Raw genomic sequence first — 110,003 nt, forward strand, 5'->3', positions numbered from 1 at the left:
ATAGAGAGGAGGAAAAATGGTTTTTATGAGAGTATTCAAAGTTGTACATCGCAAGTCTGATTTCTAATTGTAATTTCCCTGGTCATAACCCTCCTTAAGTTTTAATACACGGTCAAATTACTTGGCTATAAAATCACAGAGTGAAGAACAATTTTGATACTCCACGTTAAAATAACCATTTTACAGAAGAAGCGGGAGAGCCAAAAGTGGATTTTATCTTAAGGTCTTTAATAGTGTCATTTTGTGGAATAGAAAAAGTTGTCATCAGACCTGAGACACCTGGAAAAAGAAAGAAAAATAGTTTTATTTTTTAAAAAATCACTGATTAAAGATGTTTGCCCGTAGGGCAATTACGTAGAGCAATGTGTCATAGAATGGAAAGAATTTGATTTTGTGAGACCCAGGTTCTAGTGGTGAATGTGCCACAAAAGTAGCTCTGTGACCTCGAACTTACCACCTGAATGCCCTGGGTCTAGGGTTGCCAGATAAAATATAGGACAACTTCAATTTGAATTTCAGAAAACAATAAATACTTTCTCAGGATAAAAGTATCCCGACTATTGCATTGGAAAACCTAACCTAAAAAAATATTTGTTGCTTATCTGAAATTCAGAGTCAGCTGAGATTTTCTATATTTTGATTTGTTCAATCTTGTGCTCAGCCTGGGTCGCATTATCTTCAGAGGCCCACGGTTCCTGTCTCAGCTTTTCCTTTCTGCCCTCCTTTATCCATTCACAAGACAAGATTTTTGCTAATTTGCATTTCACTGATCTTTGAGTTGTTAATCTTTAAATTGTTAAAGAAATATTATTTCTATTCCTTTATTTAATTTTCCAAAGGTGTTTTGAATTTATCTTATTTCCTATGCATACGTCATCATTTTTGGATACAATCTCAGAATATTAGAATCTTTGCAGTTCAAAACAAATGCTCTCAGGTTATTTCAAGCTTTGTCAAACTGAAACCAAAGAAAGACCTAAACTCTGCCTGTCATTTTATAACCATTTTCCCTTTGGTAAACGTGGCAAGACTGCCATCCATCTTCCCGTGAACAGAAAGGAGAGTCAAGCCCAACAATTACTTGTAAACGTCATGGTTACTAAGAGAACATAAGATCCATGGCCAGAGTCTTGAAAAACCAGCCTGGCACAGCATTAACTGTTCTTTTATTTTTTTAATTTTTTATGTTTATTTACTTTTGAGAGAGAGAGAGAGAGAGAGAGAGAGCACGAGTGGGGAAAGGGCAGAGAGAGAGGGAGACACAGAACACAAAGCAGCTCCAGGCTCTGAGCTGTCAGCACAGAGACCGCTGTGGACTCGAATTTACAGGCCATGAGGTCATGACCTGAGCCGAAGTCGGATGCTTAACCGACTGAGCCACCCGGGCGCCCCAACTGTTCTTTATTTGCTATTGAAATCCGGAAGTTAATAGCTCCATGTTTTCTAAGTCAGTTTTACCTGAAAAACAGGTTAGTTGACATTAAAAAATACAAAAATTGCATTGACTTTGAACAAGTGAGTTTACATCTCACAGGTTATATATTCCATTCTTGGCAGCCTGCATTAGTTAATGCTTGAGAGCGAGGTATAAATATATAACATCCTCAGAAAGAATGAGTAGGAAAACATTTCCTCAAGACCTGATTTGGGTTTCCCCCATGATGGTATATTCCTTGTGATACTCTTGGTCAAAACATATCTTTAGTGTTTGTGCTTTTAATAAATTATAGAACACGTTTTTTTTTTCTCTTTGAAATCTCTATTTCTCACAAAGCTAATGAAAACAATATGGTATGGCTCTAATTATAATAACAAAATAAAATGTTTGGGATTCGTTTGGTCTTATTGAAGAGAATGTTATTGAGACATCCTTGATCTTGTATTGTAAAGATTCAAATGGAAATCTGAGCCTCATCAGGACAGGTGGCAACTAACAGAGTCTTTCCTGAATTCTTAGTTTTAATGATATTTTAAATTCTGCCGGTACCCCGGGCAGAGAAGGATAAAAAACAAGCTCAGTACTGATGGTGTATGAGTTAATGGCAGGGTAACTGATAAAATTAAACCTTTGCAACCTGCTGAGCTAACCTAAACTTGCTAAGCTATGAGAACATTAATGAGTAAGAGATCTTAATTAAATTGTTTGTAATTAACTCTCCCAAGAGTAAAAAGTGTAAAAAAGTAGCTCAAACTAAATACCTGTGGTACATGCTTGCAATAGACAAAGCAATTTCGACACAAATGATATGCATAAATACATGTAAAATATGTGTATTCCCCACGTATGTCTATGCCATACAAACGACAGTGATTTCTTTTCTCTTGCAATTCCCCTGAGCTACCGTTTTAGAATATTTATATTAATATCTACCTGCTACTTGATGGAAATAATACATTCTGTCTTACCAGAGATAACTCTGAGTCCTAAGACGAACTAAGGATTTCTAATTAAAGGTATACCATTTTCTATCTAAATTTAACGAGAGGTAGATTGTCTGAAGACTGTAAGACAAATTTACACACTAAAAGACCTGGTTAGGAAGGGCCCAATGAGCAGTGATGTTTACAAAAGTATCAACATCATCTCGGGCTTTTCCACAGGATCAAGACAGCCATTCAGGTGACAGTTGTGCAGTCCCACTCTGGGGTGGCCTGGCATGACAGTCAGCCAGGTGGACTATAACCCACTGAGCCAACCAAACTTAGTACACACCCTGTGTCGTGAATGGCTTATTCATGAGCCCAGGCATTGCATTAGGTGCTGAGATGCCAAAGTGCAAAAGACACGGCCCCTGGCTTAAGCATATTGCAATCCAGTGGAGTGATGGCACGGAGAGGAAAAAGTTTTGACCAACTGAATTCAATTCCATTTTTGTGGCTTTTCACATGTTCTTACAGAAACTACATTGCTTATTACATGAAAACTTATAAATGATGAAAAGCAAAAAAAAAACCCAAAAGTGTACATGGGTATGTTTTAGGAGCTATAAGAGTCTAATGCACGTATTAATATTATGCCAGTGTAACCCAACTTATTCACACTGTCTTTGACCTTGACTCTGGCCGTGACACTGCCGTAGGCCAATGGCCCCCAAACTTGTGTAAGCCTAGTAGTGCCTTAAGAAATAGAATAGCAGACTGGGCAGACTGAGCTGACATGGGCCCCACTGTGCACTGCCTTTGCCAGAGTAAACTTCAAATGGCCACCATCCCCACTGTTCAATGGGTCCTTCATTACCTTGAGGCTGCTGAGATCGCCGAACCTGTCCTTCCAAAGACTTGAGGGCCAATTGTGGCCCCAAGGAGTCACATCTGCTCCATTTATGTCATCATTACTCTTGATCTTGGAGCTGTCTCTGCATTACCTGCTGGCAGCAGTGATGTTAAGCTGAAAGAGAGAGTCCTCTGCAGAATACAAGGCACTATTGCACTAATCCAGGGACTGGCTGACTCAGACAGCAAAGGATGTTCGGCCAGCAGCCTCATTGCCCCTCTCTTCCCTCCACTTCCAGAGGTGAACCGTTTCCCTGATGCATTACATCCATCACAGGTGCAACTTTTGTCAGCTCCTGTTTTCTCTTAGCAGAGGAAGCTCCAAGGTAGGGTCCCTGCTGCAAAGTCACCTGACATTTTATTTACTTATGCTTGTTCTCAACTTCCAAAGACTTGCTTCTCTGGACACCTGCGCCCTCAAGTTGCCTTAAGCTTTCCTCCATTCCCAATTCTCAGATTCCAAAATCTGGTCGAAAGCCTGTGTCCACCCATGGCTTTATATTCCTGAATCATCTCACCTGTGAGCCTATGGTTTCCGAGCTCAAGTTTCAGATTTCTTTTTCTGTGCTTAGTTTATCTTTCTAAGAAACTCTGCCCCTTCGAACATTCAAACTTTGGCCAAGTTCGTTAATACCTCTAACCCTGAATTCCTTATCCCTGACATTGGAAAAAATTCTATTTCCGACTCTGTTGACTTGCCATGAATTTGAATGGCATCAAATGTGCACGAGGGTTGCAATGGCATCTGCCATGTCGGCTATTCATATCCCCCATTCATGTCTTTTGCTCGTTTATATTTAGACATAGCTGTGATGATTAATATTATGTGTCAACTTGACTGGGCCTTGGGGTGCCCAAATGTTTAGTTAGACATTATTTCTGAGTATGTCTATGAGGGTGTTTCTGGATGAGATTGAATCAGTTGTCTGGGTAGAGCAGATTGCCCTTCCTGATGTGGATGGGACTCATCCTGTTCATCGAAGCCAGAGTAGAAGAAAAGGCCAAGTAGCAAGAATTCCTTCTCTCTGCTTCACTTTCTTTGGGGTGGGACATCTGTCTTCCACCTTTAGCCTCAGACTCAGACTGAAACCATAACATCAGCTCTCTTCGATCTGAACTTAGCCCGCAAAATCGCGTGATCCAATTCCTTATCACTGTAAATGTATTTTCCAGACTGGTGCCTCACTTTTGATCTCATTAATCCTGTGTTTGGACTTAGTAAGTTAAACATTTTTGTGTAGCTACCTATTTCTCAAGGCTTCCTCTTAGCCTTCGTGGAACTGAATGAAGCAATTCTGCTACTTTAATAATGATGTCTCTAGTACACCTTCCTATAATTAGCTTCTAAAAGAGAACTTTGCCCAAAGATCTGCCCTCTGACTTGCTTTCTTTTTACAAATTTTATCTCAGTATAGCATATATACACATTTGAATCATAAGCATTCAGCTCAAAACATGTTAAAGTGAACACACTTACAGAGCAAGCACCTAGATCAAGAAATGAAAGAAAACCCAGGATGCCAGAAGCCCCTTGTGTCCCCATTCCAAAGGCAACCACTTTGCTGACTTCTAACAGTATACATAACCTGGCCTGTCTTTGACCTAAATAATCACACAAGGATGCACTTCTTTGAGTCTGATCTCATCTACTCAGTGTTACCCCAGCGAGATTCAGCCATGCTGTTTGGAGTTATCGCCTACCAATGCTCTCTGCCTACTAGTATCCTCTTGAACAATAAGCCATGATTCATTAATCCGTCCACCATTGGTCAGCTCTTGGGTTGCTTCCACTTCTCACTGTCACGTATGGGCCTGTTAAAAACAATCTTATAGACATCCTCTGTGAGCCTACATGTCCATCGTGGTCAGGTAACTCTAGTAGCGGAATTGCGGGCTTGTACAATGCTTCTGCATTTGTGTACCCTATTTCAATATATTTTGCTTTATTCCATTAACACTTATGTATTGGATTATCCTCTAAACATGAGTAACTTGCAGTTTTGTATCCCCACCTTTCTGCTCTCTTATGCACCAGCAGAATTATACATTGGTCATAAAAAAGTCCAGGTTCAAGTCTTTGACTACCATCCTTCCCCCTGCCATTGTGGACTGACCCTCCCATGGCCTCCCCAGGCAAAGGGGCATTATGTACAGCTGGAAGTTTGAACTCAGACACCCACCTAGCCTCCCACCTCTGGACCATATGTCAAATATAAAGATTAATTTTGTCCATTTAAGGCCTGGGAGGGGAAAAAAAAAGCCAGGGTGAGACTCCCCCCACCTTCCCCACTTTCTGGAAGGCCCTGCCCTGGTTCCTCTCTGGGTTTCTAAAGTGGGAAGGGTTTAAAGATAGAATGGAATGCCTCCATAGCAGGGAAAGTTCCAACGCCTGCCTCACCACACCAGCTGCATGAGAGACAGTTCCAAGACAGAGACGATTCAAAGAGGAAACGGTCCTTGCATGCAGAAGAGAGAGCACTAACCACCTCACTCCTCCCTTAGAATGCTTACGCCAAATGCCTGAGTCTGCTTATGATTTTGACCATATCCGGGCTCCTCCTTGGATACAGAAGGAGGGGAGGGAAGCTCAAGTTTCGTGTGTTCCACCAACCCGGAGTCCACGTGTAATAGTTCTTATCCGGAACACCTTTAATCTAACATATGCAAAAACAAACCCTTATCTTTTCCCCCAAACCAAATTCCCTTTCAGACTTCTCAGTTTCTGTCAGCTGTAATATCATAATCATGCTGCTCAAAACCTTAGAAACCATCTCAGATTCTTTTCCTTTATCTAGTCAGTCAACATACATTTTTTCTTCTTCATTAAAACTGTCCATTCTTCCTCAAAACGCCTTTTGTGTCCACTTGATATTGGCTGTTAGCACCTCCCAACTGAATTATTACCAAGGCCTCCTGACTATTTTCCCAGCTCAGTCTACTACCCCACCCAGCCTTGCCACCACCTTAACATCCATCTTCCTAAAACGATGATGTTCTGACGTTACTTAGCTGACTACCCTGGAGTAATGGGCTTTTCAACTGAAAATGAGCAGCTGTAATTTACATAATCAAATAGTTTTTTTTTTTCAAAAAAATATAGATGGGGTGCTGTTGAATGATGGAGTCTAGAAGAATCAAAACTAGGAAAACTTATCCCATTTTCGACTTCCAATTGATCAGTGCACTTTTGAGAACAGTCACAGTAGAACATTGCAGCTGAAGGCCCAGGCAGATGGCGGTGAGGTGAGAGAACAGAGATACCTTGTGGACAGCTGGAATGCAGGCTTGTGAGGACACGTGGCTGGTGAGTTTTGAATAATGCAGAAAAAACAAAATTTTCCCCCATGGGAAGCCCAAAATGGACAGTCTCTCCCTGCATCTCCTTAAATAGCACATGAGCTTGAGCACCTGATAAATCTCTCCATGCTGGAAATGGCCAGTTGAACTCATTCCCCTTCCTGTTCCTATCACTTATGGCCAAAGCTCACATAGGCGACCTAACCCCCAACCCACTCACTTCTGGTCAGTCTCTTTATAGTTCAAGATTCCCAGCTTCAACTTCTGTCTTTTTCACTCCTGTGCCATATTCCACCATATGTACACAAGCGTATTCACAGGACTCTACTAGGAATCCTGCAAGGGATGTAAAATTCAGGCTGGCTTGACCAATCCTTCACTTCCTTCTTCTGTTTTCCTACAAATATAAGGTGAGGACCTACTTTCTGCCACATTACTATGGATTTTTGTGAAGGCAAAATTAAACGTCATATAGTTCCTATCTTCAAGGAACTGACCTGCTAGGTGATGACTTAAGACTCTCTCTCTCTCTCTCTCTTTCTTCCTTTCTTTCTCTCACTCATTCATGCTCATAGGAGCATATGCACACACACACACACACACACACACACACAATTATGATATTGGGGTTAAGTAACAATTGCATGTGATCTGTTTGTCTACTGTACCTTGTATTATAGGGTTAAGTAAGTGGCAGAATGCTTTGGGTATAACAGGCCTCATTAAACTTAAACTTATGCAAGTAGAGTCACTTTCACAGGTAATCCACACAGCCTGGGGACTAAGCAAGGTGGAGGAGGTTAGGAGAAGAGAGAGATGGGAATAGCAAATGGAAGGGCCAAAAGAGCAAACAGAAAATACAGCTCCCTTTTCTCACGCCTTTTGTTCATAGAGCTGATGCTTTAGGAGAAGTGTGCTCTGAAGGGCACCAATTCTTCCAGAATTTTTGTTCTTCCAGACTACTCAGCCTGTCATTGAGTCTCGTGTAGGCAGCAAATACAGCAGGTAAGGGCTTCCTTCAGGGCTGCCTTTAGGAGATACTGAAGGTGAGCATCTTTGGGAGGCTGCTAATTGCTGAAGCATGAAGATGACGGCTAAGACAAAAAACATCTGCCAGCTTGCTGACTTGTAAAGGGGTCCTGTCGACCCCTTCTCATCTCCATTTAGGCCTCCTGAGAGGTTCCTGGCATGGAGCTGGACACTGCATGGGCCAGGACTTTGATCTCTATGAACGTGGTTTCAACCTTAGAACAGGCAAATAGGCGGTTGTGAGTGTTTCTCAGGGGATACCTCACACCTGCCATCTCTGTCTGAGCCCTAGAAACACAGGAGTAGAGGGTGGCAAAAAGTTGAGATTTTCCTTATTTTCTCTATCACTCAAGAGGCGGAAAGGTAGAGTGTTAGTTGCTGGGTTTTTGGCCACACGTTATTTGATTAACCTCACGTCAAGAGCTGAGGTCTTTGAAGCCTCCCCTGGAATCTAGGTAGACCTCTGTGGTTGCTTTGACCATTTGGACTATGATGGAAATGATACTTTCAAGGTCAGGTCCTAAAAGACCGTGAAACTTCTACCTCATTCTCATGGGACACTTATTCTGAGGGAAGCCAGTGTCCATGCAAGTCTGAGTAACAGGCAGCCATCGTGCTGCAGATGCTACATGAAAGGACTTCAACTATCACTCCCAGCTGAGCCCCACTTTCCAGTCAAGCCACCAAAACGCCAGATACATATGGTTGTTCTGGTTCCTCCAGACCAGGCCTTCTGCCAGCGAGAACCACTTACGGACCTTGGTAAATGCCAAAAGGAACAAAAGAATCCCTCAGGTAAGCCCTGCTTGAATTCCTGAACTATAGAATCCAGGAGATATAATAAAATGCATGCTATATTAAGCTTCTGTGTTTGGGGATAGTTTGCTACACAGTGATTGTAACCAGCACAGAAATGTATGCAGTCTGGGGATAAGTGCCAAAAGTGGGGTTAAGGGTGCTCTGGGAGTAGGGAGGGAAGATTGTGTGTAAGTTGATGTTGCTGAGTACCATGATCTCTGCCTCCGTCCTCACATGGCATCCCCCTCACATGCATGTCTATGTCCAAATTTCTCCTTTCTGTACGGACACTAGGCATATTGAATTGAGACCCCTTCAAATAACCTCATCTTTTTTTTAATTTTTAAAATGTTTACCTTTATTTTTGAGACAGAGAGAGACAGAGCATGAGCAGGGGAGAGGCAGAGAGAGGGAGACACAGAATCTAAAGCAGGCTCCAGGCTCTGAACTGTCAGCACAGAGCCCAACGCAGGGCTCGAACTCATCAACTGCAAGATCATGACCTGAGCTGAAGTCGGACGCTCAACCGACTGAGCCACCCAGGCGCCCCTAATAACCTCATCTTAACTAATCACATCTACAATGACTTTATTGCCAAGTAAAGTCACATTCTGAGGTACTACGTGATAGAACTTCAACATACGAATTTGGGGGATAGGCACACAACTCAAGCCACAGCTGGACTATATATTCTTGACTATAATGGAAAGTACTAATGCCTTGACTACCTCTCCAAAGAGATGCTGTAAGATTTAAATAAAGTAGGCAAACTCGAAGGACTATGTGCTGGGTGTCGATGCCTCAGTCTTCCTGCTCTTGTCCTGAGCAAGGCGGTTTGTGAGGTGTGCAGTGTGATGTCCCACATGCCAGGTGCTCAGCTGCTGTGCCTGTGTGAGGGTGTGGGCTGAATGGGAGTCTCGGTGGCATTTTGTGAGGGGATTTTTTTGGCTGGTGTTTCTGTGCTGCGTGGGCTGGAGCGCATTTGTGTTATTTTCACTTCCTACATTAGCAAAGGCAGGTGCACAATTATGGAGAACTTCATCCCTCCTTGTCTGCATAGGGGGTTTGTGTGTGGTCAAGTTGTTATGATTAAAAGCAGCATGCTGAACACAAGGGGGCACAAAGCAGCAAAGAATTCAACCCAGGCTACTTCCCTTGCCCTATTCAGCTGGGGCTTGGCAAGTCATGATGAGAAACGAGCAGCCACTTCTACACAGAGACCCTAAGGCAGGGGTCTCAGTACCCAGAAGGCAGAGATGCCTGCCCAAATTCGCCATCTATAGCCTCGTCCATCCTCCCCTCACGCCCAGTGGACGCTTGACCCAGTGCCTCACAGAGTCCCAACATCTGCATTGTGTCCATGGCTGCCAGTGGGGAAATGTCTTGGGAAGCCTTCTCAGAGGGGCCTGAGTTTACAGAAAAAGCCCAGTTTTCCAGAAAATAGAGACATACATGACTTACTCATTTTGCAAAGGCCAGGTCGATTCTGAACCAGTGTCTACTGAAAGCCCGAGTAGAGGTCCGGACTGTGTTAAAATCATTTCTCTTTAAGCATTTGTGCTTCTACATCTGAAAGCCAAATCTGACCATAGGAAAAAACTCAGCCTTAGTGAGGGCATCTCAAGTGGCCTGGGATGGGATTATGCCAGGAAGCCCATAGAACTCTGCACACTGGGACCAGAACTCCCTCGGGATTCATTGGAATTAGTTGAGGATTAGTTGAGGAATTAGTTGAGGATTATTCAAGGAATAATGTATTGAGTGACGTTCTCTGGGGCTACTATCTCAAAGCCCAATGAAGTAAATGCCCATGATCCTGCTTCCAAAAAAGTCTTCTCACTAGTGACAAGCAAATGTACATTTCAGTTGCAGACTATACACTTGATTCAACCCCCACCCCCATGTCGATGGACATCCTCCCACAGCTCTATCCTACCCCTCTCCGTGCCTTTTCTATTCTCCTCTAAGATCATGTCCTCTCTATTCACACGAGGCCAAGAAAATCCCTGATATGGGAGCTAGGTTTACCAAAGTATGTTCTGAGGTCGCCTTATATCAGAATTACCTTTCCAGGTGGGGAAGGAAATCAAAAGGCAGAGATCTCAGCTCTATCTTAAACTCATGGAAACAGAGTCTTTGGACGTGGGGTTCTGTTTAGGTCCTAGGTACTTAAAGGATGGTCCAAGGACCAGGAGCACCAACAGCACCTAGCGCCTTGTTAGAAAGTCAGACTCTCTGGCTATACTCAGGACCAACTAAATTAGCAATTTCATTCTATCAAGACTCCTCAGGGTGAATCGCAGACACATTTATGCACATTAATGCTCAGAGGCCTATTCATTGATCTGACTCTTCATAGCCAGATTTGGGTTTCCTGCCTGCCTTTTGGTATTAGTAGCAGGACAATAATTCAAGAAGAAGCACTTTAGCCAGTTGCCCTTAATCTCCATCTCCCTCTTATTTTATCTGGATAAAATAATCAGAGACTACAATAAAGGTTCTCTAGCCCCTAGAGTCAGTATCATATCTCCCCTCCCTGCATCCTGAAATTGCCTTTGGTCTTCACATTTTCTGACTTTCAAAGCACAAAGCACCTTTTATTAAAGCACGAATAGAATTGTTGCTTAGAACAAGGCACCGAGCTTCACGTACTGACATACTATCCGGCACCTCCTTTTGAATGCAGCCAGTGTTGTTTCTTGGTGCCTCATGCTAACCTTCCGTTGTAACACTTACATACGGATAAAATATCTGTATGAAATGATAGAAAACCGATGATTCCCTCCAGGGAAGGAGGGAGGAAGTGGTGGCTTTGGAAACAGGGGTGAGTGGCGTCTCCCTGTATTCCCATTTGTAACTGTTAGGGTATGAAGCTTTACAAAGAAAAGAAAAGAAAAATTTAAAGTAAACATGAAGCTGAAAAATCATCCTGTCCTTTAATTATCCTGTGCAAAGGCTACATAGTTGTGACTGTTTCTGGTGGCAAACCAACAGTGCTCACATGCCAATCAGCCAAACGTGTGTATCGATTAATGGATGCATTCTTGGAGGAGAAAAGAAAGCTGAAGACAGTGGAGGGAGAAAGAAAGAAAGAGAAGAGAAGAAATGAAACTTATCTCAGGACAAAGGAATTAGCTGGAAAATTAGGGGAAAAGCTGGAGGTTTAGGGAAAGTGCAATGCGTATGGTCTTCCTTTCTTCTCGCCCCAGCTAGCCCGTGTTCACCTTCTTCTAAAATCTCTGCATGATGCTCACAGGAGCAAAAATGTTCAGAGCCACCTGAGACTCATCTTCCTTGGGTGAATTCCCAAACGTTGCCCCAAATCACTGTTGGACATTTTGGAATTCACCGAAGTGGCCACAAGACCTTTAGCGAGAGTTTGACGGAGATATGGAATGATATGAGACATAGGACAGGAAGAGGGTGGAAGAAAGTTACTTTCGGGACCTTCTTGGAAGAGGTCCCATGCTCATGACTTCATTTTGAAATGGCAGGAAAAACAAAACACATTGAAACAGGGCTTCAGTAGCAGTCCCAACTCAAAACGGATGCACGGAGAGCTGCTGAAGTGTTCAAAATACTGCCAACTGGCACTTACATATGCAAATGAGCTACAAATGTGACGGTCCAAATTTTGGGTTATGTGTGCCAGGACAGAGGGGACAGAGGGAGCATGTGTCTATTTCGAGACTGCACCTTTTTTAGAAGCGGATTTCTACATTGTCAGCTTCCCTGAAACCATTATCTCACATTTTGAATTATAAACATATCTTTAATTCCATTGCCTGATTCACATTTCAGAGAGACTATCATGTGTATCTGGAGGATGTAATTGGTATCGAGTGCTATGATGTTGAACAACACTGTTCTCAACAATAGCATCTTTTTTTTTTTAAAGATCATCAGGATCTGATCTGCTGGCAAATGCATTTGCTGAAAAGTATAAATGTCAGTAGACCCAGGGTTTAATAAGGACACACTAAGAAAGACGCACTATATTTTTATTCTCCTCTAGGAAAATCTATTATAGCATCTCAAAAATAAGATGTCATCCTCAAAGCATCTTTTCTATCTTGTCTTTGCTTGCGTGAGTTAACCCAGGACTAACTTGCAAAATGCGGGCTCCGTCTCCTCACTCCCAACTTGCCGCCATTTGTAGCCCTGCTCAAGTCGCACGTGGGGACTGGCTCTGCCTGGGGAAAAAACACAGCATCTACCCTCCTGCTGGCTGGGCACTCACCTCTGCTACCAAGGTCCCCCCCAAGCCCTGCTCACCCTGCCCTGAACCTGTCTTGCCCTTTCGGGTCTCCTGGCTCTCCAGGGTTACGCAGCTCTGGGATTTGCATCTAGCCTTATAACCTGGCATTTGTGTCCTGGTTCTTATCTTTATGCCCGGCCTCTGACCTGTTCCTGGCTTTAAATGTCACACTTCCTGGCCGCCTTGTTTGACCTGTGGACCTCTCGGTGACTCACCGTGCTCTCGGGGCTTTATGGTGCCAACTTCTTGCATCAGCAAAGTTGCTTCTGATTCTTCGAGCTGCATCCAGTTGGTGGGCACCCATGCCCTGTGTCATGCCCTCAGTTTTATTCAACCTAAAATTAGTAACGAAGATTTGACTGACACAGAACCTTCTTGCCAGTTGTTGTCCTCAACCCACAAACACTACAGAGATGTGGAAAGAGCAATAAAATCTTCAGGTATAAGACGCTTCATAAAAAACTACACATAATGAATGTGTGCCAGCCTACCTGAGCCGTGAACAAAAGTGGTCATTTGGAGAAAAGGGAAGAGAGGAACCACAGGAGTGCAATTCTCCACTCAGAGCACACCTGAGAGCCAAACAGGTTCCAGAGCCTTCCTGCTTTCTCAACGCAACCTGTCTTCTCAACTTGAGCTCCCTTTCTTATCAAGAACCGGGCAGGGTCTGGGATTTTACCCCATTCTAAGCTTATAAGTACTTGTTATCATTTCATGGCTGTTGGTAGAAGAATCAAGTCCCCAGGGACAGAGACAAAGGACTTTATCATTTCTGGCAAAAGCAGTTCCTGTTCCTGTTCCTGTTCCTGTTCCTGTTCCTGTTCCATGTGTTCCTGTTCTCACAGATACCCCATGCACCCCATGTCCCACACGGTAGTGCAAGGGCCCACTGTGGATGGCCGCACGGGCAGTGGGCCACAGTAGAGGACAGGAACAGAGATTGGAGGATTCACCTCTTGTATGGCAAGCAGCCACAAGCCTGCTCTGACCCCATACCTCAAGAATGCACATTGCAAACGCTTCGAGTTGCCCGGGGGGTCTGCGTCAGAGGTGGTCGGCACCTCGCCTTCTTGGCATTCTCAGCAAGGATGAGCCAGACTTCCAGGACCTGGGTTGAATTGCCAGCCCTCTCGCTCTTACCCCAACCACCTCCAGGTGTGCGGGCCTCAGGGCTCTGCCCTGCAGACAGTCTGTGCACCTGGATCCCAGGACACACTGTCCCCCAAACTTCTACCCAAGGAAAGTGATCCTTCCTCAAGCATCTCTGCAGAGATCTCTCCCCCCGACCCCCACCCAATGAAGCCTTCCCTGATTCCTCTTCCCATCTCTAAAGGATGCTTCTCCTACAGCTCAGATTATGTGCAACATTCACTTCTTGTTTGGGCATTAGTTGCATGTGTGTCTGACTCTCCTCCAGACTAGAAGGCCTGTGTGCAGCTCTGTGTCTCGTGTAAGCTCATGTGCATGTCAGATAAACCAAAATGACCAAGGGAGAGAAAAATGTTGAAATCCAAGGAAAAAAACTATAAAGATATATTAAAACCAACCACCGCCCTTTCGGATCTTGATTTCTAAACACCGTTCTATAATAAAAGAAACTAGAACCCCTTGGAGAAACGGCTGTTTCCAGGCCTGGGGCAGGGACAGTCTTAGATGCACCTGGAATATCCAGTGGTGTCAGAAGGCAAAGAAGTGCTCAGAAAGGATGAGGGCATGTTGGAAGGACTCAAGAGTCAAGTCAAGGAGCTCCAATGGCCACAGCCAGAACAATTTGAACAAGTAAAAAACAATAATATTGTATTATAACCCAAAATCTAAAAGAAATATCCATGAGTCCATATCGATAGAAATCAATGGTTGAATAAACCAACACAAGGGAAAGAAGGGACAACTCTTTCTTATAAGAAAATTCTGATTAATAATGTAGAAAGAATGATCGTTCTCAGAACGCCACAGTAATAATGCTAATACCAGCATGCAACTGTTTAAGGAGAACCAGAATTCTGGCATAGTCTCCAAGTACCTCCCCCAAGCCATTTGTTACACACAAAGGGAAAATGATGGCTTAAGGTGGAGAAACCGAGCAGATACCACCTCACCTATGTGATCAACGGCACCTTCACCAGTAGCAAGACATAGTGACACACGCACCCCTGGTAGGATACACGGAGAAAGGCGTGTCACCTCTGCCATATTCTTTCCTCAAATACATAACTCGAATCTGTTCACAAGAAAAAAATCAGACAAACCCTAATTGAGGGACTTTCTCCAAAATACTTGACCAGTTCTCTTGAAAAAGATCAAGGCTATGAAAAGCAAAAGATTAAGGAACCATCACAGATTGGAGAAAATTAAGGAGACATGAGAAATAAACATAATAGGGTCTTTTGATTAGATCTTGGGGGTGGGCGGGATACAAAGGACATGGGTGAAATTCCAGTGAAGTCTGTTGTGAGTTCATAGTGCTGTTCCAAAACTACTGTCTCAGGTTGAATCACTGCGCCAATGGTTGTGCAGGATGTCATTAGGGGCAACTGAAAGGAAGACCCATAGGAAGTCTCTATAACATATCTGCAACTCCTTTTTAAGTCTAAAATTATTTCAAAATTAAAAAAAAAGTTTTAGGAAAACAAGTAGTGAGAATTCAAGGAAAGTAGCTAAGCACTTTACTTACATATATGAACTCCTTAATTTATACAACAACACTAAGAGGGAGGTATCTGTATTGTACCCATGTTATACCTGATAAAACTGAAACATAACTGGTCCTGGCTATTAAGTAATAAGGCCAGGATTGAAACCCAGGCTCCTGACTCCAGAATCTGTGTGCTTAGCCTCTTCAGGCAAGGCCATGTGGTTCTTAGGGACATTATTTTGTTTTTTTCCTCAGTGCTCTAGGCTCCAGAGTAGAGGTTATCAATAACTGAGAACCTACTTTGTTCTAAGCACAAATAAAAAATCTCTGCAACCATTTTACTCCTTTGGGAGCCTCATTCCCATTTTACAGATGAAGAAACTAAAGCCCAGAGAGGTGTACCAGATACTATTTTTTGATAGAATAGTCTCTGCTTTTCTAAGGTCCCCCCCCTCCACCCCGTAGCCAGGTTCACAAAGTAAAAACCCAGTTTCCCAGTGTTCTGAGCCAACAGGTCCCACACTAGATTCTACGCAGGACAGGCCTTTGTGCGGGGTCTGAAGATGAAAAAGAAGAAGCCTTGTCCTACGGCTGCAACCCAGCCAAGGCGCAGGCTGCAGGCTGCAGGTGGGAGGTTCTGCCTGTGGCTTCCAGGCGGCTTCCAAAGAATCTCCCCACCCCCTTCAGATGAGTCAGCTGGAGTCAGCTTCTCCACAACCCCGGTATTTACTGATATTTGTTTTCCCAGCCTCTAATTCCCCGTATGAAACTTTTTTGAAGTACCTAAGTTGGCTTTTGTTTTCCTGACCAAACGCTGCCTACGAATTTAAATGACTTTCCCCAAATCACACAGCTGGTAAGTAGCAAGGCTACATCTATGAATCTGCTCTTGTAACAAATATTTACTGAATACCTAAACTTTTCCAGTTCTACACTTGGAAGAGAGCCTTTCTTTTTAGCCCCCAGAAGACCATTTGGTTGGAAGTCTGACAATCTTCCTAGCTTTCCGTGTCTCTGTCCACTTTCACCCCCTGTGAATCCCGCTTCAAACCAGATGAACATCTCTCTAGGGAGGACGCTAAATTCCATTCACCTATGAGCATCACCATGGCTGAAACCCATCTACTGCCTTTGACACTTTCAATCACCGTGGATTGAGCTGCATTTTACTACTCATCCCCTCTTTGGGACATATGTTCTTCTGCTTCCCCTCTTCCAGAACAGTATTAGAAACAATCGTTCCTCAATTCCTGCCTATTTCTTTTTGCTGCTGCTGAGGTTCCAACACACATCATTGCCAAAGCCAAGTTGTTGATGACAGGCAGCTAACACCAAGTGCAATACTCACACAGAGGAACTTTGCAAGCTTTGCAAACTGTGAAGTGCTAATAAAAATTAATTCTTTTCTTTTATGGCATCAGTCACAGTCCAATTCTGTCACTAGAGACCTGGCTGAGAAAATGTAATTTAAAAGGAAATATTGACTTATTAATTAGTGTTAGGAAAGCATCAACCACAAGCTCAAAGTATTAATAGGCACGGGTCTGTCGTGATTCTAATTAAGCAATACCAGTGTTGCAGATTTCTGGTTTATTGTGCCAAATTCGACATAAGCAGCCATTTCTGGCTAACGCTACTAATACCCAGTTAATGTAAATGTTAGCCAGGTTTATTCTTCAACACGAACAGTTTTAGATTGAATTTGATAATTATAAAGCTATGTGGGAAATAATGTGAAGACGGGAAAGAGGAAGCAGAGTTGGAAGGAAGCACAAATTCACAGCAAGGACTCATCCCTGCTGTCCCCCGAGCCAGCTGTCCCCAGCCATAACAGAGTTTTGTGATGTCCAGAGGAAAAAAGACAGGATGGGCCACAGCAAGATGACAGAACACACATGCCTTGTCCAAAGAGGGTAACATCTGCTGAGCTCCAGCCAGAAGTGACTGGGCTGAAATGTGGGTCCGGCATGGCCAGACTTTCCAATTTTTCCAGAGAAGTTAGAGTCGGAAATATACATATACATATTTACATATATATACACACAAATTTTATATATAATATATATTATATATAGAAATTATATATAATGTAGAAATTATATATATATGTGTGTGTGTGTATATATATATATATATATATATATATATAATCTTGCTCTTTGAATGTTGACAACGAATCACATTTCATTAAAACAAATAAAACTGGGGGCGCCTGGGTGGCTCAGTCGGTTAAGCATCCGACTTCGGCTCAGGTCACGATCTCGCGGTGTGTGAGTTTGAGCCCCGCGTCGGGCTCTGTGCTGACTGCTCAGAGCCTGGAGCCTGTCTCAGATTCTGTGTCTCCCTCTCTCTGACCCTCCCCCATTCATGCTCTGTCTCTCTCTGTCTCAAAAATAAAATAAACGTTAAAAAAAATTTTTTTTTAAATAAAAAAAAAACAAATAAAACTGGGCCTGTCACCTCTGATTTTCTGACTTCCTTGAGGTTTAAGACACCTACATATATTTAAAATAAGAGGACCTTGGGGCACCTGGGTGGCTCAGTCAGTTAAGCATCCACCTCTTGATTTCAGTTCGGATCATGAGCTCCTGGTTTGTGAGTTCAAGCCCCAGGTCGGGCTCTGAGCTGGCAACACAGAGCCTGCTTGGGGTTCTCTCTCTCCCCCTCTCTCTGCCCTTCCCCAGCTCATGCTCTCTTTCTCTCTCAAAGTAAATATAAAAATATTTTTTTTAAAAAAAGAGGGCCCTTAAGAGGAAGCTGGAAGAAGGAATCCTCCTTTCTGAAGCTTCCATTTGTTAAGCACCACATTAGTGTCAGGCTCTGCGTTATCGCATCTGTAGAAGGAAGCAACTGAGAATGGAGGTTGAAAAACAAAAGAGGGAAGAAAGGAAAGAAGAAAAGGCTTTGATGCCCCACTCTGTGCTAGGGGAGAAGGGGCGCTCTGGTGAGGACACGAGATTTCTAAGGCAGGCAAAGCGGCAGCCTCTTCCTGAAAACTTGGCTAGTTTGTTTATTAATTTATTTCCTTCACATGTTTGCTTTTATTTTTAGAATAACTGATATACTTGGAATCCTAATGTATCATCCCTTAGGGAATTAAAGTCTGCAGCTTCCTGGCTTCAAGTCGCTGATTAAATTTCAAAGGAGCTGGTCGACAGGTCTCATCTGTGTGTGTGTGACCCGGCGTTCTCGCCCCCTCGGTCTCTCGCCCGTCACCGCTGCCCCGCAGGGCTGTGACGACATGCACTGGAAGGGAGTGCTTGCAAACAACAGTCGAGGGCAGTTGGTGGTGTCAGTTCCCTGGAGGGGGTGGGGCATGTGCCAGCCTTCCAGACTTCTCCATTGCAACCCCGCTGGGGAGGACCCAAGATCTGTGCCTCCACGCTGCCAGCCCACTCTCTGCCTATTGTTCCCCAAGTCTGATTTCATACTTAATAATGGGGAGTGCATTCATTTTCCAGGCTGCTGGAGCGAAGTACCCCAAACCGGGAGGCCTAAACCACAGACAGCTATTGTCTCACTGTTCTGGAGGCTACTAGTCCAAAATCAAGGTGTTGGCAGGATCGGTCTCTTCTGAGGGCTGTGGGAGAGAATGTGTTCCGTGCCTGTCTCGTAGCTTCTGGTGCCTCGCTGACAATCATTGGTGTTCCTTGATGTGTGGAATCGGTGCCCCAATCTCTGCTTCAAGTCCACATGGCCTTCTCCCTCTGCTCATGTCTCTGTGGCCAACTTTTTCCTTTTCACTAGGATATCATCCTATTAGATTAGGGCCCACCTTAATGACTTTATCTTTTTTTCTTTTTTAATGTTTATTTATTTTCAAGGGAAAGAGACAGAGAGAGAGAGAGAGAGAGAGAGAGAGAGAGAGCATGAGTTGGGGAAGGGTAGAGAGAGACACACACACAGAATCAGAAACAGGTTCCAGGCACTGAGCTGTCAGCATAGAGCCCAATGTGGGGCTCCAACTCATGAACCGTTAGATTGTGACCTAAGCCTAAGTCGGACGCTTAACCGACTGAGCCACCCAAGGACCCTAATGACTTCATCTTAATTTAACTACATCTTCGACAGTCCATATTTCTAAATAAAGTCACATCCTGAGGTACAGAGACTTCACTATATGAATTTGGGGACACACCCGTTATATGGAAGGGGTCTCCCCCAGTTGCTAGAGACAAAATAGAAGTTGCAACCCCAAGAAGACTGAGTTGGGTTGAGATCCAAACCTGTTCTCTGCTGTTCATGGGGAAAATTACAAATGTCTAGAAGCTGGAAACAATCCAGAAGCTCCCCAGCGCCTCCCTGCAACCCAGGGGGACTGGCAGTCTCCAAGGCTGAGAGCCACTTGATCATGCAATGCCAGAACTGTCCCTGCTCATAAAATTCCTTGGCCTCCCTGGCCTCGCCACTTTCACCTTGAGCGTGGACAGCTCCCGTGCCCATAACAAACCTGTGAAGGGGACATGAGTGCCTCTACTAATTGCTGATATGGCCAGTGTGCCATTCCCTGTGGTGGTCAGTTGACAAGAGCTATACACATCAACCTGCATTCTGTTTATTTTTGTCAACTCCGCTATACGCACATCTCTGACGTTGAGTGTTAGTCTTAGGAGAATGGATAAGACCTTCCATAGTGGGTTGCAAAAGATTGGTCTCTAGTCACTACACAAATTATTTTAGCCATTTCGAAGTGAATTCTCTTCTTCACTTACATGCCCCTAACTACTCGGAAGCTGTTGGAATTCCCACTTGCATTCTGTGAATTCCTTCTGGAGTGATCCTTTTGGTTGCTTCTAAGCAGAGCTGGGGGAGGCACCTGGGCTGTGAGACGATGGACCTGGTTGGGGTCCAAGCCCTCTTGCATGCCCCACCCTCTCCTGCTCTCTGAGCTATCACAATTCACTTCCAAAATCGTCCCCAGCCCTGCTATCATAACACAGAGCTCACTTCTCACTCCAAAGTACAGCATCTAGATGTGCTTCCTAAAGTCCAGAGGATCTGGCAGGCAGGAGAGCCAGAAGGGATGTTCCTACATTTTACTTTTGTCTTTGGGCCCAAAAGTGCATATATTAATATTTCTACTGCTGTGTGCAATTCTCTCACTGCGTGTCTACAGCTATACCCAGTGCAGGGAGTGACGGATCTACAACTCTTGGTCATGGGTTCCTATTGACGTTTAATTAAGACCTCTCTTAATTTTACATTTGAGGCCGTTCAACAGGGAATGGAACCAAAGTTTATCTTTAGATTTTATGTAAAATATTCATTATGCAAACTGATAATGCCAACCATATTTCCAGGGAGAACTTTTAAACTGTTTTTCCCCCCAGAACTACCATTAACAAAGTACCACAAACTGAGTAGCTTAAAACAATAGAAACTTATTCTTTCATGGTTCTGGAGGCTAGAAGTCTGAAATCAAGGCATGTGCTGGGACTTCCTTTCTCTGAAACCAATAAGGAAGGATCCTTCCTTGCCTCTTTCCAGTTTCTGCTGGTGGCCATCAATCTTTGGCATTCCTTGTCCTGCAGCTACACCTCTCCAATCTCTGCCTGTTGTCACATGGCATTCTCTTCTCTCTCTGAGTGTCTTTGTGTCCAAATGACCCTCTTCTTATAAGGACATTAGTCATATTGGATTAGGACCACCCTGATGACATCATCGTAACTTGATTACACCTGCATTTACCCTATTTCCAAATAAGGTCACATGCACAGGTACCAGGGCTTAAGACATAAATATATCTCTTTTTTTGGGGGGGGGGCACAATTCAACCCCTAACGCTGTTTAAAAGTAAAATTCTCTTTAGATACTTCCAAAACATACGTTTAAATACTGACAATAGCCACACAAACTAAAAATAACTTGGTTCTGAAAACCTCAGTGGTTTCCCGTTATCTACATAATGTTGAAATACCTGGGTCTAAGCAATAGATCCAACCCATCTTTCTGCTCTTCTAGTCCTTGCCAGTATGAGAGCCAACATTTTTGTGAGCACATGTGAGAGTTTGCCACTCCTGATGCACCCTGCTTGGAATACTTTTCCCATACACCAACATCTCTCAATATCTCTCCTGTGAAATCTTACCCAACTGCTCAGTTTTTAGCTTATAAATATCTATTGACTATATTCTATGTGCCAGGCAGGGTGAGGGCCGATGGAAAGCACACACCCTTCCTTCCAGGTGTCCCCAGTCCAGTGGAGAACACACGAAACAATTGTGGTGCTAGAAACCAGCTTCCAGGACCATGGAGGAGGCAAAGCTGACTGTATGCACCGAGCCCCTCTCTCACATAACAGACCCTGGGCCAGGCACATTGCTTTCATTATCTCTTCTCATCCTCACACACACACTGTGGGTGGCATTAGTAACTCCATTCTGCAGATAAGAAATCTAAAGCTATGAGAGAGTCAGTGACTAGACTCAGTCACCCAGTCAGCAAGTGAAGACTTACTCTTACATGCATCTCACTCCCCAATCCTTGCTGTTAACGCTAGAACCTGTTGAAGTTGAATGGCAGCTACCTGGGGATCTTTAACCCTGTTCTAATACTTCACATTTGAAAGTGTTTGTACTGAAAATATTTCAGAAACAAAGAATGAAAGCCTTGCTATTAACCACTGCATGGAACCTAACAGGCAGGGCCTTGGATGTCAGCATCCAGAGGTTTACTTCTGAACTCTCCTTGCTCCTGTCTGGACCACTCATGTAGAGCATCATACTTGTATGTGTACTCTATTTTCCATCAATATCAACTCCCAACACACACACACACACACACACACACACACACACAGGCAAGTCTGAAAAAGAATAGAGAAACGATATACTTACTATACAATTGTAAATATATATGACTATTTATTGACCAGCATGGTGATTTGGATGTATTACTAAGAACAAATATTAATTAATTAATTACTTAATTAATTAAAAGACATTGCCTAGAGCTCATTTGTTTTATTAAGCCCTTGAAAATAGCAAAACTGTCTTATTTACAATGTATGATTTAGACCTTTCACTGTTATCACTATAGTACCTTATTTTATATTAGTTTATACATCTTTAATTAAGTTGTTAATACAAATTAATGATATATGGTCACTCGCCTCCACATACATAAGTACATACTTGTTACCCATATGAATATAAGCCTCATATGGGGTGATTTGTGTCTGCTTTTACTCATTAATGATTCGCAAGCATCTGGACTAGTACCATGTACACAGTAGGTGTTTAACAATTACTTGTTAAGTGAATTAATGGATGGGCCAATAACACATAGGTCCTATGGACGATCGTAGGAAAGAAGTGCAAATAAGTCACTAATTTTGTATCAGTCTGTAAACACCATCCACGTATCAGCAGTCACGTATTTTGGGTTGCATTGAAATAGTACTTCAGCTTAGGTGATTTGGTTTTACTTAACAGTGATATCTTACCCAGATATCATTTAATAGGTCACCCTTGACCACCCAGAGTTCAATCTAAAAAGAGCAGCAAAACAGAAAATACCATGGAGTTACCATAACACATATTACAAAGCTTCTGTCCTTATGAGCTATTCCAATAAGGTTGGCTATCTGTTTTTCTGTATCTCAAGAGAATGCAAATATTAAAATAAGAGGGCCATGATAACATCAGACCAAATGGACATCCATACATAAAAAAAAATCTCAAACTACAACCTCACATCTTATACAAAAATTAACAGATCAAATACCTAACCACAAAACACAAAGCTATCAGCATTTTAGAAGAAAACATAAAAGAAAAATTTCATAGCATTGAGTTTGGCAAGCATTTCTTAGATACAGTACCAAAAACATAATCTACAAAGAAGAAAGTAATAAATTACAATTCCACAAAATTAAAAACTCTGTGAAGGTCATTGTAAAGAGAATGATAAAACAAGGCACAGATTGAGAAAAAAATATTTGCAAATCACATATTCACAAAGGGCTTCTATCCAGAATACACAACGAAACTTAAAGCTCAGAAATAATAAAATATACAACATCATCTTTAAAATGGACAAAATTATTTGAAGAAACACTTGACTAAAAAAGGTACATGGGGGCACCTGGGTGTCTCCGTGGGTTCAGTGTCCAACTCTTGATTTCAGCTCAGGTCAAAATCTCACAGCTCATGAATTCAAGCCCAGTGTCTGTCTCTGCCCTGACAACGTGGAGCCTGCTTGGGATTCTCTCTCTCTCTCTCTCTCTCTCGCTCTCTCTCTCTCTCTCTCTGCTCCTCCCCTGCTCATGATCTCTTTCTCTCTCTCAAAATAAAATAAACAAAACTTAAAAGAATTTTTTTAAAGGTACATGGATAGCAGGTAAGCACATAAAAACATGCTCATCACCATTAGCCGCTGGGAAATACAAATTAAAACCGCCACGAGATACTACCTCACACTCATCAGAATGGCTAAAATAAAAAGTGGCAACAATACCGAGCCATGGGGAGGTTACAGAGCAACTAGATCTCTCATTCACTGCAGGTAAAAATGTAAAGCAGGATAGCAACTCCGGAAAACAGGCAGTTCTGTAAAAAGTTGAAACATACACATGCTTCCCATATGACCCCCAATCCCAGGAGAAAGCAAATTTACTTCATATAAACCCCTACACACAGTACCCTTCAATGGAGGAATGAATAACAAACTGATGGAATTCCTCTGATGGAATACTACTCAGTAATAAAGAAAAATGACTTGTTACGTGCACCAGCTCGGATGAATCTCCAAGGCAACATGCTAGGCGAAAGGGTATGACTCCGAAAGCGGACAGACTGTATGATTCCATTTATATGACATTCTCCAACAGATAAAACTGTGAGGACAGAGAACAGATCTGGGGTGTTGGGCTTTAGGGGTAAAAGGAAGGTCTGACTACAAAGAGCACAAAGGATTCTATTGGAGTACCCTAACTGTGATGCTGGTTAGCCAACGTACCCATGTGGAAATGTGTAGAATTGCATGCCGAAAAAAGCACCTAAGTTATTTTAATAGATGAGGTTTTAGAAAAGGTCACTGAGAAGCTGAAGATATGATTGTATCAGTAGTAGTTGATAGCTGACAGGCCAACTGAGGGCGAGGTTGCTACAGCAATCTGGGGCTAAGGGAAGACTAACATCCAGAGGACACATTTCCACGTGCCTACGGCCATTGGTATGCTCTAGTACAGAGAAGGCACGGTGCTGATGACTTTGCTAATTCAATAATGGCAGATAATATTATTTTCAGCATGGAGTTTTTATTTTCTGGGGAAAAATATATATGCATACCTATGTATATGAATATGTATGTTTTGAGGATAACAATGATTCATCATGAGCTGTCAGAGCCAGAATTCCCAGAAGACAATTCATGACAGAATTTCCTTAGGTCAACTTGGCAAGGTACCGCCTCAGCATGATCAATACGAATCTAGGAGATAGGGCACCATGAGTCAAGGAAAGCTCTAGTTCAGAGGCAAGAGACTCAAGGGACCCAAACAACTGAGCTGAATCACCTGGACACAGGGGCAAAGCTCAAAAGAGGCTTCAAGTAAAGAGGGTGTCCCAAACAGGAGCACATGAGGACAGAGTGACACATGGCCATGGGCCAGCCCGTCCCAGAGCTACTCTCTTCTTCTTTCCCGAAACATCTGGTTTTCTCTAACCATCCTAAGAATGGGATTTTTAAGTGGCAATCTCCTGCCAGACTAGCCTAGAAGTTTACAGTGCTTTTTTTTAAAGGAGATTTCTATGCCAAATGATTAATACTAATATTTTTAAACTCATAATATGGTACACTTTGTTTCTTGACAAAAACACTTACAAGGAATAGCTCATTTGCTGACGAAACTGGATTATTGATGTGTTTCTATCTCTGCCTTGTGATTTCTATAATAGCAGAATAATGAAGTATTATTTAGCTTAATACAATCACTCGAGTTTCTCTATGGTCTTGGAAGGAAGAGATACAAGCTAGGAACCTTTTTGAGGTATAATCAGTTTCCTATGCAAGACATTATATAAATAAAAAGTGGAATTAATTTAAATGACAAGTGGACAGCCGTATATCTTCATTATGTCCTAGGACTAGTGGTACCAGGAAATTACTCAACTGAGAACACTTTGTTATTATAGAGGCTGTGAGAATCTAGAATAGAGCTATATAAAATAATCCTCTAAATAAGATTAAGGTTAAAGAGCCTTATGAACTTTTATGTTTCATAAAACAGCAAAACTCTGTTAAGTGAGAGAAAAAAAAATACAAGTATGTAACATTTAATAGGACAAGAATACTAAGTCAGAGTGGACTTTTCATTGAGTCAAATGAAGTCTCAATTCCACCGTCTGGCATTTTGCATTTATCTGTCTGCAATGTAATTTCTAAATGAGTTGACTGATTTTTAACCAAATTCAATACCCTCCCTAACAAAGAGTAATAAGATACATCTTAAACCCCTTTTGCTGCTCAGTTCTTTTCTTGCAACAGCTGATAGAATTCTGTAAACTGATCTTACCAGGAAATTGTACCAGCTTGTTTTGCAAATAACTGGTTATTATTTAAAAAACGATCTGTGTGAAAGATACGTGTATGGCCATGGCTTATTTGCAAATTGGGTTTACTGCTATGTCCCTCAAGTAGGACTCTCACTTGGGGTGAATACATTCCATAGCTCAGCAGCCTTTCCCACAGGAAACCTGTTGAAAACAAAGATAAAACATCTTGAAAACTTGCCTCAGAGTCAAAGTGATGTAGATTGTCGCCATGGGACAGAAGTCCCAAAGAGCTAGTGATTTCTCCATAATTGAATGATTCCTTAGAACCGCTGGTTAGGGAAACCAGTGACAATGGAAGCTCGAAAGTTGGGTTGCACATATTGGACAATTAGGGGTTCCAGAAGATAAGTAAGTGAATGCAGGCTTTGTTGATTAAAACAACAGAGAAGCAATTGATAGTGAAGCATTTCAGATTCTCCTTAGTCAAATGATCACATGTCGTCGTTATCTGGAAGGCTGCTCGGTTAGGATGGAGACTTCAGGTTGTCTGGTAGAATTGCTGGGTGGTGGTGGGGCTCGTGTTTTCTATGGCAGATACAAAATAGTTATGCACTTCAGGTTTAGGGTCAGAGCAAAGGAAAGCTACTCATCAAATATGCCTTCAAAATGGATGTAAACTCCAGAAGTGTGTAGGCTACAAATTGTGGGGCACAGAACTGCAGAGGAAATGTAATGAGCAAGGGAGGAAAGGTGTCAATTGTAAGAGGCTATAAACTGTGATGCAGTCATTTTAATTAGGGGTTTCCACTACATTCTCTGGGCTATTTTGAAAATGTGAGAATGTGTCATGGTATACCAGTTGGATCTTTTAAACTGGATCCTAGAATTAGAATAGGAAACTCAGTAAACACGATGCATCTGAATTTAATAAAACACCCGAAAGTAAAGTGTTTTCCTCCAATGTTATTTGAAGAATTGGATTGAACTGGGTCGGATGGAGGCCAGCCACAGAAGCAGAAAGTTGGCCGGTGGTCCACACGCAAAACAGGGGATGCTAACCCGCCAACTGTGGGGAAGGAGGGAACAAGGAGAATAGGGTGAAGGCCTGGTTATGCCAAAATATTCATTCGTGGTTTCAAAGGGCTCTGAAAGTATACATATGTAAAATAATTAACCTGAGAATACAAAAGGGGAACAGAAAACTATTCATTCGTTCCTTACTGATGGCAGCAAATTCACACCTTGGTTCTGGACAGAGATCTGGAAAAGACGAAATCTACACCTCTGTTTAATTATCCTTGGCTGCATCACCCTTTCTCTGTATCCTTTGAGAGCCTCTCATCTCCTATTTTAGTAGTTATACTTTGAACGATGCCAGCTTACATTTAATATTATTACCTCATATGTATTAAGTGTTTCCATTCAGAGGGCATTTTAAACTTATTTAATCCTTATAATAGCCCTATGAGGTAGAGATTATTATACTTAAAAAAAATAGATGAGGACAAAGACTTCAAGAAATGAATTGCCCACAGTCACAAAATGGGCACTACTTAGATCCTAGCAGTCAGCCTCCGTAGCCCAGAACCCTAACCCCAAACTGTCTCTCATGTCATTATTCCATGTATTTAATATGTTTTTTTTCCATTGAAATAGCAGTTAAAAAAAAAAAACTTTTATCTCCTTTGTCCTTGCTTTCTCTTTCATGTTGGACAAGCCATAAATATTTGAAACAAACCCAGAACTGACAAGCAGCCATCAGGCACAATGAGAAATATATCCTCTTATTAGAAGGTGGAGGCGACCACCTGCTCGTAACTACAGTTCTGGGGCAGGAAGCTTGGAGAAGTACCTAATGCCTTCCTAAGCACTGCTGGGCTTATTTCTGAAGGGCAAATACCTTTCAGGGATATTGAAAAATCCTGTGGGACTGAAGGGGCAAAAGAGCAGGGGAAGGGGTTAGGGCTGAAAGGGCCTTTGGAGAAAACCTCCTCTCTTCAATAAAATCAACATGACATAAATTGGGTCTTTGGATCAAACTTCAAAATGGAGCATTCAGCAATGTCTCTGATCTTTGTAACATGTTGTCGTTTTCAGCTGTCACTCTGCGTTCAGCTGTTCAGGTCTCCAAATGTGATTGGTTCTTTGCCAGAAAATAATTGTGCAGGTCCATTCTTAGCTTCTTTCTGAGGGAGCGCTGTGTTCACAGGAAAACATGTTGTTTCTAAATAAAGGCTCCATCTTATTAAATTCTTTAGCCTATGCTTTTTTTTTTTTTCCTGAGTGAAAAAGACTTTCAAGAGTTCCTAGAAAAAAAAAAACCCAACTCCTGTCATGGCCGTACATGGCTCTGTGCCTGTGTCTTTTGGGTTCAGAACATGAAGGGGAGTATAAAGCACCCAGATCAGTCTGTTCTACAACAGCATTGAGCACCTTACTGGCTTCAATTTCCTCTTGAGATTCGCTCTGTTAAACTTCGCAAGGATAGGTTTGCCTGTATTCCCTGAGTTAAAGAACGTGATATTTTATCCAATTTAAACAAGGACCTCATAAAAGCCAACGTGGCAATATGTTCTCCAAATGGTTTCCTGACCTCAGCAGCCACGTGCTCCAAGAGGCAATTAAGTACTGAGTAAAGGGTAGTAAATGACACGATTCGAGGGATAATGGAAACTCCTTCCCCACCCCAAATGATTCCCTCTCTACGTCACCCCCAACTTGCATGAACGGAGGTTTACTTCTTTGCAGAAAACAGTTTTGTAAGTGCAACTACTCTCAGGAGCGATTAAACTATTTGCCATCATTAATAACTTAATGAATTAATTGAGGGCATAATTGAGAGAAAATCAGGCATAGGACAGAAAAAGAGAATGGGTCATCGTAAGGCACTGGCCCAGAAGTCGTGAGGACAAGTGTGTTGGTCTCTTCAAAGATGCATCTAAGTGATGTTCAGGATGGGGGTTGAAGCAAAAAAAGAAGCACAAATAAGAAGAAAGTCAGCAATTTGCACAATTGCAGAATGCGCTACTTTAGGTCACCCCTGAACAAGACCATTGGTGTCATTCACTTAACTACCGGAAAATCTGTGGAAGGCTATGATTGCAATGATGATAACCACAGAGTTTGAAAGCCACCAAAGAACTGAGGCTATATTTGCTAGCTAATTTACAATATTTGAATGACTGCAACACCACAGATTATAAAAGTGAGTCACCAGAGGCCCCAAGTCAAATCACTGAGTAGCTTTCTAACTGCCTGTGTGGTGCCAGACCAGAGTTTCTCCCCTAACAAGGGAAGCTGAATGGGAGCGGGGCACACCCACACTTGGCTAGGTTAGAAGCACGTACACCTTATGATCCTATCCACCTCACGGGAAAGCTTATTGAATTTGTGAAGGCCAGACAGAGGAATTACTGGTAATATCTTCCCTTCCTCACAAATCTGTCATTAATCTCCAAATCTATTTGATTCAGGATGGCGTTCCTGGGTCATCGGTAATGACTGCAATTACAGGCAGATTCCAAGTTCTAAAGCATCTAGAAAAAAAAATCTAAAAGGTTATTTGTTGATTAGGTATTTTCTATTTCAATCTTTGTCACATCTCCTGCTAGCTCACTCCCTGCTGCTTTGGTGTGGTTATCAAAAGCAGAGTTTGCAGGATTCAAGTTCAGCCAAAGCAAACAGACCAAAAATTGGGGAAATGATTTATCTTAATCCAAAGGTGGTAATCCAATTTATTTGACTTGAATGCTTTAGATTTCATCAGCTAAACTAGCAGTGCTAGGGCTTGGCAAAATGATGTCTAGCGAAAACTGGCCCTGCAGTGTTGACCGCTTGTGAACAGAATGATTTTCATCTTAAAAACACACATTGTTCTACCTTTTCATGTTTGTGGCTAGCTAGCACAGTTGGTGATAAAGAGGTTGAAGTCTTTCATTTTGATGCCCTGTATTCCCAGTCTGACCAGTCACTGCATAAATGTAGTCGCTAATGATAAGGGAGTGAGAGATGGTGAATGAATTGATGCACGTCTATCTTCACACATGGAAGACTCCCAGGCCAGAGTGCAATGTACCTTTCATGAAGATAGTATACTATTTGAATGGAAGAAGAGATTGTTTGGTCCATGTCCCCGAGGCTAAGGAAGGCTGAATCCATCCTACTTAAAGAATCCACAATACAGAAAGAATGGAGATTGCATCCCAGATCTCATGGGATCATTAATCTGCATTTATTTAAAACTGCTTTCATGTCTTTGAAAAATAGCAACATAAATAAAGTAGCATCAAATGGGACAAAAGGCCTCTAATTAGGAATCTATTGACCTGGGTTCTAGTTGTGCTCTGCCCCAAGTTTTACGTAATTTCTCTGATTAAACCCCTTTACCTGGAAGTCTCTAGGTATGATATGAAGACATTCCTAAAGTCTTTATAATGATAATTCTAGGCTTAACTGAAGTAACTTTTTGTGTCCATTGTCATATTGCTAGATTCCTACCACTATCATGTTTAGGAAGTCCTTCCCAGTTTTGTTCTATTTAATTTCTGTGGGAGGTAGTCAAAATACAGAATGAAGCATGCCCTGGGCCAGCGATGGTGAGGAGTAGGTTGTTGGCATCTTGGAAGATGCATTTAAGAGGTATTTGAGGTGGAGGGTGGTGAGAGGTACTCACAAAAGAAGAAGCACAAGTAAGGAAAAAGTAGGCAATTTGCCTACTGCACAATTTTAGGCCACTTGTGAACAAGACCATTGCTATCATTCACGTAATTATCAAGAATCCTGCATAAGGCTATGATTTCAATGATACTGCAGAGTTATCATGCCATGGCCAAGGAAGTTAGAGCAGTGATGAATCAATTTGGATTATATCCTCCCTTATTCTTCTACACCTTTGATCTATGGGCCAAATCAGTCTACTTCCTGTTTTAGTCAATAAAGTTTTATTGGAACACAGCCACACTCTTTCTTTATGGATTGTCTGTGGCTGCTTTCCCACAACTCAACTATAGCAGAGTTGAATGGTTGTGATAGAGACTATATGGCCTGCAAAGCCAAAAATATTTACCATCTGGTCCTTTGCAGAAAAAGTTTGCCAGCCCTATTCTACACACTTAACTCTATATGCACTGTTTTTCCATTGCAATGTATGCTGGTTTCTTTTATTTTTCTTGGACTTTGGCTTCTCATCTAACCAACATCTTTGACCTCATTAATGTCCCAACCCTTCCTAGTATTTTTATCCCAGTTCTCCTTGTCTTTCTGTTCATTCTAAGGTCATGCTTTGTGTGTTCATACAATCCTTTCTTTTGGCCTAGACTCATTTGCCAATTTAATATCAGCCAACATTCCTCCCTTTAAAACCTTTAAAACCCTCTTAGAAAGTTGGCACTGGAGAAGGATTTTAATGACAATGCCTGGTAGTTAATGCGTCCTTAGTCTGTGCTGCATTGTTCTGAGTTCTTAGGGCATTTGTAGTGATAGATTGAAAATTGTTCAGGGTCAGAGACTAGGTCCTTTGTTTGTTACCTCATATACACAGAACTGCCTTGAGCTGCCAGTGTTTACAATGCTATGTAAATTACTTTTATTTTCTGTTGTGAACAATTCTTCTCCGTGAATTCTCTTATTGACCCCCAAACTTGGCCTATCCACAAGCATTTCCATTTCTAAGCAAACACAATTCTAACACATTTGAATTTGTTGCTTCAAAAAATTGGTGTAATTCTTTTTACAGAACTTTACAGAATGGTGGTTGTATGCAAGTCCATGAAAGAGCCTTGTTCTCAATTGACAAATGAAGAAATTTGAGCTTGGGAGCCGGCTTGTGCTCTTCACTAGGAAGTTTGGTAACATCTATTATCATATGTAACCTGGTAATGAAAGCATGACTCATCGCAGCTTTAAGTTTGATAAAAGGAGGCAAGTGAATTTTTTTAAAACATTGCAGAAGAATAGAAATGCAATATGAAAAATAATTTGCCATCATATTGTATCCCATTGTTAGCCTAGTCTGTCTTGATGCAAAGACACATATGCAAGAAACACCTTGCTCTTCCCCAATATGCTTAATTCGGCCCTTATACAATTAGTTCTGATGCTGGGGACACTTGAAATTTCACAAATATTAATGAAAATACAAAGACACACCCAAAAACTACTGACTTATATAGCTCAAGCTGTATTTCCATTAATGGAGTGGTTCTTCAAAGGGAGAAAGGCATGTTGACTTAGACTGCAGTAGGTGATAGTTCTCTTTGGGAACATAACTGATCTATAATGAGGATTGATTCTGTATCTTGGCCACTGTGATCAGAAGGGGCTTAAAGAAATTGCATGATTGCCTAACACAAAAATTTAATGATAAGAAATGTCTGGCTTTTTGGTTTTGTTTTTTACTTTCTCGTTCAAAGATTCTTAAAAGTACAAGTGTAATAACTACTCAATAGTAGACATAAAATTCATTTAAAAAAACACTGAGTGGGGGGCGCCTGGGTGGGTCAGTCGGTTAAGCGTCCGACTTCAGCTCAGGTCATGATCTCGCTCATGGTTTCGAGCCCCATGTTGGGCTCTGTGCTGACAGCTCAGAGCCTGGAGCCTGTTTCAGATTCTGTGTCTCCCTCTCTCTCTGACCCTCCCCCATTCATGCTCTGTCTCTCTCTGTTTCAAAAATAAACAAATGTTAAAAAATTTTTTTTCAAAAAAAAAACACTGAGTGAGTAGGGGCAAAGGAGTAAATACAGAATGGGGCTCCTGGTGCTCTAGTCACATCATAGGCTCTATTATTTATGAGATATTTTTGCTGTATCTTCTCTACCAAAGGGTATTTACTGTATTGCTGGACAGGTTTATGTGTAAAAAATTTAAGATGGCATTCAATCCCAATGCAGATTTCCCCTCCAACAAGTAGTAACAAACCTTTATTTGACCACTTCCCAAGGCATCATGGGAAGTTTGTTATGAAGGTTGGTTGTTGTTTTTTCCCTCTTTGGTTGTATTTCTATCATTTATAACTAAGAGAAAACCAAAATAAACCCTTTTAATGTATTTGAGTCAAAGGTTCTAGTAAACCTTTGTCTTCATACATGGGATAGTCATTCATGAAGCATTGTGTCAGTTTCTACTCAGAGCCAGGGACTGTGCTGGGTGCTGAGGATATGAACAAGAAGATAGCTTACTACCTGACTCCTAAGAGTTCACAGCTAATTTTTGAGAAGGCAAATAAATAATTCCAGTCAATAGAAGTATGTGTGAGTACTATTGGGACACAGAGAGTAGAAAAGTTTTCCTGGAAGAAGTCTCAGATGAACTGCATCTTGAAAGTCAACTCAAAATCTATTGGGTAGAGAATGTAGGGAAAGGCGTTTCTTGACCTGAGGAACATCATGGGCAAGACCATGGAGATATAAGAGAGGGCAACATGATCAAGGAAAGATCAGCAGTTTGGAGTTGTTTGAGCTAAAATATGTGATTAAGGAAAACCACAAGCTAAAACCAACCGCAGATAGACTGAGATCAGACAGAAAAACAAAAATCTTTGTTATTTTCCAAAGAAATTTTAACTTTATCCACTAGACAATAGGTCTCCCAAAGCAGGGCTGTACCTTGAACAAATTTACATTGTAGGAAACATCTTTTAATGTATGAATATAACTGGAAGCTAGAAAACCTGGAGACGGAGTCCAATGAGAAGACAGCACAGTATGGGTATCTTTTTCACGGTGAACGTCGGGATGCAACTCCCTGGCATAATTGGCGAAGTAAACTTTTTAAGGCTCAGACCTTCCCCTGCTGAAGAGCAGCATAGTGAGTGATGACCTGTGTGTTCTTCCTCTGGCTCTCCACCAAGCACTTTTCCTTTCTCACCATCTTTTTTTTCAACCTTTCGCTTTTTAGAAGGAGAGTGCATGGTATTGATGGCGACTGATAAATTAGTTTGGTAATGGGCACAAAACTAGTAATGAAAATTGAAGGGAAGGATAGATTCAAGAGAGACTTAAATGATAAGGTTAATTGAATTTGGGGAAACATTGGACACTTGGTGGGGAGGCAGAGTGTGGCTGAGGATCACCAGAGTTTCTAGCTGGGGTTAATAAATTGCACCCCAGTAAAAGTGGACAGTAGAAGAAAGAGAAATGAGAAAAACATGAGTTGGTTTGAGATATGTTGCAGTGTGGTTTCTTAGCGATGTCTGGTCTGCACTGTCTAGGTGTTCATTAGAAATATAAGTCTGTATCAGCAGAGAAGGGGGTAAATATATTTATTTGAGAGTTGATGTTATTTCATGGTGGTCAAAGCCATCATAATGAATGTGATCATCAAAGAATACGTTCAGAGAAAGAATGAAAACAGAACCAAAGGTCACAAATAAATCCATAGGGATTATCAAACTTTGAGTAACAGGCAGAAGATCTATAGGAAGTGGAAAAAGAGAGAGAGACACAACCCTGGAGTGGTATTTCTGAACTCAGAGAGAATTTTAGGATAATGTTATCAGTGTCAAGCCATGATTGATAAATACAGTTTAAGTATGACACGTACTGTAAAGAGAAAATTAAGTAGCTGGGTACTCCATCCAAAAAACATTCAGAGTAAATGATTGTGTTGGTTGAGTGGGAGGGGTATTTGAGGGGGTAGGAGCCCAACTGCAGTAAATTGAACAGTGTGGGGAATGTGGGAAAATAGAGACAGAGGGTCTGAATGCTCTTAGATGATTTCCAAGAAGCTTGTGTTTTGAACCACGGATTCAATCACCACAACACTATCGTGAAAGGGTAAAACAATAGGAATTGAATGAAAAGGAAAAGATCCCACAGAAGCTGCGGGTTAGAGGGCAAGCTCTTTGGGCCCAGAGACCATGTACCATGTGGCCTTTTGCAGGGCCAGCCTCATAGGCAGGTAACCTGTGTGGTCACACAGGGCCACATGCTTAGAAGGGCCCCCACACTCCATTTAATGTTTTACTGTTTTCATCTTGAAATTCTTTTTTTTAATGCTTATTTATTTTGAGAGAGAGAGAGAGTGAAAGCAGGGGAGGGGAAGAGAGCGAGACAGAGAATCCCAAGCAGGCTCTGCACTGTCAGCACAGAGTCCGACATGGGGCTCAAATTCACAAACTGTGACATCATGACCTGAACTGAAGAGTCGGACGCTTAACTAACCGAGCTGTTCAGGTGCCCTGTCATCTTGAAATTCTTAATAAGTTTTGGGAAGGTCACATTTTGTATTCTACATGGAGCTTTGCACATTATGGAGCCAGCTCTGGGCCTTTGTATCTCCCAATCGGCCCAAAGGAAAACTGATTGCTATATAACTTAGATGATCTACCAACCTCTGAATATGAATATGGTGAAAAAAATTGAGTGTTTTGTCTTATCTTTTGTTACCTTAAGAGCAGCCAGACCCCATTTTCCCACTAATTTGAACAATGACATAATAATTGCTAATGTGTATTGACCGATTACTATGTGCAAGACACTTTCGATGCACTTTCCACCTACTAATTCGTTTAACCACTACAACAATCCCGTGAGTAGGTATCATTATCACTATTCTTTAAAATGAGCAAATGGAGGCAAAATGTGGTAACAACTTACTCAGGGTCACACAATTAGTAAGGGGGAAAGCTCAGGCTCAAACCCAGATAGTCTGTCTTCAGAGTTGTTGAAATTAAACACACTGCTCGGTCATCTTCATTCTCTGGGTTCACAGTCACGGAGATTTTTCTTACCTTTGTCCCCATATACCTAACACACAGCCTATCACCAGATATCTGCTCTGGACACAGCTCCTTCAATGCAGGGAAGGAGGAAAACATTCTTCTCCAAAGGAATTGTGGAAGATATCCTATGTGTGGGTTTAGGGATCCATAAACCACTAAAATGTCCTGAATTGGAGAACACGTCTCTCCCATGTGACATGGAGTAAGATCATTGAGATGGAGTATGAGTGGACTATGGTCCCTACCCTATGGTCCTGTCCCCTCCTCTTCTCCCTGTCCCCTCCTCACACCTTTGAGTATCGTCAAAACTTTTAGTTCTCTTCCAGAAAGGTCGAGATTTGCATTTAAGCATGGGATTGCACATGTGGTCACTGTTCTCTGAGAGTTGTACACTTACTATTTTCTCCCAACTTCCCCCATTTCTCAGAGAGTTAAAGTAAGGGCAATCACACTTACATGTGGAAAATAAATTAGTCAAACCCATAGAAACAGAAAGTAGGATAGTGGTTACCAGATCCTTGGGGCCTGGGGAAGGGGAAGATGTTGGCCAAGGGGTACAAAGTTTCAATTGTGCAAGGCAAATAAGTCCTGGAGATCCTAACGTATGGCATGGTGACTACAGGTAACCATGTCATACTGTATACTCGAAGTTTGCTGAGAAGGTAGATTCTGAGTGTTTTTACCACACACACACACACACACACACACACACACACACGGTAACTATGTGAGGCAATGGATATGTTAATTGGCTTGAGTGTAGTGATTATTTCACAATTTATACATCTATCAAATCATCTAGCCGTACATCTTAAATATATTACAATTAAAAAAAAGAATGCAAATAGGTCAAGGCTTTTTTGGAAGACAGTTTGATAAAATGTATTAAAAGTGTTCAAAAGCACAACAAAGAGTAAGACAGATCACCAGCAATAGGATTTGCAGAATGAGGCTAAGATGGGATCCATCAGCATTTCTAAGAAAAAATCACTCCAGATAAAAAGGGGTAGAGATGGCAGGGTGTTCTTTAAAATTCTCACCACTAGATGCTTTTGAGGAAATGAACATATACACATATACGCATATACTGATGTATATACCAGTATTTGAGTAATATAAACTTATTATTTCAAAGTTTTAGAACTCTGACATTGGCTGCTTATAAAGTCAGTCAAAGGGGCCATGAGAGAGTTTCTAACAACATAAATAGTTTTAGTTTTGCAGTAAAGTTTGTGGGTAGCAATTTAAGACTTATCTCTGCCTCAGTATCCATGTGAGTATAATAAAGTTTTGAAAAAGTTTTGAAGCAACGCCTCCATTTTAAAACTATGGACTTTGATTATAACAGAAGATCTCAAAGGCAGCGTTCAGGGGGGAAAATGACAACAGTTCCGTGCTTGTGGTTGCCTTTCCAGGAAAGCTAAAGAAGCACAATGTGTTGGACTTGAAGCGTTAGGTAAACAAAGCCATGAGTATTAAAGTTTAGGCTCTAGTGATTAGTAGGGAAGCACAGGATAATAAGCACAGCAGGGTGTCCCTCAAGGTATTTTAGACTCCGACTGTGTTTATTATCCAGTATCAGTATGGAAATATATGCCTGACTACATTTATGGTGCCATTTAGAACTTTAAAATAGGCTCTTATGCTCAGAAAGAGGTTACTAAATTACTCACCCTGTAAGGTTTTCCTCGATTAGCATAATTCTACCCATTCCGTGCCTTATCAAGAATACGTTTCCATTGTGGGCACGTGTTTTGAAGAGACATTTGAAGAGACATCAGGGGTACATATTCATGTCAATCCTGAGGTACCCACCTTCCACCAATTTCATGGTGAACTTCGCGAGGCAACTCCCTGGCATAATTGGCGAAGTAAACTTTTCGAGGTTCACACCTTCCCCTGCCGAAGAGCAGCATAGTGAGTGATGACCTGTGTGTTCTTCCTCTGACCCTCCACCAAGCTCTCTTCCTTTCTCACCACCTCTGATTTCAACCTTCCGCTTCTTAGAGGGAGAGTGCCTGAGTATGGATGGCGAGCGCGGTAAAGCTGGAAGCTTCGCGTGGACTTCAGGATTCTGTCGTAAGTGGTGAGGAGGCAAGTGGGAGAACCGACCATGTCTATAACCAGAAGTGGGGCTGTCATGAGGAGAAAGGCGGCCATGGTGCTGCCACCACTTAACAGGAGTGGTGTCGCTTCCAGTGGGAACTCCTGCCCTGGGTTCTCTATGTTCATCAGCATCTCTTCAGCACATCATGAAGTTCCTGAGTCCACACTAGGTGGCAGCATGGTATACAGGTCATGTGGGAAGAGCTGAGGCCCCAGAAGCCAGAGCCTACAGGGCTCAGTCACAGAACACACACGCGCGCGCGCACACACACACACACACACACACACACGACTTCTAAAGGGTCCCCGCTTCTCCAGTGTCATCTGTGACTCTACTTCACCTGGCAACGTGGGTCTGAGTGCCGGAAAACCCACCCCAGGACTGCAGCCGCCCTCTCTACTGCACCGTGGGTTTCCCTCAAGCATCGTGAATGGACTTTTACTCTCTGCAGCCCTGTTCCCCATCTCGTCCCCGGATGCCTGTGCTTTTACAAGGTGAACGAGGTCTGCAGTTGCTCTACGTTCACTTTGTGAACGCCGACAGGCTCCTTTGGGTTCAGTGCGTGCAACGTGCACGCTGGACGTGTTTGGCTCTGCAGGCTTTCTTTGCAGAACTGATGATTCCGTTGAAAAACAACCCCCACCCAGTTGCACAGTGATTCAACATCCCTGACTCAAGAGGAGCTGAAAGTCAAAGGGGACCTCTGCTCAGATCAGGAGTTCATACTACAATTTCAAGGGCCGAGGGAGGGGAGTCTGACCTTGGCATCTTGGACACGAATAGGAGCTTAGAGTTCATCCAAGTCAGTCAACCCCATTTGACAGATAAGAAAACTGAGGTCCAGAAATCTGGATTTCCCCAAGGCCACACAGCTTGGTAGAAGCCATGCCAGGACTATAAAACTGGTTTCCGGACACCCTGTCCAGCACCTTTTCCATCGCTCCTTGTGTGACTTATAGAGAGTCATAAATACACAGCAGATGAAACCTCAGAAGCCTCTGAGCTGGTTTTCCTCCCCTCCCCGTACCTGGCAACTCTGTACACCCCAGCCCAGCCCGGCCTGGACACCGGATCTCTCTGCCCCCAGGGTCTCCTTCTCCATGGGCAGGAAGGGGGTGGGACAAAGAGAAACAGAGAATCGATATTCATTGGGAAATTGGATGACAGATACAGAAGTACTGAAATACTGCAGTCCTTCCCTTGGCATTTCCTCTTGACCAGAAGAAGGAAATACCAGAAATCTCATAAGCGAGCCCATTTGGGCAATTTTTTTTATACTCAGCATTCATATATTTCACATTTTTCTCCAAACCTTTGAGTACTAATTCAAACCGTCCAGCCTCCAGACCCCCTAGGGGTTCACCTATCACTAAATGTTGTTGATTTGCAAAACACACGGATTCTTTTCATAGAACAGGCTCTGCTTTCATGGCTGTCTTCAGACGCTGAGCCTTTTCCCAATTAAGCGATGCCCCAGCTTCTCTCTGGTTAGGATTACAAACAAACACCACTACCCTTTGCCTTTGCTCCAGCCACCCCTCCCTTCACTTTGACACATGGTTCTTTTGATCTCAACCCCAGACCATAGCAACAGCCTCCTAATTATTCACCAGCCATAAATCATGGCAGTAATGTGGTCCTTGCTAAGGAAAAGGAGTATTGCTGGGCGATCAGAGTCTGGAAAGCTGGGTGTGTTTAGCATTTCCAAAAGCAAAGCAGTAGAGGAAAGGAAAGCAGGAAGAGAAAAGATGTTTTAAATGTTTGTAGAAATAGTTGCTTTGATGTTAAACCCTCTCCCAGAGGAAGTCAAGAGTCTGAAAACGAAGTCTATATTTTCATATTCAGAGGAATAATAAAATCCACAACCCCCATGAAGAGGCAGGTGTATGTTAGGGCCTCCTGCAGTAAATGTGAAGTACATTTCCAAGTCATCAGAGCAAGCAGAATAAACATGCTTCTCTCTGTCCACCTCCTAATTTTTTTTTAATTTAATTTTGGCTATTCACTTGCATGGGAAATCTTAATTCCTCTGTGACCTTATCGAATAGTAGTTAATCTGGTTAGGTTTGGCATTTTCACCAGGAGGAAATTCTCTGGGAATCCAAAATTATTTTTTTAATTTGTCTTGGGCTGGGATGTGCCACTGAGTCCACAGAAATCCCAGTATTGGTAAGACTGGTCGGTATCAGTCTAACCTATGGCTAGACCACGTGACTATAATATCTTTCTAATGAGGTTTGTGGGTTCAATTGAACCGGAAATCATTCTCTTTTTACTTTGGGATGTGATATGTGATAAGAGAAAGCTAAGACTACGCTATAGATATTCTTTACTGGTAAAGTCTTCCTCAGAAACAAATACAAAATAAGACATTTTTATTCATTCAATTTTGTTATGTCAGCCACTCTAATTGGCTGTAGCATGTAGACAAAATGGGGCTGGAGGAGTATCGTGAGGTTTGTCTTTGTTCAACAAATATTTACTGAAAATCTACTCTGGGCTAGATCCTGGAGTGATGACAGCTATGAATTCAAGAACAGATTAATGCACATATTGCTTATGGTACACTAGAGCGGAGGCTCTAGACAAATGCCTAGTCTAGAGCTGGGTTGGCAAACTTTTTCCTAAGTTGCCAGATAATAAATATTTTAGGCTCTGCAGGCTATAGGATCTCTATCATGACTTCTTGACTCTGCCTTTATAGCATGAAACCAGCCATAAACAATACATAAAGAGCATAACTGTGACCCAATCAACTTTATTTAAAAACATAGGAAGGGGGCCAGATATGGCCCCTGGGCTCTAATGTTCTAACCCTCGGTCTAGAGGGGGATACCTTTAAGTTTGGAGAAAACTGCAATGAAGAGGAAGTACAGAAAACTAGGCAAAGTCAGAGAAGGGCAATATGCCTAATTAGAGAGTTCGTAGAAGGCCTGGGGGGAGGGTGGCGCAAGCAATAACAATAGCTAAGTTAAGACCTGCTGGGTTCGTAAGAGTCAATCCAGTGAAGAGGACTGGGGAAGAATGTTTCAAGGCAAGGCAATGGCATATGTTACAACTCAGAGGTGAAAGCACAATCCACAATCCAGAGCGGGGAACTGAAAGTTCTGGATCCCTGGTTGGAGAGAGCAAGGATAGGAAAGATGAAGGGAAGCTGGAGTCAAGGCACAGCATAAAGAGGTTCACCCAGGGGGAAACGGGAGCCAATAAAAGGTTTGAACAAAAAGTCAGAGATCGGGCACATACTTCTGAGAGATCACTTTGGCACTTGTATAGCAAATATTTTCAGGATCTTTTCAGCAACCTCACTGCCTCCATATCCAAATGAAACAGAAAATGCTTTACTGTTCCTTTCCTTCATCTCCTCTCCAAAAAGTGTTCCCAGGGACAGCGAATACAGTTCCTAGAATTCTTCCCACAGCATCTGTATTTTAATAGAAATCAAAGCCTAGGCTAAATGGATGAAATTCTAATGGTAGAATTTTAGGCAATAGCCCATGCAAGGAAAGGATTTGGTTGTGGGAGGAGAGGAGAGGAGAGAGACTAGAGCAATCTCAGCCTCCTTGAAATCATACCACATAGTCATTTTTTCCACCAAAGCATCAGGTTCCACTTATAAGTTTCTCTTCACGAAGTTTTCTAACTAAATTGTTCAGTTGAATCATCAGAAATTGAGATTTTATGTTAACCAAGTAATCAAGATTAACCAGGATTACTAATCACGTTAATAATGTGAACCCCCCAATATGATGCACTGAGAAAGGTACAAAGTAATTTCTGTGATATTCTTATCAAAAAATATGGAAACTCATCCTAATCATGAGAAAAAATCAGATGGACCCAAACTGAGGAACATTCTCCAATATTAACAAATACTTGTCAAAAGTATCAGGTCATAAAAGACAAAGAAAGACTGAGAGGAACTGTCACTGATTGGAGAAGATGAAGGAGAAGTAACAATTAAATGCAATGTGGGATCCCGGATTGGATTCTTGAATAAAAAAAGGATATTAGTGGAAAAAACTGGTGAAATCCAAATATAGTCTATAGTTTAATTAACAGGACTGTACCAATACTATTGTGCTGGTTTTAAAATTTACACCGTAGTCATGTTAACATGAGGGGAGCTGGGGGAGAGGTATATAGGAGCTGTTATTTTTGCAACTCTTCTCTAAGTCTAAAATAGGATGAAAATATTTTTTTAAAGAAATAGAGATTTCTAATTGAAATAATCTTGATGTATTCTCCCATTCTAGACAAAAATGATATTAAGTGATATTAATTATTTTCTTGTCCAGTTGTTAGTTTCTCTGTTAATAACCATGGCGATTACCAATTAGCTTTCAAGTTCTTCAGGTCTCACAGCACTAAAAGTCATTGTATGGACACAATAGAGAATCTTACCAGTTAATTACCCACTCTTTGGAGTCTCCCCTTCCATTTGGTGCTGACCATGCCCTGAAGAAGCTTCCCTAAAGAATGCCACCTCTACCTTTCTCTCCTTTGTGGTCTTGGGACAGAGCTTACTCAACGCTGTGTCTGTGTCTTCAATGAGTAACAATGGTTCTCTACTACCTTGCACGGTTGGCGGAACATGGCGGAGCTTTGTGAAGTAGAGAATTCTGGATGGGAAGTATGGAAACTGGGATTCTTGGGTAATTATTCCATTCTTGGGCCTGGAATCTTGGGTAATCACTGACTTCAGATTCCTCACCTGTAAATTCAGGTCCTTTCATGAAAGATCTAATATCTAGATCAATAATTTTTTTTTTTTATCAGTAATGCTTCTACTTGCCTAGGCTTTGAAATCATCCAAGAAGCTTGCTTTTTTTTTTTTTTTTTTTTAATGCTGGTACCTGGTCCCACTCTCAGACATCCTGATTTAACTCCTTTAGGATGCAGAGCAGGCATCCAGATTGTTTTAAAGCTCCCCAGAGTGGTGTTAACAGGTAGCCAGGGTTGAGAACCACTGATCTAGATGATCTCTAAATTCTAACCTCCTAAGGCTTATCAGTAATTATTATTTAAACAAGATGAGTCAACAAAACCAGGTCCTGGAAACTATTATCTCACATCTAAAGGAATTCTGGCCATGGGTAGATAAGACTACAGTAAGTACTTTGCATCCTTTCTTCAAACCTCTGTGGTCTGTGCCTGTCTGATATGTTATCATCTTGACTAATGACTTACACAAAAACTCGAGTATTTGGCTTGTGGGACATACCGTGAAGATCACAAACAGTATACAGATACTTTAGGACAGGGATGTGGTTTTTACTATCCTTACCACTTCTGTTACCACGTTCTCTTTCTGTCACCTTTCCTTCTTCCTCCAGCTTTATATTCCGCTATTTATACCTACATAGAGATTGACATCTAAAAATAAGGTGAAAATGGTTGACGTTGGTGAAGTGTGTCTATTTAGGTGGGTTGAGAGAGGAAGAAGGAAAAAATCGCATTATTGAAAAGATAGCAAGAAGGTAGGGCAGCAGCAACAAATCCAAATATCTACAGGGGGGCCAACATGGAAGGCAGACAATAGACAGGCGAGGCCTCGTGGGAACCAGAGAGCTCATGACCCTCCTAATGGTCCCTGCTAAGGAATCACTTTTACTCTGCTCCAGCCCATGGGAGCCAGGGACCTGTTGGCTCAGTAGTGCCTGAACTTTCAATCTTCAAGAGAATCAAGAAATCCATAATTGATTTGTAAATGCTAAAAACAATTTTTTTAAATGTAAACACTATGTAGGCCAGAGCAAACACTTTTATAGACTAGATCTTGCGTTTGTAAGTTCTTCTTTAAAGGTTAAAAACTGTGATAGGTAGAATTGTAGGCAAAACTTAGGGTGAAAGAGGTATATTGTTTTAATTGGGTTTGGGTTTTTTTGATTGCGGGGGGGGGGGGAGGTTGAGAATATAAGAATCTTTCAGTTGTTCTAAGACATGCCGGACCCTCCCAATCCAGGCTTGTTAGGAGCAGGATATTAGTGCCCGGCCAGATGGGGACTGGGTAAATGAGCTCACATACAGAAGCTGCCTCTGATGAGAACAAATCGACAGTATCCAGCACAGGGTTCAAGCTTAGCTGTGGTGCAGCTAATTATCAATGTCAAGGGCTGAACATAAGACAAGCAGGAGTTTGAGAGCCAAAGGGCACGGAGGACAGAGGATAGATGACCTGGAGCCAGGTGATTCTGAGGTGTTATCAATGCCCTTAGAACAGATGCCTTCCAGTAGGTGGTGCTATTGTAGGAAAATTGTACCAACTCAGGCAAGAAGGGGAGTGAAGGGAAGGGTCTTGGCCCCAAACAAAAAGCTTATAGCTCAAATGCCAGAAAGGCAAGACTGGGTAGAGTATTCCAAGGACTAGAGCAATGATAGCATGGACACGGGAAGAAGCAGGAGCCAACCTTTAAGGTTGGCCCACAGCAACAAAGGCAGCTGGTCTGCCCTGGCTTATCAAAAATCAAACCTATTGGGAAAATTTTTTCATTCCAAACCCTACCATTTGGAAGACTGGGACTGTAAGTTAACTTTTGCCCTGATCAGGACTAACTCCAGAATGGAGATAGATCTTGGTGTACAGGTACAGCTCATTCGTACATAGATCGGTGGAGAACTGAGAATGAACATGGCAGAAAAAATGATCAGGTCCCCTGAGATTACCCCAGTGGGCAAGGTGTTTTCTCTGCTTGTGTTTGAAATACTAAAAACACAAACAAACAAAAAATAGAATTTTCACATGACCCACCTTTGCCAGCTCTCTTAGGTCACAGTGAATCTTCAGCTTTACTTATACACATATAAACCTTGTCTCAGAATAACACACAGATAAATTCTAGATAGACTGCCCCAGAAGCACATCAGGGAACTACCCAGTCATCTTTGCAGTGATTTTTGGTTTTTCGTTTTTTTTTTTTTTACTTTCTGAGAGTGAAAGGAAGCAAACATGGACCATTATTCTTCAAAGAAGTAGCATATTGGCATCAGAGGAATTATCAGATTCCTTAGTGTGCTCATCTACAAAGTCCCATTCCCAGAACAAATGCCACCTTCACTCACATAATCCTTGCTTTGGTTAACCATGCAGTATGCCAGAGTGGTAAGAGCATAATGGAAAAAGTCTTAACCTGTGAGTAGGTTCTGGCTGCACTGCTTAGTGCAAGCAGGTCATTTGGGAAAGTGATTGTATTTTTCTGAGCCTCAGTTTCCATGTGTTCAAATGAATTTGACAACATATATTCTACTTCCCAACTTCACAGGGTTGTAAGAAAACTAATATGATGACTTGGTTAAAGCACTTCATGATTGCCAGCAATCTCTGTTGTCAACGCAGAGGGGCAAGCCCTCCTGGAAAGAGTATATCCAAATTTGTGGGCAGTTTGAAAAAGGATCGAAACTACACTTTTATTTAGGAAAGCAAGTTCAATAAAACCTTCAGTGTTGATTTTCACCTTGTGGCAGCTCCTCATGTGCAGATAAGGCTGTGACAAATATTTTGGTTTTTCCAAAAGAGATAGGGTTTTGAAAAGATGCACAACACTGGTCTATATAAATATCTCAGTTGGTTTATTTCCATCACACTTAGCGTTCTTATTTGCCTTGTGTTCGCAAAGGGGTGCATATTATAAACAGGAGGCAAACACTTCTTAGGCTGCTTTAATCTGGTGTTTTTGTTTATTTGGTCGGTTGGCTGATTGGTTGTTTAAAGCAACTTTCACACTTAAAACCTTGAACCTGACTCTCCTTTAGTGTCCCTACCCTTTGAGAAATTTCAAAGGAAACCTAACAAAAATACGGCCTTTGAGCAGGTCACCCAAAAGGATGGCAATCACACATGAGGTTTATTTTATTTTATGCTATGTTATTTGGGAGAGAGAGTTGTACACATTTTATCCTCAATGGTAGAAACAGTTTTGTTGGCTTGACTGCAGCTGTGATAAACAGAGAGCTCCTTGCTGTTTTGCATGTAGATGTTTATGCATGGCCAGGGAAGTGCTGAAGCATTCCTCGTTAACCCACACACCTACAGATTTCATAAAATCTGAGTGAAAACAATCAGTACAAAGGTTCAAATTCTGAGTCACACTTCAAAAATCTCAACCCAGTCTCCATATCATTATAGTAAAAATGCTAACGTTACTTTTCTGTAAAACATTGTTTTTACCTGCCTTATCTTTCCACAAGCATTCATTTCTCCCTGCATTTAAGAAAAGATTAGGTATGATGGAAAGCATTTGTTGGGGGAGGAGGTGGATTCCAGATAAATTTGGGCTGTCTCCATTGTTTACAATTTATATGGCTGGGGTCAATGTATCTTAAATTCCCTCCTGTCTTCTTCTGTAAAATGTGGATCAACTCACAGTGCTTTTTTGAAGAATGAGAAGATATATGTATGTATGTGTGTGTGTGTGTGTGTGTGTGTGTATACACATATATATGTATATACACACATACATACAGGGGCGCCTAGATGGCTCAGTCCATTAAGTGTCTGGCTTCGGCTCAGGTCATGATCTTACAGTTCATGAGTTCAAGCTCCCCATCGGGGGTCTGTTGTCAGAGACTCCGATGTGATATATATATCACATGGAAGATCATAATAAATACTTCGTAATAACTGTTAATTTCCCTTTAACTTTTTTTCTATGAACTCATCTGCTATCTAATTTTCATTCTCTGTTACTCAAATTTCAGATAAAAGATGGTTCAGTGGTGGAAATAATCTATTACGACACTTATTTTATAGACTAGGGAAGACACTGGGGGCCAGAAAACTGGAGGGCTTTTCCCAAGATCACATGGAGAATCTCAGAGCCAAAACCAATCATGTCTCTCAATTCCCAGACCAGAGATCTCTCCATGAAACAATATTTAATGGTTTCTTCTATTAATCAGCAGAACTTATTTCAAGGCTACTTTGCCTAAAATTATTTGTAAGACAGTCCTAAAAATCTTTTGTTTGAACTTTTTATTACTAATTCATTGAATCCTTTCAGTTCTTGGAGCTTCATTGTGCTGCTATCTTCAGCATATATGCCAATGAAAACACATGTGTCAGATTATTTGCAATAGATACTTTTGCAATAAACTATTCTTAGATCATCCTCGGCATGGACCAAGACTTCCAACACCTATCACAACCACAAACTCTTCTAAGGATTCATGTCTATAACCTCTCCTGAGCAAGGCTGCCCTGGGAGATTCTTTACTCATTCTCTGGCCGTGGTTCTCTACTACATCCTGGCCTCAGCTCATTGGACAAAGGGTGGACCACCTGACCAAAGGCAAACAATTCATTGGTTTGTCAGCATCCTATAAAGTTGCCTGTGATGGATGTTTTAACCAAAAAAGATGAAGAATAATGGAACCAATTATTCTGTTTCAGGGGGAAGAAGAACCAATTAGTTGCTAACAAGTGCTAGACTATTCTATATGAAAGCTGAAAAAACAAGTTTTTTGTTTTTTTGAAAACAAAAAAAGAGTCGTTACTTCATTAGCCATGATGATGGTGATATGAGTGGAAACATACAACAGGGTCATAAAAAACATGGAGCCGTAAACTTGAAATACATTATCTTAAAGCTTTGGTCCAGATATCTCAACAAAGAAAGAATAACATCAAAAAATGTCTAGAAACATAAACCAGTAGATATCCTTATATCTTAAAATTTCTAATTTAGAAAAGTGTGATTTGTGTTATGTTCCATTTTATCAAGGGTTTCAAACTTTAATCAAAGACACCTTTCCTTCCCAGGCAAGGCACACATCATGACAGATATTTATAAAAGTCTTCAATATTTTCAGTAATATTTTCAAATTCACTGAAGGATCTGTGACAACATTTTGTAATAATATTCTGCATATCTTAGTGACAGAGAAGCCAAACTAGAGAAGGGCAAACAGCACAAGAACCAAGGTCAGGTGCAGTCCAACAGGTGCCCCGGTCTGCATCAGGATATGTGAATTGGACAATTTTATGATCACAGATGAAACTGTCTTTGTACGTTCATGAAAAATATCATTTAAAATTTGGCAGATGTTTTAAAAATGATGATTCTTTTAAACTACCATACTACACAATGTCATTTGTAAATCAATTTGTAATCAAACTAGTAACATTTTGGAAAGATGTCTATATCAGGGCTCCAGATTTTCTCCACATTTGGTCAACTTAACCCTCAGATTCTTGCGTAGCCTGTTGACCACTTTGACTGAAGCAGCACCTCCCCAAAGACAAATACTGGTCGTTTCAGTCCGGAGATATTTCTACATACAAAATTAATCTGCAAAAATTCTTGATGGATTTCAGGATATATTTGGAAATCCAATTGATAGAGAATTTTACTGTTTTATCAAATTTTATCCCTTAATTATTTATTCTAACTTTTCCATGTGGTTTTATGCAGTAATGATTTGAATGTAATATGTGAAGAGATGACAGTAAAATGAATTTGGCATTATTTGGATCAAGCACCTGGTTGATTTAAACCAGTTATATCACTTGTCTCCAATCCACTGCCAAGTACTAGTCTAGGCTCCCATTCCCATCACCTGGATACTTCCATCTGGTTTATCTGCTTCTCCTCTCACTCCTCCAATCTATTCTCAACAAAGAAGCACAAATGAAGAGATATTAATTGTATCACATCACTCCCCTTCATGCATTTAATAAGTCCTAATCACAACTCTCCAGTAGCTTCCCACCGTCTTAAGAATAAAAACTTGAACTTCCCACTCTGGCTTTTAAATCCATCCTTCATCTGACCCCTGTTCCTCTTCCCCTGGGTTTCTTTCATTCAGTTCCTAAAACACATGCTCTTCCTCACCTCAAGGCAGTGGTAATGCTGTTTGCTCTCCCTGCAATGCTCTCTCCCATCCCTCCCTTCTTTTTGCCTAGAACATTCTTTTTCATCCTTTTCAACTTAAATGTCACCTCTTCAAAAAGGACATGACCACCTAGCTAAAGGATTACCTCCCCACACCTCAGTCCCTTGCTGGTTACCTTCATGACACTTATCACAATTTGTAATTATTCTTTTGGTTTATTGTGTTTTATCTATAGGGGCTGACAAATGTCTGTCTTGTTGATTTTTATATTCCCAGAATCTAACAGGGTGCCTGGCCCTCAGAAGGTATCCAACAAGTATTTGCTGAATGAATAAATGACATTTTCCCTTCTCAAATCTTTGCCATCAACCAATCTGAAAGTTGAGGATGCAATAGATGAATTTTCCAAAGATAGTCTAGATATCTTTATCTTTCTTATATTCAGAAAATGGCCATGCTCGCTTCTGGGGCTGAATGGTTAGATCTGTTTTCCCAAAGGAGGAGGTGAGGGTCCCAACAAATACATCGAGTCCATCATGTCCCATCTTGTGTCATAACTACACTCAACTCTTTGTTGTCCTGCTCTCAACATAGTCCGGAAGTAATGGGAGAAAGTGAGGACAGGATAGGCCTGAGGTGGAGTTTCCCGTGCTCCATGAGGGAGTGGAGGGTGGTTTAGAGTAGGTTCTCTGGACTAAAGTTCAACAACTCAAATGCAAACAGTCAGAACAATGGTAGGTGGGTACACCCCTGAACTCCTCAGACTGAGTTTGGGAGCTACTGGAAGAATTTGGAACACTCTGCTGCATTAACCGAGGAGAACACTTTCAGGTTCTGAGAACTTTCCATTTTCCAAGGACACATTTGTGAACTGTTCTTTCTAATCCCCAGCACTCTTGCACATGGGGTCACAGGATTCTGGGTGGTATTGTCTGAACCATAAGCTCTTTCTGCCTAGTCTATATAGACTGGGATCTTCCATGGGAAATTCATTTTCTAAAGGGGTGTATCATTCTGTGGTTTCTTCGTAGATTTGAGGGGTGACGCTATCAATTGTCCCTTGGTGCTAAGAATCAGTGGTGAGGGGAATTTCAGGCAGTCCAGAGAATGCTGGGAGTTTCAACTCCCTCCTTTTGGCTGACTGAAAGGTCCTTCCTCTTTATGTACCACCAGAGAGTGGGTAGAGCTTATTAAATAAGCTCCTCTGGGCAAGATGACTTGGTGAGACTGGAGGCCCAGAGAATCTGAGTAGGGCCAAATCCAGAAACTGCGGCTCTGAGTTATAAGCCAGATGTCCAGTGGGAGAATTCGCTTGAGAGAGCCCTACCGAAAAGTCCCTCAGTTTTTGTAGCTGTTTTGGATCGTTTACTTTACCAAGCCCCTCCTCAACTTCACCCCCACATCTACCTTTGTTTGTTCAACCTTTCCATTTATTGACGCTAAATTAAAAATAAACTTTAAAAAATTTAACACAATAGAGATTCAATGGCTAAGTGATCACGCAGCACTTGCCCTAAAGAATGAAACAATTAAAATCCAATCAGTCCTGATAACGTTCTGTACTGTGATGCTAGACTTCCCTTTGCTTTGACCCCTCTCCTTCCGGCATCCTGTTCTGGGACAGAAATGACACCACAAAGGTTTCCTGTGCCTGTCCTCTCCACTTCTGACCCCTCACTACATCCTCTCTCCATCTATTTGGAGAGCAATGACTTGGTTCCTCTGGAATTCCTACCATTTAATATATTAGATGACACTTGTTGCTAATTTGAAATGCCAAAAATGCCAAGGAAGTCTGAACCGAGTTCATGTCAGCTGTTAGCCTCCCAGTCACTTGCTTATTAGCAAAATAGGGAAGGCGATAGTTCCAGTTATTATTGGTCATGATTTGTTGTGGGGTCCCTTCTCCCTGCAGTCTGCCCAGCCTGGCTATCTGAAACATATTAACTCCTTAAAATCTTTTGGGTAACTTCTGGATGTTCACTCATGCGAGAGGACTTTCCTGAGGTGTGAGAAATCAGTGTCCTTCAGGGCACCCTGAGAGAGGGACCTCTGGACAGAGCCCGAGGCCAAGGCCACTCAGTCCTAGACTCAGTTGCTACCATCCTGCTGTTTACCCTTGGGCCTTTCGAGCCTTCTCTTTGCCCTCTGAGGATCTTGTGTCTATAGAACTAAGATTTCAGCCCACTGCATCACAGCCAACAGCCATGCTTAATCCTGTGGTCTGCAGAACACTTAGCACATTGTTGCCAGTCAGAATACACTAAATAGGAGTCGTGCCCATAATACCATAGAATAATAATTAGAAGCAGATGGGCCCCATTGCCATTACAGCACCCTCCCCCCTAAAACTTAGGAGCCCATGGGGTTGAGAGGCCAGACCAGGTGCAGAAATGAGGTCCCTGGCTGCGGCACTGAGGTGCTGTTTGCTGCCTACATGTCTGCCCTGCGTCAGGGGGCCTTGGTCCCAAGCCCTGTGCTGCCTGCCTGCCAGCCAGCCGCCCCTGGACTCCCGCAGCTGCCCCCCTGCCGCTCCAGACACACAACTGGAATTCACTTCCAAACTGTACACATTTGCCACATATTTTCGTCTTCTTCCTTCTTAAAGTGAAATCTTTTTCTATCTGCTGAGAGAACTTTCTCTTAATTCACACCTGCGTGTGATCATTTACTGCCCCCCCCCCGCAGAAACCAAGAATGCATTGTCAGCCTTGTTTAGGCCTTCATGTCCAGAGCCCAGAAATGCTAGAAATGTCGAACAAAGTGCCTGCCCCAGAGATAGCACCAAAATGTATTTGCTGAAGAAAGGAAAGAAGAAGGGAGGGATCAGAGAAGTGGGGAGAAATGTTTTCTGACATTCTAAAACCCAGAGACATTCAAGTGTCAAAGCTCTTGTGGGTCATTCCAAGCCTTTAAAAATGAACTAAATCTAAGAGAAAACAATAATTTTACCACCTGCTACTCTGTTATGTGCTTTGTGACAAGCAAACATATGAGAAAGCTGGGAAGGATAGAATAACAAAACATCAGCTAGAATAACAGTCCCTAACAGTTACTGAGAACTTTTATAAGCCGCTCTGTAAACCTTGTTTGTGCAGAACTCACCAAATTCTCAAAACAACCCTATGGATGCAGTAGGTAATACTGTTATCTCTCTTTTATAGATGAGCAGACAGAATTTAAAGAGATTAAGTGGCAGGTAGGAAGTTTGGGGGGACTGAATTAGATTCCACATCTGTAGTGATTTCTTGAGGTCTTTTTCTGAACGTTCTGGGACGCTTCTCCCTCGTGCCAAGTTCTCTTTGGCTTTGAGCTGGGAGAGGGTGAAGGAAGTGCATCCCACTAGCCATCAACGATACACTGAGTCCTTCTTGCCACTGGGCCTCAGGACCCCCGGCTCCCTGATCCCGGCAGTCTCTTGAAATGACAGCCACGCTTCTCTTTATGGCCTCCTCATCTTGCGGGGGGTGGGGGGGGATGACAATGGTTCGGTCTGTCTCAGCTGGATGCCATCAAGGCTTTTCTGAGTTGCTGCTATGGAGACAAAGCACAGGTACCGCTTCCATTTGCCACCACTTGCTATTAAAAGACAGGCACGGATTGTGAGCCCAAGATGTTCAGTGAATCAACCTGGAACTTACCCCTTTTTAAAAATTCTAATAGAAGGTAATTCATGCAAGTTTGTTGGCAAGCCATCTGCCTCAGGGACCAAGCACAGGTTAGATAATTAAACTCAACCTGTTCCTGCATGGCTGTCTGACTTACCATTTACCTCATCTCAGACTCCTCGCCTCCAAAAACCCACTCTCCAAACTGGTTAACTCATTGTTCCCCCCAAACACCTGCCTTCCCATCTTATTTTTACTCATGCTATTCCATCCACCTGCAATGAATGCCCTTCCTTTCCTGTCCCTCTCGAAATCTTTCTCATTTGATTCACAATATGGTCACAATGATCAGTCTCTCTCTCCTGAATTCCAATAGTAACGGATTGTATACAATTCAGCTGGTAATTAATCATATGCTGCCTTATGATATTCCTTCTATTGTTACCTTGAACTGTTATTTAAATCTTTAATTTTAACATAACTGTCTCCATATGTTTATCTTGTTTCCATAATTGAAATATAAGATCTTCAAAAGCAGGAGATATATTATAATTTTATCCCCTTCAGTACCTAGCATGGAGCTGATTTGCTGATAGTTTTTCCTTTTTTTTTTCTTTTTTGTCTTTTTTTTCTTTTTATGACCAAAATTATAAAACTTCACCCAATTACTTTGGTAATAATAGATTGTATTTACTGAGTGATAAATATGTGTGGGTGATTACAGAATGTGGTCTGTGGTCCGTCAGGTACCTCTTAACCCAAAGAACTGAGAAATGAGCAGGAAAGGGGGAGCCATACTTGTGGAATAGCAGGAACAGGAAGGAGTTTGTGAGATTCAACCAGCCAGGACTGGTTGAAGATTCTCCCCCATTTGAATCTTCAGGTCAGACCACAGCCCCAACCAACACCTTAATGGCAGCCTTCTGAGAGACCCTTAGCCAGAGAACTGAGCTAAGATGCTGAGATTCCTGATTCACACTAACTTTGAAATTATAAATATTTGCTATTCTAATCACCAAGTTTTTAAAGTAATTTGCTACATAGCAATAGACAACGAATACAGTGTTTAATTATAGGAAACTATTCAGGAAATGGCCAAGATCAACTGAATGCCTCTGATTATGTGTATGACATTTTCCTTCTGTGAGCTTGAAAAACAGGGATGGTTCATTTCAGATACAATAACTGAGTTAACACTGAGGTGGTTGCTATGTTTCTTATTTGCTGCCTGTCTTTCGTTGTAGTGAAACTAGCTGATAGTAAGCAACACAGATCATGAACCGGGCAAAGATTTCACAGCTAGCTAAATATCTGGTAAAATAAGCAGTGTGAAATAAATCAGTTAGCGTGCTCCAAATCTCAAGATGTTCAGGGAAAGGCTGGTATTCTCAAGGGCTTAGTACCCAAAAGCCAGTCAAATTCTAGTGATTAATCACAAACGAATTAAGCAATTATTTCACTATTTGTGATTATACCTTCACTCATCTGAATACATTTCACTAGTTTAATGGAGGAATTGGGGTCAGCAAGCCATAGCTCATAGGCCAGATCTTTATTATTATTTTTATAAATGAAGTTTTATTGGGACACAGCCACACCCATTCATTTAGATATTGCCTATGGCTGGTTTTGCACTGCACTGACAGAGCTGAATAGTTGTGACAGAGTCAGTGAAATCCACAAAACCTAAAATATTTATCATCTGGCCCTTTACAGAAAAGTGTGTTGAACTCTACCAGAAGGTCATTAATTGTAAAAGGCATATTCAAAGGAACTCTATTTCTGTGGAATGTTAATAAATATTATATGGGAAAACAATGTGTTCTGTGGTCAAATGTTCAGGAAATACTGAGTTAAATAAAGTTATACAAAATGCCTTGTGACATAATTCTCTGAGCCCTTAGTGAATGTCCAAGAGGGGAACATGGACTACTACATTTTAAAAACGTTTTTGGCCATGAAGCTCTTTGTTTCAGATCACCTCTCAAGATACTAGTGTCCAACTCGCTGGGAAATGCTACTCTAGAGCTATGAAAGCAGCAGTTTTCAAAGTATTAACTTTGCAAAAAATGCACCTGACGTAAGCATCTATAAACTTTGACTTTTAAAAGCCTCCATAACAATTTGAAAATGCACGTGGAGATGGCCTTACAGATCATGAGCCCGGTATGAAACTGACATTTGGGAAGTGGCGTAAACATAAATATATAAGTTGTGTGCTAACAGCAGGCTCTGTTTTTGCAGGGCCGGTCACACTCAAAATAATTTTAAAGTTGGAAGGAGACAACGTAATATTCTACTTCTGTAGGTCTCAAATTTTGAACCATGGAACCACCATAATTCACATAAATGCCTTAAGGACTCTAGCTGGGAATTAAGGAGGATCTAAGTTTCATGAGCCAATTTTAAAAATCAGGTCCTATTACTCAAAAGCAATTTGAAAATTATTAATCTATTCCAAACTATTTTTCTAGAAATGAAAAACAGATTTCTAAAAAACCAGAGAGATCATGGTCTCAGGTGATCAGCCACTGACCCATGGTCAAGGTTCAGACCTATGTTATGACTGTCCTTTCCCTTACATCCTGCTTATGGCCTTTGGGACACATTTTTGTGGATGACTGGCCAGGGTTAGGTAGGTGCCTAGTCCCTGAGCCTGGGAAACTGCTAACTCACAACCTCGGTCTGAATCAGCTTGGGATAAGAAGACAGGAAGAATTTGGTAAGCTCAAGTGAAGAAAATAAATCACAGTGTATGACACTAATATAATAGGATGTAGCGTAGGATGTTTCCTGCTGTCCCAGAACCATGGCCAAGGTCCAAAGCTGAGCTTAAGTCTATTGGTGACAAGTACTTCCCTACTGTGCTTACTAGAGACTCCAACTCTGAACTGTCTCCAATCAAATTAAGGAAAGAACTACATTGGTGGGTAGTAACTAGCCTTTGGTGATGTCCATGTGAATGAAGAAAGTCTTTTCTCTCATTTCTCTGTGGTTATGGAGGGTGTCTCTCTCTCCCCAAAGCCACATAAGAAAGCCTGCAAGAGAACTGTGAATAAATACTGAAGGTGACTCTGTGAAAGGAAGAGATGGGCTGAGCTGCAGGCCTCAGGTCTTCTCTGATGCAGCTACAGGAATGGGGCCTTGAGAGTTGTTTAAAAAAATTTGTTTTAATAGTTTATCTATTTTTGAGACAGAGAGAGACAGAGCACAAGCAGGGGAGGGGCAGAGAGAGATGGAGATGCAGAATCCGAAGCAGGCTCCAGGCTCTGAGCTGTCAGCACAGAGCCGGACGCAAGGCTCAAACTCACAAACTACAAGATCCTGACCTGAGCCAAAGTTGGACCCTTACCCGACTGAGCCACCCAGGTGCCCCAAAAAGTTATGGAGTGGACAAGGAAACAAAAAGTATGGCATGCTGTCCTTTCCATTACTTTAATTTTTTTTTATGTTTATTTTTGAGAGAGAGGGAGAGACAGAGCATGAGCAGGGGAGGGGCAGAGAGAGAGGGAGACACAGAATCTGAAGCAGGCTCCAGGCTCTGAGCTGTCAGCACAGAGCCCCACGCAGGGCTCGAACTCACGAACCGCGAGATCATGACCTGAGCCAAAGTCAGATGCTCAGGCAACTGAGCCATCCAGGCACCCCTGTCCTTTCCATTTCTTAATAACAGCAAGGCAAGAGGAGAGAAGAGTGTTTATTTGATACCTATCACCTAGAGTCTTTTTCTTGGGTGGGGGGAGTATATTTGAATATAGAGAATAGTGTTCACTTAGAGACCAGAAATTTCTCAAGGCAGTTGGTCTAGGTCAGTAGGTCCAGTAAGCAGGGCTTGTCAGGTTGTATGCCTGGATATGAGATGTGGGTAGCTCCAGCCATCTCAAGTGTCTGTGGACATAGGAAACACAGAAGAGGATTCCAGTAGTTTCCAGAGCTCTATGTGAAGCAACATGCATGATGGTAGGAGAGGGGCCATGGAGCCATTTAGGATAGCCATTGGATAGAGTGATGGGAGGCCCAGACAAGGGGTCAGAGATGTTTATCACTGGCATTCTCAGTGATTGAAGGGACCAGGATAAAGCTGTCCCTCAAAACATAACAAACAGCACACATATACACTCGCAAATACATCACCTCCACGGAGGCTGACTCATGAAATGAGAACACAACATCATAAAGGAGCAGAGTGAAGGAGAGCTAGACTAGAACCACTTCCTGTCACTAAGCATTCCAGCCCATTGGTTCTTTCCTTGCTGACCACGCCACAGTGGACCAGCAGAGGCTCTGCAACCTTCTGAAGTCTAAAGGAAGAAGTTCAAAAAGAGGAGGAAGTGGGTAAGTACTTGAAGAACAGACCGCCAACCTTCAAGCCACTGGAGCCACAAGGGTGGAAAGGAGACAACACTGGGCGGCGGGGAGGAGGACACAGCTTTGAATCTGATTTGAGACTGAAATATCGAAATAAATAGGACCGAGTCTTAAATAACAGAATGGACTGTTCCAATAACCAGAAGTGACAGGGAAGTTAGAGGAGCTGGCCAAGTTGCTGTTAAGGGAGTTCCTTCTCAGCAGGAAAGGTAGGTCAACATATCCTAGTGGAAGAGGCTGTGGCTGGATAAGCATAAAACAGTTTCATTTTTATACTCAAACATGTTGAGACTCCCCAATAAATTTGTTACATAAGATAAACACTTTGGACAGAATTTTAATGTTTTCATATTTCTAATGTTTTTCTTTCAAGGGATTCTGAAGGCAACATGCCAATATTTTCCCCGTTCTGCAAATTAGCACACCGAGAACGGTATTGGTTATCAAAGGGACTCTGGTCTATCCGCAGCCTTCTGTCTTCTGCAGCTATCATGAGGCGGCTGACTCCCTCTCAGACCCAAATGCGATCCATTTATAATTGGGAACAGAACTTTCCAATTCTTGAATCCAAAACAAATTAAAGAGGAGAACGAGGAGAAGGAGGGGACAGAAATGGGAAATGTTTTGCTCTACCCCTTATTTGAGAATCTGTGACTTCTCACTGGTTTTATCAGTACTAAGATCTTTTTGTTTTGTTTTGTTTTGTGTTCTTTTAATTTTTTTAAAAAAATTTTTCACAGTTCTCTATTCAAGACTAAAATTATCTGTTTTAAAAAATCCATCTGGCTTTTGTGTTATGGAAACCCACACAAGCCTACACCAACCGTTCTAGAAGCAACAAAGAGTTATCAAATGGAACGAGTTTCCAGTGAAGGGACAGCAACCTAATTAAGGGCTGAGTTGCTTAATAAGGGATAAGGCACAGAGGAGAGTTGAATGATGCCAAAACACACAAAAGTTTCAAAGACTAAAACTGTTTGTGAGAAAAAAATACAGCAGAAATGACTTGGCCAAGTTTTCAGGTCCTACCCTCAAAATAAATACATCATATCAACAGACAAGTGTAAATATCACTCAAATAATCTCAAACTAACATTAACATTAGAATGAAATATAAATAGTTCTGAATATAAAGACCAAGTGTAAAATGTACCAAAATATAAATATAATAAAATTAGAAATAACATCACATTACATTCAATGTTAAGAGACTGTCACTGGTTTTCTTCAGAAGCTTTATTTTTCTGCCTCAACCACACTAAGATAGATTTCCCTCTTATACAGTATTCTGGACAGTTTAATTTTTCTTTGACCAACAAATGGATAATGTCCAATAAAATGAAAACTTTCTGCAAGAAAGTCATTTTGTTCAAATGATCTGGTATAAATGAAATGCATTGTTATTTGGCTTTATTGCTAATGTTTATTATTAATGTTAATGGACAAGAAAAATGTGAAAAATTACTTAGGAGAGATCAATATTCCCCCAAGTATTGGAAAGAGTGTAGATTTAAAACATGCACAGGGGCACCTGGGTGGCGCAGTCGGTGAAGCGTCCGACTTCAGCCAGGTCACGATCTCGCGGTCCGTGAGTTCGAGCCCCGCGTCAGGCTCTGGGCTGATGGCTCGGAGCCTGGAGCCTGTTTCTGATTCTGTGTCTCCCTCTCTCTCTGCCCCTCCCCCGTTCATGCTCTGTCTCTCTCTGTCCCAAAAATAAAAAATAAAAAACGTTGAAAAAAAAATTTAAAAATAAAACATGCACAATATATTTCTGCCATATTGGCATGGTCTAGAGTGGGAGCCTACAGAAACTAGGAATGAAGAGGTTTGAAAAGGTTTTTTTTTCAGTTCTGCCTCAAATGTGTTTAGGAAAAATGCTTTCTTACATTGTACCTTGGTTCACTCCTCAAAACAAGAAAGCTAACCACAGCAAACCCTCATCGCCTCTAGGAAATGAATTAAGAATCCATTTGTGAAATGTTTCTCTGCATTTCATAAAGCATTGGCATGTTGTTATTGAGTGACGTCACAAAGTATAAGCAGGGTGTGGTTATGTTAGAGCATTTCTTTGGCTAAACTAAAAAGAAACAAGCAGCCCCTACTAGATCTCTCAGTTTTTCTGAAAGTAGATTTCCTGGGGGGCAAATCAAATTGTTGCAAATTATAGAAATGTAGGGAAGACAGAGAGATGGATGGAGAATTCTGAGGAGGGCAGAGACCAGACAAACTCCAAAAGCTCAGTTACCATCCTGTTAAAATATAAGCCCTGAAATGTTACACCATAGCAGTCTTCACAGCCATCTGCTTCTGCCATCGTTTTTGATTCCCACAAACAGATTTTGAAAGTTGAATCTGGCCCTCAGTGACTTTAGGAATATTTAGCAGGATTTTCTGCCTAGGGTCAGAAAAGCCATTAATGAACTCATCATTCCTGTCTCCAGAGACAAACTACCTCTCTTTCTCTCCTTCTTTCAATCAAGGGATAGCACAGTCTCACAATTCCTTGGGTCTCTTCACATCCTTCACAGAACAGAAGAGAACAGATCTAGAGCAGAATTTGAATGGAGCGTGCGCTGCAAACTCTTCTCTCCCCCAGCACCCCTACCCCCAGGTCTGACAGACATCTAGTCTCCTTTCCTTAGCTGGATTATTGCAATAGCCTCCTACTGGTTTCCTGTCCTCCACTCTGGATTCCTTCTATGCTTGCCTCTATGGCCAGAACTTTGTCAAAAGTAAATCAGAACATCGTCTCCCCTGCTTAAAACCTTCCAGGGGCTTTATGTTGCATTTGGAAACACACAAAAAACAAAAAAACCCAAACTCAATACAATAGCTGCTGAGGCTCTATAAGTCATTTAGCTCTTGCTGCCTTAACAAACCAGCTCCAAATCCAGGGCTGCAAAATATTTTTCTCTCTCGTGTCAATGGGCTAGACATGGCTATGGTCATGCGTGTATCTGCGGGTTGGGTGGGGTTCTGCTTCACATATCTCTCATTCTCCTACATGCAGACCATGTGCTAATAGGCCAGATGTTAGCGAGGATTTTTTTTTTTTTTTTTTTTTTTTTGGAGCCCAACACAGTCTGGGAGTGGATTTACCAATTAGGCAGGATGTGTGCAATGCCAAGAGCCCACAATACTTTTAGGAGTCCACAAAACTGTTGTTTTGGGGTTTTTTTTAATGTTTATTTATTTTCAGAGAGCGTGTGTGTGTGTGTGTGTGTGTGTGTGTATGTGTGAGCGAGAGAGGTTTATTTATTTTTAGAGAGAGAGAGAGAATCCCGAGTGCTGACAGTGCAGAGCCTGATGTGGGGCTTGATCTCATGAACCATGAGATCATGACCTGAGCTGAAATCAAGAGTTGGACACTTAACCGACTGAGCCACCCAGGTGTCCTCACACAATTGTTTTAATTTCATTTTAAAATCTGAAGGGAAAATTGGACATGATAATAATGATCATATCTAATCACCATATAATAATGAATCCACAAGTATTTTGTCTTTATTCCAACCCAGTCATAAGTTATAATTTTTAATAGTCTTTTTATGGATGAAGTGGCCCTTGAAGGTAAAAGTGCCTGGGGCCACAGAAGCCATAACGTAAACTTGCATAATCCTAATTAGTCAAACTAAAAACCTAGCAAGCTGATTATTGGACCTCTTTTTTCATTTAACTGAGCCAAGGATATTATGAGATCTCTGGTGAGAGTTTCATCTACCCACTCTCGAAACGGGGTGCCCCAAATGCTGGATGATTCTTCCCTGCACTCATTAACTTGCTCTACCCTAGTGCCCTTGAATGTTTTCCGTCTAGGGGACACACGATGTCACATGAATTCTGTCCTACATTTGGTCTATTGCCCTGAAGGGCTTATCATCCTCACTGGGATCATGAGTTGTCAGCATGGAATAACTCTGTGGAGAGTTACTTTAGTCCTATACATAGAACAGTGGAAGACTCTTTCCTGCAAGAGTTTATGCTATTTTCCAGGCAGATCATTGGCTCATTTTATTTACATAGACGTCCCTTTTGCATTTCATTTACCTAGAAGTCCCATTAATGGTATCAATTCTACTAGGTTTATAGAAATCCAAACATCATGAGACCTGGAAGGGACACAAAATGGAAGTTACTGCTTGCAGGAGAGACGCCAAACCATCCTTCACCTGTAAAGATAATTAGATTCAGTTCGGAAGTAAGAACTTTCTTTATCTGGTATAGTCTCGTCATTCCCACGAGAATAAATGTGCTTAGTAACCATATATATTGTTCGAATTATTCCACCCTTTTTTAAAGAAGCTATGCACCTTTTAAAATCACTGCTTATGGTATATTCCAAAGTTAACTTTGTCTTGTGAAACTCTGAATTAGCTTTACGATTTTAAAATTATTTTGACATAATTCTGTTTTTTAATAGGTAGTTCATTTCCTGTTTCCGGGTGCCTCTTAATGACTGTGTGAGACCTTGGATCACTTCTCCTCTCTGGTTCCCAAACCACAAATGGGAAAAACTGCCGTCCTGCAATAGCCATGTAAGCTACCTAAATATTTTCACAGATCCTGTGATTTCTTTCCTCGCTGAACTGAGAGAGAAACTTTCATGGCATTTTCACCCTTCTGGAATGTAGAATTCATTTAATCTCGCCTCTGTTTACACGCATTCCTCTTCAGTATTCCTAATGCTTCCACTGGGCTCCACAACAGTATGGCTTTTCACACCCTCCACTTCGGGGGCTCTTTGTGCCTTGTGACCCAGGAATCGGAGAAAATGCTCCTTCTTCCGCAGCTCTCTTTTGAATGGGACCCCTAAAATTTCCTAAGCGTGAGCCAGTCTCCTACTCAGCCTCTTCACCACGCCTCTGAAGGTGACACTGAAACACATCCTTAAATGATGTGGAGGGACACTTTGGAATGCCCAAATGTGTCCTCTGTAGCATGGACTCCTGGGCGGGAACCACAGTGGGCTGGCTCCGGCCAGCTCAACTACGTGTCACCTGGGGAACAAGCTGGAGTCCAAGCAAGGTGGCCGCTTCCCCTCAGTTGCCTCCTTTCCTCACATTAAGGAGGGGATCCCTGGCTTACCTCGTGGGATTAAGGCAAAGGTTCTCAAAGGACAGTCCCTGCACCAGCAGCACAGGCATCACCCGGGAACTGGTTAGAAATGTCAGTTATCAGGCCCTACCTCAGACCTCCTGCACGGCAGACCCAGGCGGTGGGGCCCAGCTACCCGTGTTTTATAGTCCCTCTGGGTGATTACAATGCTAAAGTTGGGGAACTGCTGGGCTAAGACTTTGTTTTTATTAAAACTAAAAGTTAAACACATGAGCTATTTACTTCGCCCCACCAGGGCCTTTTGGAGATCTGTGCTTCCTGGTCCCTCACAGCAGCCCGTGTGCTCTTGGGTCACAGGCAGGGTTGGCAAAGGGCCACTGGAAGAAACATGCAGAGCCTGTATTTGACCTTTCAGCGCCTCGATCCCACACATCCCCTTACTGTGCCACAGCCACACCAAGTGCAGTTCCCTTGATCTCTTAGCCCTACCCCATTCGAGGATGTCTGTTGGTAAAGGCTGAAACTGCTGGTGTTCCAAAGATGGCTTAAACTTTTTTTGTTCGTTTAGAAAGAGAGAGAGTGACAGCAGGGGAGAGCAGCAAAGGGGGAGAGGGAGGGAGAGAGAGAGAGAGAGAGAGAGAGAGAGGATCTTAAGCAGGCTCCATGCTTAGGACAGAGCCCGGCACAGGGCTCAATCTCATGACTCTGGGATCATGACCTGAGCCAAAATCAAGAGTCAGATGCTCAACTGACTGAGCCACCCAGGTGCCCCCTAGGATGACTTAAAGTATAATGCAGTATCTTAAAGGTCTAAAAAACATCATTATCATCTGCATCAGTCTGCAAATATAGATCATACTTGCTAACAAACAATCCCTAAACCACCAAGGATTATTACCCCCTACACTGCACATCTGTTGTGAACCCATGGAGGACAGAGAGTTCTGCTGATTGGTGTGACCCTCAGTGTGGAACTCAGGCTGGCACAGACTAGAATTTGACCTGCAAATGTGGCAGAGGGAAAGAGTGTGACAATGCACAGACTGGCTCACCAGGCTTCTGTCCAGAGTGACACACATTATTTCTTTACTATGTTGTTGGCCAGACCAGCTAACATGGCCAAACTTGGTCTCAGTGGGGCACTGAAGTTTAATCATCCCCCAGGGAGAAGAAATGGCTACAGCTGAACCATGATACAGTCTTAGTCCATCACCCAAAGGGTAAACCACCAATCTGAGCCACAGTCCATGGTGGGTAGTGAGAAAACTTCTGGATGTGTGTACATGTGGGTGTACACCCATTAGGGAGGCTTACAATGGAGAGGGATCCCCTGGGGAAGGCTGCTTCTTGTTGGGCCTCATGCACAATCCTATGGACTATTTCCTAGAGGAAAAGGGAACTAACGTCGATAGATTGCCGCCTACGTGCTGGTAACTGTGCCAGACCTTTTTCCTTAATCCTCACCTCAGGCAGAAGAGGAGGGCACTGACTGGTACAAGGATGCCAAGACCCAAAGCAATTTGGAACTTACGCATAGTGACATGGGACATGGTAGAACTGGGTTACTGACTTCCTGGGCACCCACAAAGCTAGACCTACTACCAGAAAAATAACAGGCTGCGGGAGAGACCATTTTCCCGCACAGCAAAGAGAAGCATTGATTCTTCCACCAGCCCCAAGGGTACTGGTCCAGAATCAACCACAGGTAATGGGATGGCGATCACTCCCAGGCCAACATGATTATCGCTGTCAATGGGAAACTGTTTCCTCACTATGAATACAAATCTTCAGGATTCTAATTGAAGAAGCAGTAGGGAAAGCCATAGCATTCTTATTAATGAATACTGACAAATCCACTCCATCTAGAGTGCCCCTAGATGAATGACACCAATAAACTAGTTTAATCAGGCCAATAAACTCCACTGTTTTAGTAAAGAATTCTTCATATCGTGTTTGCAGGAAACTCTCTGGTTTACGTCATTAATGATATACAAAAGAAAAATCTCTTTGGCTCGATTTCAATCTCTATACCACTGAACAATAAGCACCAATAATGCACATTAGAAAATACCATTGGTGGAGAAACTTCTTAGTTTCTTAGGATGGACATCAAGGAAGCAGAAGTGCATAAAACTCCATGCAAAGTAGGTAACCAGCGGATAACTTTGTCAACACTGCCTCCAAAAGTGCTTACCTCACTTCGAAACAGCACCGAAGCTCTTCGTGCAAACGCATCATGAAATTATGTCGATGCGATGCTGCACTCAGCAGCTCCATCAGCAGGGCGCCAGCTGACTTCAAACGCCTCCTAAGAACACCGTGAACTAATAACCATGAGCGCTGTCCAGGGTCAACCCCCAAACACCCCAGGACACAAACGCTACAAGTCCAGGAAGGATGTGATCTTTCAAAGTGTTGCAGATTTCCCCAAGCCCTTCTAAGTGAATGGATGGCACGAGGACAGCTAAATCTTAGTTGCTTTTAATCCCCACATTGTCACCATTACACATTAGACAATTTCTAAGAGATTTGTTGGCATTTATTTTCAAACCTAATAGAGGCACTTGTGCAAAGGAAGAGATCTTGCTAGCTGAAGACAAGTACCACAATAATATAGCACGGTGATATCAAAAACAACCATTTGTTTTCCTTCCAATCCCCAGGAGTGACTTGGGTTAAAGTAATATATAAACTTGGAAGCACTCAGTATAAGTTATGGAAACTAGCATAAATTAATCTCTAGGCCAACTGCCTATAACATAATCACTTGCTGTATAAATTCTATAGAAATGATAAATCCAGCCTGACTTTAATTACTATGGTATCTTTCTGTATTGCCAATAATGTACACACATAAACCCTAAAATTCAACAAATAATGAAGCAAAAACAGCTGAGTGCACATACAATTTTCGGAATACTCCAAACTGGCTGATGATCCTATCATTAGCCTGTTAAAATCCACCGGCTCATTCTATAATTTTCCCTTTTACCGTGCTTTAGATTCTCTCTTCATTCCAGTGATGATGCTGAACACGTTCATACATCACATATAATATATCTTTCCACGTTTTCCAGATGGTATTTGATAAAATGGAAATACAAGAAAAGCAGAACAAAGAAAAATAGATGTTTTCCTATTTTGGTTCTGGAAACAGTTTCTCCCTTGATAGGGAAAAATAGGAAACCACTCATGCAGTTCTAATGAATAAACTCAAGAGATACGGTTCATCTAGAAGCAACATCCACTGGCCTCAGAGGTTTGGGCTACTTTTTGGGTTTCAGCCAAGCTCTATGAACAAAAGGTGAAGATTTCTGTAAGTCAGGTGTAAGTTCTTACTAGCTTGGGCTAGAAGGAAATAAGCAATGGCTTAAGTGTGTGGTTTGGATATAAATAAACTCAAGCTATCATGTGTTCCCACATTGATCACGAAGTTTAAGGAGAAAAAAAAAACATCCACAGTTAGAGTAATTCAGATTTTTTTTTTAAATTAAGAGTTATAGACTCTAAGACTTTTAAAACATAAAACTACCAATTTCACATGCACCAGAAAAATATTTTAATAGGTCATTTGAAGAGTAAAAATACCAAGTCATAATATAACTTTTCCCAAACTCCCTATATATATTTGATTTTTGTAAAGATGACCTTGAGATGATTTTTCTTTCAAGAAATTTAGATATAAGTACTTATGTCTTACAGGTCATTTATGAAGCAAACACACCAAATATGATTGTCTCTAAAAGAAATAAATTGCATGGATGGTGAGAAAAATAATTTTGAAGAAGCAGTAAATATTATGCATAATCCATTTCTCTCATTTCCAAATAACGCTTGCCATTTTGTTGAATTCAGCCCCTGGAAATAAGTTGGAGCTGTTTGTAAGCCCTGATGAACTATGACTATGAGCCCCTGTCCACTGTGCATTTACTATCGGGGCTTACTCCGATAGTCAAAGAGGTGAATCTCAGGGTCCCTGAGCAATACTGACTCCGAGCATCATCTGGCCACACCTCCAACAAGGGCATCTGGCCTCTTGATTTCAATCCCCTGACCCATTAACCTTGACTCCTGTCTCTTATCATCCTAAGCGAATGCCCAAATGGGGATACAGGTCCCTGTCTTCTGGTGATCCTCTGAAGCCATCTGCTAATGCACTCAGTTGAAGGGAGAAAAGATGGCCTTTCTAGCTCTGCCTGAATCCTTTCATGCAAACCTTCCAGGTCAGCCCCACCTGCATGTTGCTCAGCCCAGGCTTCCCAAGAGACATCATGGAATGTGCAACCTGGATTCACGTTTCTCCCCAACACAAATGAGCTGCACAACTTGTATGGGTTACTAAGACAACCTGAGCCTTAATTTCATCATCTGAAAAATGGGATAATGATTCCTCCTTTATGGGTGCTTCTGAAGACTAAAGGAGATAACGTTTGTGAAAGTGCAAAGTAGGAAGTACCTGGCACATGAGAGATGTGCAAGACAACTTCCTTTTTTTCAGTCAGTGATACACAGTTTTCCAACTAACCCCAGCTCTCCCTCTTACTGTCTGAATCGTTTCAGCCTGTTCTAAAAAACTTCACAAGAAACACTCTGGCATCATGCATTATCAGAGCCGGAAAAGCCCTTAGACATCACGCGATCTTACTGGGATTTTTGCTACGCATTCACCCCCATCCTCACACCCAGTTCAGGGGGTCTCAAGCCACTGATCCGAATGCTGATATCCTCTTTATTGTTTTTATAATTTGAATAACCTCAAGCATTATCCAAGGCAAAGGAGCATGATCTATTAGCACTTCCGTGTATGGTTCTTACAGGGGAGTTAGTGTTTATTGAATACTCACTATGTGCCAGGCGCTCAGACTTCGTCATCCTATTAGACATCACAATACCTTTGTAAGAAAGGTTGCATATCCTCTATTGTTTTGTTTTATTTGTACCTAGGAGAACACAGAGGTTACATGGTCAGTAAGTGGCAGATCCAGTTTCAAACCCACACAAGTAGCACCCAAAGCCTGTGTTCTTCTCTGAAACCTTCTGGCAAAGCCACGGCAAAAGCGATAACCACCAGGGGTAGAAAGACGAGCATTGAGACTGAGATGGGAGGTGGAATGTTCTAAAGTAATAAAGTCCACCACTGCCAGTTGTAAGCACTTGGACCGTGGCTTGGAGGGGTTATTGCTGTAGTAACTTTGAAGAAACATTGGAGAGGATGGAATTCTTATCAGAAACCAAACCATCCATTGAGGAGAAAGCACATTCTGAACCTTGCTAACCCTGAACAGAATACAAAGGTACAGAGGAATAAACATAAACACATAAGAATTGAGAGAGAACATTTGTGGAATTAAATCCAGATTGGTTTGAAAGAAGGACATATGTTGTATGCTGAGCTACTCTTAATGGAGTCAAATCGGTTATGTTATTACTATGTTGTGGGGAGGGGAAAAAAAAAAAAACGAAATGCTGTTTGAAAGCCCTTTGAAAAAAGAAAAGCTCTATAAAATGGTCCGAGTCATTAGTTTATTGAAGAGCACCCGGGACTGGGAATCTGAGAGACCTGAGACTTGGTGTCAGCTCTGTCTCTAACTAATTGTGTGACCTTGGGTCACGCACTTAAATTCTGTAGTCCTCAATTTCATCAACAGAAAAATTAAGGGTTTGAGCAAAGTGGCTTCCTCTTGCTGTAAAATTTTTTCCAAATGGCTCATATCATTGTACTCCCTAACAATTCCCTGATGGCTCGATGCTATACGCATCTCAGGAATTCCCGTGCCCCTGGACTCCAGGGTGATTGAGAGCCAGAGCTGAGGTTTGTTCCCTCAGCATTGTTCCAAGTAAGTTCTAAATTTGCACATTGTACAGAATCATGAGCGAGCACGCACACACCGAGAAAGACAGATGGCAACAGACAAACTTGCTAACCTTTAAAAAGATTCCAGTCTGGCTACCCCAGCAGTCTAGTGGCAGGGATCTGTGCCCAGAGGAGTTGAGACAGGTGAAGAACGCCCTGGCTGCAGTGCTCAGACACTGACGATTCAGCACGCTTCGTCCCTGCCCGGAAAAGAGCAGCCACGTGGCTCCCAAGCGACTGTCCCACCCATGCCAGGCTCTGGGCAGCAAGCCCCTAGAGGAGGCCCTTGCTCTCTCCTGCTTCAAGCCTACTGGGGGCCAAGGTGCTCGTGTGAAAAATTGGGAAAGAAAGGAATCCCACGTCAGACCTTAGAACAGGCTTATTTTCTTTGTTCAGTAGAGTCCTGGTCTGGTGGTAGGTTCGAATGGCATCTATAAAGCCCGGGGCTTGTTCAAGAAGTCCGAACTCATGGACCTCAATGACACCTTCCTCCACAGAGTGGACCCCTCAAGTGTCCACTTCCCCTGAGCAAAACTTTTTAGAAATTTGCCTCAAGGAGCACCCATTAAAAAAAAAAATGGATTCTAGGAGCACCTGGGTGGCTCAGTCAGTTAAGCATCCGACTTCAGCTCAGGCCATGATCTCATGATCTGTGGGTTCGAGCCCCACATCAGGCTCTGCGCTGATAGCTCAGACCATGGAGCCTGCTTCCGATTCTGTGTCTCCCTCTCTCTCTGCCCCTCCCCCACTTGCATTCTGTCTCTGTCTCTCTCAAAAATAAATAAACATTAAAAACAACAAAAAAAAGGAACTATGCTCCCTCTGAAGCCCTGAGGAAAAGACTCCTCCTTGCCTCTTCCACCTTCTGGTACCTCCAGGTGTTCCGTGGCTCTCAGCTGCCAGAACTCCAATCTCTGCCTCATCTTCACAGAGCCTTTGTCCCCCTTCCCCCCACCCTGGTGACTTCGTCCCTTTGGGTCTTCACGTGGCATTTTCCCTGTGTATCTGTGTCCGTTTCCAAATTTCCCTCGGTAAAGATGCCAGTCAGACTGGATTAAGGCCCACCCTAGTGACATGATTAAACCTGCAAATGATATTTCCAAATAAGATCATGACACATTCACAGGCTCTGGAGGTTAAGACTGATACATACCTTTTTCTGTTGGGGAGGACGAGGAGGACACAATGCGGTCTATAATAAAAACCCTGTCCTTCAGGTTGTAGAATCCAGGATTTTTTATATTTTAATTAAAAACATGTTTTTAACCTTCATTTATTTCTGAGAGAGAGAGAGAGAGAGAGAGAGAGAGAGAGAGACACTATGAGCAGGGAAGGGGCAGAAAGAGAGGGAGACACAGAATCCAAAGCAGGCTCCAGGCTCTGAGCTGTCAGCACAGAGCCCGACATGGGGCTCGAACCCACAGTGGGTGAGATTATGACCTGAGCCAAAGTCAGATGCCTAACTGACTGAGCCACCCAGGTGTGCCAGAGAGTGTCTATGGTTCTGCCAACACCTTGGTTTGGGACTTTTAGCCTCCAGACTGTGAAACAATAAGTTTCCGTTATTTTAAGCCACCCAATTTGTGGTACTTCATTATGGCAGCCTGAGGAAAGGAATACAATTTATTTATCTGTTTGGCCAAAAACTAGCTGTATGACCTCTGGACACGTTCCCTAAGCTGTCTGGTACTGAGTAGCCTCAGCTGTAAAATAGGAACAGTGATAGCACCTTCTTCTCAAAGTTGGCATGGAAATGAGATAATAATATTAATTAACTACATTCAATAAATATGATGCCTATCACGTAGTAACAGCTTATTTGACAGTGACGATGATGATCATACTACATTGAATCCTCCCCCAAAACAATCAGTGGTGTTAGACGTTCACTGATCCGACCAAAAAGACATTTAGAGATGGTTGTGTGAGTAAGATGGGCACTTGACTTAAAACAAGAACATGATCCTACTTTTAAATAGTGAGAGTGGGTGTGTAAGTGTTCAGGCATTTGAAAAGTCCAAGGTGCCGATAAATGTCCATCAAAATGGCCCATAACCAAATGTATGACTTGACAAAAAAAAAAAAAAAAGCAGATATACTGGGAAATTTTATTGTCACGAGTGGCATGCCCAGGCATTTCCCCTGCTTCAAGTCCACAGAAACATCCACAGAAAAACAGAGCTCCATCTTCTAGCCCAACCGTTAAAGAGAGCAAAGGCTGAACTTGGGGACACCTTTGCTTATTGCCACACCCACGTTGCATACAAATGTTGCTCACCTCCTACAGCTGGGTGTCCCTGAAGTACCCGGAAAAATTCAGAGGCCCAGCAGGTTTAGGTATGAGTGTTAGCAAGAAAGGAAAATATGTTGTTTTAAGCACAAATGTTCTTTCCTGGTGGGACAGCATTATTTGAATTTTGGGAAGTTCTTTTCTGATAGTTCCAATAAATGTAAACCCAGTGTGTTTGCTTTTATGACCTGGTTTGTACAGGTACTTTGAAAGGGGCAAAGTATTCACCTTTCTGAAAAAGAAACCAGTACTCTACACTGCACGGAACACATTCTTCTGGGGTGCGTAGCAGAGGAAATGTCTTCAATGTTTTGCAATATATGTAATGCGACTTGCATCTACTGAGCAGCAAGATTCAGGATCTGCCTATGGGTCTTCACTCCCCAGAGCCTTAGCTCTTCCCACAACCTTGAACTGTCCAGTCTTGTTGGGTACCCAAGACTTATAGTTTAAGAGAGAAAACATAGAACAGTGTATGACTGAGGGTCAAAATACTAAATTCCATCATCGCATGATACAAGATTGGGAGAAAAGAGTGAGCTAGTTGGCTGGAGAAGGCGGGAAAGGCGCACAACTTTGACAGAACTGTGTTTTCTATCTAGTATTGGGGAGCAGGTGAGTCGCTTCCTCCCCACGCCAGGAGGAGAAAGAATAACATATTCATTCGAAATGCTTGGGATTCTACAATAAATCATGGAGAAATTCAGAAAGTGGGACATCCTTGTCTACGTAAATGTTTACTGTCTGCATTCTAAGAACCGTCTGGGCCAAAAGGTTTCGATCTGACTACATCCTGAGATAAAAGACAACATCTATTTAAAAATTGTAACAAAGGCAAGACCCAATGCATGCGCAGAGTCGCAGATGCTGGGCTCTCCGGGGTAACCGCTAATATCATGGTTCAGTTCTTATTTACAGGTGCACTAATATCATTCATTCTTTAATTCCTTCAAATATGAATTGAAAGACTTAAGTATTCCAAGAACTTTGTCATTCTTTCCTTTGTTTGGGAGTATTTTGAAATCTGCTGCCTTTCCTGGAAGCCTTGTGTTATATTGTTAAAAAATGTTGGTTTTGAATATACAGTCAGTAAGACTTCTACATGGTGCTGATATATCTGCCAAATATCGATTCCAGGCTCCCAGAGATATTTTCTTAGAAAGGTTTATATTGCAGGAAAGCTTCAGTCCATTCTCTTTTTATTCTCTATCATTTCTCCTTCAGGCCCTGTGACCCTAAGCAAACGGTTCATCTAAATTCCCAAGAATTGTACCAGTCGAATCTATAAAAATTTCATAGTTGGTAGATTTAATAAAGTAGTACTCCACATTTAAGAAAAAAGGAATTAGAAGAGTTTGAAAAGTTGCTTCTTGAGGTTTGTTTGTTTTTTATTATTAGTTTAATCACAAAGACCACACGAACATTTTAATTCTCTGGAACCGAGCCTAGCAGCTAAAATGAGAAATGCGACAGTTCTGGCTCAGAACTGCAGAAGGGTATATGAGCAGGGGAGGGGCAGCTGTCACAAAAGCAATAATAGCTGCTTATCTCTCCATCTTATATAATCATTAATAGATTCCTATAAATCACGAGGCAGGAATTACTCCTATTTTTAGATGAGCTTATTAAAATAGTTTGTGTTGGCTTCACTTCAGTGTAGAAAATACAGGCAACCATGTACTTCTTAGGTCTGGCAAGACAGAGCTATGCCATAACTTCAGCCACTCCAGACATACCGTACTTATTTATTTGTTCTCCCATTTATTCATCCAACAAATATGTATTGATTTGCTCTGATGTGCTAGGGACCCGTCAGGCATGTGGGATGCAACAGGGAATAAAATCCTCTTGGCACATATATTCTAGTGTTGGCCAAAGAGTAGGTGGAAATAGAGACCATCAACAAAATATGTAGGGGAGACACATAGCCCTTCGGACCGTGGCTAGTGCCACGGAGAAAAGTCAAGTGAGGGAGATTAGGGAGTGCCAGTGGTTGGTAGAGGGTATTTCGGGAAAGTTTCCAGGGAAAGGTGACATTTCTTTAAGGACCTGAAGGTGGTAAGGCAGTGGGACTTGCAGAGTTGGGAGGGAAAAGGAGAAAGAGAACCCCAAGAAAAAGCCCTGAGAAGGGAGCATGCCTGAAAGGGTTCCAGAAACAGAAATGAGGACAGTGTGGTTAGAATGTAGTCAATGAGAGGCCACATCATGGAGGGCAGGGCTGCAGTCCAGCGGAGGGGGTAGGCTTTTCCTCTGAGTAAGATGGAAGCCATGGGTGAGGTTGTCAGATTTAGCAAGTAAAAGCACAGAATACTCAGAAACTAATGAAATTTGAATTTCAGGTAAACAGTGTGGTAGGCCAAATAATGGCTCCCTAAGGATGCCACTATCTTAATCCCCAGAATCTATTTCCTTATATAGAATATGTTACCTTCTATGACAAAAGGGGATTTGCAGATACGATTATGTTAACTGTGTAGAGATGGGACCATTATCCTGGATTATTCAGGTGAGCCCAATGTCATCACAAAGATCCTTAGAAAATACGAGAGGGAGGCAGGTGGGTTGGAGAAGGAGATGAGATGGCCCAGGTTGAAGTCCGCGTGATATGATTGTTGCCCTATGAAGATGAAGGAAGGTGTCCAGAGCCAAGCTGCCTCTATAAAGTGGAAGAGATAAGGAAACAGACATTCTCCTAGAGCCCTCAGAAGGAACTCAATCTTGTCAACGCTTTGATTTTAGCCCATTTTGGACTTCAGGTCTCCAGAACTTTAAGGTAATAAACTTGTGGGGTTTTTTTTAAGTCACTGTTTATAAAAATTTGCTACAGCAATAGGAAAGCAATACAAATATTCATTAGTGTAAATATGCCCCATGCAACTTTTGAGATACTAATGCTAAAAAATTTTCATTATTTATTTGAAATTTACATTTAACTGGGCATCCCATATTTTATCTGGAAACCCTGTGGAAGCTCAGAAGCTTAAAATCCTCTGATTTCCATTGTAAAAGAATTGCTTAGGCTCCTGTGTCGGAAACAAGGGTGGGAAGGTGAGGCTAAAAGCAAAGAGAACACTTAGGGGGTTACTGCAACCATCCAGGCGCAAGATGTTCATGGCTTGGATCAGGATGGCAGTCGTGGAGGTGGTAAGAAGTGGGTCCATATGCATCATGTCTGACAGACTCTGCTGACCAGTACACTGAGGGAGATGTCTTCACCTTGACACTTCCCTTATGCCTTGCACCTTTCTATTTACCACTGAGCAGAATTCAGCTTTCAACTAATTCACACGGTTCCAGTTTACAGAAGCCCCTCCAAAAAAGAGAAGATCTTTCCAGACCCACAAAACAAAAGTAACACATGGTATTTTCATGCATGCAAAGAACACACTGCCATGTCTATTTTTTTCTGCCACTCCAAACTTGTGAACCATTTAGAAATAAGGCACCTGAGGCATTTATTAATCTGTGGATGTTATTCATCTGTCCAAGAAGCAAACCATGTTTTTAATTCCGAAGACCAATGTTTTGGTACACATGTGGTTTTTCTTGGTATAACTACCAATATGTATTTAGAAACATATTGGTCTGATGCATGGCAGAGCTGGCTGGCTGTCTCAGATTGTCTGATGAGCATCTTGCTTCACTCTTGTCTCTTCTTAGAGATCTTGTTTCTGACTTTTATAAAGGCTTAGAAGTCCTGTGGCCAAAGACCTAAAATATGAATTCTCTCATGTTGGCTACAAGTGTTCTTCTGACCCACTTGGCCGGGAGAATACTTCTCCACATTTTTATTTACCTCTGCTTTGCAATCCATTAATGTAAGTGGGTTGTTGGTTGGTGACCTCTGCCACCAAAACCTTACCAACCAGGGGGAGGGTGACAACGCATATGAATGAAGTTGCTGCGAGGGCCAGGTGAGCACACTCAGGTTCCGAGGCGTCATCTTCACCAAGGTCTGTAGCTCTGCTCATTTGAAGAGGACGTCTGGCTCAGACACGGGTTTTGAAAAGGACAAGTAAAGGTTTGGTCTGATGTTGGTCTCTTTCTTGGCCAGAGAGAATGAATGATACATAGTACAAATACAAAGGCAACAGTCAAAATTAAAGTGATCCAAATATTCTCCCAGTTTTATACAACAAATGTTTATAGGCTTCCCATTTCCGAAAAAGCATGATACCAGTTGTTTCTAAAGACGGATGAGACACAATCCCTGCCATCAGTTTCATGAAGAAAGTATACAAGCAATGAGAATAACTCTCTCTAGGTGGTTGTCTTCAACCCAAGCCCTCTTCTCGACTTTAACTCTTCTCACATTTTGTTCTGGAAGATTTGTCAACAGATTTGAAACTTATGAGTCCATTCAGGGCATTTATACAAGTATAGCAATGTGATAAATTCTGGAAGTTATGCCTATATCAGGCACACTCTCTGATCAGACAAAGTTTTCTTATCAGTCAAGTCAGCAACTATTTTTTTGAGCTCATAGGGGACATTTTGTAAGGTACCAGATGCTTGGGTACAAACAAAAGGATAGGCATATTTCTTTCCTTTAGGGACTTATATTCTAATTGAGAGAACAGAATTGTCAGTAGAACACAATCACTGGAAATGTATACAGGCAGACAGCTTAATCCCCGTCTTTGTAAATGGGAAGTAAATCGTAGAGATCAGCGCTATGTGGGGAAACAGGAGAAGGGTTGGAAATGGAGATAAGATGGCTTATTTTCTAGGGCCGGCTGGTGTCCTTCAGATGTTCTTCCAAAGTCCCTATTTGGGCATCTCCTGGAACGTGTCTCCAAGTTAGCTGAACCTTTATTTGCAAGGTCAATAAAAACCTGAAATAAAGCGGTGGTTCCTGGGACATCTCACGTGTGTTCTGATTTTTTCCTGGGAGTGTTCTTGACAGCATCAGTTCACAAATAACACCCCTCCCCCCCCGCCCCCCGCAGGTCATGTAACAAACCCAGTGACAAGTCATGAGTTTTGGATCTCTGACACAACCCTGGTGCTAACAATTTCATTCTAACGGTTTACTTAATATCTGAAAAAGGACCAAATGATCACAGAACTTAACCACCTACTTAAAAAAAAAAAAAAAAAAAAAAAAAAGGTTCCCTCCCCCAGGTCTGTAAAGTATCACACATTGACGTTCCTTGTTTTCTTGATTGCCTTTCTTTCTCAAAATATGGGTAAAGAATGTGCCAGAGGCTGCCGCATTGTGGAGTCACACCTCCTTTCAAAACGATCAAGACAAAGCCAGGGGAGAGCTTGAATTAGACTTCACGACCTGCTGGTTTCCTCCAGCTCTCCCTCCTCAGCCCTTCTCTCCTCCCCAGCAACCTCTATCGTCCTGTGAAGCCATCAAATGGAGACCAGATGGGAGACAAGAATGCTCACTGACCTGCCAGCCTTACCTGTAGAATTCTATCCACACAGGATTCTCTTCTGGTTTTGCTCCTGCTCCGCCATCTTGCAAGTCATGAAGTAATGTTTCAGGCCAGTGCCCGATGTCTTCTATCACTTCATTTCCTGACTCCTTTAAAGCCTTGCACCTGTGTTGTATCCACACAGGACGTTTAAATTAATAGCAGCCTCGCAGAGGATGGGCTGACCTCCCGGGTTTTTTAAGTGAATTTTGATGTTGTAAGGCTTTAAATTGTAACATACTTCCCTGGAAATGGTCTGTTCTCCGGGACATGTGAAAAGGCTAAATGGAAAACAACAGTGCTGTCTGCTTTTCTTTTTTAAAGAAAACAGAGGATGTGACTTAAAGGTCTGAGGATTTCAGGTTGGAACGTGGGAGACAAGGAAGAGGTTCCTCTCCGTGTTCTTGAAGACAGTGACTCATTTTGAAACAGCTCGAATCCAAAGATAATATAGAGTTTTCATGGATGTGCCAGTGAAAGCAAATGCCCAAATTTGTAATGAAGCTTCATGAAAATACTGCTCTGTAACATCAGATTCCCTTTGATAAAAATGATTTTTACACATGCAAGCCTAGAAGACAAAAGCATGCAAAAGCGTTTGTATTGAGACCATACAGTTCAACATGCCACATTCTTAAGTCGTTTTCTTTCTTCTACAAATATTTATTGATCTTCTTTATATACTAGGTGCTGGGGGCTCAGAGATCAGAAAGAAGCAGCCCCTGATTTTATGGGGTATACGGTCATGATTGCCATTGTCTCTGCACAGGAAAGCTGGAAGGGGTCTCTGACATCTCCTCTCAGCCCTGCATTTGACACAGGGGGATATCAAGAGTGAGAGAATTTTAGATACTTATGCAAGGACACACAAGTCCAGAACTTCTGAGTCCTGCTCGTGGATCTGTCCAGAAAGCCCAGCTTTGCTCACTGAAGACGCAGGGGGGCAAAATGGAAAGAGCACAGTTTAGAAGGAGGGAGACTCAGCGTCCACCCAGCTTGGGCACTAACCAGCTGGATGTAGGCACACGTACGAGGTCAGCGTTTCTGTCAGGCTACCTGAACGGCTTGTTTAGAATGCTCATGGTCAGGCCTCTCCCCTGGAAATGCTGACTTGGTAGGTCTAGACTGAGGCCACACCTCCCCATGGGTCTCATCTTCAGAAAATTTCTGGAACAAATGCATCAAATGAGCTCTAACCCTCCACCTATAAGAATATTTAAAGTGAAGTCAAAGCAGGTACAGCAAAACCCACATTGGTATGTACCCAGGCCCTTGCCTCTAAAGGGCAAAAACCTCTATCAAGCTGTTTCTGGGATCAATATTCTTTGCCTGCTGATCTGACCGGCATCTTCTGAGAAAACCTCTCCCAGCTGCATAGACAGAGGACTCCTAAAACTCATAGAAACTTCCAGCTACCTCAGACCATTGCCTATGATAGAACGATCTCACTTTGTATAAATTTGGGGTGTATATGAGCCTGTGGAAAGAACATATATTGACATATTTAAATCTCAATAGAGAGAGAAACAGATACACCTCCACCAAAATTCCACCTGACATATTAGATATGTTTTGGGGGAATGTTGTTGTTATCGAACCTAGAAAAGCAAAAGCTGTGCTTCTATTTCCCCTTTTGTTTCCAAGGACAATTGCTAATGTTTAAATCCACTATTCTGAGAGGTCAAATATTCCTAAGAAGAAAAATGAAAGCCTTCAGTTAATCACACACATCACTGGATTAAAATCAGAAATGTCCCCACAGGCACAGATCTGTGAATCCAGTTCGCAGGGTTTTGACTCACTGATTACTTTGACTTTTGCCACTGTAGTAACCCCAGACCGAGGATTTGGTTGGGGATTCCAGTCCCACCATTTCCCTCTGTGAGAAGGGCTAAAGCCATGTCAAGCCCAGTAATGATGGTGGGATGATCTGTAAGCTTTGTTTTGTCTTCCCTTGCACTTCTTTGAGTCACAGAATTAAAGACATTGATTTCTGATATGAAAGAAGAACAGGCTGAAGACGTTCTGAAAATGTCTTGGCCTGAAGTGTCTGGCAAATCCAGGTTACAGGCTGGACAGGAAAATCAAAAAGAAATAAGAGACTGGAATAATTCAAGCAAAACCGCATTCCTGATGCCTGAGGGTGTGTGTGTGTGTGTGTGTGTGTGTGTGTGTTTAGTTCTGAGTTTCTTCCTGCAGTTTGCATGGATCTAATTGTTTATTCTCCCAACAGGTAATTGTTGACTTCCTCTGCCTGACTTCCAGCACAGTCTGGACAATGTGGGGACAATATGGGGACAAGCTAGAATAAAGAGGTAGTCCCTGAGCATGAAGAGGTATCACTGTAACCATTATTTACATTTTCTCACCTGTAAAATGGCCTTGGGGGTGAGAGGGCAGCAGTGAGGGAGGTAGAATGAGCAAGAATCAGGAAACGGCTATATTCCCAGGGCTGACCCTGACTAACTGTAAATGGGGCCTCAGTTTTTTTACCTATACAATGGGAAGCCTTTTCAACCCTAAGAGTTGATTATTCCATGTAATACAGAGGGATTTGTGAAGAAGAGTTACTTAATGATCTCGACAATATAAGAAAATAGAGTCAATGTCAATTACTTTCCTGGGATAACTTTAAGGGTCTTCTGGCCTGGGAAGAATGGGACATTTTGGGTTGTTGGAGGCCAGTTTTTCCTTCCTTCCTTCCTTCCTTCCTTCCTTCCTTCCTTCCTTCCTTCCTTCCTTCCCTTCCTTCCTTCCTTCCTTCCTTCCCTCTTTTCCTTCTTTTTCATCTTTCTTCTTTCGTTTTTTCCTTTTTTCTTTCTTTCCTTGAAAGGAGAAGGGACATGGGTACATTATCCTTGTCTTTTCTTCTCTGTTTTATGAAGAAACTCCTCTGCCCCTTGCTTAGTTACTACCGACCAACTCCCTTGTTCTCCTGATGGAGGGTAACAGTGCAGAGGCAAGATAAGTCTTTAAGAGATGATTTGAGACTTCAAACCCAAGCAGAAGTGGTAGATTTAAAATTCCGAGCCCAGCACAAACCTCTTCATTTTCAAGTTCATTTACCCTTGGCAACATGCAACCTCCTGTTTACTATGAGGGGAAAAAAGCTTTAAAAGGCTCATTTAAAAGGCTAAGGAGCCTTTTGGGATCTCCGCAAGCTCTTTAAAAACATATTTTGATGATACAAGTGTAAACAAATCAAAAGCATATGGATTGAATTTCCCTTAAATTACACAGGATTTTTTAAATGATGGGAGGGTGGAAATGTGTTCGGAAAAATATGTTTTTGGTTTTACTGACTCAGAAACATGCGAATGAGCTGAAGCTTTTGACAGACCCGAAACGATGGAAGGTTGGCCATCATCTGTCTTTGAGGGTCTGTAGTCCTTCACAAGCCTTCTCTGGCTTTGTACCCAGGGAGTAGAGATTTTCTGTTAGCGCAAACTCCCGGAGAGAGAAAGACCAAAGCTATGCATTGTGAGTCCGACCTTTCCCTTGAGTTAAAGAGCCCTATTTCAATTGGACTCTTGAATTTGGCAGCGTGGACTCCCCTTGGACGAGTCGGAGGGATTAGTGTTCATTTTATAAAATATAAGTCTATCCAGGGCTGTACAACCTGGACCCAGGTGCCGACATCAGCATCCAGGCCGACCTCTGCAGCCCCTGACCTGAGAGCCACTGTGAAACCTTCACCCTGCTCTTTGCAGAGTAACCTGGAGAGTCCATTGTTCAACAACCTGGACCACTGCCTCCGAAGTGTTCCTGATGCCAGGATTTCGGAATGAGGGAACCAGGCCCAGAGAAGGGTGGCATGTCCTGGGCATTACGGCCTCCCCTGCAAAGCAGAAGGTCGGCACCTCTCACGGAGACACTCCTGTCCAAATCTAGTCCTATGGGAAAATGCTTTAAAAATCTCTAGACACTCGCTCTGCTCTCCTGCTTTCTTCGCCTGAAAATACTTCGGACAAGAGTTAGCGCAACGCCAGAGAGCTTCTGGAAGATTCAGGAAGGTGCCAGGTGGGTTTAGAGGACCAGAATCCCTTGAAGACCTGTTCAGTCATCTGATTCACAGCTAAGCAAACCATCAAAATCACTTCAAGAGAAAGAGAGCTTTGTGCTCCCCTCACAAAACTGACTGGGCTGCTTTGAAGAATATTCCGTTTGGAAAGTTGAGTTGGAAACATGCAGTTACATGAGAGCTTGACTTACCTGAGGTAAAAAGATACTGTATCATTTTTCTTGTTATGAGGAAAACCCACAAACCTACTCAGTGCCTCTCCTTTCCACGCAGGAACTCAAAGAGAGAAGTTAAGGTTACACCCCCCTCCCCCCTTCTTCTTCTTTTTTTAAACTTCAGAGAAGTGATGTGAGAAAGTCGTTTGGAAAAATAAAGGGCTCTCTGGTAAAAATAGCTGCTACCCTCACTCGTGCCTCTGGTCCCAGAGACTTCTGTCCCGTAGCTACAATGGTGAATGCCTAACCAGTGCATAATTTTAACAGCACAATTTGTATCGCCTAGGCAGCTGTCTGCACACCAACTCTTTATGAAATCCACCCACGGCATTTGACTCAATTACCTCCTGCAGCTGCGAATTCCACAGGTCGACCACACTCTGCATGGAAAAGTATTTCTTTGTATTTGTTCCAAATTTATTAGCCATTTGAACCATTCCTTTTAGCGACTTGTATATTTTTAAGTGTTCATATATCACCGGTTTCGGCCCAAGTCCCACTGGCCTGCATTTAATATGCAGCTCAGAATATTACAGTACAGTCTTCAAAGGACCCGTAGAAAAGCAGACCTTGTGTGTTGACCTCCACTTGAGCTTTGCTCGGAGTTCTCCAGCCATAGACTTCCTCACAGCCCGTCAGCCCCACAAACGCGTGATTGTGAACGTGAGAGGGACAATACCTGTCAGGGACCAGGGAAGGAACAGTTCAAACCTCCTCCCACTAGAAATGAGTTGGGGCCATACCTGATACACAGGGATATCCCTAAAAGGTAGGCGAGTACACTGCTCTACAGATGAAGAAACTGAGTCACAGAGAAGTGAGGTCACTTCCCATAAGTCACAGGAGTAGTGTACAAAAAAATCCACACCAAATCTCCAAAATAAGCATTCTGAAGACAAGGGCAGCGTTCTTACCCTTACCACAGAAGGTTCCATGTAAGAAGATAAGAGCAAGATTCACGGATAAGTAAGTTAATGGAGGGACATTCATGGCTCCCTGGAGTTAGGTCCCCGATCACCGGGTGCCATGCTTCTCCCCCTAAGAAGCACATAGGGTGGACCTAAGAAGCGCACTGTGGACCCTGGCAGTTCCCCTCCACGATCCTGGAAATGGGCCTCAAAACACATCTCCAAGCTTGGACTTCCAGTGTCTTTGTCTAGTTTGACAAGTGACATCCTGGGCCATTTCCAGGTTCTTGCCTCCCTGTCATCAGCCTCCAGGGGAAACCACATCGAGGTCTCACTCCCACCTCTACCCCTAGGTAACCCCAGTTCCCATCCAGGCCAGGCTGTGTGACTTTTGGGACCCCCCCATCTCTCACAATTCTACTGGGAATGGAGGGACTAAATAAGATGGTCTCCGAGTTTCCATGCAGAGCAGACAGAGCTCAGCCTTCGCGGTTAGATCTCTGTGATCCCATCTCTGCGGCTTCCAAACTGTGACTACAGGAAAGTTCTTTCATCTCGAAGCAATCAGAGCGGCGATTCCTCAGCGCCGTCAGTAAAGACAACGTCTGGTGTGCAAGACCCTCACAAAGATTAGCCACAATGCATCCAATGTTTCCAGCCCTGCGTCCAGCCCACAACAGGTACACCGTACCCAGGGGCTTGCCTTTTGCAAGTTTATGCTATACCTTAATAACCGGGGCTAAAAGGATTCTGAGGCTGCAACAGCCATCACAGCCTACTGCTTTAGGAGGGGGGGTTCGACTCACTTCACAGCCGCATCTTCAAGCCAGGTGTAGCAGAGACAAAAATCCAGAACTTAGGGCTAGAGCTCAAACCTTTCTTCATCCTTATGTGTGACCCGAGATTAACTTATCATGGCATTTACAAAAACAGAGCTGCTTGATTAACAGAAAAGAAAGCTTTGTGCCAAGTCCCCTCCCTCCCACAAAAGAAGAAGAAAATGCCAGTTGGAAGTGAATTTAATAGCGACATGTTAAGCTGGGCGCATCTGCTTCCATTCCATGTCAAGAAATTACAGTCCACGCTTGCGTTCAGCAATTTATTCTTTTTCTGAAAGTTTCTTTGCTGTCATGTACGGGCTATGTTTAGGGTTTAGTGTTTCAAGATGGTTTTACTGTAAAGGGAAATGAAAACAACCATGGGATAGAGAGAATCTATTGATCTTTAGTGTCTATAGGACCGGCATTTCCTTTGCCTTTTCAAACAATGCAATCGTTTTAACCACTTTTTTCCCCCTTTCGAATTCTGAATCAGGGTATTGTTTTCTGATGGTAAATTTAATAACCTGTTTGTTAGCAATCCAGGAAAACATTGAAAGGTTCCCCAGCGGGGTGGAATCAAAACATTATACATTAAAAAGATCTTTAGGAGCACCTGGGTGGCTCAGTTGGTTAAGCCGCTGACTTCGGTTCAGGTCATGATCTCACGGTTCATGAGTTCAAACTCTGCATCGGGCTCTGTGCCAATAGCGCGGAGCCTGCTTGGGAACCTCTGTCCCCCTCGCTCTCTGCCCCTCCCCCGCTTGAGCACACACTCTCTCTGTCAAAAATAAATGAACATTTATGGGGCACCTGGGTGGCTCAGTCAGTTAAGCGGCCGACTTCGGCTCAGGTCATGATCTCGCGGCTTGTGAGTTCGAGCCCCGCGTCAGGCTCTGTGCTGACAGCTCAGAGCCTGGAGCCTACTTCCGACTCTGTGTCTCCCTTTCTCTCTGCCCCTCCCCCGCTCATGCTCTGCCTCTCTCTGTCTCAAAAATAAATAAAACATTAAAAAAAATCTAATCTCTTTAGTCTATTTTATCAAAGCATCCTTAACCCAATTTCACGTCTACTTATCCCCTTGGAGGTGAAGATGGTGACCTTCTTAGAGTCTCAAGGAGCAAGTCTATGCAACTGTAGATGTGAATTTAGATTTGGATGCCAACTTCAGCCAGGTATGCATTACAAATGGGCCAAGTGAAACTGCCTACCTGATCCGTCTCACACACGGTGCAATTTGAGGGAGACCTGAAGTTCCAATTGAGCCTCTGTGTGCTCGGCTCTGGGCAGACTGACCCTCTACCCCATTCCTAGATGAATCCGCCTGGACAAGTTGCTTACGCTCTGCGCATCCCTTAAGAAACAAACACAGATCATTGAGAGATCATGTGCGTGCCACACAACTCACCCACTTGAAGTGTAAATTCAATATTTTTTAGTGTATTCACAGGGCTGTGCAACCATTACCACGGTCAATTTTAGAACCTGCTGTCTGTCCTAAAAGAAATCCCGTACACATTAGCTGCCACCTGCCATTGCACACACAGCCCTCTCCAGCCCCTGGCCACTGCTAATCTGCTTTCGACCTCTATAGATTTCCCTATTCTGGAAACTGCATATAAATGGAATCGTACAGCATGTGACCTCGTGTGACTCCCTTCTTTCACTTGACATCGTGTGTCTAAGGTTTACCTGTGTGGTAGCATGTATCAGCACTTCATTCCTTTTTATGGCTAAATAATATTCCATTCCATGGATGGACCATCTTTTACTTACCTATTCATCAAGTGAAAGACATCTGAGTTGTTTCCACTTCCAGGCTATTATGAACAGCGTTGCCAAGAATGTTCATGTACAAGTCTGCACATCAACTTTTGCCTCTACAAATTCTATTGCTTTCTTCACATGGCTGTTCTGATTATTCAGATTCATGTAAAAACCTTAGCAAATAACTGGAAAGACAAACTCCTCATTTTCCACACGATCTTCCACTCTTCTGCCCTTCCTGATGGTACCACTTTTTTCCAGGTACCTGGGCCCTTCCGATATCTAAACGGTCTCTTCACTTTGCATTTCACGTTGAAATAGTATTTGAATCCTTCTAAATATCTAGGCTGTGTCTTGAATCCATACTTTCTTTTCTTTCTCGGTGTTTGTCTTAAAGTCAAAACCTCATTTTCTGATCACTTTCTTCTTCTCACTGAAAAGCGTCCTCACCATTAACTAGTTACCCAACTATGAGCTCATCCTCTTCTTTCTACTTTTAAAATGTTACTTCTAGGAATCGCGTACTTAAAAGTCTTAATAGCTCTCCACTAAAAGGTTCACTAAACTGAATTCTTTACTAGGTGCGAAATTTGCAAGTCACGAACCTGGGTGCATAAAAACTATAAATTTGATTATTTTTTTGTAAATGAACTTAAATTATCTTCTAAGCTCCTGGGGCATCTGGGTGCCTCAGTCAGCTAAGCATCTGACTCTTTGTTTTGGCTCAGATCATGATCTCATGGTTTTTGGGTTCGAGCACAGAGCCTGCTTGGGATTCTCTCTCTCTGCCCCTCCCCCACTCATGCTGTCTCTGGCTTTTTCAAAATAAACAAATAAACTTTGAAAAAAATAATCTTTTTAACCTCCTGTTTAGCCTACTGGCAAAAGACTGACTCTAGTTACAGCCAGGTAAACTCAGACACGTCACTGACTGCTTAGAACTTTCTGGTTTGAAATTAGTGTCTCCCAGGTTGGCTTCCAGTCAGCTCTCCCCCTGGCTGGGGGAGGCCAAGGCATCCAGATCTATGAATGAGGAAGAACCCACATCCAGTCCTCAGGCAACCCCTACTGTCCACAGGGGACGCCTCCTCTCCCACCTGTTCTAGTCTCTTCCACATCCCTCCTCTCTGCCTTGCCCACCTCCAACCCGCCAACAGTCAGTTCTGCTGTAGGTCCACACCCCATGTTGACATGAAAGGCTTCTTGTCGAAGCCCAAAGCCCCTTCAGACATCCAGGCAGTGAGTCACCTGCCCACTTGTCTGGGATTTCCATTGTCCAGCCCAGCCCAGGGTGGTGGGCAAGGAATAGGACCCATTCTCAGAGAAAAGGCCACAGATGAGCTGTCTTTTCTCTCTCTAGCATCTCAGACAATCTTTGTACAGTCTGTGCAAACAAGCTAGTTGAGCCCTTTATGAATTTTCTTTCCAATATGTTTTTTGTATCATAAATTGAAGGCTCATATTCCTTCTGGTGTTGTGTTTTCCAAAACACTCAGCTCTTGCATTAGGAGCCTTGGCTCTCAAGGCTATTATTGCCTCTACAAGCTTCAAGAGCCCTATCTGAAAACAGCTAGTTCTCAGGCCTGCTTGAATCCAATGCCGATGTGCGCCCTTAAACACTGTGGAACATTGCCTCCTGAGTTCTAGAGGGTATTAAGGGCTGGGCCTCAGTAGACAACCCTTTCAGTCTCTGCCGAAGAACCTGTCAGTGTCCAGGGAGGCAGCAGGGAACTCCTGGCCAGAAAGTTTCCTCCAGATACATGCACGTTGTCTTCCTGTTTGGTTAGAGCCACTGCAACATCTTCCTGGGTCCAGCCTAGCCTGGCCCGGGTTTCTAATTTTAAGGGCCATAGCTGGCCTCTGACTTGGCATTCTGTTTGCAGTGCACAGTTCTGGAAGGTCAGCAATGTGTCCAAAGAACACTGCCATTCCTTAAGACACTTGAGCCCTGGGTCTGTCTCTGCTGAGGCATCTGCAGGCTGGACAAGGACTTTGGAGCCAGGACCTTGACAGTTAACCTAGGAAAGTGAAACCTCCACAGCTGTGTGGAGTCCCTTCTCAGGAAAGACACTCAGCAAAAATGCATTGTAAATATTATTAAAATTTGAGAGGAAAAAAAGAAGAAGCTAACACAATAAGAACCCAATGTTTCCACTAGGTCAAAAGTAGAATCCTAGTTCGTTGTCTGACCTGTGAAGAAAGTACCAAATGTGTAGAAAGCAAGAAAACATGATAGTTCCGAGGGGGAGGGTAGAGGGGGTTGGGAGAGAAGCCATATGAGAGTTTTGGGGTTTGTTTAAATTGTCTATTTCTTGCTGTTAATGGAGAAAGGTAAAGGCTGTAATTGCATATAATCATTGTTGCGAATTCAGAAACGCGAGCTTCTGGTGAGACTGACTTTCTGAATATCCAAGTTTTTGCTGCTATCTTAAAATGGAAAGGATTTGAATTGATTGGAGCAAGCAGAAAAAGGATTTGAATTTTTTCCCTCTGTGTGTCCTTCTAACTTCTAACATAATTGAAAGATGAATTCATTTGGCGAGAAGTACCGCTCAAATTCAAATTTGGTTCTTTGAAAGAAAGAGATCAAAACTGATTTTTTCGTTGGAGTTAGAGAATAATGAAGCACAGAGAGGATATGTTTTGCATATTTGTTTGCAAAAGACACAATGTTCTTATGCATATATATATATATATATATATATATTGTCTTGAATATGGGTCGTTGTAAAAGGAAAGTCATCTTGCAGGATTACTTCATTTGCTTATATCCCTTTAAAGACTTAAGAGCAACTCTCTATCCATATTATCTGATAAATCCTCTGAAATTCCCTGCTAAAACAAGTCCCATTGATAGCAGATAACCCGGGCTCAGCCTTCTTAAGTCTTATTTCGATTAATCTCTGATTCATGTTAACGATCTTTCAACTGTTTTATTCCTTCTGATGCTGGAATTTTTTTTATCATCTTAATGTGCTTATGACATACCTAATCCACCCCTTTTTATCCTTGGTTGACTGTTGCCTACATGATTTCTCCTACATGAAACCTCCTTCCCTTCTCTACCAGCTAGCTCCCCTCCCTATATATCCTTGGAGAACTCACCTGGACCAGACACTGAGTGTGCTTCATTCTGATTTCCACAGGTTTCTAGTTTAAAGATAGCGCTTTTTTTATTTGTTGTTGTATGTGTGTTTATAGATTTAATATGCTCATTTCTGCATTTGTATTTAATTGTCATTTTCCTAAGGGACCACGTCTCTCCCCAATTAATTTCTAATGACCCATTTTCAGGGGCATCTGTACCACAGAGGCAGCAGCTGATTCAGATTATGCCTGAATTTTCTCAGCAGGAACTACCACTGACCTAAGCATCCCTTTCACAACACTGTCCCAGGCACAAGAACAAGCCGGTGGCCATCCAGGCTCTCAGCCCTCTTGGCTTAGTGAGCTGCTACTTCTAATTATTTCTAAATTATTTTAATTGCTTGAAGCCATTAAAAACACACACTCAACATTTGTGCATTTTGAAAGAATTGCCAGAGTCTCCTCAGACCAACGTTTCCACTGACACAATATGACTTAGAAAAAACATCAAAGGCTTGCAAACGAGACCACTGAAAGCATTCTTGCTTCTCCACCCATCAGGGCTCGACATTGTCTAAAACAATGTGATTTCCAGAAGGATCTGGCTAACTACAGGCCCTAAGAACTCTAGCAAGGCTGGCTAAAGCAGAGTCTTTAGCCTCTGAAGGAATTGAGGGTTTGCTACTTGTAGGGAAGAAAAACATGGAGTCCCTTTGTTAAGATGTTGGTCTCACATTACATTAGAAAAAGAGACAAGATGGTCGTGGTCCAAAATCTATACTTAAAGCATTGGGTTCACAGAATCTCTAAGGCTTTGAGGGAATTTAAATGTGTCTCTGAGAAGATGTATCAAATTCTAGTATAACTAGCTTAGGGTGATTTAGAATTCAGGAAATGGGATACAATGTGCAAGTACATCTTCCAAATCTTCATGGAAATTTCAGCTTGGCATGGCTAATTGTGGGGAAGGATTATGAAGGAGCCATGTCATATCCCAAACATGTAGCTCAATACTTGGCAACAAGTGTTGGTCGAATGAGTAAATGAATGAATGATTGAATGAGCTAACGAGTCTGGAGTTCAAACTGAAAATAAAACTAGTCATGTATTTCTTTCTTCCTGTCCTCCCTTATTTAAAGTAGCAGTATACCTTTCCTTACACAAGACTGTTTTCTACCAACACCCTGGACCCCATCCACTCCTACCATGTTGGAGACCTTACTCCAAGAATTAATGTTTTATTCCCTGTATCATCAATAAGTATCATTCTGTGATAGTTATTTATATTCTGTGAAGTCTACCCCTTTAATCTCTCTCACTGCTACTGCCTTGGTTTGGGGGTTCATCATCTGTTCATTTGAACTATTTCAATACTCTACTAATGGAAATGCAGCTCTGGAAATGTAACTAGGATCTAGTTTCTCTTTCTGTCCCTGTCAGGCTTGCTTCTTCAGTGTGGAATTCATTCTTGGCAAACTCTTCCCTTCTAGTCACAAGATGGCTGCCAGGAGGTCTCCTGGTGCTTCCTTCTTTGTCACATCTAGCAGGAAAAAAATAAAGCATTCTTTGCAATACTTAAAATAAAATGAGGACAAACTTTCTACCAGAGGTATTCCAAACACCTGTGAAATCACTTTCCTCTGTTTCTCTCTGTTATGTCCATCTTTGAATTAATCACCATACCAAAGGAGGGAATAGAATAGACCTATTGGTTTAAACCAATCAGGTACCACCCCTGGAACTGGAGGTGGGGACCATTTCAACAAAACTCAAAGGCAGACAAGAGGGGGTAGGTGAATTCCCAAAGAGAAGCCAGAGTGTGATGGTGGGAGGAGGAGGAGGAGGAACTATGTTGGGGAGGCAACCAAAATTGTCTAGGGCAGGGGGTCAACAGAGAGGCATCAACAGCAGGGGCTAAGACCAGAAATTTCTTCAGATAGAAATGGAAAGAAGGAAAATCAGAGTCCTGGCCAGAAAAGTTAGTAAAGACAGAAAAAGCAGCATCTATCAGCCAGAGCATAAAATGAGTCATGTTCATAAAATTCAGTTGAAGCAATGGTTACCTGAGCTGGTTAATCATTAGAATCACCCAGAAGAATTTCTTGTTTAATACAGATTTCTTCGTACCATCCCCAAAGATTCCACTTTCGTCAACCTGAAGCTCTTAAAATGTTTCAAAGGGCTAGCCTTTGAAACAGTGGATAGAGCCATGCAGGAATTCTTGGCTGAGATGGCTGGCTGAGGAAGAAAAGTGTCAGTTCCGTTCACTGTCCCTCCTACTCTCTGGTGGGGGTGTGGCAGGTGGGCAGAGTTATGTTCTTCTCTCCAATGAAAAAACCTCAGCAGCAGGTCACCAAGCCACTTTTGTTACTATTTTTTTAATGTTTATCTATTTTTGAGAGAGAGAGAGAGAGAAAGAGAGAGAGAGAGAGAGAACAAGCAGGGGAGGGGCAGAGAGAGAGGGGAACAGAGGATGCAAAGCAGGCTTCATGCTGACAGCAGTGAGCCCAGTGTAAGGCTTGAACTCATGAACCTCGAGATCATGACCTGAGCCGAAGTCAGAAGCTTAACCGACAGAGCCAACTAGGCGCCCCACCAAGCCACTTTTGAAAGGTCACACACAGTAGGCTGGCAGCCACAGCAAGTCCAAATGGACTGCCTTTTATTTTCCAGGTATGTTGATTGCTTTGCCCAAAATGGGTGAATTCAGAACTTCTTACGAAAACATGCACTGTGATCCATAATTGGTCAAATATATCTGTTTTACATCTTGTACTTATAAACCGGTTGGGCAATAATAACCACCTACTAATGGGTCTGGATGTAAACTTTCACTAAGAAACTAGAACATTTCATGAGATAACTTGTCACTCATTTCCTCCCTTGCTAGATAGGGCCCTACACTGTGTTAAAAAATAAGAAGACTAGAAGAACTCAGGTGCTGGAAGGAGCCAGGGTGGTATGTTCTTTCACAACCCTTGCCACTGAAATCAACCCAATATGTATTTACTTCCTATCAACGTAAGCGATCCTTCTCAGCCCCTGATAGAAGGTAAAGGAAAGAGTACGGAACCTGAGGGCTGGGAGGAGATGTTGCTGGTTCAGATGTGCAGAAGGAAGGAGATGCCAAAAGCCAGTCTAGAACTTCTCTACCTCCTCCTCCCGGCCCCTCCCCTCGGACAAGCCGCATTAGTCCAGGCAGGGTAGGATGTGAGCCTGCAGATAACACAGGTCCTGCTCTGCCCTTTCAGACCCCAGCCTGTGCTCCCAGCCCGAAATCCTGCAAAGGGAATCTATCTCCCTGTTGATGGACGAAAGATGAGAAACACAGTAGCTTTTGGGTGAATTTTCTTATGCATCTGTTCCAAAGCCAACAGTTTGAAGATTTTTTTTTTCCTTTTAAGGTCCAGTACATCTTTGGGCTTCTCACCTTCCATGGAGAGGAATCCACCACAGCCGGCCCCAGTGACTGCGCTGACTTTCCATTCTACCGAGTCCTTCATTTCATTTTGGCCAAAGATCAGCATTGATCTAGGTTGCTGCCAGCTGTGCAACAGCTGTGCAATTCAAGAAAACCACAGTGGGCTCAGGAGGCTAAGAGACTTTATTAAATCAGAAAAAAAAAAAAAAAGAGGCAGGTTGGGAGTTCTTTCTTTCCCTCTCAATCTCCCCTGAATAATTCCCTCCAATATCGATGACGTGGTATATGGGGAAACCCAGGCTTCACACCTCTCCGGGATTTAATTAAAGAGTTTTATTTCTACTAGGAGAAAGAAGCCATAGAGATGGAAACCTGCTCTCACGCTGTTGTGGGGATGAAGCAGGGCTGGGTTAAGAGGCGCTCATCGTTTCGACATCAGGCAAACTTTCCAAGGGCGATGTCTTTCCTCCCCCAAAAGCCAGAGACTAGATGGGCCTCTTCAATAAAGTGAATCTGGGGACTGAAACTGAGCTCTTCAGATTGCCAAGACTTCATAGCATGCAGGCTACCATAATAAATAAAATTCTCCTCCTAAGGTCCCAAACGCATGAAGAAGTTATAGAAAGGATCTTTCTAATACATTGGGTAACAGACCCACTAGGATACGTTTAAAATGGATTTATGTTTTATTTGCAATGAGCTATACGGAAGGTGGACAAAGGAATGATCTATTTGCATGAATTTCTATTAAACTCAAATGAAATAAAACATCTAATTTGTAAATTCATGAGATATGTATTCCTTCCTCAGAAGGTAGATGTTCAGCTGATTTTTTTTTTTTTTGACCTTGATAATGCTGTAATGGTCATGGTCAGTACGGGAAACCAAAGTTTTCACCCTCTAACCCCACCTGAAGCCAGAAATTCAGACTAGTTGTTCACAGCCTCTGAGCTATGTTGTCACCTCCAAGACCTGTGCCGCCCTGTCACATTAGCATTGACACATTGAAATTGTTTCCTGCTTGGCAATGTCAGATATGAACATGAAAATCACATAGAATATGAGATGTAGTATTTTCTTAGCAGTGTCTCTCTTCCAATAAACTTTTGAATGAGATTACTGGAAGCTTAGGGGTAATCACGGGTAGCTGATTATTTTGTAGGAGAGAAAGGTATCATCTTTGCCACGGAAGGTGAGGTCATCGGTGGGACTCAGGCTATGAGATATTCAGCTAGAAGAGGACATAGGTTCACTTCTCAGCATACCTGGCCCTGGACTGGAGCTGTGTGCCCGGAAAGATGGGTGACCAGGTTAGAGGGGGAGCCTGTGGCTGTGGAAGAAAGACATGCTGGCCGGCCCTTGTGGGAAATAAGCCTGTCACCTGGGACTGTTTAGAACTCATTTGTTAATCAGTCTGCATCTATATGAAAAAAAAGAAAGAAAGAAAGAAAAAGCAAATACCCATCTTGCTTTAAAGATCCATGACTATTTTACAAGAAAGATGGACATATGCTGAGTTGTGGCTTCCAGTTCATTTTACATTTAGTACAATGATAAATTCATCTTTTTCTTGTTTTGACAAGTGAAATTTTTGGTGAACAGAGGGAAAACAGTAGTGAATGTCTATGTTTTTAGCCTAACTCACAGGCTGGAGGCAGTTTCAAACTTACTATAATGTATTCATCTCTCTTTACATAACTTCCCCGTGCTTTCTAAAAGAGAGTGCTTAAGCAATTCTTAAAAGTAAAAAAAAGCTTCCCATAAGTTCCCTAGTCAGCATTTACTTTTTACTGAATGTGACTTTATTTAATTGCCAAAAAATGTATTAATTATAAAATGACAGCCAGCCAGCAGAGACTGGTTACAACTGTATGAGTATGATGTCTTTTGCTGTAAATTACCAGTTTCATACTCTTTAATCGTGGTTTCCAGGGTGATCATTATTTGGTCTTTTGAGTGGTCTGTGGATGGGTAATGGATATGCAGGTCAATCCAAGAATCCAGATGGATGCTGTCTCCGAACTCCTACCCACCCCTTCCACACCACTTCTGAAGTACTCTGACCCACCTTACGGTCTTTAGCAGCTATGTTTTTTGGACACACAGATGTTTGGCAGGCCTGAGTCATTCATTTGAGTGAAATAAAATGAGTCAAGGATCTCACATAGTATACTTGACTCTGCCCTTTGATGTTTGCAACAAGCATATTGCGTTTGCACATTTAAGGTGCCCTAGATGTTCACCCCATCTTGGGAGTGAACGAAGGGTGAGCTGGGTGAGCTGAAAACCCAGGGAAAGGCCAGTGTGGTCTTCTGGGCAAATCTTGAGGAGCAAAGTTGCAATTGGTGATTCCCCAGTCACTGTGCAGGTAGGAAAGAAAGAGCTACTCCACACCCAGGTAAGAAAGAAATCTACAAAGAGGGCTCTTCGGAAAAATCTAATAATACTTCTTAAGGTGGTCTTCTGGATTGAGGCTTGATTGGGTCAAGACAATGTCCAGGAAACTGAGCAGAGCTGATGCAGTGATGGATACCTCAATAACTGACCCGGCGAGAAGCATGGAGGTGTCGGTCGGAGGCGGAGAGCTCGTCAGGAGGGAAGCCTGCTCTGTCCAGCCTACTGAAGAGGCAGTGGGCCTCTTGCAGTGGGTCTTAGCATTATAGTTTCCTGGTCCAGCTTGTAAATGACATCCAGAGCCTCTGAGAGGAGCTGGATGCAAATGCCTCGGCATCAGCGAGGCCAAAACCATGCTGTCAAAGCACTGGAGTTGAATAAGCCTTGTGGCTGAACCTAGAACTTTCTTATGGGGGGTGGGGGGTGGGGGGGCTTGGTGGTGGTCGACTGCACCGCAGTTCAGTGTGTTTGCCAGGCTTGGGAGGAGGAAGAGTTCAAGATAAGGGAGGGAGATGTCCTGGGCTTGCCTACCTAACAAGCTCACAGGGCTCCTCAGGCAGGAAGTTAACCATCTTTTTCCAGAGATAAGCATTAGGAAGTTGGTTTTTATTTGTTTGCAGTTGATCTATTTGGGCATCTGTTCTAGATGCCAAATACCTGAGCAAGACTACCTCAGAAGCTTACAGAAAAGAGGACTTTATTGTCATCTTTAAAAAAAATTAGTCCCTTCTCTGAAGCTACCACTTGCCCTATTGTTCAGTGTGTGTGTTGGGATGGGGGGCGGGGCGGTGGGTGGAGAGAGAGAGAGAAATGTGGGTTGGAGTAATAAGTGGGTGGCCAGTAATACAGATTCTTTCCCTAGGCAAATCTATGCCCCACCTGAGTCATTTTTCCTGGCTCTGAATAAGTTATCAGGATCTGTTGTATTAAAATTAAACTCATGCCCCTACACATATACACAGATGTGTCTCTTCCTCCCGGAACCCCTATGAGTATATTCAAACACCTAACTGCTTCACAAGGGCATTGTACTAAAGGACAAAGAAACTCTGAATGGGGCACCTACTCCACTCCCCATGTACCAGTTACAGGGTTACAGGTAGCCTCAACCTTCTTATAATCTACATTTTGAATATCGAACATTGATAAGGCTGAGCCTCCTATCTCCAGCCAAATTTGGTCTTTCAAAAAATCAGCTGACACAAAAGGACATTCCAAAAACCCCTGCTGCTGTGGGAAGGAGGGGATCTCAGAAGGAAAACTAAACTTCCACTGAGGTCAAGGGGGATATTCTCGTAATAGGAGAAATTCAGAGCGCCCTCCCTTCTACCTGCCAGCACCCCATAAACACACACACACTCACATACACATGTCCCAACCCTCAGGCAGAGTCATGTTTGAATTTTTCTCACCCCCACAGCCAAGCCCAGGAGTTCTCCACTGAAACTTTGCACTGGCTGGAACGTGAAGCCCACTTCTGTTGGGTCACATCAGGGTGGGATCTCTCGTTAGCCAAGATGCCCCACACCTAAGCAGTACCTGAGACACCTGAGACAAAGTTGGTTAGAGGTTCATTTGAGATATGTCCATAGGGAGCAACAGCAAATGATGGGGGAGTAAAAAACAGAAGGAGGGAAAGACAAAACAAAGGTGACCTAGAGAGCAAACCATCACTGAAGGACATGGGCATTTGATAGCCTTATAAAGCGAGCATCAGCACCAGCTACCTGATGCATAGACAGAAGAATGAGCAAATGGTTCAAACTTTCTGTCTCCTGTTGGCAAACAGGTGCTCCATAGGGTTTCGACTCCTTGACACTTCTAGATTATTCTTTTGAGTGCCCCCCCCCCCCACTATACCATGGAGTGAAAGATGTGCTAGGACCCACATCAGATAGGCCTGGGCATGCTTAAGGGGAGGTGTTGAGAGCACAAAGCAGGAAACCTTTGTCAAAGCTGGAGCCAGAGGATATGAGGCAGGGTACAGAGGCTTGTTATCTACAGCCAGCTGCCATCTTACCCCACTGTTCTCCCTCCCACCGTTCAGGGTAGATGTTAATAAGGCAGTGGGGCAAGGGTCCTCTTCTGGCCAGAGGTAGCAGCCAGGGCCCCTTTCGATTCCTGATTTGGGAGTAAAGAAAGACCCTTTTCCTACCTGCTGAGGTGTGGACTTTTAAAGGTTCAGGGGTTACCTACCGACCTGTCTTCCTTGACCCCTGCAGGAGGATCACGAAGTGACAAGAGGTTGGAAGGGAACAGGAAAAAAAAAAAAAAAAAGAAAGAAAGAAAGAAAAGGTGGGGCTTGATTTCCTTAATCCTTTATTCATCCGATTAACAATCTTTTATGAAGCTACTAAATGGTTAAATAATGTGCCAGGCCTTACAGATACAGACATAAACCAACAAAGTAGCTCTGCCTCTTTGAGAATTAAGAGTCTTTGGATGACCAAGGCTATCTGGCTGCCTGAGCCATAAGCTGCCTTTCCAGAGCTGACCTCCCGCTCTTCCGCCAGCCCTAAAAGTTCTCAGTCATATAATCGGGTACCTTCAAGGACTACTTTTATGAATTTTATAAAGACAATTAACTTTCCTTCCCCATCTCAACCAATAATATATGTCTATTGTTCAACTTTGGGAAATTCTATTTTCAAAGAAGTTTACTATGTAGGAAAGTAGAATGTTGCCTACGGAAGAAACATACATGTTACGGAGGATGATTTCAAGGAATTTATAGCATCAGGGCCTTAGAGGGTCTAACAGGGTTATTGAGACCATCCATATCAGCTAGCTAATAGTGAAAGATCAAAAACACGAGATGGTTTTGGCAAAAGGAAAAGAACCGTAGATAGCTATTGACCCAAAAGCAGAGGAGTAGTTATTCCAAAACCAGTATTTATTCTACAGGGCGGCTTATCTACAGTTTCCATTTCCTTTATATTTTTGAAGTACCAATTTCAATATGCTATACCCTTATTTCAAAAAAACATTAAAATGTACCAGAAATTTGAACATGTTGGTCTCTAAACTGCATCTTCTGTCCTGCTTCTCATTCTTGAGAACAGTGCATGAGTATTTTGGTTTTGATTTAGAAAATATCCCTCTCAAAATTAAACCACTTGAAGTTGCCCTCTGAGTTGAATTCGGTGGAGACCACAGAAAGAAGACTAGGTCTAGAGCTGTGCCATCCAATATGGTAGCCATGAGTCACATGCAGCTGTTGAAATAAAATAAATGCTAGATTCCAAACACTGGGTATTTTTAAAAATGTAAAATATTTCTGGGGCCCCTGGGCGACTCAGTCAGTTGAGCAGCTGACTTTGGCTCAGGTCATGATCTTGTGGTCTGTGAGTTCGAGCCCCACGTCGGGCTCTGTGCTGACAGCTCAGAGCCTGGAGCCTGTTTCGGATTCTGTGTCTCCCTCTCTTTCTGCCCCTCCTCTGTTCATTCTCTCTCTCTCTCTCTCTCTCAAAAATAAATAAACATTAAAAAATGTTTTTAAATGTAAAATATCAGTAAGGGTTTACATTGATTATATTGCCGAAATCATAGTGTTTTGATAGTCTGAGTTAAATTAAGTACATTAAACTGATCTTACTTTGTGCTTTTTTAATGTAGCTAATAAAAATTTTTAAATCGTAGATATGGCTCACATTGTATTTCTATTGGATAGCACTGTTCTAGAAGTGTAATGATCTAACATGGTATTAAATAAAACTAATTTGGAAGTTCCACTCATTTATTGGGAAGCGAGTCTGTTTAGGACCCTGAAGCCACGAACTTCGCAAGCAGTGCATTGGTAGCTAGGAAGTAACTCCGGCTTGAGGAGAATCCCAGATTGCCCATGCTACGTACTAGCTGGCATGTCACAGTTGAATCACTGCTTCACTAGGATTTGGGAAGCCTGCCCTCTCATCCTCACACTGTGCCTGAATAATTGTGCCCTTCAGAAAGTTACTTAGTATCCCTGGCCTTACTTATTACAATATAAGGAATTCGAACTAAACCATCACTAAGTCTCCCTTACCCCCCACAGTCTGTGATCCCAAATCCTCTCTGTTCACATAACATGGGAACATGACAAGGATAGTAATCAATTATAGCTACTGACCAAACAAGAAACTTCAAACCAGCTTAGAGGAAAGGCAATGTTATCCTGTTTCCAGTGTGTTAGAGATAAAGGAATATGCTCAAACCATCAGCTACCAGATCCCTGACACTTGGGCTTAAGAGATGTGCTACATCTGGGATTTGCTAAGTTGAGTCAGCAAAGACTTTCTATTTCCTTGAAACGACTTCCTGAAGTCATTTTTCACAAAGTTCCAACTCTCTAAGATGTTCTGCCATAAATGCCTTTGCTGTCAGCAGGCAAGGAGCCTGCCAAACTTGGTCTCTCCAGGACTTTCTGCCGGGTTCTCCCTGTTCCCATGAAGTCGAGGACCATGGATGCTACCTCCCTTTGGCGAGTACAAATTATTCTCTCTCCTTTGATCATATACAGTGAATATTGTGGTCAGTCGCAGTGCCCTTGCAGAGCTCGGCACACTGTCTACATACTCTCACTGAGAGACTGGAGACACAGGAAGTTACTAGACCAATAGCTTTGCTGATTATTGAAAAATCAATATGCTCCAAATAGAAAACAGAGCTGCTATGATGAACAACAGAAGAGAGTGGGGGTTGCAGAATACTGACAGAGCATTTGGAGATGTCAAATCACAGAGGATATGAAAAGCAAATCTTCGTGAGGTGCCCTCGCCACATTTTTGGTTTGACCACTCACTCCTTCATGCACACCTTTTCATGTGCAATGTTTGTCATGACATTATGACATTTTGAAGCCCCCATCTCTAAGCCTAATTTGCCTTTTCAACCTGTATGAGTGAGAAACAACCAGCTGGTCCAAAAGAGAAAAGCCCAAACACACATTATGAATGGAATACTTGGAAGAAAGTGAGAACAATGGAACTTTACATGGTTGTAGAAGGAATGGGCCAAACGACTCAAGTTGGCTTCTAAATTGGGGGAGTCATGAAATAGATTTTCTAGACATTGAGTAGCAAGCCTGGCTCCGCTTCAGTTCTGAGGACCTTGGGAAACAAAACCAAATGCACTGAACTCCATTACCCTGCATCCCACCAGGTCCACAGTAGAAAACATTTCTCTCTCTCAATATCTCTCTCTCAATGTCTCTCTCTCTCTCTCTCTCTCTCTCTCTCTCTCTCTCTCTCTCTCTCTCCCCATCTCTTATTTTGTAATGGTAAGCAAAGAAATATGAGACTGAGGCTGTTTCCCTCTGCAGCCTCAGTGCTATGCATGATATCTGGTCATAGCCAGGCAGGAAATGTTGAATGAACGAACAAATCAATCAAGTATAGAAATAAGTCATCTAGCCTCATCATTCTTTGACCTCATGTTTTAATTTATGACTTGCTGATTGTAAACAAATATCCCGTTGGGATGAAATAATATTAGTGCTGAGCTTCACATGCAAAACCAGCGCTTGTGGCCCCCATCCCTCTTTATGATGAACTTGCAACGAGTCATCTTCTCTTTTCCTTTGAGGTCAGTGACTTACATGTGGGACATGGTCATGTTAATTCCAGTGTCAACATCACCAAACTCACTCTATCTGAACAACCCCTCAACTTCTAATCACTCATATCTTCTGCTTTAAGCCCATAAATGTCAGCACTATGAAACTCCTTTCTCTTTCTCTCCACTGCTGTATTATTGGCAACCACCGGACAAGATTTTGCACTCTTATTTCTCAGCCGACAGCTAGCACTATTTAGCACGTATATTTGTATGATGGCTAGTCTAGTGGTCAACATGTCCATCTTATACACAGAAGTGCAAGTTTCTTGAAGAAGGGAATAACCTCTCTTTCTCATCTTTCAATTCTCCCTCTACCAGCAGCTAACCACAGCACCACGCCTTTGCCAAATAGATCCTCCATAAATGCCTACTGACTTGAGGAACTGGATGATGTTTCTAAACTTGTACACTGTCCCTTTAAAATGGGATTTTCGTGCTGATTTTGTCTTGCCTTCCTGAGTCTGTCCCTCTGTGCTCGACAGGTCTGCCTAACAGTGTTTCTGAGAAGGTGCCATCTGCTACTGTGAATTTACAGTCTCTTTCAGAAAATAGGGAAAGTAAATAGGGAAAGCAGAAACCAAATTTCTTTAACTAAAAAACTGACACAGCACAAATGTGCCCTGGAGAAATATTTCATTGATGTGTCCAGTCTTAAGTGGAATAATTCCAGGTACACCTTGCTTCACCCTGATATCTTCCGTCTGGAAGACAACCATGTGAAAATATAGCTTGTCAACTGATCTTTGATTTCCTGGAGTCAGTCCACATTCCTTGATCTTTCAGTGGAGTGAAATGCAGGAAATTCAGCTTGAATCTTACTGCTCATTCCATGGGCCCAGGGAGAAACCACTAAAATTCCCAGGCATAAATTTATTACATTATTAGAGAGTCTACAGACTGCTTGGGGAATATCAAGATGCTTCTATACACATAAAGTGCTCAGAAAGTACATTTTGAAAATAACGGCATGTTACTGAAAATGAATCTCTCTCAATTCACTTTCCCAGCTACGACATCCCAGAGCCTTAATGACAATGTTAGGTCAACATCAAATACTAAATCTAAGAGAAAAAAATTACTAAAACTACCTTTCTTTCCATGAATATATCTTTACAAATTGTATGTGCTCTGGAGTTGAGCTCACTGAATTCAAATACTTTTTCTGTTTTTTGGGGGGGAGGGGTGTGGACAGAGGGAGAGAGAGAATCTTAAGCAGACTCCATGTTCAGCATAGAAAACGATGCAGGGCTGGATCTCACCACCCTGGGATGGTGACCTGAGCCGAAATCAAGTTGGACACTTAACCGACTGAGCCACCCAGCTGCCCCTTGAATTCTTTTTCCAAAAATTAACATGAGCAAGTCCTTAGAAAAGAACTTGAGTTCTTCAGACCTCAGTATCCTGATCTGTGAGATGCTGACATTAACAGTTACTACTTCATAGAATTGTTGAGACAGTTGCATTCACGTTAAATTAAACTCTGTGTCTCCAAACCATTGTTTCTTATGAATAAAAATGCATTTTAAGTACCTATAAATGATTTCTATCCTTAGTAGAGCCTCACAAATATTGACTGCAACTCCCGTATCCTGTAACTTGGAACCACACCACTGTTTCTTTCTTAGCTTTGCAATATACACTCAGAGGCCCCGGGAAAGCCCTTTCTAGGTTTTATCATTTATCTTTGCAGCTTGGAGCTACTGCTGGGCCTCCCAGGTCCGAGCTGCACTCAGCCATGTGTGAAGAAACCCAGAACGAGGAAATACTTGCGGCCCTATTGAAAGCTATGGTTCATTCACTTTTGGCTAACACACCGTCAGACGATTTGACCTCCAGTACGGGCTGAACTTCAGCCTCATCTCACGTAATTCCCCTCATCCAGAAACGACAGGCCACTTCGAGCACAGGTGCAGAAAATCACGTCAGTCTCCACAACCTAAAGTGACGTGTTTGCATCTGCTTGGTTCCAGAGGAATCTTCTAGCGAGTGGGGGCAGATTTCACTTGGGAACCTTTTGAAGATGATCTCGGACCCATTCTCATTTTGAATACCTTGTTATCACCACAGAGAATCTTGCAGTGTAAATGATTTCCAGCCGCCTCTGTAGAAAATGACAGTCTGTCCTGCGAGCCGCTCATGGAATTTCTGTATCTCGTTAGTGGGGGTTGAGTTCACTGATACTTAAAAGCAACAAAGGCTGAAAGTTCCCAGATTTGCAAATCCAGTTCCTTTGAAGGTAGGTATGAGACTTCTCCCCCTTTTCCTTTTGTCTCCTCAGCTTCTCTGCCTCTCTCTCTCTCTTCTGCCTTTTCCCACTTTCTTTTTTAAACAATCAAGAACATAATTAATTGCCACCCTGGTATCTGAATTCAGGGCTCTAGAAGGCTCTTTATTCTGGGAAACACGTAGGCTGAGCATTGCTGAAATGGAATCAACAAAACCTGTGCACTCCCAGGTGTGAAGAGGTAATTGCAGGTGGAAATCAGCGATGGCTCCAACAACAGGCAACTCAGTGCAATAAGCAAGCTGGTTCCCACGCCTCGGTGCGCTCCTGGGAACTCGCGTTTTTACTTGAATTCATCTGCATTTCTCCAGCCTAGGAGGTGCGTCGGCAAACACTGCGTATTCCACCAGCCTCATCAGTCTGTGGAGGAATTTTGCCTTCTGCTGGCCCTTGTAACTCACAGGGGTGTGTGTGTATGTGTGTGTGTGAGGGTGAGTGAGTGCGCGCGCGCGCACGCACCCCATGCACACGTGACAGGTAACTGGCGTGGCAAAGCTGGGAGGGCGTGCATATGGTAGCAGTGCTCTGATTGGAGTCTCTCAACGTAGGAGCTGCTTGTTTGAAAATTCTATCAAAATGCAGGAGTCTGAATGATTTCCAGAACTCTATGGCCACACGCGGACTGAGAAAGGGAAAGTCAAGAGGGTGTTGGGGGAGCGATCAGTCATAGTGGCGGAAAGCGTGACCTTTGTCTGAAGCCTGAGCTGATGAACAAGGCACTGCCCTCCTCGGCTTTTCTTCTTCTTTCTTCCACTCACGGAGCTTCTCTTTCCTGCCTTTTCCCTTCTCCTTCCCCCACACCCCAGTCAGAAAGGTTTTTGCCCAGTTGACAAAGATGGTGAGGCTAAAAAGGAACCGAGAAAGCAGCAGAACATTCTCCAACTTCCATTTGTCCCCAAATCATGGTCTAGGCAAAGTAAAATACTTTCTGGAATATTAAAGGTAAAAATAAGAAGACTTTGCTGTTTCGGCTGCGTTTCGGAAGCTACATCACAAGCCCATGAACAAGAGGAGTCTTGCCTCCTCCAGAACGTAGCTTGCTAGGCCCTGGGGACATCAGGGCAAACCCCATGGCTTTCTGCACCACATCCCACTTTAAACAGGTAACAGAAAAGAACTACATTGGAATTTCCTGCAAAGGTATTGTAAGAGGGTATATACGTTTTCTATTGATGTTGCAACAAATTACCACAGATTTAGTGGCTTAAGACAACACCAAAGTTGTATTTTTCTGTTATAGAAGTCAGAAGTCCAAAATGGGGCTCGCTGGGTTAAAATCAAGATCTTAGCAGGGCTCCTCCCTTCTGGAGGCTCTGGGGAAGAATCTGTTTCCTTGCCTTTTCCACCTTCTAGAAGCCACCTGCGTTCCTCGGCTCTCAGCCTCTTCATCTTCAAAGCGAGCAATGTAGCACCCTCAAATCTCTCTCTGATTCTGGCTTCTCTTCTCCATCCCTTGTCCACTTTAAAGGACCCTTGTGATTCCATTGGGCCAATCCAGATAATCCAGAATGATCTCCCTATTTAAAAGCCACCTGAAAAGCAAACTTACTTCTACCTGCAAACTTAATGCCTCTTTACCTTGTAATATAACAGAGGCCTGGGTTCTGGGGATTAGGATATGGACAACTTTGAGGAGACTTCATTCTGCCAACCACAGATGGAAAAAAGGACAACTCAGAGTCACAGACCCATAGAAAATGGAAGCATGCCAAAAGATATGGCCATCGGAGCAGAGAAAAACCACAGCTTGGCATTTCAATACACGCTAACGGACACTAAGAAAATAATAGAAGCAATGAAAGAGAAACATAAATTCAAGTTAAGAAATCTCAGATGTGAGTTAGCTAAGCAATAGCAAGGATGGAAAAAAAAATACTGCTGACAGAGCTCAGGAGCCATTCAGAAAGGAGAGAAAGGCAAAGCAAACAAATGGAAAGGAAGTTTCAGAAATGAACCTCGCAGCCAGTGTCTGTGGGTGGCAGGGTCTCTGGGAAAGAGAGGTCGGTTCTGTCGAATGGTGCTGAGACCAGATCTCCCAGGAAGCTGGAATCAGCACATCATGTGCCCCCTCAGCAGCACACCCCTCCACACCCCCTCTGCTACAGCTTTCTCCTTCAAGGCTTCATCTCTGCCCATCTGTAGATAGAGAAACTTTGGGAGGCAGATGGGAGGGATAAGAGTACGGAGCCACTTGCTCTCCTGGGCTGCCAGGATGTCAGGCTAGTGGTCCCTCATCCGACCACATCACTTCTTGCTTTCCCTCCCACAAGCCATCGTACCGTCCCACTCATTTTTCTGCCATATCTTTGAGAATAGTATTTTCCGCCAGTTAAGGAAAGAGACTGTGCCTTGCTCGTCCCCGTGGCTTCAGGAGCTAGTAGATTGTTTTGCACACGTTAGGTTGCGTGCACCCCACCTGCAATGCCGTTTCATTTAGCCCTTGTTCAATGGAAGGGCCTTATCAGCACGTCACCCAGATTGGAGATCCAGCGGCTTAACTGAACTGCTCTTTAAGTTGCTTGAGATCTGGGTTCTGAGAATGGCAGTGACCACCAGTTGGTCTGTGCCATCAACGTGAATGGCACATGCTTGAAGAACAAGAACACAATGAAAAATACCTACCCATCAGGGGCGAGCCAAGAGACAGGTGGAGTCTGTGGCCATGCACTTCTCCCCTAGGCTAGGGCCACATCCTGGTGTCCCTGCATACTCTGGCAACCGGCATGAGCAGGACTCCATGCTGCAGTGGCCCAGGCTCTCAGCTGCTGGGCTCATGTCTCCCCTACCCCTGCACAGTGAATGTCTGCAGGTCCTTGCAAGGCAGCTGGTAATAAAGCACAGTGGGGACAGCACTTGTCACACTGCCCAAATCTTACCTCCTACTCGTCTTCATGCACCTGCTAAGACAACAGACTAAGGCACTAAGTGATGACGCTGGGGGGCGTCAAGGCCCATGCATCCTGAAAACGGCCACTGAGCACCTACTGTGTACAAAGCCCAGGTCTAGGCCGGAAGGGCAGGCAGGAGTAAAGTCTCACACAGCAAGGTCAGAGTGAAGTGAGGAGGGCACGGCGGGGTGGACATTTTTAATTCAAATTGTTTAGACCAGGTAAACGTTTCTGAACAAATGAATTGGCAAGTGCACTGGGAGACTTTAAAAGTTCTAACGTTTGGAGGCAGTGACTTCAATTTTAGCCTTGTGTCTGACAGAAGTAATCAACTGACCACAAAGATTTATAAATAAAAAGGTTCCTTCCAGCGTCATTTAGAATGTTGAAAAACAAGACATAGACTACAACAATAACACATCAATAGTTGACAAAATTCTGGGAAAGCCATATATGGGATATTTTGTAGTCTTTAAGTTGTAGTTTTGAAGAAGAGGAATTACTTGGTAAAATGAGTCAAGTGAAACAATCAGGACTCAAAATTTTAAACACACTGTAATCCACACCTGGGCTTTAAAAACATAGTCGTAGAAAAAGCTATAAACTGTCAAAATTACACTATTTATTATCTGGAGTTACAGGTGATCTTCCTTCTTTCTCTTCTTTTCTTCTGGGTGTTTTCTAAACTTTCTACAATGGGCATGAATTGATTTTATAACCAGACAGGGAGGTGGGGGTGAAGGGAGCATTTCCATGTTATCATCCCTGAAACTGTCCCACATTTTTTTTCACTCCCTTAGTATCTAATCAAATAACCAAAATATTTTTTAAAGCTATAAACTGCAACCATGTAAGTAAAGAACTAACCTAATGTTTTAAACTTCAAAGAGTGATGACCCAAGAAAGAAACAGTGTATTTAAGAGCAGAGGGTGGGGGGTGCCTGGGTGACTCAGTCAGTTAAACGTCTGACTTTGGCTCAGGTCATGATCTCACAGTTTGTGAGTTCAAGCCCCACGTTGGGCTCTTTGCTGTTAGTGCAGAGCCCACTTGGGATCCTCTATCGCCCTCTCTCTCTGCTCCTTCCACGCAATCTCTCCCATCTCTCTCAAAAATAAATAAACATTAAAAAAAAAAAGAGCAGAGGTGAAGCATGTTCGGTTCTTAACGTCACCCCCAACCAAAATCATATCATTTGAGGTTGAAAAGCTTTGAAAATACTTGCTAATAGCCTCCTTAGTTAAAAGTAATAATAGAGAAGGATACTGCATGATAGCATAATGTCCCCTATTTCTGCATGAGGAGGGGGAAAAAAAAGGAGTTGTGTGCCTACAGAGGGGGGGGGGGCCATCTCTCACTGTGGGAAGTGCAGTCTCCCAGGACTCATGTTGAATATTCTCCCACTTGAGTGGGACGAATGCCAAGTTTAGGTGGATGTATCTTTGAGACTCTAAATCTTATCCCAGAATAGAGAGCAAATCTATGTGTTCTAAAAAAATAAAAATAAAAAAAATGCTGCTTGACCCTACACTGCATTGGCTCAACCTACACAAAAGTGAGAAAAGAAGAAACACCCAGCCCTCAGCCTATACTTTAGAAGGAAGGAGAGAAGAAAGAGAGGTGGAACAGAGTTAGGAAGTCACTCATACAACGTCAGAGTAAATGGAAGTGTGACAGAGCCCTGCCCAAGCATGAACAATATAGAGAGAAACAGCCTGGCAATGATGTCAATATAGGCGGCATAAAAATTACAAAAAAAGGCATAGGATGAAAAACATGCATAAAGGCAACAGCCTAGAATAAAAAAAATCAAGAAAAATAAAGATATATGGGGCACCTGGGGGGCTCAGTCAGCTAAGCATGCGACTTGGGCTCAGGTCATGATCTCACAGTACATAGGTTTGAGCCCCGCATTGGGCTCTGTGCTGACAGCTCGGAGCCTGGAGCCTGCTTCGGATTCTGGGTCTCCCTCTCTCTCTGCCCCTCCCCCACTCAATCTCTGTTGTCTCTCTCTCTCTCTCTCTCTCTCTCTCTCTGTCTCTCTGGGTCTCTCTCTCTCTCAAAAATGAACATTAAAAAATTTTTTTAAAAAGAAAAAGAAAGAAAGATATTCACGATGCCTTCATGGTAACTAAGAAAGCTTAATAACAAACTCAACAAAACAAGATCTCAGAGTTAAGAGGTGAAACAGCCAAATGAGATGAAAAGAGAGACTATAGGCCTAAGGAAAAAAAATCTAGGGTCAAAAGAACACTATAACAGTTACGAAAATAAGAAAGAAATGAATGTCATTGGAAGAAATCTATCAATAACATAGAAGAGAAGAGCACATCCTCATAGTGAAAGCAGACTAAGGAAAAAATGGGAAGACTAAATATATTGAATTATAAAATTAAACACAAACATAAAATTAATTAAGCATAAAAGTCAACAAATAGAAAAGAAAGATACATTCATAGAGACAGTGTTAAAAATTAACAAAAAAGAAGGGCACATAGTGTTACAAGAAAATCTGGTAAACATTAAACACTCAAATAAATCCTATTTATGTCACTGAAAATCAAGAATAAAATGATTTCTTCAGTCATTCAGATAAGAAAAGCAAAGAGCTTACATGGGGAAAGCATCAGGCTGACCTGAACTTTCTGTAAAATTCGGTAATATGAGAAGACAATGATACACAGTCCTTAGGGCAAGACACCCAAGAATGTCAAACCAGCTTGCAGTCATTAAAATTAAAAGAAAACCAGAAAAGCTTTCAAAAATCACATAACTCATGAGCTCTCCTCCAAAAGGAATTTTCACTTCTGTACTTTTTATCTTCTATAAAATTCAATTAAAATTAACTGTACCTCAGTAGCCGTAAGGATGCCTAAAATCCAGACCGTAGCTTCTCATTACCAATCTCAACTAGCACAAGTAATGGTTCAGTGGAAATGTGGCAGGAAAACTCGAAGCCTAGAATCTTATGTTAGCAATCCATGGGCATCAGGGCGCCTGGATGGCTCAGTTGGTTGAGCGTCCAACTTTGTCTCTGGTCATAATCTCATTGTTCGTGAGTTTGAGCCCCACGTCGGGCTCTTTGCTGACAGCTCAGAGCCTGGAACCTACTTGGATTCTGTGTCTCCCTCTCTCTCTGCGCCCCCCCCCTCAAAAATAAATAAGTATTTAAAAAGTTGTTTTTGTTTTTGTTTTTTTAAGAAATCCACAGGCATCTCAAAGATCCATCAAAATGGCCCCACACCCAAATTGAGGAAACTCTAACTGGCCAAAGATGAAACAATTTGAGCATCAAAAAATGCCTGTGGTAAAGAATTATAACAGTTTGATTAAAGAAAGAATCCATGAGCTTATACTGATATGGAAAATAGGAGATTGAAACACTAGCTAAAAATGTAACATCATCATTGTTAGAATTTACTCAGCCAAGGATCATCAGTAGGTGCTGAAAAGCATCACATGAAAAGCTGTGGGAGGATAGGCTACATAAATACTCTCAAAATTACCCCAGGGTTCACTTATTTAGAAATGGAAACAGCACCTTTACAGCGGAGAAATCTGGTCAAAACCAACTGTAGCCAGTATTCAAAGTTAGCATCATTGATAGTGGGACAGACAGGAACTATATGCCGGCTTAAGGAGGCTATGGGAGTTATACATCACCCATATAGTGTCCCGATCCAAAATGCTTGACCTATGTGTAAACCACCCATGTTTGGAGAGATTCTATAGAACAATTGTTCTGGAATTTTCAAATATATAAATTTCATGAAGACTAAAGGAGTTCAAAGAGACATGACAACTGAGTGCAATGTATGATTCTAGAGTGGATAAAAAAAAAAAAAACATATAAAGAAAGAAATACTGAGTGGCATCTGGGTGGATCAGTCGGTTAAGAGCCCAACTGCAGCTCAGGTTATGATCTCACATTCATGAGTTCGAGCCCCACATGGGGCTCTGTGCTGACAGTGCAGAGGCTGCTTGAGATTCTCTCTCTCCCTCTCTGCCCCTCCCCCACTCGTGCTTTTTCCCCCCTCTCTTTCTTAAAATAAATAAACTTAAAATATTTTAAAGTATTGAAAAAATTAGACAAATGAGCTTATAGACTATATATTAAATAACAGTAGTACATTGATATTCAATTTCTTAGTTAGATAATGATGTGGTTTTGTCAGAAAATATTGAAGTATTTACAGATAAAGAATCAGGGGGAAGGTTTGGAAAAAAGTTCCTTGGTGTGGGTACAGCTCTTGGATTAGCAAATCAGAAAGAAGAAGCTACCTGGGAAAATTTATTAAGTATGTGCCATGAATGATACCCCATAGAGTATGTACTTCTTTAGAAAGATGCCAATGTAATAAATCAAAGCCTTTCCTCTTGTTCAAGTAACCAAAAAGTGAAGAGATACTCTAAATAGTAACCTGTAAGTATAAGAACATAAGAAAGAACTCAAACATCATCAATAGGTATTACTATTACTGTGCTGAGTTCTTAAAAGAATAAAGCATGGATAGCACCATGAAGTTTAAGGTCCAATTGGCAAGACATAACTTATACACATGAAACAATTTAAAAGAAAGGCAAGACACCATGTCCTCAAAGGCCAAATTCTGTGGTTTGAACTAGAAATGTCATAGGAATTTTTGGAAGGAAGAGATCAATGTCGGATGAAGTCACTGGGAATTGGGACGTGTGACACATTAAAACAAGTACAGAACTTGATCTTAGTGCAAAAGCTCCCCACATGTGTGCTGGGGAAATTTACTAATGGGGAGTGTGTGATTAAAGCCAGGTTTTGTTAGTCAGAAGAGCTTTGATGGGGGAGAATTTTGAGGAAAATTTGAAGGAGAGATGCAAATTATAGGACTCGTTAAATATATGTTAGAGAGAAAGCGACCTTAGAGATCATTTTTCCAGTTTCATATGTTTATGAGTAAAGAATCTCAGGCCCACAGAAAGGCTGCAGCTTATAAGAGAGAAAGGGGAAATATGGTTATGGCAGGAAGCTGGATGGGAATCTAGCGACCTGTTCAACTTTGGCAAGCCGTTCAGCATTTCTAAACCTTTGGTAATGAGGCAGAGGGAATGTTTTTCCATCAGAATAAGGTGTCTAATCTCCTTCCTTTGGATCTGGATTCCCTTAGTGACTTACTTGACGAATTGAATGCAGTGGAAATGACAAGCAGAGGATTTCTAAAGCGAGGTCACTGAAACACTCATCCTTGGAGCCCTAAGCCGCTATGTAAATAGTCCAGCCACTCAGAGACCACCATCTGTGAGAAGCCCAAGCTCCACTGAGAGGTCCTGGAGGATAAGAAGTAATATAGGGAGACAGGGGAAGCCGAGGAGCACCAAGGCTCCAGACACATGAGTGAAGAAGCCATATTGGAAGTGGTTCCTCCAGCCCCAGCTGCCCCAGCTGATGCCATGTGGGTTGGAGATGAATTTCCAATCCAAATCTGTACTGAATTCCTGACGTGCACCAGTGAGTGAAATAAAATGATTGTTTTAAACCACTAAGCTTTGAGGTAGTTTAGTACAAAGTAATAGATAACCCAACGGCCAGTTTCTAGTGTCCCTCATAACTCTGCATTTCTCTACTTTTATAAAATTCCACAGGAAAAAAACAATTTACAAGTGCTTGGTTAAAGAAGTAAGCAAGTAGAAGAGAAACAAGCTGGTCTGAATAGCGTGATAGTTTGTAACAGAAATAATAGGAAATATGTCTGGGAAATGAGGGAGTGTCCAAAATTAAGATTCTTAAGTCACTTTCTAAGGATATGGAAACTTATTTCTGATTGGCAAAAGCAGCCCCATTTTCTTTCTGTCCGTGTAACTGACAGTCTTCTCTTTAAGTGTAATAATGCTTTTCTGCAAGATCTGAATGCTAATATTGGTTCTCCCACTTCAAAGAATGGCTATGATAGCAAAATATGGCCATCACCAATGCTCTTCACCAATAATTTCTAGCTCTTTTCCAGGTACATGGTAAGACTGTACTCCTGTCCCTTTGGGGTTGAGGGAGGCTCTGTGATTAGATATTTGGGTTGTGAGCAGAGGTAACACACGTCACTTCCATGCCAAGGCATTTAATTGCCTGTTCTAGACTTTCCAGAGCTCTCTTTCTCTTCTGGCCCAGTGACCAACAACTGACATAGTCTGGCTCTGTCATCCTAGACTCCTTAATAAATCTGGTGATCAAGGCTCCCTGCCAACCCATGATAGACATGTAACGTGAAGGAGAAATAAACTTTTGTTCATTTAAGGTCATGACAAGGGAAGTAACCCAAACGATTCACTCAGCTGTCTAAGATTGCAAGTGCTTATGGCCCCACCTAACTTAAGAGTTTATCCAGCTTCCCTGAGACAAAGTTCTCTGTGTAGAAGATGATAATAATAAGAGTTACAACAATAGCGATGGCAGGAAGAACATCCACCATTTATTGAATACCTACTGTGTGATTGGAAACCATTATATATATGATTCCAATCCTCACAGCGTATCTGTTGAACCACCCATATTTTTACAGATATAGAAACTGGAACTAAAGAAGTACAACACTCTTCTCTTCCTTTTTCTTTCCAATCTTTGGATCTCCACTTAGGAAAGGAAGTCTAGTGCTGTGGTGAAGAAAAGTGAGGGTCTTCTCCATTAAACCCATATAGAATGTGGCAGAAGTTCTGAACACATTATATGCTTGCTTTCACTGGTGTTTTAAAGGGAAGCTAAATGCAGCTGAGACCGCCCTGTATCCAAATCATCTGGTGCCCATGTGTGAAGATGTGCGTGCTTTCCTGTGTCCTCACAGGATGGCACAGATATTAATTGCTTAATATGTAAGAGGCAGAGGCTGGGAATAATAATCCTCAATTCCAAAGTCAGCTTGGTTTTACCTTCCTGGGCCCCAGCACGGCGCTACCCACAGGCCTCTCGTGGCTTAAAAGCACCAATAGGAGCTTCAGCCCCACTCAGGGCATGTGGGGGAATAACACCACAGCCATAGCACCAACCCAATTAGGCACATATGGTAAACTTGAAGGGCGAAGATGTTCAAAATGTCCCTGGCCACGCCCCAAATTTTGGGTGGCCCCCACACAGCCTGGAACTAGTGTTTGCATGCAGAGATCTTAAATTAGAGCACATCAAATAATTCCTATCAGAGCGTTTTGGTCTGGTCTAGGACATTAAGACATGTGGACAGGTTTGGGAGAGAGGACAAGAGCTCGCACTGACGTGATTCCTACCGGAGTGATATGGATCTGAGCAAAATTCCACTGACCTGTCTCTCTCCCTCTCCTGGAGACACCAGCACAAGCACGGTTTTCCTCTGCTAATCGACTCCCTCCCTTCTGATAGCCCTCACCCCAAGCCTCAAATATTGCCCTCCCCTCCCAACCTTTTCCCTATGCTTCTGAAATCCCGCTGTCTCTTCCAAGACCTTGCCAGGAAGTGAAGTCTCCTACTCCACGCATCTCGCCTGGGTTCAGAGCTCCTGCATTTCAACTTTATGTCTTTCCTTCCCAGAGTGGCTCCCCAGAGGTGTGTGTAATTACACCCTGCAACT

The 110,003-nt window shown here is 42.4% G+C and overlaps 1 long non-coding RNA gene across 3 annotated transcripts; it reads right to left on the bottom strand.

Moving 5' to 3' along the window:
• Window positions 1-207: 207 nt before the first annotated feature.
• LOC122232669 lies at window positions 208-42,203 on the bottom strand. Of its 3 annotated transcripts, none has more exons than XR_006210050.1 (4): window positions 42,016-42,203; window positions 12,871-12,990; window positions 3,239-3,365; window positions 208-279 (listed from the first exon to the last, which is right to left on the bottom strand). It is a non-coding gene; the product is annotated as an uncharacterized LOC122232669 (long non-coding RNA). The 3 variants fall into 3 exon arrangements; XR_006210048.1 differs by having other exon boundaries at window positions 3,239-3,388; XR_006210049.1 differs by lacking the exons at window positions 208-279; window positions 3,239-3,365 and adding an exon at window positions 12,439-12,590.
• Window positions 42,204-110,003: the final 67,800 nt, after the last annotated feature.

Source organism: Panthera tigris, chromosome D3 (genome assembly GCF_018350195.1).
Source record: "Panthera tigris isolate Pti1 chromosome D3, P.tigris_Pti1_mat1.1, whole genome shotgun sequence".
Classification (NCBI taxonomy): domain Eukaryota; kingdom Metazoa; phylum Chordata; class Mammalia; order Carnivora; family Felidae; genus Panthera; species Panthera tigris.